This window comes from Lissotriton vulgaris, chromosome 5 (assembly GCF_964263255.1).
Source record: "Lissotriton vulgaris chromosome 5, aLisVul1.2, whole genome shotgun sequence".
Classification (NCBI taxonomy): Eukaryota; Metazoa; Chordata; class Amphibia; order Caudata; family Salamandridae; genus Lissotriton; species Lissotriton vulgaris.
This window is the reverse complement of record NC_141693.1, coordinates 718,470,562-718,614,003: the sequence shown is the minus strand read 5'-3', so window position 1 is coordinate 718,614,003 and position 143,442 is coordinate 718,470,562.

The window sequence follows — 143,442 nt, the reverse complement described above, 5'->3', positions numbered from 1 at the left end:
CCAGAAACCGGTCCCCGGTAGCTTGTTTCCTTCCCAGTGTAAGAATTGGCTTTTGTAGTTTGGTTTGCCCTGTTCCCATCATGCACTGGGACAGGAACAGACTAATTTGCATACAGCCAGGTTCTGAAACTGGGATGGTGCAGTGAGCTAAAAAACGGTGTTGGATCTAGCCCTGATCTCTTGACTGAGTGATAGTATTCTGCTTAATTCAGAGACTCTGTCCCTCACCACCCCTTGTTGTAAATATTTTTGTCCACCCTAAGCGTGGAAGGGTATACTCAGATGTGAGTCCCTTGCTCATTGCACCATCAGGATTCAAGCAAGCCGGGCCGAAGATGGCTGAAATGCCAGAAACCGGTCCCCGGTAGCTTGTTTCCTTCCCAGTGTAAGAATTGGCTTTTGTAGTTTGGTTTGCCCTGTTCCCATCATGCACTGGGACAGGAACAGACTAATTTGCATACAGCCAGGTTCTGAAACTGGGATGGTGCAGTGAGATAAAAAACGGTGTTGGATCTAGCCCTGATCTCTTGACTGGGTGAGAGTATTCTGCTTAATTCAGAGACTCTGTCCCTCACCACCCCTTGTTGTAAATATTTTTGTCCACCCTAAGCGTGGAAGGGTATACTCAGATGTGAGTCCCTTGCTCATTGCACCATCAGGATTCAAGCAAGCCGGGCCGAAGACGGCTGAAATGCCAGAAACCGGTCCCCGGTAGCTTGTTTCCTTCCCAGTGTAAGAATTGGCTTTTGTAGTTTGGTTTGCCCTGTTCCCATCATGCACTGGGACAGGAACAGACTAATTTGCATACAGCCAGGTTCTGAAACTGGGATGGTGCAGTGAGATAAAAAACGGTGTTGGATCTAGCCCTGATCTCTTGACTGGGTGAGAGTATTCTGCTTAATTCAGAGACTCTGTCCCTCACCACCCCTTGTTGTAAATATTTTTGTCCACCCTAAGCGTGGAAGGGTATACTCAGATGTGAGTCCCTTGCTCATTGCACCATCAGGATTCAAGCAAGCCGGGCCGAAGACGGCTGAAATGCCAGAAACCGGTCCCCGGTAGCTTGTTTCCTTCCCAGTGTAAGAATTGGCTTTTGTAGTTTGGTTTGCCCTGTTCCCATCATGCACTGGGACAGGAACAGACTAATTTGCATACAGCCAGGTTCTGAAACTGGGATGGTGCAGTGAGATAAAAAACGGTGTTGGATCTAGCCCTGATCTCTTGACTGGGTGAGAGTATTCTGCTTAATTCAGAGACTCTGTCCCTCACCCCCCCTTGTTGTAAATATTTTTTTTCCACCCTAAGCGTGGAAGGGTATACTCAGATGTGAGTCCCTTGCTCATTGCACCATCAGGATTCAAGCAAGCCGGGCCGAAGACGGCTGAAATGCCAGAAACCGGTCCCCGGTAGCTTGTTTCCTTCCCAGTGTAAGAATTGGCTTTTGTAGTTTGGTTTGCCCTGTTCCCATCATGCACTGGGACAGGAACAGACTAATTTGCATACAGCCAGGTTCTGAAACTGGGATGGTGCAGTGAGATAAAAAACGGTGTTGGATCTAGCCCTGATCTCTTGACTGGGTGAGAGTGTTCTGCTTAATTCAGAGACTCTGTCCCTCACCCCCCCTTGTTGTAAATATTTTTGTCCACCCTAAGCGTGGAAGGGTATACTCAGATGTGAGTCCCTTGCTCATTGCACCATCAGGATTCAAGCAAGCCGGGCCGAAGACGGCTGAAATGCCAGAAACCGGTCCCCGGTAGCTTGTTTCCTTCCCAGTGTAAGAATTGGCTTTTGTAGTTTGGTTTGCCCTGTTCCCATCATGCACTGGGACAGGAACAGACTAATTTGCATACAGCCAGGTTCTGAAACTGGGATGGTGCAGTGAGCTAAAAAACGGTGTTGGATCTAGCCCTGATCTCTTGACTGGGTGAGAGTGTTCTGCTTAATTCAGAGACTCTGTCCCTCACCACCCCTTGTTGTAAATATTTTTGTCCACCCTAAGCGTGGAAGGGTATACTCAGATGTGAGTCCCTTGCTCATTGCACCATCAGGATTCAAGCAAGCCGGGCCGAAGACGGCTGAAATGCCAGAAACCGGTCCCCGGTAGCTTGTTTCCTTCCCAGTGTAAGAATTGGCTTTTGTAGTTTGGTTTGCCCTGTTCCCATCATGCACTGGGACAGGAACAGACTAATTTGCATACAGCCAGGTTCTGAAACTGGGATGGTGCAGTGAGCTAAAAAACGGTGTTGGATCTAGCCCTGATCTCTTGACTGGGTGAGAGTATTCTGCTTAATTCAGAGACTCTGTCCCTCACCACCCCTTGTTGTAAATATTTTTGTCCACCCTAAGCATGGAAGGGTATACTCAGATGTGAGTCCCTTGCTCATTGCACCATCAGTATTCAAGCAAGCCGGGCCGAAGACGGCTGAAATGCCAGAAACCGGTCCCCGGTAGCTTGTTTCCTTCCCAGTGTAAGAATTGGCTTTTGTAGTTTGGTTTGCCCTGTTCCCATCATGCACTGGGACAGGAACAGACTAATTTGCATACAGCCAGGTTCTGAAACTGGGATGGTGCAGTGAGCTAAAAAACGGTGTTGGATCTAGCCCTGATCTCTTGACTGGGTGATAGTATTCTGCTTAATTCAAAGACTCTTTCCCTCACCACCCCTTGTTGTAAATATTTTTGTCCACCCTAAGCATGGAAGGGTATACTCAGATGTGAGTCCCTTGCTCATTGCACCATCAGGATTCAAGCAAGCCGGGCCGAAGATGGCTGAAATGCCAGAAACCGGTCCCCGGTAGCTTGTTTCCTTCCCAGTGTAAGAATTGGCTTTTGTAGTTTGGTTTGCCCTGTTCCCATCATGCACTGGGACAGGAACAGCCTAATTTGCATACAGCCAGGTTCTGAAACTGGGATGGTGCAGTGAGATAAAAAACGGTGTTGGATCTAGCCCTGATCTCTTGACTGGGTGAGAGTATTCTGCTTAATTCAGAGACTCTGTCCCTCACCACCCCTTGTTGTAAATATTTTTGTCCACCCTAAGCGTGGAAGGGTATACTCAGATGTGAGTCCCTTGCTCATTGCACCATCAGGATTCAAGCAAGCCGGGCCGAAGACGGCTGAAATGCCAGAAACCGGTCCCCGGTAGCTTGTTTCCTTCCCAGTGTAAGAATTGGCTTTTGTAGTTTGGTTTGCCGTGTTCCCATCATGCACTGGGACAGGAACAGACTAATTTGCATACAGCCAGGTTCTGAAACTGGGATGGTGCAGTGAGATAAAAAACGGTGTTGGATCTAGCCCTGATCTCTTGACTGGGTGAGAGTGTTCTGCTTAATTCAGAGACTCTGTCCCTCACCCCCCCTTGTTGTAAATATTTTTGTCCACCCTAAGCGTGGAAGGGTATACTCAGATGTGAGTCACTTGCTCATTGCACCATCAGGATTCAAGCAAGCCGGGCCGAAGACGGCTGAAATGCCAGAAACCGGTCCCCGGTAGCTTGTTTCCTTCCCAGTGTAAGAATTGGCTTTTGTAGTTTGGTTTGCCCTGTTCCCATCATGCACTGGGACAGGAACAGACTAATTTGCATACAGCCAGGTTCTGAAACTGAGATGGTGCAGTGAGCTAAAAAACGGTGTTGGATCTAGCCCTGATCTCTTGACTGGGTGAGAGTGTTCTGCTTAATTCAGAGACTCTGTCCCTCACCACCCCTTGTTGTAAATATTTTTGTCCACCCTAAGCGTGGAAGGGTATACTCAGATGTGAGTCCCTTGCTCATTGCACCATCAGGATTCAAGCAAGCCGGGCCGAAGACGGCTGAAATGCCAGAAACCGGTCCCCGGTAGCTTGTTTCCTTCCCAGTGTAAGAATTGGCTTTTGTAGTTTGGTTTGCCCTGTTCCCATCATGCACTGGGACAGGAACAGACTCATTTGCATACAGCCAGGTTCTGAAACTGGGATGGTGCAGTGAGCTAAAAAACGGTGTTGGATCTAGCCCTGATCTCATGACTGGGTGAGAGTATTCTGCTTAATTCAGAGACTCTGTCCTTCACCACCCCTTGTTGTAAATATTTTTGTCCACCCTAAGCGTGGAAGGGTATACTCAGATGTGAGTCCCTTGCTCATTGCACCATCAGGATTCAAGCAAGCCGGGCCGAAGACGGCTGAAATGCCAGAAACCGGTCCCCGGTATCTTGTTTCCTTCCCAGTGTAAGAATTGGCTTTTGTAGTTTGGTTTGCCCTGTTCCCATCATGCACTGGGACAGGAACAGACTAATTTGCATACAGCCAGGTTCTGAAACTGGGATGGTGCAGTGAGCTAAAAAACGGTGTTGGATCTAGCCCTGATCTCTTGACTGGGTGAGAGTATTCTGCTTAATTCAGAGACTCTGTCCCTCACCACCCCTTGTTGTAAATATTTTTGTCCACCCTAAGCGTGGAAGGGTATACTCAGATGTGAGTCCCTTGCTCATTGCACCATCAGGATTCAAGCAAGCCGGGCCGAAGACGGCTGAAATGCCAGAAACCGGTCCCCGGTAGCTTGTTTCCTTCCCAGTGTAAGAATTGGCTTTTGTAGTTTGGTTTGCCCTGTTCCCATCATGCACTGGGACAGGAACAGACTAATTTGCATACAGCCAGGTTCTGAAACTGGGATGGTGCAGTGAGCTAATAAACGGTGTTGGATCTAGCCCTGATCTCTTGACTGGGTGAGAGTATTCTGCTTAATTCAGAGACTCTGTCCCTCACCACCCCTTGTTGTAAATATTTTTGTCCACCCTAAGCATGGAAGGGTATACTCAGATGTGAGTCCCTTGCTCATTGCACCATCAGGATTCAAGCAAGCCGGGCCGAAGACGGCTGAAATGCCAGAAACCGGTCCCCGGTAGCTTGTTTCCTTCCCAGTGTAAGAATTGGCTTTTGTAGTTTGGTTTGCCCTGTTCCCATCATGCACTGGGACAGGAACAGACTAATTTGCATACAGCCAGGTTCTGAAACTGGGATGGTGCAGTGAGCTAAAAAACGGTGTTGGATCTAGCCCTGATCTCTTGACTGGGTGATAGTATTCTGCTTAATTCAGAGACTCTGTCCCTCACCACCCCTTGTTGTAAATATTTTTGTCCACCCTAAGCGTGGAAGGGTATACTCAGATGTGAGTCCCTTGCTCATTGCACCATCAGGATTCAAGCAAGCCGGGCCGAAGATGGCTGAAATGCCAGAAACCGGTCCCCGGTAGCTTGTTTCCTTCCCAGTGTAAGAATTGGCTTTTGTAGTTTGGTTTGCCCTGTTCCCATCATGCACTGGGACAGGAACAGACTAATTTGCATACAGCCAGGTTCTGAAACTGGGATGGTGCAGTGAGATAAAAAACGGTGTTGGATCTAGCCCTGATCTCTTGACTGGGTGAGAGTATTCTGCTTAATTCAGAGACTCTGTCCCTCACCACCCCTTGTTGTAAATATTTTTGTCCACCCTAAGCGTGGAAGGGTATACTCAGATGTGAGTCCCTTGCTCATTGCACCATCAGGATTCAAGCAAGCCGGGCCGAAGACGGCTGAAATGCCAGAAACCGGTCCCCGGTAGCTTGTTTCCTTCCCAGTGTAAGAATTGGCTTTTGTAGTTTGGTTTGCCGTGTTCCCATCATGGACTGGGACAGGAACAGACTAATTTGCATACAGCCAGGTTCTGAAACTGGGATGGTGCAGTGAGCTAAAAAACGGTGTTGGATCTAGCCCTGATCTCTTGACTGAGTGATAGTATTCTGCTTAATTCAGAGACTCTGTCCCTCACCACCCCTTGTTGTAAATATTTTTGTCCACCCTAAGCGTGGAAGGGTATACTCAGATGTGAGTCCCTTGCTCATTGCACCATCAGGATTCAAGCAAGCCGGGCCGAAGATGGCTGAAATGCCAGAAACCGGTCCCCGGTAGCTTGTTTCCTTCCCAGTGTAAGAATTGGCTTTTGTAGTTTGGTTTGCCCTGTTCCCATCATGCACTGGGACAGGAACAGACTAATTTGCATACAGCCAGGTTCTGAAACTGGGATGGTGCAGTGAGATAAAAAACGGTGTTGGATCTAGCCCTGATCTCTTGACTGGGTGAGAGTATTCTGCTTAATTCAGAGACTCTGTCCCTCACCACCCCTTGTTGTAAATATTTTTGTCCACCCTAAGCGTGGAAGGGTATACTCAGATGTGAGTCCCTTGCTCATTGCACCATCAGGATTCAAGCAAGCCGGGCCGAAGACGGCTGAAATGCCAGAAACCGGTCCCCGGTAGCTTGTTTCCTTCCCAGTGTAAGAATTGGCTTTTGTAGTTTGGTTTGCCCTGTTCCCATCATGCACTGGGACAGGAACAGACTAATTTGCATACAGCCAGGTTCTGAAACTGGGATGGTGCAGTGAGATAAAAAACGGTGTTGGATCTAGCCCTGATCTCTTGACTGGGTGAGAGTATTCTGCTTAATTCAGAGACTCTGTCCCTCACCACCCCTTGTTGTAAATATTTTTGTCCACCCTAAGCGTGGAAGGGTATACTCAGATGTGAGTCCCTTGCTCATTGCACCATCAGGATTCAAGCAAGCCGGGCCGAAGACGGCTGAAATGCCAGAAACCGGTCCCCGGTAGCTTGTTTCCTTCCCAGTGTAAGAATTGGCTTTTGTAGTTTGGTTTGCCCTGTTCCCATCATGCACTGGGACAGGAACAGACTAATTTGCATACAGCCAGGTTCTGAAACTGGGATGGTGCAGTGAGATAAAAAACGGTGTTGGATCTAGCCCTGATCTCTTGACTGGGTGAGAGTATTCTGCTTAATTCAGAGACTCTGTCCCTCACCCCCCCTTGTTGTAAATATTTTTGTCCACCCTAAGCGTGGAAGGGTATACTCAGATGTGAGTCCCTTGCTCATTGCACCATCAGGATTCAAGCAAGCCGGGCCGAAGACGGCTGAAATGCCAGAAACCGGTCCCCGGTAGCTTGTTTCCTTCCCAGTGTAAGAATTGGCTTTTGTAGTTTGGTTTGCCCTGTTCCCATCATGCACTGGGACAGGAACAGACTAATTTGCATACAGCCAGGTTCTGAAACTGGGATGGTGCAGTGAGATAAAAAACGGTGTTGGATCTAGCCCTGATCTCTTGACTGGGTGAGAGTGTTCTGCTTAATTCAGAGACTCTGTCCCTCACCCCCCCTTGTTGTAAATATTTTTGTCCACCCTAAGCGTGGAAGGGTGTGAGAAGTTGGCCTGGTATATAATGCTCACTAATTCTAGTGATCACTTTGTACCATGCCAAGCAACCCTTATGATGATGGTTGTAATTCAACCTTGTAGACCAGTTATCCTAGTGGTAACGTGGACAAAGCAGTCTTAGGCTAAACTCTGAAAGGCATGTGAAGCCAGCTGTTATACCATACACAACCCCCTTGAATACCAAATGAAAGGAACACCACACAGATATATATTGAAAATATATATTGATTTATTAACTATTAAAATCCCCTGGACTCTTTATGAGCACAGAAGCACAAGCGTAAAATCACAAGACAGTTTAAAATACACAAAAGTTGCACAATATGGATGAGCCCTAGGGGCCACCTAAACCATATACTAAGAAAGTGGTATAAGAGATACCTAGAGGAAAGTGAAGAGGCCTAGGGCCTTGGGAATCACTGGAGCTATTCGAGACTGGAGTTAACTAAGTCGGGAAAGGCCCACGGGACTCGGGTGCAGTGTTCAAAGTGCACGCACTTCTCAATACAAAGTCTATGGTGCATAAAAAGCACAAAGTTAGAAAGTTAGGAACCTTCCGAGTGACCTACGGAGCTGAAACTTAAAACACAGGCCCTTGGGATGTGTACCAGTGCAGGAGCACCGGCGGAGCTGAGTTACCTCACCCACAGGAAGCGGGTGCACAGGGTCGAAGATGTGTCGGGTTTCGTCACGCTGGTCGATGGTGCTTGGAGCTGAAGATGCTGCAGGCGGCTCGATGAGAAGAGTTCCGGTGGATCCAAGGGTGGATCGGAAGATGTGAAGACCTGAAAGCAGAGGGGACAGTGTTCAAAGTCACTAGCCAGTGACTACCGTGGAACCAGATTGGAACCAGGCGATGTCGGGTGCAAACAGGCGTTGTTGGGTAGCTTCTTTCTGCAGCCACGTGGATACCCGGGGTCGAGGACGTCCAGGAGTCGGTCACGAGCTGTCCCACGTAGGCTTCTCGCTGTTGGCGGTGTCGGCGACCTGATCGGAGCAAACAGGCCTTGGCAAATGCAAGCCACGCAGAAGTTGAAAGATGCTGTTCACTCGGACCAGCAAGGTCAGAGCGAGTGCTCCTTTTCACAGGAGCTTGGGTAGGTCTGGAGCAACCAGACCTGCTGTTTAAATCTTCGGGTTCGTCGCCAAGATGGCCGCTGACCACGTGGCTAGTGGCCGGGATGGCGCGTCGAGTGGCACAGTGCAAAAGGGCCCCACGCAGATCGTGGAGATGCTGGGGGGCTGATCTTCGGTGCAAGGGCTGCTCGGTGGTGGGGGTTCTCAATCCCCAAAGCACAACGTCGAGGATGCCTCAGAAGCTGCGCAGTCAGCTTTTCGAGTGTCTTCCAAGAGGTCCGGTCCCACGTCACTCGGTGCCTCCACGGGTCCCTTCTTCGCAGGGACTGTGGATCGGGCTCTGAGAGGTCTGGGAGTCTGGTTCTTGTCGGGCTCTGGGCTCGGTCTCCGGCGGGAGGCGGCGGCAAAGCAGACGTCGAGTCGCTGGTTGGTACCTGTGTTCACAGGGTGGTCACTCCTTGGCCACAAGGGAGATTCTTCTTCAGTCTTCTGTGCAGCAGAATGTCGAAGTCCAGTCTTCTTCTTAGTTTTAAGTTGATTTCGCGATGATCTGCTGTGCAATGGCACTGCTCCCCCTCTTATTCCCAAACTGGGGGTGGATCACCTACTAGGTCCCTCCTCTGGGAGGAACCAGGAAGGGGGCGGTTACACCCCCTTTCCTTTGTCCAGCTCCGCGCCAGGACTGGGGCTGGAAGGCCCCAGAACCGGTTTGGACTGGCCTATGCACGGGGACACCTTGTGTGCCCCGGGCATGTCTGATTCTTTTCAGCCCTGTCCTACCTAATACACAAAATCCTGTCTGGGGTGGTGCTCGCACCTCCCAAGGCAGGAAACCCTTTGTCCAGGCCACCATCTGCCGAGTTTCGGTCAGCAGCAGGAGGCCAGACTTGTGTCTGTGGTGGCAGCGTCCATTTTGTGAAGCTGAGGCTCTGTTTAACTTTAACCGGGGTTAAGGCTACACACATGTCGTGTCCCTCTAGAAGGGTGGAATGCTATCCCCGTCGCCAGAATTGGCGAGGGGATAGTATTCCAATTCGTATGACACCTTACTCGACATGTTTTGATAAAGCCAAACCAAAGATAGCATTTAACCGCGAGGATTATAATGCACTTAAGAGTATATGGTATGGCAATATCCCGGAACAGCTTAGGGAGTTGTTCCCGACAGCTGCAGACAGGCTCAGCTCATGCCAGAGCACTATCTCACATATTTCCAAGCACTCTGCCTCCAGGATTGATGAGGCCTTCCATAGGAGTGGCTGATAGGAACATATGTGTCCAGTTTAGGGTTAGGCACAGACATACTGTACCTAAGTAAGAGGTGGTTACACCGACTTACCCCAGCTGAGTGATCAGCCAGTTGTGTCAAAGATGGAGGCCAGGCCAGGGGTGGCACAATACGTGCTGCAGCCCCTGGTAGGCCTTGGATACACCTATGCCCTGGGCACCTAGGGTGCACTATTACAGGGGCTCATAAGGTGAACCAGTTCCAATTCGTAATGCACCTAAAGTGCATTGGCATCAATTTAGAGAGAGAACAGCAGGCTGTGGGTCTGATTAGCAGGCCCACAGCCACATTAAGTCAGAAACCAGTGAAGCAAAAAGCAAACATTTGGGGTGACCATAGGATAGCAGACCCTACTCTCCTACATAACCCCCCCCCAAACGCAGGGACATTAGACTAACCTTGACCAGTTGTGTCTTCATGTTCTAAGTGGAAGTACCTGGAGAGACCATCTGCGTTGCCATGGTCAGTCCCTGGGCGGTGCTCCACTGTAAAGTCCATCCCCTGTAGGGAAATGGACCACCTGAGTAGTTTGGGGTTTTCACCCTTCATCTGATTAAGCCATAGGAGGGGCTTATGGTCGGTCTGAATCTTGAAGTGAGTGCCAAATAAGTATGGTCTCAACTTCTTCAGGGCCCACACCACAGCAAAGGCCTCCCTCTCTATAGCTGACCAACGTTTCTCTCTGGGGGTCAGCCTTCTGCTAATGAAAGCAATGGGCTGGTCCTGGCCATCTACATTAAGCTGTGAAAGCACTGCTCCCACTCCCAACTCAGAAGCATCTGTTTGGACAATGAACTCTCTTGAGTAGTCAGGACTCTTCAGGATAGGTGCAGAGCACATGGCCTTCTTCAGGTCATCAAATGCCTTTTGACAGATTTCTGTCCACTGAACCTTTTTGGGCATCTTCTTGGATGTCAGATCATTAAGAGGAGTCACAATGGACCCATAGTTCTTAACAAACTTCCTGTAGTACCCAGTCAGGCCCAAGAAAGCTCTGACCTGAGTCTGGGTAGTTGGAGGGGACCAGTCCTTGATGGTCTGGATCTTACTCTCCAGTGGTTGAACTTGGCCTCCACCTACAAGGTGGCCCAGGTATACAACCTTGCTCTGCCCTATCTGGCACTTTGTTGCCTTGATAGTGAGGCCTGCCTTCTGCAGAGCCTCAAGCACTTCCTTCAGGTGGATCAGGTGATCCTCCCAGGTGGAGCTAAAGACAGCAATATCGTCCAGATAAGCTGCACAAAAGTCATCCAACCCAGTGAGGACTTGGTTCACCAACCTTTGGAAGGTGGCAGGTGCATTTTTCAAACCAAAGGGCATCACCACAAACTGATAATGCCCACTAGGGGTAGAAAATGCTGTCTTGGCTTTAGACTCCTCAGCTAACCTGATTTGCCAGTAGCCAGCTGTCAAGTCAAATGTGCTCAAATATTTGGCAGAAGCCAACTTGTCAATGAGCTCATCTGCCCTTGGAATAGGGTGTGCATCTGTCCTGGTGACAGCATTGAGTCCTCTGTAATCCACACAGAACCTCATCTCTCTCTTGCCATCTTTGGTGTGAGGTTTGGGGACCAGAACCACTGGGCTAGCCCAGGGGCTCTCTGAAGGCTCAATGACACCTAATTCCAGCATCTTTTGCACCTCAGTCTTTATACAGTCCCTGACGTGGTCAGGTTGCCTGTAAATTTTGCTCTTTACAGGAAGACTGTCACCAGTGTCCACCACATGTGTACACCAGTTAGTCTGACAGGGTGTCAATGAGAACATATGCCTGTATGCCTGTAGAACTTGTCTGCAGTCATGTTGCTGATGTTCAGTGAGGCTGCCACCTAAGGCCACACCATCAACTGAGCCATCCTCAGGGTTCTGAGTGAGCAGGTCTGGGAGAGGGTCACTCTCTTCCTCCTGTCCCTCATCTGTAGCCATGAGCAAGCCCATGTCTGCCCTGCTGACATATGCCTTCAATCTGTTCACATGGAGCACCCTGTGGGGGCTCCTGGGAGTTCCTAGGTCCACCAAGTAGGTAACCTCTCCCTTCTTTTCCAGAATTGTATGGGGTCCAGACCATTTGTCTTGGAGTGCTGCTGGGGCCACTGGCTCCAACACCCATACCTTCTGTCCAGGCTGAAACTCAACAAGGACAGCCTTTTGGTCATGCCAAGCTTTCTGTAATTCTTGGCTAGCCTCAAGGTTTTTGGATGCCTTTTCCATGTACTCTGCCATCCTGGAGCGGAGACCAAGTACATAGTCCACTATGTCCTGTTTAGGCTTTTTGAGAGGTAACTCCCATCCTTCCTTCACAAGACACAGGGGTCCTCTTACAGGGTGCCCAAACAACAATTCAAAGGGGCTGAAGCCAACCCCCTTTTGAGGGACCTCTCTGTAAGCGAACAAAAGGCAGGGCAGAAGGATGTCCCATCTTCGCCTGAGCTTTTCAGGTAATCCTTTAATCATGCCCTTTAGGGTCTTGTTAAATCTCTCAACAAGCCCATTGCATTGTGGGTGATAAGGAGTGGTGAACTTGTAGTTTACACCACACTCCTTCCACATAGCTGTCAAATATCCAGACATGAAGTTGGTATCTCTATCTGATATTACCTCCTTAGGAAACCCCACTCTGGAGAAAACTCCAAGTAAGGCCCTGGCCACAACAGGAGCTGTTGTGGTCCTAAGGGGAATTGCCTCTGGGTACCTGGTGGCATGATCCACTACCACCAGTATGAATCTGTGCCCAGATGCTGTAGGGGGATCCATTGGACCAACAATATCAATCCCCACTCTCTCAAAGGGAACCCCCACCACAGGTAGTGGTATCAGGGGGGCCTTTGTTGTTCCACCTGCTTTACCACTGGCTTGGCAGGTTTCACAGGAGCGACAAAACTCCTTGGTGTCTTCAGACATGTGAGGCCAGTGAAAGTGAGGGACAAGCCTGTCCCAAGTCTTGTTCTGGCCTAGGTGTCCTGCTAAAGGAATATCATGGGCCAAGGTGAGTAGGAAGCCCCTAAATTGCAGAGGTATAACCAACCTCCTGGTAGCACCAGGCTTGGGGTCTCTAGCCTCTGAATAAAGGAGTCCATCGTCCCAATATACTTTATGGGCACCTTGATCATTCCCAGCAGCCTCAGCAGCAGCCTGCTGTCTGAGGGGTTCAAGAGAAGGACAGGTTAACTGAGCCTGCCCCAAGTCTGCCCTAGAAGGTCCCCCTGTCCCCAGAAACTCAACCTGATCAGGTTCAAGTTCTTCAGGGACAGTTCCTTCAGGGGTCTCAAGATCAGTTTCCTGTGAAGCCTGATCCTCACTTGTAGGCAGTTGGGAAGGCGCAGCCTTAACCCTCCTGTTCTTCTTCTTGGGAGGTACTTGGTCCATTGTTCCAGGATCCAAGACCTGAGGTTCAGAGAGGCACTTTTTGGCCTGTGACCTGGTCACAGCAAGGACATGTGATGATATCCCTAACATCTCTGCATGAGTCCTGTACTCAACTTCTGACCATAGAGAGTTCTCCAGGTCATTGCCCAACAAACATTCTACTGGGAGATCAGCACTAACCACAACTTTCTTTAGGCCAGTTACCCCTCCCCAGGAAAAGTTAACAAGTGCCACACTATGTGTAGTAGTGACATTGCTGGCATTGGTCACCAGGTAATCATCGCCTGGCATGTATTGTCCAGGGTCCACAAAGTTAGGTGTCACCATAGTGACACTGGCACATGTGTCCCTGTAAGCTTGAGCCACTTTGTTGTTAATCAAAGGTGTCTGTCTGTATTTGCCCAGGTTACTGGGACTTATGTCAGGGGTCAAATCTATGTCCCCTTCACAAACCAGAACAGCCTGTGTAAGGGTTCTGACTAGGTCAGAATCTCCTTCAGTTCCCAAAGTGATTCCCACTAAACCCTTGGCTTGAGGACCAACACTGCTAACTGTACTAGTGGGTGCAGGTGCCTTAGGGGCTGCAGTGCTGGGGGCTCCACCCTTTTTACACTCACTTGTCCAGTGAGAGGTGTTCTTACAAGTTTTACACCAGGGTTTCTTCTGACCTTCTTTCTTCTTCTTCTTGGAAGTTTGGGACCCACCCTCTGTCTCAGTTTGGGGCCCTGTTGAAGACTTCTGGTCTTTAGCTTTCTGCTCCCCACCCTTCTGGTCTGTTTTCTTCTGGTCACCACCCTGGTTCTGGTTCTGGTTCTTTTGCTTAACTCTGGTTCTTACCCATTTATCTGCCCTCTTTCCCAATTCTTGGGGAGAGGTCAAATCTGAGTCAACCAAATGTTGATGCAACTGCTGGTTCTGACAATTATTTAAAATTTGTTCTCTCATCAGCAAATTGTACAATCCTTCATAGTCTGTAACCTTGCTTCCCAGCAACCATCCCTCCAGAGCCTTAGTGGCACACTCAACAAATTCAGACCAGTCCTGAGTCTGTGTCTTCTGGGTATCTCTGAACATTAACCTGTACTGTTCAGTGGTTAAGCCTAACCCATCAATCAGAGCACTCTTCAGGACCAGGTAGTTTCTAGAATCCCCATCACTAACTGTGAGGAGTCTGTCTCGGCCTCTACCTTCAAAGGAGAGCCACAAGATTGCTGCCCACTGCTCCTGAGGGATCTGCTGTACTCTGCAGGCTCTCTCCATTGCAGTAATCCATTTATGGATATCATCCCCAGCTTTGTAGGGGGGCACAATCTTACTCAGGTTTCTATTATCAAAAGACCTGTCTTTATCCTTGTGGATATTGCTGCCACCAGTGGGTTCTATTACCCCACTCTCTCTAGGCTGTCTTGCTCTAGCAAGTTTCTCCTTAGCCAGGGCAACCTCTAACTCTTGCCTCTGGATCCTAAGCTCAGCCTCTCTCATCTTGGCCTCATGTTCCCTTCTCTGAGGGCTAGTCATCTCCTTTCTGGAGTGACCATGAGAGCCTCTAGAGACATGGGAGGTATTGGATTCACCTGAGTGATGCCTTCTCCTCCTATGGCCCTGGTTAAGTCCACCTGGGGGTCTGAATGGGTTGTTACCTGATTCATTCCCAAGTTGACTTAAGTTAGCCTGGTTCAGTCTACTGACCAGCACCTGACTATCTCTGTCATCATCTGACTCACTGCTTTCCACCTCCTCCTCCTCTTCTTCTTCCTCTTCCTCTACATCTACTTGAGGAGCTCCAGTGGTGGAGGCTTCCTCATCTACTAGGATGATAGGGGTAGGGGTGTCTACAGTGTCATCCTCTGAAGGATGGCCTCCTTCAGCATCCCCTGTGGGGTTTGCCTTAGAGGGCTTTAGAGTCTCAGACTGGTCCAAGAGCTCTCTTAGGTGGTCTGTAGTAGGGGAAGGCCCTGTCTTCAGACCCCTTAAGACACAAAGCTGTCTTAATTCCTTAAAGGAAAAAATAGCAAATTTGGATGGTGCCCTTGGAGGGTCACTCTCAACAGGAGTAAGTCCACTGGACCCCTCTGCTCCAGACATTGCTCTAGTGTGGGTGGATGTGTTGCAATCTACCTACACTGGTGTTTACCTACTAAACCTATCTAGTAGTTGTAGCTAGGGTGTGCTACTCCCTTTGCTCTACAACAACTAAGTTCAGTAGAACTTATGTATACTAGTCTTGTTTTATATGTACCTAGCAGGTACCTGTATGATCTTTCAAATGATAATCTCAAAGATTGTAATGGTAAAACAACAGCAAGCTCAGATCCCAATCCGCTGCTCACCAATGTGAGAAGTTGGCCTGGTATATAATGCTCACTAATTCTAGTGATCACTTTGTACCATGCCAAGCAACCCTTATGATGATGGTTGTAATTCAACCTTGTAGACCAGTTATCCTAGTGGTAACGTGGACAAAGCAGTCTTAGGCTAAACTCTGAAAGGCATGTGAAGCCAGCTGTTATACCATACACAACCCCCTTGAATACCAAATGAAAGGAACACCACACAGATATATATTGAAAATATATATTGATTTATTAACTATTAAAATCCCCTGGACTCTTTATGAGCACAGAAGCACAAGCGTAAAATCACAAGACAGTTTAAAATACACAAAAGTTGCACAATATGGATGAGCCCTAGGGGCCACCTAAACCATATACTAAGAAAGTGGTATAAGAGATACCTAGAGGAAAGTGAAGAGGCCTAGGGCCTTGGGAATCGCTGGAGCTATTCGAGACTGGAGTTAACTAAGTCGGGAAAGGCCCACGGGACTCGGGTGCAGTGTTCAAAGTGCACGCACTTCTCAATACAAAGTCTATGGTGCGTAAAAAGCACAAAGTTAGAAAGTTAGGAACCTTCCGAGTGACCTACGGAGCTGAAACTTAAAACACAGGCCCTTGGGATGTGTACCAGTGCAGGAGCACCGGCGGAGCTGAGTTACCTCACCCACAGGAAGCGGGTGCACAGGGTCGAAGATGTGTCGGGTTTCGTCACGCTGGTCGATGGTGCTTGGAGCTGAAGATGCTGCAGGCGGCTCGATGAGAAGAGTTCCGGTGGATCCAAGGGTGGATCAGAAGATGTGAAGACCTGAAAGCAGAGGGGACAGTGTTCAAAGTCACTAGCCAGTGACTACCGTGGAACCAGATTGGAACCAGGCGATGTCGGGTGCAAACAGGCGTTGTTGGGTAGCTTCTTTCTGCAGCCACGTGGATACCCGGGGTCGAGGACGTCCAGGAGTCGGTCACGAGCTGTCCCACGTAGGCTTCTCGCTGTTGGCGGTGTCGGCGACCTGATCGGAGCAAACAGGCCTTGGCAAATGCAAGCCACGCAGAAGTTGAAAGATGCTGTTCACTCGGACCAGCAAGGTCAGAGCGAGTGCTCCTTTTCACAGGAGCTTGGGTAGGTCTGGAGCAACCAGACCTGCTGTTTAAATCTTCGGGTTCATCGCCAAGACCACGTGGCTAGTGGCCGGGATGGCGCGTCGAGTGGCACAGTGCAAAAGGGCCCCACGCAGATCGTGGAGATGCTGGGGGGCTGATCTTCGGTGCAAGGGCTGCTCGGTGGTGGGGGTTCTCAATCCCCAAAGCACAACGTCGAGGATGCCTCAGAAGCTGCGCAGTCAGCTTTTCGAGTGTCTTCCAAGAGGTCCGGTCCCACGTCACTCGGTGCCTCCACGGGTCCCTTCTTCGCAGGGACTGTGGGTCGGGCTCTGAGAGGTCTGGGAGTCTGGTTCTTGTCGGGCTCTGGGCTCGGTCTCCGGCGGGAGGCGGCGGCAAAGCAGACGTCGAGTCGCTGGTTGGTACCTGTGTTCACAGGGTGGTCACTCCTTGGCCACAAGGGAGATTCTTCTTCAGTCTTCTGTGCAGCAGAATGTCGAAGTCCAGTCTTCTTCTTAGTTTTAAGTTGATTTCGGGATGATCTGCTGTGCAATGGCACTGCTCCCCCTCTTATTCCCAAACTGGGGGTGGATCACCTACTAGGTCCCTCCTCTGGGAGGAACCAGGAAGGGGGGCGGTTACACCCCCTTTCCTTTGTCCAGCTCCGCGCCAGGACTGGGGCTGGAAGGCCCCAGAACCGGTTTGGACTGGCCTATGCACGGGGACACCTTGTGTGCCCCGGGCATGTCTGATTCTTTTCAGCCCTGTCCTACCTAATACACAAAATCCTGTCTGGGGTGGTGCTCGCACCTCCCAAGGCAGGAAACCCTTTGTCCAGGCCACCATCTGCCGAGTTTCGGTCAGCAGCAGGAGGCCAGACTTGTGTCTGTGGTAGCAGCGTCCATTTTGTGAAGCTGAGGCTCTGTTTAACTTTAACCGGGGTTAAGGCTACACACATGTCGTGTCCCTCTAGAAGGGTGGAATGCTATCCCCGTCGCCAGAATTGGCGAGGGGATAGTATTCCAATTCGTATGACACCTTACTCGACATGTTTTGATAAAGCCAAACCAAAGATAGCATTTAACCGCGAGGATTATAATGCACTTAAGAGTATATGGTATGGCAATATCCCGGAACAGCTTAGGGAGTTGTTCCCGACAGCTGCAGACAGGCTCAGCTCATGCCAGAGCACTATCTCACATATTTCCAAGCACTCTGCCTCCAGGATTGATGAGGCCTTCCATAGGAGTGGCTGATAGGAACATATGTGTCCAGTTTAGGGTTAGGCACAGACATACTGTACCTAAGTAAGAGGTGGTTACACCGACTTACCCCAGCTGAGTGATCAGCCAGTTGTGTCAAAGATGGAGGCCAGGCCAGGGGTGGCACAATACGTGCTGCAGCCCCTGGTAGGCCTTGGATACACCTATGCCCTGGGCACCTAGGGTGCACTATTACAGGGGCTCATAAGGTGAACCAGTTCCAATTCGTAATGCACCTAAAGTGCATTGGCATCAATTTAGAGAGAGAACAGCAGGCTGTGGGTCTGATTAGCAGGCCCACAGCCACATTAAGTCAGAAACCAGTGAAGCAAAAAGCAAAAATTTGGGGTGACCATAGGATAGCAGACCCTACTCTCCTACAAAGGGTATACTCAGATGTGAGTCCCTTGCTCATTGCACCATCAGGATTCAAGCAAGCCGGGCCGAAGACGGCTGAAATGCCAGAAACCGGTCCCCGGTAGCTTGTTTCCTTCCCAGTGTAAGAATTGGCTTTTGTAGTTTGGTTTGCCCTGTTCCCATCATGCACTGGGACAGGAACAGACTAATTTGCATACAGCCAGGTTCTGAAACTGGGATGGTGCAGTTAGCTAAAAAACGGTGTTGGATCTAGCCCTGATCTCTTGACTGGGTGAGAGTGTTCTGCTTAATTCAGAGACTCTGTCCCTCACCACCCCTTGTTGTAAATATTTTTGTCCACCCTAAGCGTGGAAGGGTATACTCAGATGTGAGTCCTTTGCTCATTGCACCATTAGGATTCAAGCAAGCCGGGCCGAAGACGGCTGAAATGCCAGAAACCGGTCCCCGGTAGCTTGTTTCCTTCCCAGTGTAAGAATTGGCTTTTGTAGTTTGGTTTGCCCTGTTCCCATCATGCACTGGGACAGGAACAGACTAATTTGCATACAGCCAGGTTCTGAAACTGGGATGGTGCAGTGAGCTAAAAAACGGTGTTGGATCTAGCCCTGATCTCTTGACTGGGTGAGAGTATTCTGCTTAATTCAGAGACTCTGTCCCTCACCACCCCTTGTTGTAAATATTTTTGTCCACCCTAAGCATGGAAGGGTATACTCAGATGTGAGTCCCTTGCTCATTGCACCATCAGGATTCAAGCAAGCCGGGCCGAAGACGGCTGAAATGCCAGAAACCGGTCCCCGGTAGCTTGTTTCCTTCCCAGTGTAAGAATTGGCTTTTGTAGTTTGGTTTGCTCTGTTCCCATCATGCACTGGGACAGGAACAGACTAATTTGCATACAGCCAGGTTCTGAAACTGGGATGGTGCAGTGAGCTAAAAAACGGTGTTGGATCTAGCCCTGATCTCTTGACTGGGTGATAGTATTCTGCTTAATTCAAAGACTCTTTCCCTCACCACCCCTTGTTGTAAATATTTTTGTCCACCCTAAGCGTGGAAGGGTATACTCAGATGTGAGTCCCTTGCTCATTGCACCATCAGGATTCAAGCAAGCCGGGCCGAAGACGGCTGAAATGCTAGAAACCGGTCCCCCGTAGCTTGTTTCCTTCCCAGTGTAAGAATTGGCTTTTGTAGTTTGGTTTGCCCTGTTCCCATCATGCACTGGGACAGGAACAGACTAATTTGCATACAGCCAGGTTCTGAAACTGGGATGGTGCAGTGAGCTAAAAAACGGTGTTGGATCTAGCCCTGATCTCTTGACTGGGTGAGAGTATTCTGCTTAATTCAGAGACTCTGTCCCTCACCACCCCTTGTTGTAAATATTTTTGTCCACCCTAAGCGTGGAAGGGTATACTCAGATGTGAGTCCCTTGCTCATTGCACCATCAGGATTCAAGCAAGCCGGGCCGAAGACGGCTGAAATGCCAGAAACCGGTCCCCGGTAGCTTGTTTCCTTCCCAGTGTAAGAATTGGCTTTTGTAGTTTGGTTTGTCCTGTTCCCATCATGCACTGGGACAGGAACAGCCTAATTTGCATACAGCCAGGTTCTGAAACTGGGATGGTGCAGTGAGATAAAAAACGGTGTTGGATCTAGCCCTGATCTCTTGACTGGGTGAGAGTATTCTGCTTAATTCAGAGACTCTGTCCCTCACCACCCCTTGTTGTAAATATTTTTGTCCACCCTAAGCGTGGAAGGGTATACTCAGATGTGAGTCCCTTGCTCATTGCACCATCAGGATTCAAGCAAGCCGGGCCGAAGACGGCTGAAATGCCAGAAACCGGTCCCCGGTAGCTTGTTTCCTTCCCAGTGTAAGAATTGGCTTTTGTAGTTTGGTTTGCCGTGTTCCCATCATGCACTGGGACAGGAACAGACTAATTTGCATACAGCCAGGTTCTGAAACTGGGATGGTGCAGTGAGATAAAAAACGGTGTTGGATCTAGCCCTGATCTCTTGACTGGGTGAGAGTGTTCTGCTTAATTCAGAGACTCTGTCCCTCACCCCCCCTTGTTGTAAATATTTTTGTCCACCCTAAGCGTGGAAGGGTATACTCAGATGTGAGTCACTTGCTCATTGCACCATCAGGATTCAAGCAAGCCGGGCCGAAGACGGCTGAAATGCCAGAAACCGGTCCCCGGTAGCTTGTTTCCTTCCCAGTGTAAGAATTGGCTTTTGTAGTTTGGTTTGCCCTGTTCCCATCATGCACTGGGACAGGAACAGACTAATTTGCATACAGCCAGGTTCTGAAACTGAGATGGTGCAGTGAGCTAAAAAACGGTGTTGGATCTAGCCCTGATCTCTTGACTGGGTGAGAGTGTTCTGCTTAATTCAGAGACTCTGTCCCTCACCACCCCTTGTTGTAAATATTTTTGTCCACCCTAAGCGTGGAAGGGTATACTCAGATGTGAGTCCCTTGCTCATTGCAGCATCAGGATTCAAGCAAGCCGGGCCGAAGACGGCTGAAATGCCAGAAACCGGTCCCCGGTAGCTTGTTTCCTTCCCAGTGTAAGAATTGGCTTTTGTAGTTTGGTTTGCCCTGTTCCCATCATGCACTGGGACAGGAACAGACTCATTTGCATACAGCCAGGTTCTGAAACTGGGATGGTGCAGTGAGCTAAAAAACGGTGTTGGATCTAGCCCTGATCTCATGACTGGGTGAGAGTATTCTGCTTAATTCAGAGACTCTGTCCTTCACCACCCCTTGTTGTAAATATTTTTGTCCACCCTAAGCGTGGAAGGGTATACTCAGATGTGAGTCCCTTGCTCATTGCACCATCAGGATTCAAGCAAGCCGGGCCGAAGACGGCTGAAATGCCAGAAACCGGTCCCCGGTAGCTTGTTTCCTTCCCAGTGTAAGAATTGGCTTTTGTAGTTTGGTTTGCCCTGTTCCCATCATGCACTGGGACAGGAACAGACTAATTTGCATACAGCCAGGTTCTGAAACTGGGATGGTGCAGTGAGCTAAAAAACGGTGTTGGATCTAGCCCTGATCTCTTGACTGGGTGAGAGTATTCTGCTTAATTCAGAGACTCTGTCCCTCACCACCCCTTGTTGTAAATATTTTTGTCCACCCTAAGCGTGGAAGGGTATACTCAGATGTGAGTCCCTTGCTCATTGCACCATCAGGATTCAAGCAAGCCGGGCCGAAGACGGCTGAAATGCCAGAAACCGGTCCCCGGTAGCTTGTTTCCTTCCCAGTGTAAGAATTGGCTTTTGTAGTTTGGTTTGCCCTGTTCCCATCATGCACTGGGACAGGAACAGACTAATTTGCATACAGCCAGGTTCTGAAACTGGGATGGTGCAGTGAGCTAAAAAACGGTGTTGGATCTAGCCCTGATCTCTTGACTGGGTGAGAGTATTCTGCTTAATTCAGAGACTCTGTCCCTCACCACCCCTTGTTGTAAATATTTTTGTCCACCCTAAGCATGGAAGGGTATACTCAGATGTGAGTCCCTTGCTCATTGCACCATCAGGATTCAAGTAAGCCGGGCCGAAGACGGCTGAAATGCCAGAAACCGGTCCCCGGTAGCTTGTTTCCTTCCCAGTGTAAGAATTGGCTTTTGTAGTTTGGTTTGCCCTGTTCCCATCATGCACTGGGACAGGAACAGACTAATTTGCATACAGCCAGGTTCTGAAACTGGGATGGTGCAGTGAGCTAAAAAACGGTGTTGGATCTAGCCCTGATCTCTTGACTGGGTGAGAGTATTCTGCTTAATTCAGAGACTCTGTCCCTCACCACCCCTTGTTGTAAATATTTTTGTCCACCCTAAGCGTGGAAGGGTATACTCAGATGTGAGTCCCTTGCTCATTGCACCATCAGGATTCAAGCAAGCCGGGCCGAAGATGGCTGAAATGCCAGAAACCGGTCCCCGGTAGCTTGTTTCCTTCCCAGTGTAAGAATTGGCTTTTGTAGTTTGGTTTGCCCTGTTCCCATCATGCACTGGGACAGGAACAGACTAATTTGCATACAGCCAGGTTCTGAAACTGGGATGGTGCAGTGAGATAAAAAAACGGTGTTGGATCTAGCCCTGATCTCTTGACTGGGTGAGAGTATTCTGCTTAATTCAGAGACTCTGTCCCTCACCACCCCTTGTTGTAAATATTTTTGTCCACCCTAAGCGTGGAAGGGTATACTCAGATGTGAGTCCCTTGCTCATTGCACCATCAGGATTCAAGCAAGCCGGGCCGAAGACGGCTGAAATGCCAGAAACCGGTCCCCGGTAGCTTGTTTCCTTCCCAGTGTAAGAATTGGCTTTTGTAGTTTGGTTTGCCCTGTTCCCATCATGCACTGGGACAGGAACAGACTAATTTGCATACAGCCAGGTTCTGAAACTGGGATGGTGCAGTGAGATAAAAAACGGTGTTGGATCTAGCCCTGATCTTTTGACTGGGTGAGAGTGTTCTGCTTAATTCAGAGACTCTGTCCCTCACCACCCCTTGTTGTAAATATTTTTGTCCACCCTAAGCGTGGAAGGGTATACTCAGATGTGAGTCACTTGCTCATTGCACCATCAGGATTCAAGCAAGCCGGGCCGAAGACGGCTGAAATGCCAGAAACCGGTCCCCGGTAGCTTGTTTCCTTCCCAGTGTAAGAATTGGCTTTTGTAGTTTGGTTTGCCGTGTTCCCATCATGCACTGGGACAGGAACAGACTAATTTGCATACAGCCAGGTTCTGAAACTGGGATGGTGCAGTGAGATAAAAAACGGTGTTGGATCTAGCCCTGATCTCTTGACTGGGTGAGAGTGTTCTGCTTAATTCAGAGACTCTGTCCCTCACCACCCCTTGTTGTAAATATTTTTGTCCACCCTAAGCGTGGAAGGGTATACTCAGATGTGAGTCCCTTGCTCATTGCACCATCAGGATTCAAGCAAGCCGGGCCGAAGACGGCTGAAATGCCAGAAACCGGTCCCCGGTAGCTTGTTTCCTTCCCAGTGTAAGAATTGGCTTTTGTAGTTTGGTTTGCCCTGTTCCCATCATGCACTGGGTCAGGAACAGACTAATTTGCATACAGCCAGGTTCTGAAACTGAGATGGTGCAGTGAGCTAAAAAACGGTGTTGGATCTAGCCCTGATCTCTTGACTGGGTGAGAGTGTTCTGCTTAATTCAGAGACTCTGTCCCTCACCACCCCTTGTTGTAAATATTTTTGTCCACCCTAAGCGTGGAAGGGTATACTCAGATGTGAGTCCCTTGCTCATTGCACCATCAGGATTCAAGCAAGCCGGCCCGAAGACGGCTGAAATGCCAGAAACCGGTCCCCGGTAGCTTGTTTCCTTCCCAGTGTAAGAATTGGCTTTTGTAGTTTGGTTTGCCCTGTTCCCATCATGCACTGGGACAGGAACAGACTAATTTGCATACAGCCAGGTTCTGAAACTGGGATGGTGCAGTGAGCTAAAAAACGGTGTTGGATCTAGCCCTGATCTCTTGACTGGGTGAGAGTATTCTGCTTAATTCAGAGACTCTGTCCCTCACCACCCCTTGTTGTAAATATTTTTGTCCACCCTAAGCGTGGAAGGGTATACTCAGATGTGAGTCCCTTGCTCATTGCACCATCAGGATTCAAGCAAGCCGGGCCGAAGACGGCTGAAATGCCAGAAACCTGTCCCCGGTAGCTTGTTTCCTTCCCAGTGTAAGAATTGGCTTTTGTAGTTTGGTTTGCCCTGTTCCCATCATGCACTGGGACAGGAACAGACTAATTTGCATACAGCCAGGTTCTGAAACTGGGATGGTGCAGTGAGCTAAAAAACGGTGTTCGATCTAGCCCTGATCTCTTGACTGGGTGAGAGTATTCTGCTTAATTCAGAGACTCTGTCCCTCACCACCCCTTGTTGTAAATATTTTTGTCCACCCTAAGCGTGGAAGGGTATACTCAGATGTGAGTCCCTTGCTCATTGCACCATCAGGATTCAAGCAAGCCGGGCCGAAGACGGCTGAAATGCCAGAAACCGGTCCCCGGTAGCTTGTTTCCTTCCCAGTGTAAGAATTGGCTTTTGTAGTTTGGTTTGCCCTGTTCCCATCATGCACTGGGACAGGAACAGACTAATTTGCATACAGCCAGGTTCTGAAACTGGGATGGTGCAGTGAGCTAAAAAACGGTGTTGGATCTAGCCCTGATCTCTTGACTGGGTGAGAGTATTCTGCTTAATTCAGAGACTCTGTCCCTCACCACCCCTTGTTGTAAATATTTTTGTCCACCCTAAGCGTGGAAGGGTATACTCAGATGTGAGTCCCTTGCTCATTGCACCATCAGGATTCAAGCAAGCCGGGCCGAAGACGGCTGAAATGCCAGAAACCGGTCCCCGGTAGCTTGTTTCCTTCCCAGTGTAAGAATTGGCTTTTGTAGTTTGGTTTGCCCTGTTCCCATCATGCACTGGGACAGGAACAGACTAATTTGCATACAGCCAGGTTCTGAAACTGGGATGGTGCAGTGAGCTAAAAAACGGTGTTGGATCTAGCCCTGATCTCTTGACTGGGTGAGAGTATTCTGCTTAATTCAGAGACTCTGTCCCTCACCACCCCTTGTTGTAAATATTTTTGTCCACCCTAAGCGTGGAAGGGTATACTCAGATGTGAGTCCCTTGCTCATTGCACCATCAGGATTCAAGCAAGCCGGGCCGAAGACGGCTAAAATGCCAGAAACCGGTCCCCGGTAGCTTGTTTCCTTCCCAGTGTAAGGATTGGCTTTTGTAGTTTGGTTTGCCCTGTTCCCATCATGCACTGGGACAGGAACAGACTAATTTGCATACAGCCAGGTTCTGAAACTGGGATGGTGCAGTGAGCTAAAAAACGGTGTTGGATCTAGCCCTGATCTCTTGACTGGGTGAGAGTATTCTGCTTAATTCAGAGACTCTGTCCCTCACCACCCCTTGTTGTAAATATTTTTGTCCACCCTAAGCGTGGAAGGGTATACTCAGATGTGAGTCCCTTGCTCATTGCACCATCAGGATTCATGCAAGCCGGGCCGAAGATGGCTGAAATGCCAGAAACCGGTCCCCGGTAGCTTGTTTCCTTCCCAGTGTAAGAATTGGCTTTTGTAGTTTGGTTTGCCCTGTTCCCATCATGCACTGGGACAGGAACAGACTAATTTGCATACAGCCAGGTTCTGAAACTGGGATGGTGCAGTGAGCTAAAAAACGGTGTTGGATCTAGCCCTGATCTCTTGACTGGGTGAGAGTATTCTGCTTAATTCAGAGACTCTGTCCCTCACCACCCCTTGTTGTAAATATTTTTGTCCACCCTAAGCGTGGAAGGGTATACTCAGATGTGAGTCCCTTGCTCATTGCACCATCAGGATTCATGCAAGCCGGGCCGAAGACGGCTGAAATGCCAGAAACCGGTCCCCGGTAGCTTGTTTCCTTCCCAGTGTAAGAATTGGCTTTTGTAGTTTGGTTTGCCCTGTTCCCATCATGCACTGGGACAGGAACAGACTAATTTGCATACAGCCATGTTCTGAAACTGGGATGGTGCAGTGAGCTAAAAAACGGTGTTGGATCTAGCCCTGATCTCTTGACTGGGTGAGAGTATTCTGCTTAATTCAGAGACTCTGTCCCTCACCACCCCTTGTTGTAAATATTTTTGTCCACCCTAAGCGTGGAAGGGTATACTCAGATGTGAGTCCCTTGCTCATTGCACCATCAGGATTCAAGCAAGCCGGGCCGAAGACGGCTGAAATGCCAGAAACCGGTCCCCGGTAGCTTGTTTCCTTCCCAGTGTAAGAATTGGCTTTTGTAGTTTGGTTTGCCCTGTTCCCATCATGCACTGGGACAGGAACAGACTAATTTGCATACAGCCAGGTTCTGAAACTGGGATGGTGCAGTGAGCTAAAAAACGGTGTTGGATCTAGCCCTGATCTCTTGACTGGGTGAGAGTATTCTGCTTAATTCAGAGACTCTGTCCCTCACCACCCCTTGTTGTAAATATTTTTGTCCACCCTAAGCGTGGAAGGGTATACTCAGATGTGAGTCCCTTGCTCATTGCACCATCAGGATTCAAGCAAGCCGGGCCGAAGACGGCTGAAATGCCAGAAACCGGTCCCCGGTAGCTTGTTTCCTTCCCAGTGTAAGAATTGGCTTTTGTAGTTTGGTTTGCCCTGTTCCCATCATGCACTGGGACAGGAACAGACTAATTTGCATACAGCCAGGTTCTGAAACTGGGATGGTGCAGTGAGCTAAAAAACGGTGTTGGATCTAGCCCTGATCTCTTGACTGGGTGAGAGTATTCTGCTTAATTCAGAGACTCTGTCCCTCACCACCCCTTGTTGTAAATATTTTTGTCCACCCTAAGCGTGGAAGGGTATACTCAGATGTGAGTCCCTTGCTCATTGCACCATCAGGATTCAAGCAAGCCGGGCCGAAGACGGCTGAAATGCCAGAAACCGGTCCCCGGTAGCTTGTTTCCTTCCCAGTGTAAGAATTGGCTTTTGTAGTTTGGTTTGCCCTGTTCCCATCATGCACTGGGACAGGAACAGACTAATTTGCATACAGCCAGGTTCTGAACTGGGATGGTGCAGTGAGCTAAAAAACGGTGTTGGATCTAGCCCTGATCTCTTGACTGGGTGAGAGTATTCTGTTTAATTCAGAGACTCTGTCCCTCACCACCCCTTGTTGTAAATATTTTTGTCCACCCTAAGCGTGGAAGGGTATACTCAGATGTGAGTCCCTTGCTCATTGCACCATCAGGATTCAAGCAAGCCGGGCCGAAGATGGCTGAAATGCCAGAAACCGGTCCCCGGTAGCTTGTTTCCTTCCCAGTGTAAGAATTGGCTTTTGTAGTTTGGTTTGCCCTGTTCCCATCATGCACTGGGACAGGAACAGACTAATTTGCATACAGCCAGGTTCTGAAACTGGGATGGTGCAGTGAGCTAAAAAACGGTGTTGGATCTAGCCCTGATCTCTTGACTGGGTGAGAGTATTCTGCTTAATTCAGAGACTCTGTCCCTCACCACCCCTTGTTGTAAATATTTTTGTCCACCCTAAGCGTGGAAGGGTATACTCAGATGTGAGTCCCTTGCTCATTGCACCACCAGGATTCAAGCAAGCCGGGCCGAAGATGGCTGAAATGCCAGAAACCGGTCCCCGGTAGCTTGTTTCCTTCCCAGTGTAAGAATTGGCTTTTGTAGTTTGGTTTGCCCTGTTCCCATCATGCACTGGGACAGGAACAGACTAATTTGCATACAGCCAGGTTCTGAAACTGGGATGGTGCAGTGAGCTAAAAAACTGTGTTGGATCTAGCCCTGATCTCTTGACTGGGTGAGAGTATTCTGCTTAATTCAGAGACTCTGTCCCTCACCACCCCTTGTTGTAAATATTTTTGTCCACCCTAAGCGTGGAAGGGTATACTCAGATGTGAGTCCCTTGCTCATTGCACCATCAGGATTCAAGCAAGCCGGGCCGAAGACGGCTGAAATGCCAGAAACCGGTCCCCGGTAGCTTGTTTCCTTCCCAGTGTAAGAATTGGCTTTTGTAGTTTGGTTTGCCCTGTTCCCATCATGCACTGGGACAGGAACATACTAATTTGCATATAGCCAGGTTCTGAAACTGGGATGGTGCAGTGAGCTAAAAACGGTGTTGGATCTAGCCCTGATCTCTTGACTGGGTGAGAGTATTCTGCTTAATTCAGAGACTCTGTCCCTCACCACCCCTTGTTGTAAATATTTTTGTCCACCCTAAGCGTGGAAGGGTATACTCAGATGTGAGTCCCTTGCTCATTGCACCATCAGGATTCAAGCAAGCCGGGTCGAAGACGGCTGAAATGCCAGAAACCGGTCCCCGGTAGCTTGTTTCCTTCCCAGTGTAAGAATTGGCTTTTGTAGTTTGGTTTGCCCTGTTCCCATCATGCACTGGGACAGGAACAGACTAATTTGCATACAGCCAGGTTCTGAAACTGGGATGGTGCAGTGAGCTAAAAAACGGTGTTGGATCTAGCCCTGATCTCTTGACTGGGTGAGAGTATTCTGCTTAATTCAGAGACTCTGTCCCTCACCACCCCTTGTTGTAAATATTTTTGTCCACCCTAAGCGTGGAAGGGTATACTCAGATGTGAGTCCCTTGCTCATTGCACCATCAGGATTCAAGCAAGCCGGGCCGAAGACGGCTGAAATGCCAGAAACCGGTCCCCGGTAGCTTGTTTCCTTCCCAGTGTAAGAATTGGCTTTTGTAGTTTGGTTTGCCCTGTTCCCATCATGCACTGGGACAGGAACAGACTAATTTGCATACAGCCAGGTTCTGAAACTGAGATGGTGCAGTGAGCTAAAAAAAGGTGTTGGATCTAGCCCTGATCTCTTGACTGGGTGAGAGTATTCTGCTTAATTCAGAGACTCTGTCCCTCACCACCCCTTGTTGTAAATATTTTTGTCCACCCTAAGCGTGGAAGGGTATACTCAGATGTGAGTCCCTTGCTCATTGCACCATCAGGATTCAAGCAAGCCGGGCCGAAGACGGCTGAAATGCCAGAAACCGGTCCCGGGTAGCTTGTTTCCTTACCAGTGTAAAAATTGGCTTTTGTAGTTTGGTTTGCCCTGTTCCCATCATGCACTGGGACAGGAACAGACTAATTTGCATACAGCCAGGTTCTGAAACTGGGATGGTGCAGTGAGCTAAAAAACGGTGTTGGATCTAGCCCTGATCTCTTGACTGGGTGAGAGTATTCTGCTTAATTCAGAGACTCTGTCCCTAACCACCCCTTGTTGTAAATATTTTTGTCCACCCTAAGCGTGGAAGGGTATACTCAGATGTGAGTCCCTTGCTCATTGCACCATCAGGATTCAAACAAGCTGGGCCGAAGACGGCTGAAATGCCAGAAACCGGTCCCCGGTAGCTTGTTTCCTTCCCAGTGTAAGAATTGGCTTTTGTAGTTTGGTTTGCCCTGTTCCCATCATGCACTGGGACAGGAACATACTAATTTGCATATAGCCAGGTTCTGAAACTGGGATGGTGCAGTGAGCTAAAAACGGTGTTGGATCTAGCCCTGATCTCTTGACTGGGTGAGAGTATTCTGCTTAATTCAGAGACTCTGTCCCTCACCACCCCTTGTTGTAAATATTTTTGTCCACCCTAAGCGTGGAAGGGTATACTCAGATGTGAGTCCCTTGCTCATTGCACCATCAGGATTCAAGCAAGCCGGGCCGAAGACGGCTGAAATGCCAGAAACCGGTCCCCGGTAGCTTGTTTCCTTCCCAGTGTAAGAATTGGCTTTTGTAGTTTGGTTTGCCCTGTTTCCATCATGCACTGGGACAGGAACAGACTAATTTGCATACAGCCAGGTTCTGAAACTGGGATGGTGCAGTGAGCTAAAAAACGGTGTTGGATCTAGCCCTGATCTCTTGACTGGGTGAGAGTATTCTGCTTAATTCAGAGACTCTGTCCCTCACCACCCCTTGTTGTAAATATTTTTGTCCACCCTAAGCGTGGAAGGGTATACTCAGATGTGAGTCCCTTGCTCATTGCACCATCAGGATTCAAGCAAGCCGGGCCGAAGACGGCTGAAATGCCAGAAACCGGTCCCCGGTAGCTTGTTTCCTTCCCAGTGTAAGAATTGGCTTTTGTAGTTTGGTTTGCCCTGTTCCCATCATGCACTGGGACAGGAACAGACTAATTTGCATACAGCCAGGTTCTGAAACTGAGATGGTGCAGTGAGCTAAAAAAAGGTGTTGGATCTAGCCCTGATCTCTTGACTGGGTGAGAGTATTCTGCTTAATTCAGAGACTCTGTCCCTCACCACCCCTTGTTGTAAATATTTTTGTCCACCCTAAGCGTGGAAGGGTATACTCAGATGTGAGTCCCTTGCTCATTGCACCATCAGGATTCAAGCAAGCCGGGCCGAAGACGGCTGAAATGCCAGAAACCGGTCCCGGGTAGCTTGTTTCCTTACCAGTGTAAAAATTGGCTTTTGTAGTTTGGTTTGCCCTGTTCCCATCATGCACTGGGACAGGAACAGACTAATTTGCATACAGCCAGGTTCTGAAACTGGGATGGTGCAGTGAGCTAAAAAACGGTGTTGGATCTAGCCTTGATCTCTTGACTGGGTGAGAGTATTCTGCTTAATTCAGAGACTCTGTCCCTAACCACCCCTTGTTGTAAATATTTTTGTCCACCCTAAGCGTGGAAGGGTATACTCAGATGTGAGTCCCTTGCTCATTGCACCATCAGGATTCAAACAAGCTGGGCCGAAGACGGCTGAAATGCCAGAAACCGGTCCCCGGTAGCTTGTTTCCTTCCCAGTGTAAGAATTGGCTTTTGTAGTTTGGTTTGCCCTGTTCCCATCATGCACTGGGACAGGAACATACTAATTTGCATACAGCCAGGTTCTGAAACTGGGATGGTGCAGTGAGCTAAAAACGGTGTTGGATCTAGCCCTGATCTCTTGACTGGGTGAGAGTATTCTGCTTAATTCAGAGACTCTGTCCCTCATCACCCCTTGTTGTAAATATTTTTGTCCACCCTAAGCGTGGAAGGGTATACTCAGATGTGAGTCCCTTGCTCATTGCACCATCAGGATTCAAGCAAGCCGGGCCGAAGACGGCTGAAATGCCAGAAACCGGTCCCCGGTAGCTTGTTTCCTTCCCAGTGTAAGAATTGGCTTTTGTAGTTTGGTTTGCCCTGTTCCCATCATGCACTGGGACAGGAACAGACTAATTTGCATACAGCCAGGTTCTGAAACTGGGATGGTGCAGTGAGCTAAAAAACGGTGTTGGATCTAGCCCTGATCTCTTGACTGGGTGAGAGTATTCTGCTTAATTCAGAGACTCTGTCCCTCACCACCCCTTGTTGTAAATAATTTTGTCCACCCTAAGCGTGGAAGGGTATACTCAGATGTGAGTCCCTTGCTCATTGCACCATCAGGATTCAAGCAAGCCGGGCCGAAGACGGCTGAAATGCCAGAAACCGGTCCCCGGTAGCTTGTTTCCTTCCCAGTGTAAGAATTGGCTTTTGTAGTTTGGTTTGCCCTGTTCCCATCATGCACTGTGACAGGAACAGACTCATTTGCATACAGCCAGGTTCTGAAACTGGGATGGTGCAGTGAGCTAAAAAACGGTGTTGGATCTAGCCCTGATCTCTTGACTGGGTGAGAGTATTCTGCTTAATTCAGAGACTCTGTCCTTCACCACCCCTTGTTGTAAATATTTTTGTCCACCCTAAGCGTGGAAGGGTATACTCAGATGTGAGTCCCTTGCTCATTGCACCATCAGGATTCAAGCAAGCCGGGCCGAAGACGGCTGAAATGCCAGAAACCGGTCCCCGGTAGCTTGTTTCCTTCCCAGTGTAAGAATTGGCTTTTGTAGTTTGGTTTGCCGTGTTCCCATCATGCACTGGGACAGGAACAGACTAATTTGCATACAGCCAGGTTCTGAAACTGGGATGGTGCAGTGAGATAAAAAACGGTGTTGGATCTAGCCCTGATCTCTTGACTGGGTGAGAGTGTTCTGCTTAATTCAGAGACTCTGTCCCTCACCCCCCCTTGTTGTAAATATTTTTGTCCACCCTAAGCGTGGAAGGGTATACTCAGATGTGAGTCACTTGCTCATTGCACCATCAGGATTCAAGCAAGCCGGGCCGAAGACGGCTGAAATGCCAGAAAAAGGTCCCCGGTAGCTTGTTTCCTTCCCAGTGTAAGAATTGGCTTTTGTAGTTTGGTTTGCCCTGTTCCCATCATGCACTGGGACAGGAACAGACTAATTTGCATACAGCCAGGTTCTGAAACTGAGATGGTGCAGTGAGCTAAAAAACGGTGTTGGATCTAGCCCTGATCTCTTGACTGGGTGAGAGTGTTCTGCTTAATTCAGAGACTCTGTCCCTCACCACCCCTTGTTGTAAATATTTTTGTCCACCCTAAGCGTGGAAGGGTATACTCAGATGTGAGTCCCTTGCTCATTGCACCATCAGGATTCAAGCAAGCCGGGCCGAAGACGGCTGAAATGCCAGAAACCGGTCCCCGGTAGCTTGTTTCCTTCCCAGTGTAAGAATTGGCTTTTGTAGTTTGGTTTGCCCTGTTCCCATCATGCACTGGGACAGGAACAGACTCATTTGCATACAGCCAGGTTCTGAAACTGGGATGGTGCAGTGAGCTAAAAAACGGTGTTGGATCTAGCCCTGATCTCATGACTGGGTGAGAGTATTCTGCTTAATTCAGAGACTCTGTCCTTCACCACCCCTTGTTGTAAATATTTTTGTCCACCCTAAGCGTGGAAGGGTATACTCAGATGTGAGTCCCTTGCTCATTGCACCATCAGGATTCAAGCAAGCCGGGCCGAAGACGGCTGAAATGCCAGAAACCGGTCCCCGGTAGCTTGTTTCCTTCCCAGTGTAAGAATTGGCTTTTGTAGTTTGGTTTGCCCTGTTCCCATCATGCACTGGGACAGGAACAGACTAATTTGCATACAGCCAGGTTCTGAAACTGGGATGGTGCAGTGAGCTAAAAAACGGTGTTGGATCTAGCCCTGATCTCTTGACTGGGTGAGAGTATTCTGCTTAATTCAGAGACTCTGTCCCTCACCACCCCTTGTTGTAAATATTTTTGTCCACCCTAAGCGTGGAAGGGTATACTCAGATGTGAGTCCCTTGCTCATTGCACCATCAGGATTCAAGCAAGCCGGGCCGAAGACGGCTGAAATGCCAGAAACCGGTCCCCGGTAGCTTGTTTCCTTCCCAGTGTAAGAATTGGCTTCTGTAGTTTGGTTTGCCCTGTTCCCATCATGCACTGGGACAGGAACAGACTAATTTGCATACAGCCAGGTTCTGAAACTGGGATGGTGCAGTGAGCTAAAAAACGGTGTTGGATCTAGCCCTGATCTCTTGACTGGGTGAGAGTATTCTGCTTAATTCAGAGACTCTGTCCCTCACCACCCCTTGTTGTAAATATTTTTGTCCACCCTAAGCGTGGAAGGGTATACTCAGATGTGAGTCCCTTGCTCATTGCACCATCAGGATTCAAGCAAGCCGGGCCGAAGACGGCTGAAATGCCAGAAACCGGTCCCCGGTAGCTTGTTTCCTTCCCAGTGTAAGAATTGGCTTTTGTAGTTTGGTTTGCCCTGTTCCCATCATGCACTGGGACAGGAACAGACTAATTTGCATACAGCCAGGTTCTGAAACTGGGATGGTGCAGTGAGCTAAAAAACGGTGTTGGATCTAGCCCTGATCTCTTGACTGGGTGAGAGTATTCTGCTTAATTCAGAGACTCTGTCCCTCACCACCCCTTGTTGTAAATATTTTTGTCCACCCTAAGCGTGGAAGGGTATACTCAGATGTGAGTCCCTTGCTCATTGCACCATCAGGATTCAAGCAAGCCGGGCCGAAGACGGCTGAAATGCCAGAAACCGGTCCCCGGTAGCTTGTTTCCTTCCCAGTGTAAGAATTGGCTTTTGTAGTTTGGTTTGCCCTGTTCCCATCATGCACTGGGACAGGAACAGACTAATTTGCATACAGCCAGGTTCTGAAACTGGGATGGTGCAGTGAGCTAAAAAACGGTGTTGGATCTAGCCCTGATCTCTTGACTGGGTGAGAGTATTCTGCTTAATTCAGAGACTCTGTCCCTCACCACCCCTTGTTGTAAATATTTTTGTCCACCCTAAGCGTGGAAGGGTATACTCAGATGTGAGTCCCTTGCTCATTGCACCATCAGGATTCAAGCAAGCCGGGCCGAAGATGGCTGAAATGCCAGAAACCGGTCCCCGGTAGCTTGTTTCCTTCCCAGTGTAAGAATTGGCTTTTGTAGTTTGGTTTGCCCTGTTCCCATCATGCACTGGGACAGGAACAGACTAATTTGCATACAGCCAGGTTCTGAAACTGGGATGGTGCAGTGAGCTAAAAAACGGTGTTGGATCTAGCCCTGATCTCTTGACTGGGTGAGAGTATTCTGCTTAATTCAGAGACTCTGTCCCTCACCACCCCTTGTTGTAAATATTTTTGTCCACCCTAAGCGTGGAAGGGTATACTCAGATGTGAGTCCCTTGCTCATTGCACCACCAGGATTCAAGCAAGCCGGGCCGAAGACGGCTGAAATGCCAGAAACCGGTCCCCGGTAGCTTGTTTCCTTCCCAGTGTAAGAATTGGCTTTTGTAGTTTGGTTTGCCCTGTTCCCATCATGCACTGGGACAGGAACAGACTAATTTGCATACAGCCAGGTTCTGAAACTGGGATGGTGCAGTGAGCTAAAAAACTGTGTTGGATCTAGCCCTGATCTCTTGACTGGGTGAGAGTATTCTGCTTAATTCAGAGACTCTGTCCCTCACCACCCCTTGTTGTAAATATTTTTGTCCACCCTAAGCGTGGAAGGGTATACTCAGATGTGAGTCCCTTGCTCATTGCACCATCAGGATTCAAGCAAGCCGGGCCGAAGACGGCTGAAATGCCAGAAACCGGTCCCCGGTAGCTTGTTTCCTTCCCAGTGTAAGAATTGGCTTTTGTAGTTTGGTTTGCCCTGTTTCCATCATGCACTGGGACAGGAACATACTAATTTGCATATAGCCAGGTTCTGAAACTGGGATGGTGCAGTGAGCTAAAAACGGTGTTGGATCTAGCCCTGATCTCTTGACTGGGTGAGAGTATTCTGCTTAATTCAGAGACTCTGTCCCTCACCACCCCTTGTTGTAAATATTTTTGTCCACCCTAAGCGTGGAAGGGTATACTCAGATGTGAGTCCCTTGCTCATTGCACCATCAGGATTCAAGCAAGCCGGGTCGAAGACGGCTGAAATGCCAGAAACCGGTCCCCGGTAGCTTGTTTCCTTCCCAGTGTAAGAATTGGCTTTTGTAGTTTGGTTTGCCCTGTTCCCATCATGCACTGGGACAGGAACAGACTAATTTGCATACAGCCAGGTTCTGAAACTGGGATGGTGCAGTGAGCTAAAAAACGGTGTTGGATCTAGCCCTGATCTCTTGACTGGGTGAGAGTATTCTGCTTAATTCAGAGACTCTGTCCCTCACCACCCCTTGTTGTAAATATTTTTGTCCACCCTAAGCGTGGAAGGGTATACTCAGATGTGAGTCCCTTGCTCATTGCACCATCAGGATTCAAGCAAGCCGGGCCGAAGACGGCTGAAATGCCAGAAACCGGTCCCCGGTAGCTTGTTTCCTTCCCAGTGTAAGAATTGGCTTTTGTAGTTTGGTTTGCCCTGTTCCCATCATGCACTGGGACAGGAACAGACTAATTTGCATACAGCCAGGTTCTGAAACTGAGATGGTGCAGTGAGCTAAAAAAAGGTGTTGGATCTAGCCCTGATCTCTTGACTGGGTGAGAGTATTCTGCTTAATTCAGAGACTCTGTCCCTCACCACCCCTTGTTGTAAATATTTTTGTCCACCCTAAGCGTGGAAGGGTATACTCAGATGTGAGTCCCTTGCTCATTGCACCATCAGGATTCAAGCAAGCCGGGCCGAAGACGGCTGAAATGCCAGAAACCGGTCCCGGGTAGCTTGTTTCCTTACCAGTGTAAAAATTGGCTTTTGTAGTTTGGTTTGCCCTGTTCCCATCATGCACTGGGACAGGAACAGACTAATTTGCATACAGCCAGGTTCTGAAACTGGGATGGTGCAGTGAGCTAAAAAACGGTGTTGGATCTAGCCCTGATCTCTTGACTGGGTGAGAGTATTCTGCTTAATTCAGAGACTCTGTCCCTAACCACCCCTTGTTGTAAATATTTTTGTCCACCCTAAGCGTGGAAGGGTATACTCAGATGTGAGTCCCTTGCTCATTGCACCATCAGGATTCAAACAAGCTGGGCCGAAGACGGCTGAAATGCCAGAAACCGGTCCCCGGTAGCTTGTTTCCTTCCCAGTGTAAGAATTGGCTTTTGTAGTTTGGTTTGCCCTGTTCCCATCATGCACTGGGACAGGAACATACTAATTTGCATATAGCCAGGTTCTGAAACTGGGATGGTGCAGTGAGCTAAAAACGGTGTTGGATCTAGCCCTGATCTCTTGACTGGGTGAGAGTATTCTGCTTAATTCAGAGACTCTGTCCCTCACCACCCCTTGTTGTAAATATTTTTGTCCACCCTAAGCGTGGAAGGGTATACTCAGATGTGAGTCCCTTGCTCATTGCACCATCAGGATTCAAGCAAGCCGGGCCGAAGACGGCTGAAATGCCAGAAACCGGTCCCCGGTAGCTTGTTTCCTTCCCAGTGTAAGAATTGGCTTTTGTAGTTTGGTTTGCCCTGTTCCCATCATGGACTGGGACAGGAACAGACTAATTTGCATACAGCCAGGTTCTGAAACTGGGATGGTGCAGTGAGCTAAAAAACGGTGTTGGATCTAGCCCTGATCTCTTGACTGGGTGAGAGTATTCTGCTTAATTCAGAGACTCTGTCCCTCACCACCCCTTGTTGTAAATATTTTTGTCCACCCTAAGCGTGGAAGGGTATACTCAGATGTGAGTCCCTTGCTCATTGCACCATCAGGATTCAAGCAAGCCGGGCCGAAGACGGCTGAAATGCCAGAAACCGGTCCCCGGTAGCTTGTTTCCTTCCCAGTGTAAGAATTGGCTTTTGTAGTTTGGTTTGCCCTGTTCCCATCATGCACTGGGACAGGAACAGACTAATTTGCATACAGCCAGGTTCTGAAACTGAGATGGTGCAGTGAGCTAAAAAAAGGTGTTGGATCTAGCCCTGATCTCTTGACTGGGTGAGAGTATTCTGCTTAATTCAGAGACTCTGTCCCTCACCACCCCTTGTTGTAAATATTTTTGTCCACCCTAAGCGTGGAAGGGTATACTCAGATGTGAGTCCCTTGCTCATTGCACCATCAGGATTCAAGCAAGCCGGGCCGAAGACGGCTGAAATGCCAGAAACCGGTCCCGGGTAGCTTGTTTCCTTACCAGTGTAAAAATTGGCTTTTGTAGTTTGGTTTGCCCTGTTCCCATCATGCACTGGGACAGGAACAGACTAATTTGCATACAGCCAGGTTCTGAAACTGGGATGGTGCAGTGAGCTAAAAAACGGTGTTGGATCTAGCCCTGATCTCTTGACTGGGTGAGAGTATTTTGCTTAATTCAGAGACTCTGTCCCTAACCACCCCTTGTTGTAAATATTTTTGTCCACCCTAAGCGTGGAAGGGTATACTCAGATGTGAGTCCCTTGCTCATTGCACCATCAGGATTCAAACAAGCTGGGCCGAAGACGGCTGAAATGCCAGAAACCGGTCCCCGGTAGCTTGTTTCCTTCCCAGTGTAAGAATTGGCTTTTGTAGTTTGGTTTGCCCTGTTCCCATCATGCACTGGGACAGGAACATACTAATTTGCATACAGCCAGGTTCTGAAACTGGGATGGTGCAGTGAGCTAAAAACGGTGTTGGATCTAGCCCTGATCTCTTGACTGGGTGAGAGTATTCTGCTTAATTCAGAGACTCTGTCCCTCACCACCCCTTGTTGTAAATATTTTTGTCCACCCTAAGCGTGGAAGGGTATACTCAGATGTGAGTCCCTTGCTCATTGCACCATCAGGATTCAAGCAAGCCGGGCCGAAGACGGCTGAAATGCCAGAAACCGGTCCCCGGTAGCTTGTTTCCTTCCCAGTGTAAGAATTGGCTTTTGTAGTTTGGTTTGCCCTGTTCCCATCATGCACTGGGACAGGAACAGACTAATTTGCATACAGCCAGGTTCTGAAACTGGGATGGTGCAGTGAGCTAAAAAACGGTGTTGGATCTAGCCCTGATCTCTTGACTGGGTGAGAGGATTCTGCTTAATTCAGAGACTCTGTCCCTCACCACCCCTTGTTGTAAATAATTTTGTCCACCCTAAGCGTGGAAGGGTATACTCAGATGTGAGTCCCTTGCTCATTGCACCATCAGGATTCAAGCAAGCCGGGCCGAAGACGGCTGAAATGCCAGAAACCGGTCCCCGGTAGCTTGTTTCCTTCCCAGTGTAAGAATTGGCTTTTGTAGTTTGGTTTGCCCTGTTCCCATCATGCACTGTGACAGGAACAGACTCATTTGCATACAGCCAGGTTCTGAAACTGGGATGGTGCAGTGAGCTAAAAAACGGTGTTGGATCTAGCCCTGATCTCTTGACTGGGTGAGAGTATTCTGCTTAATTCAGAGACTCTGTCCTTCACCACCCCTTGTTGTAAATATTTTTGTCCACCCTAAGCGTGGAAGGGTATACTCAGATGTGAGTCCCTTGCTCATTGCACCATCAGGATTCAAGCAAGCCGGGCCGAAGACGGCTGAAATGCCAGAAACCGGTCCCCGGTAGCTTGTTTCCTTCCCAGTGTAAGAATTGGCTTTTGTAGTTTGGTTTGCCGTGTTCCCATCATGCACTGGGACAGGAACAGACTAATTTGCATACAGCCAGGTTCTGAAACTGGGATGGTGCAGTGAGATAAAAAACGGTGTTGGATCTAGCCCTGATCTCTTGACTGGGTGAGAGTGTTCTGCTTAATTCAGAGACTCTGTCCCTCACCCCCCCTTGTTGTAAATATTTTTGTCCACCCTAAGCGTGGAAGGGTATACTCAGATGTGAGTCACTTGCTCATTGCACCATCAGGATTCAAGCAAGCCGGGCCGAAGACGGCTGAAATGCCAGAAACCGGTCCCCGGTAGCTTGTTTCCTTCCCAGTGTAAGAATTGGCTTTTGTAGTTTGGTTTGCCCTGTTCCCATCATGCACTGGGACAGGAACAGACTAATTTGCATACAGCCAGGTTCTGAAACTGAGATGGTGCAGTGAGCTAAAAAACGGTGTTGGATCTAGCCCTGATCTCTTGACTGGGTGAGAGTGTTCTGCTTAATTCAGAGACTCTGTCCCTCACCACCCCTTGTTGTAAATATTTTTGTCCACCCTAAGCGTGGAAGGGTATACTCAGATGTGAGTCCCTTGCTCATTGCACCATCAGGATTCAAGCAAGCCGGGCCGAAGACGGCTGAAATGCCAGAAACCGGTCCCCGGTAGCTTGTTTCCTTCCCAGTGTAAGAATTGGCTTTTGTAGTTTGGTTTGCCCTGTTCCCATCATGCACTGGGACAGGAACAGACTCATTTGCATACAGCCAGGTTCTGAAACTGGGATGGTGCAGTGAGCTAAAAAACGGTGTTGGATCTAGCCCTGATCTCATGACTGGGTGAGAGTATTCTGCTTAATTCAGAGACTCTGTCCTTCACCACCCCTTGTTGTAAATATTTTTGTCCACCCTAAGCGTGGAAGGGTATACTCAGATGTGAGTCCCTTGCTCATTGCACCATCAGGATTCAAGCAAGCCGGGCCGAAGACGGCTGAAATGCCAGAAACCGGTCCCCGGTAGCTTGTTTCCTTCCCAGTGTAAGAATTGGCTTTTGTAGTTTGGTTTGCCCTGTTCCCATCATGCACTGGGACAGGAACAGACTAATTTGCATACAGCCAGGTTCTGAAACTGGGATGGTGCAGTGAGCTAAAAAACGGTGTTGGATCTAGCCCTGATCTCTTGACTGGGTGAGAGTATTCTGCTTAATTCAGAGACTCTGTCCCTCACCACCCCTTGTTGTAAATATTTTTGTCCACCCTAAGCGTGGAAGGGTATACTCAGATGTGAGTCCCTTGCTCATTGCACCATCAGGATTCAAGCAAGCCGGGCCGAAGACGGCTGAAATGCCAGAAACCGGTCCCCGGTAGCTTGTTTCCTTCCCAGTGTAAGAATTGGCTTTTGTAGTTTGGTTTGCCCTGTTCCCATCATGCACTGGGTCAGGAACAGACTAATTTGCATACAGCCAGGTTCTGAAACTGGGATGGTGCAGTGAGCTAAAAAACGGTGTTGGATCTAGCCCTGATCTCTTGACTGGGTGAGAGTATTCTGCTTAATTCAGAGACTCTGTCCCTCACCACCCCTTGTTGTAAATATTTTTGTCCACCCTAAGCATGGAAGGGTATACTCAGATGTGAGTCCCTTGCTCATTGCACCATCAGGATTCAAGCAAGCCGGGCCGAAGACGGCTGAAATGCCAGAAACCGGTCCCCGGTAGCTTGTTTCCTTCCCAGTGTAAGAATTGGCTTTTGTAGTTTGGTTTGCCCTGTTCCCATCATGCACTGGGACAGGAACAGACTAATTTGCATACAGCCAGGTTCTGAAACTGGGATGGTGCAGTGAGCTAAAAAACGGTGTTGGATCTAGCCCTGATCTCTTGACTGAGTGATAGTATTCTGCTTAATTCAGAGACTCTGTCCCTCACCACCCCTTGTTGTAAATATTTTTGTCCACCCTAAGCGTGGAAGGGTATACTCAGATGTGAGTCCCTTGCTCATTGCACCATCAGGATTCAAGCAAGCCGGGCCGAAGATGGCTGAAATGCCAGAAACCGGTCCCCGGTAGCTTGTTTCCTTCCCAGTGTAAGAATTGGCTTTTGTAGTTTGGTTTGCCCTGTTCCCATCATGCACTGGGACAGGAACAGACTAATTTGCATACAGCCAGGTTCTGAAACTGGGATGGTGCAGTGAGATAAAAAACGGTGTTGGATCTAGCCCTGATCTCTTGACTGGGTGAGAGTATTCTGCTTAATTCAGAGACTCTGTCCCTCACCACCCCTTGTTGTAAATATTTTTGTCCACCCTAAGCGTGGAAGGGTATACTCAGATGTGAGTCCCTTGCTCATTGCACCATCAGGATTCAAGCAAGCCGGGCCGAAGACGGCTGAAATGCCAGAAACTGGTCCCCGGTAGCTTGTTTCCTTCCCAGTGTAAGAATTGGCTTTTGTAGTTTGGTTTGCCCTGTTCCCATCATGCACTGGGACAGGAACAGACTAATTTGCATACAGCCAGGTTCTGAAACTGGGATGGTGCAGTGAGATAAAAAACGGTGTTGGATCTAGCCCTGATCTCTTGACTGGGTGAGAGTATTCTGCTTAATTCAGAGACTCTGTCCCTCACCACCCCTTGTTGTAAATATTTTTGTCCACCCTAAGCGTGGAAGGGTATACTCAGATGTGAGTCCCTTGCTCATTGCACCATCAGGATTCAAGCAAGCCGGGCCGAAGACGGCTGAAATGCCAGAAACCGGTCCCCGGTAGCTTGTTTCCTTCCCAGTGTAAGAATTGGCTTTTGTAGTTTGGTTTGCCCTGTTCCCATCATGCACTGGGACAGGAACAGACTAATTTGCATACAGCCAGGTTCTGAAACTGGGATGGTGCAGTGAGATAAAAAACGGTGTTGGATCTAGCCCTGATCTCTTGACTGGGTGAGAGTATTCTGCTTAATTCAGAGACTCTGTCCCTCACCCCCCCTTGTTGTAAATATTTTTGTCCACCCTAAGCGTGGAAGGGTATACTCAGATGTGAGTCCCTTGCTCATTGCACCATCAGGATTCAAGCAAGCCGGGCCGAAGACGGCTGAAATGCCAGAAACCGGTCCCCGGTAGCTTGTTTCCTTCCCAGTGTAAGAATTGGCTTTTGTAGTTTGGTTTGCCCTGTTCCCATCATGCACTGGGACAGGAACAGACTAATTTGCATACAGCCAGGTTCTGAAACTGGGATGGTGCAGTGAGATAAAAAACGGTGTTGGATCTAGCCCTGATCTCTTGACTGGGTGAGAGTGTTCTGCTTAATTCAGAGACTCTGTCCCTCACCCCCCCTTGTTGTAAATATTTTTGTCCACCCTAAGCGTGGAAGGGTATACTCAGATGTGAGTCCCTTGCTCATTGCACCATCAGGATTCAAGCAAGCCGGGCCGAAGACGGCTGAAATGCCAGAAACCGGTCCCCGGTAGCTTGTTTCCTTCCCAGTGTAAGAATTGGCTTTTGTAGTTTGGTTTGCCCTGTTCCCATCATGCACTGGGACAGGAACAGACTAATTTGCATACAGCCAGGTTCTGAAACTGGGATGGTGCAGTGAGCTAAAAAACGGTGTTGGATCTAGCCCTGATCTCTTGACTGGGTGAGAGTATTCTGCTTAATTCAGAGACTCTGTCCCTCACCACCCCTTGTTGTAAATATTTTTGTCCACCCTAAGCGTGGAAGGGTATACTCAGATGTGAGTCCCTTGCTCATTGCACCATCAGGATTCAAGCAAGCCGGGCCGAAGACGGCTGAAATGCCAGAAACCGGTCCCCGGTAGCTTGTTTCCTTCCCAGTGTAAGAATTGGCTTTTGTAGTTTGGTTTGCCCTGTTCCCATCATGCACTGGGACAGGAACAGACTAATTTGCATACAGCCAGGTTCTGAAACTGGGATGGTGCAGTGAGCTAAAAAACGGTGTTGGATCTAGCCCTGATCTCTTGACTGGGTGAGAGTATTCTGCTTAATTCAGAGACTCTGTCCCTCACCACCCCTTGTTGTAAATATTTTTGTCCACCCTAAGCATGGAAGGGTATACTCAGATGTGAGTCCCTTGCTCATTGCACCATCAGGATTCAAGCAAGCCGGGCCGAAGACGGCTGAAATGCCAGAAACCGGTCCCCGGTAGCTTGTTTCCTTCCCAGTGTAAGAATTGGCTTTTGTAGTTTGGTTTGCCCTGTTCCCATCATGCACTGGGACAGGAACAGACTAATTTGCATACAGCCAGGTTCTGAAACTGGGATGGTGCAGTGAGCTAAAAAACGGTGTTGGATCTAGCCCTGATCTCTTGACTGAGTGATAGTATTCTGCTTAATTCAGAGACTCTGTCCCTCACCACCCCTTGTTGTAAATATTTTTGTCCACCCTAAGCGTGGAAGGGTATACTCAGATGTGAGTCCCTTGCTCATTGCACCATCAGGATTCAAGCAAGCCGGGCCGAAGATGGCTGAAATGCCAGAAACCGGTCCCCGGTAGCTTGTTTCCTTCCCAGTGTAAGAATTGGCTTTTGTAGTTTGGTTTGCCCTGTTCCCATCATGCACTGGGACAGGAACAGACTAATTTGCATACAGCCAGGTTCTGAAACTGGGATGGTGCAGTGAGATAAAAAACGGTGTTGGATCTAGCCCTGATCTCTTGACTGGGTGAGAGTATTCTGCTTAATTCAGAGACTCTGTCCCTCACCACCCCTTGTTGTAAATATTTTTGTCCACCCTAAGCGTGGAAGGGTATACTCAGATGTGAGTCCCTTGCTCATTGCACCATCAGGATTCAAGCAAGCCGGGCCGAAGACGGCTGAAATGCCAGAAACCGGTCCCCGGTAGCTTGTTTCCTTCCCAGTGTAAGAATTGGCTTTTGTAGTTTGGTTTGCCCTGTTCCCATCATGCACTGGGACAGGAACAGACTAATTTGCATACAGCCAGGTTCTGAAACTGGGATGGTGCAGTGAGATAAAAAACGGTGTTGGATCTAGCCCTGATCTCTTGACTGGGTGAGAGTATTCTGCTTAATTCAGAGACTCTGTCCCTCACCACCCCTTGTTGTAAATATTTTTGTCCACCCTAAGCGTGGAAGGGTATACTCAGATGTGAGTCCCTTGCTCATTGCACCATCAGGATTCAAGCAAGCCGGGCCGAAGACGGCTGAAATGCCAGAAACCGGTCCCCGGTAGCTTGTTTCCTTCCCAGTGTAAGAATTGGCTTTTGTAGTTTGGTTTGCCCTGTTCCCATCATGCACTGGGACAGGAACAGACTAATTTGCATACAGCCAGGTTCTGAAACTGGGATGGTGCAGTGAGATAAAAAACGGTGTTGGATCTAGCCCTGATCTCTTGACTGGGTGAGAGTATTCTGCTTAATTCAGAGACTCTGTCCCTCACCCCCCCTTGTTGTAAATATTTTTGTCCACCCTAAGCGTGGAAGGGTATACTCAGATGTGAGTCCCTTGCTCATTGCACCATCAGGATTCAAGCAAGCCGGGCCGAAGACGGCTGAAATGCCAGAAACCGGTCCCCGGTAGCTTGTTTCCTTCCCAGTGTAAGAATTGGCTTTTGTAGTTTGGTTTGCCCTGTTCCCATCATGCACTGGGACAGGAACAGACTAATTTGCATACAGCCAGGTTCTGAAACTGGGATGGTGCAGTGAGATAAAAAACGGTGTTGGATCTAGCCCTGATCTCTTGACTGGGTGAGAGTGTTCTGCTTAATTCAGAGACTCTGTCCCTCACCCCCCCTTGTTGTAAATATTTTTGTCCACCCTAAGCGTGGAAGGGTATACTCAGATGTGAGTCCCTTGCTCATTGCACCATCAGGATTCAAGCAAGCCGGGCCGAAGACGGCTGAAATGCCAGAAACCGGTCCCCGGTAGCTTGTTTCCTTCCCAGTGTAAGAATTGGCTTTTGTAGTTTGGTTTGCCCTGTTCCCATCATGCACTGGGACAGGAACAGACTAATTTGCATACAGCCAGGTTCTGAAACTGGGATGGTGCAGTGAGCTAAAAAACGGTGTTGGATCTAGCCCTGATCTCTTGACTGGGTGAGAGTATTCTGCTTAATTCAGAGACTCTGTCCCTCACCACCCCTTGTTGTAAATATTTTTGTCCACCCTAAGCGTGGAAGGGTATACTCAGATGTGAGTCCCTTGCTCATTGCACCATCAGGATTCAAGCAAGCCGGGCCGAAGACGGCTGAAATGCCAGAAACCGGTCCCCGGTAGCTTGTTTCCTTCCCAGTGTAAGAATTGGCTTTTGTAGTTTGGTTTGCCCTGTTCCCATCATGCACTGGGACAGGAACAGACTAATTTGCATACAGCCAGGTTCTGAAACTGGGATGGTGCAGTGAGCTAAAAAACGGTGTTGGATCTAGCCCTGATCTCTTGACTGGGTGAGAGTATTCTGCTTAATTCAGAGACTCTGTCCCTCACCACCCCTTGTTGTAAATATTTTTGTCCACCCTAAGCATGGAAGGGTATACTCAGATGTGAGTCCCTTGCTCATTGCACCATCAGGATTCAAGCAAGCCGGGCCGAAGACGGCTGAAATGCCAGAAACCGGTCCCCGGTAGCTTGTTTCCTTCCCAGTGTAAGAATTGGCTTTTGTAGTTTGGTTTGCCCTGTTCCCATCATGCACTGGGACAGGAACAGACTAATTTGCATACAGCCAGGTTCTGAAACTGGGATGGTGCAGTGAGCTAAAAAACGGTGTTGGATCTAGCCCTGATCTCTTGACTGAGTGATAGTATTCTGCTTAATTCAGAGACTCTGTCCCTCACCACCCCTTGTTGTAAATATTTTTGTCCACCCTAAGCGTGGAAGGGTATACTCAGATGTGAGTCCCTTGCTCATTGCACCATCAGGATTCAAGCAAGCCGGGCCGAAGATGGCTGAAATGCCAGAAACCGGTCCCCGGTAGCTTGTTTCCTTCCCAGTGTAAGAATTGGCTTTTGTAGTTTGGTTTGCCCTGTTCCCATCATGCACTGGGACAGGAACAGACTAATTTGCATACAGCCAGGTTCTGAAACTGGGATGGTGCAGTGAGATAAAAAACGGTGTTGGATCTAGCCCTGATCTCTTGACTGGGTGAGAGTATTCTGCTTAATTCAGAGACTCTGTCCCTCACCACCCCTTGTTGTAAATATTTTTGTCCACCCTAAGCGTGGAAGGGTATACTCAGATGTGAGTCCCTTGCTCATTGCACCATCAGGATTCAAGCAAGCCGGGCCGAAGACGGCTGAAATGCCAGAAACCGGTCCCCGGTAGCTTGTTTCCTTCCCAGTGTAAGAATTGGCTTTTGTAGTTTGGTTTGCCCTGTTCCCATCATGCACTGGGACAGGAACAGACTAATTTGCATACAGCCAGGTTCTGAAACTGGGATGGTGCAGTGAGATAAAAAACGGTGTTGGATCTAGCCCTGATCTCTTGACTGGGTGAGAGTATTCTGCTTAATTCAGAGACTCTGTCCCTCACCACCCCTTGTTGTAAATATTTTTGTCCACCCTAAGCGTGGAAGGGTATACTCAGATGTGAGTCCCTTGCTCATTGCACCATCAGGATTCAAGCAAGCCGGGCCGAAGACGGCTGAAATGCCAGAAACCGGTCCCCGGTAGCTTGTTTCCTTCCCAGTGTAAGAATTGGCTTTTGTAGTTTGGTTTGCCCTGTTCCCATCATGCACTGGGACAGGAACAGACTAATTTGCATACAGCCAGGTTCTGAAACTGGGATGGTGCAGTGAGATAAAAAACGGTGTTGGATCTAGCCCTGATCTCTTGACTGGGTGAGAGTATTCTGCTTAATTCAGAGACTCTGTCCCTCACCCCCCCTTGTTGTAAATATTTTTGTCCACCCTAAGCGTGGAAGGGTATACTCAGATGTGAGTCCCTTGCTCATTGCACCATCAGGATTCAAGCAAGCCGGGCCGAAGACGGCTGAAATGCCAGAAACCGGTCCCCGGTAGCTTGTTTCCTTCCCAGTGTAAGAATTGGCTTTTGTAGTTTGGTTTGCCCTGTTCCCATCATGCACTGGGACAGGAACAGACTAATTTGCATACAGCCAGGTTCTGAAACTGGGATGGTGCAGTGAGATAAAAAACGGTGTTGGATCTAGCCCTGATCTCTTGACTGGGTGAGAGTGTTCTGCTTAATTCAGAGACTCTGTCCCTCACCCCCCCTTGTTGTAAATATTTTTGTCCACCCTAAGCGTGGAAGGGTATACTCAGATGTGAGTCCCTTGCTCATTGCACCATCAGGATTCAAGCAAGCCGGGCCGAAGACGGCTGAAATGCCAGAAACCGGTCCCCGGTAGCTTGTTTCCTTCCCAGTGTAAGAATTGGCTTTTGTAGTTTGGTTTGCCCTGTTCCCATCATGCACTGGGACAGGAACAGACTAATTTGCATACAGCCAGGTTCTGAAACTGGGATGGTGCAGTGAGCTAAAAAACGGTGTTGGATCTAGCCCTGATCTCTTGACTGGGTGAGAGTGTTCTGCTTAATTCAGAGACTCTGTCCCTCACCACCCCTTGTTGTAAATATTTTTGTCCACCCTAAGCGTGGAAGGGTATACTCAGATGTGAGTCCCTTGCTCATTGCACCATCAGGATTCAAGCAAGCCGGGCCGAAGACGGCTGAAATGCCAGAAACCGGTCCCCGGTAGCTTGTTTCCTTCCCAGTGTAAGAATTGGCTTTTGTAGTTTGGTTTGCCCTGTTCCCATCATGCACTGGGACAGGAACAGACTAATTTGCATACAGCCAGGTTCTGAAACTGGGATGGTGCAGTGAGCTAAAAAACGGTGTTGGATCTAGCCCTGATCTCTTGACTGGGTGAGAGTATTCTGCTTAATTCAGAGACTCTGTCCCTCACCACCCCTTGTTGTAAATATTTTTGTCCACCCTAAGCATGGAAGGGTATACTCAGATGTGAGTCCCTTGCTCATTGCACCATCAGGATTCAAGCAAGCCGGGCCGAAGACGGCTGAAATGCCAGAAACCGGTCCCCGGTAGCTTGTTTCCTTCCCAGTGTAAGAATTGGCTTTTGTAGTTTGGTTTGCCCTGTTCCCATCATGCACTGGGACAGGAACAGACTAATTTGCATACAGCCAGGTTCTGAAACTGGGATGGTGCAGTGAGCTAAAAAACGGTGTTGGATCTAGCCCTGATCTCTTGACTGGGTAATAGTATTCTGCTTAATTCAAAGACTCTTTCCCTCACCACCCCTTGTTGTAAATATTTTTGTCCACCCTAAGCATGGAAGGGTATACTCAGATGTGAGTCCCTTGCTCATTGCACCATCAGGATTCAAGCAAGCCGGGCCGAAGATGGCTGAAATGCCAGAAACCGGTCCCCGGTAGCTTGTTTCCTTCCCAGTGTAAGAATTGGCTTTTGTAGTTTGGTTTGCCCTGTTCCCATCATGCACTGGGACAGGAACAGCCTAATTTGCATACAGCCAGGTTCTGAAACTGGGATGGTGCAGTGAGATAAAAAACGGTGTTGGATCTAGCCCTGATCTCTTGACTGGGTGAGAGTATTCTGCTTAATTCAGAGACTCTGTCCCTCACCACCCCTTGTTGTAAATATTTTTGTCCACCCTAAGCGTGGAAGGGTATACTCAGATGTGAGTCCCTTGCTCATTGCACCATCAGGATTCAAGCAAGCCGGGCCGAAGACGGCTGAAATGCCAGAAACCGGTCCCCGGTAGCTTGTTTCCTTCCCAGTGTAAGAATTGGCTTTTGTAGTTTGGTTTGCCGTGTTCCCATCATGCACTGGGACAGGAACAGACTAATTTGCATACAGCCAGGTTCTGAAACTGGGATGGTGCAGTGAGATAAAAAACGGTGTTGGATCTAGCCCTGATCTCTTGACTGGGTGAGAGTGTTCTGCTTAATTCAGAGACTCTGTCCCTCACCCCCCCTTGTTGTAAATATTTTTGTCCACCCTAAGCGTGGAAGGGTATACTCAGATGTGAGTCACTTGCTCATTGCACCATCAGGATTCAAGCAAGCCGGGCCGAAGACGGCTGAAATGCCAGAAACCGGTCCCCGGTAGCTTGTTTCCTTCCCAGTGTAAGAATTGGCTTTTGTAGTTTGGTTTGCCCTGTTCCCATCATGCACTGGGACAGGAACAGACTAATTTGCATACAGCCAGGTTCTGAAACTGAGATGGTGCAGTGAGCTAAAAAACGGTGTTGGATCTAGCCCTGATCTCTTGACTGGGTGAGAGTGTTCTGCTTAATTCAGAGACTCTGTCCCTCACCACCCCTTGTTGTAAATATTTTTGTCCACCCTAAGCGTGGAAGGGTATACTCAGATGTGAGTCCCTTGCTCATTGCACCATCAGGATTCAAGCAAGCCGGGCCGAAGACGGCTGAAATGCCAGAAACCGGTCCCCGGTAGCTTGTTTCCTTCCCAGTGTAAGAATTGGCTTTTGTAGTTTGGTTTGCCCTGTTCCCATCATGCACTGGGACAGGAACAGACTCATTTGCATACAGCCAGGTTCTGAAACTGGGATGGTGCAGTGAGCTAAAAAACGGTGTTGGATCTAGCCCTGATCTCATGACTGGGTGAGAGTATTCTGCTTAATTCAGAGACTCTGTCCTTCACCACCCCTTGTTGTAAATATTTTTGTCCACCCTAAGCGTGGAAGGGTATACTCAGATGTGAGTCCCTTGCTCATTGCACCATCAGGATTCAAGCAAGCCGGGCCGAAGACGGCTGAAATGCCAGAAACCGGTCCCCGGTAGCTTGTTTCCTTCCCAGTGTAAGAATTGGCTTTTGTAGTTTGGTTTGCCCTGTTCCCATCATGCACTGGGACAGGAACAGACTAATTTGCATACAGCCAGGTTCTGAAACTGGGATGGTGCAGTGAGCTAAAAAACGGTGTTGGATCTAGCCCTGATCTCTTGACTGGGTGAGAGTATTCTGCTTAATTCAGAGACTCTGTCCCTCACCACCCCTTGTTGTAAATATTTTTGTCCACCCTAAGCGTGGAAGGGTATACTCAGATGTGAGTCCCTTGCTCATTGCACCATCAGGATTCAAGCAAGCCGGGCCGAAGACGGCTGAAATGCCAGAAACCGGTCCCCGGTAGCTTGTTTCCTTCCCAGTGTAAGAATTGGCTTTTGTAGTTTGGTTTGCCCTGTTCCCATCATGCACTGGGACAGGAACAGACTAATTTGCATACAGCCAGGTTCTGAAACTGGGATGGTGCAGTGAGCTAAAAAACGGTGTTGGATCTAGCCCTGATCTCTTGACTGGGTGAGAGTATTCTGCTTAATTCAGAGACTCTGTCCCTCACCACCCCTTGTTGTAAATATTTTTGTCCACCCTAAGCATGGAAGGGTATACTCAGATGTGAGTCCCTTGCTCATTGCACCATCAGGATTCAAGCAAGCCGGGCCGAAGACGGCTGAAATGCCAGAAACCGGTCCCCGGTAGCTTGTTTCCTTCCCAGTGTAAGAATTGGCTTTTGTAGTTTGGTTTGCCCTGTTCCCATCATGCACTGGGACAGGGACAGACTAATTTGCATACAGCCAGGTTCTGAAACTGGGATGGTGCAGTGAGCTAAAAAACGGTGTTGGATCTAGCCCTGATCTCTTGACTGGGTGATAGTATTCTGCTTAATTCAGAGACTCTGTCCCTCACCACCCCTTGTTGTAAATATTTTTGTCCACCCTAAGCGTGGAAGGGTATACTCAGATGTGAGTCCCTTGCTCATTGCACCATCAGGATTCAAGCAAGCCGGGCCGAAGATGGCTGAAATGCCAGAAACCGGTCCCCAGTAGCTTGTTTCCTTCCCAGTGTAAGAATTGGCTTTTGTAGTTTGGTTTGCCCTGTTCCCATCATGCACTGGGACAGGAACAGACTAATTTGCATACAGCCAGGTTCTGAAACTGGGATGGTGCAGTGAGATAAAAAACGGTGTTGGATCTAGCCCTGATCTCTTGACTGGGTGAGAGTATTCTGCTTAATTCAGAGACTCTGTCCCTCACCACCCCTTGTTGTAAATATTTTTGTCCACCCTAAGCGTGGAAGGGTATACTCAGATGTGGGTCCCTTGCTCATTGCACCATCAGGATTCAAGCAAGCCGGGCCGAAGACGGCTGAAATGCCAGAAACCGGTCCCCGGTAGCTTGTTTCCTTCCCAGTGTAAGAATTGGCTTTTGTAGTTTGGTTTGCCGTGTTCCCATCATGGACTGGGACAGGAACAGACTAATTTGCATACAGCCAGGTTCTGAAACTGGGATGGTGCAGTGAGCTAAAAAACGGTGTTGGATCTAGCCCTGATCTCTTGACTGAGTGATAGTATTCTGCTTAATTCAGAGACTCTGTCCCTCACCACCCCTTGTTGTAAATATTTTTGTCCACCCTAAGCGTGGAAGGGTATACTCAGATGTGAGTCCCTTGCTCATTGCACCATCAGGATTCAAGCAAGCCGGGCCGAAGATGGCTGAAATGCCAGAAACCGGTCCCCGGTAGCTTGTTTCCTTCCCAGTGTAAGAATTGGCTTTTGTAGTTTGGTTTGCCCTGTTCCCATCATGCACTGGGACAGGAACAGACTAATTTGCATACAGCCAGGTTCTGAAACTGGGATGGTGCAGTGAGATAAAAAACGGTGTTGGATCTAGCCCTGATCTCTTGACTGGGTGAGAGTATTCTGCTTAATTCAGAGACTCTGTCCCTCACCACCCCTTGTTGTAAATATTTTTGTCCACCCTAAGCGTGGAAGGGTATACTCAGATGTGAGTCCCTTGCTCATTGCACCATCAGGATTCAAGCAAGCCGGGCCGAAGACGGCTGAAATGCCAGAAACCGGTCCCCGGTAGCTTGTTTCCTTCCCAGTGTAAGAATTGGCTTTTGTAGTTTGGTTTGCCCTGTTCCCATCATGCACTGGGACAGGAACAGACTAATTTGCATACAGCCAGGTTCTGAAACTGGGATGGTGCAGTGAGATAAAAAACGGTGTTGGATCTAGCCCTGATCTCTTGACTGGGTGAGAGTATTCTGCTTAATTCAGAGACTCTGTCCCTCACCACCCCTTGTTGTAAATATTTTTGTCCACCCTAAGCGTGGAAGGGTATACTCAGATGTGAGTCCCTTGCTCATTGCACCATCAGGATTCAAGCAAGCCGGGCCGAAGACGGCTGAAATGCCAGAAACCGGTCCCCGGTAGCTTGTTTCCTTCCCAGTGTAAGAATTGGCTTTTGTAGTTTGGTTTGCCCTGTTCCCATCATGCACTGGGACAGGAACAGACTAATTTGCATACAGCCAGGTTCTGAAACTGGGATGGTGCAGTGAGATAAAAAACGGTGTTGGATCTAGCCCTGATCTCTTGACTGGGTGAGAGTATTCTGCTTAATTCAGAGACTCTGTCCCTCACCCCCCCTTGTTGTAAATATTTTTGTCCACCCTAAGCGTGGAAGGGTATACTCAGATGTGAGTCCCTTGCTCATTGCACCATCAGGATTCAAGCAAGCCGGGCCGAAGACGGCTGAAATGCCAGAAACCGGTCCCCGGTAGCTTGTTTCCTTCCCAGTGTAAGAATTGGCTTTTGTAGTTTGGTTTGCCCTGTTCCCATCATGCACTGGGACAGGAACAGACTAATTTGCATACAGCCAGGTTCTGAAACTGGGATGGTGCAGTGAGATAAAAAACGGTGTTGGATCTAGCCCTGATCTCTTGACTGGGTGAGAGTGTTCTGCTTAATTCAGAGACTCTGTCCCTCACCCCCCCTTGTTGTAAATATTTTTGTCCACCCTAAGCGTGGAAGGGTGTGAGAAGTTGGCCTGGTATATAATGCTCACTAATTCTAGTGATCACTTTGTACCATGCCAAGCAACCCTTATGATGATGGTTGTAATTCAACCTTGTAGACCAGTTATCCTAGTGGTAACGTGGACAAAGCAGTCTTAGGCTAAACTCTGAAAGGCATGTGAAGCCAGCTGTTATACCATACACAACCCCCTTGAATACCAAATGAAAGGAACACCACACAGATATATATTGAAAATATATATTGATTTATTAACTATTAAAATCCCCTGGACTCTTTATGAGCACAGAAGCACAAGCGTAAAATCACAAGACAGTTTAAAATACACAAAAGTTGCACAATATGGATGAGCCCTAGGGGCCACCTAAACCATATACTAAGAAAGTGGTATAAGAGATACCTAGAGGAAAGTGAAGAGGCCTAGGGCCTTGGGAATCGCTGGAGCTATTCGAGACTGGAGTTAACTAAGTCGGGAAAGGCCCACGGGACTCGGGTGCAGTGTTCAAAGTGCACGCACTTCTCAATACAAAGTCTATGGTGCGTAAAAAGCACAAAGTTAGAAAGTTAGGAACCTTCCGAGTGACCTACGGAGCTGAAACTTAAAACACAGGCCCTTGGGATGTGTACCAGTGCAGGAGCACCGGCGGAGCTGAGTTACCTCACCCACAGGAAGCGGGTGCACAGGGTCGAAGATGTGTCGGGTTTCGTCACGCTGGTCGATGGTGCTTGGAGCTGAAGATGCTGCAGGCGGCTCGATGAGAAGAGTTCCGGTGGATCCAAGGGTGGATCGGAAGATGTGAAGACCTGAAAGCAGAGGGGACAGTGTTCAAAGTCACTAGCCAGTGACTACCGTGGAACCAGATTGGAACCAGGCGATGTCGGGTGCAAACAGGCGTTGTTGGGTAGCTTCTTTCTGCAGCCACGTGGATACCCGGGGTCGAGGACGTCCAGGAGTCGGTCACGAGCTGTCCCACGTAGGCTTCTCGCTGTTGGCGGTGTCGGCGACCTGATCGGAGCAAACAGGCCTTGGCAAATGCAAGCCACGCAGAAGTTGAAAGATGCTGTTCACTCGGACCAGCAAGGTCAGAGCGAGTGCTCCTTTTCACAGGAGCTTGGGTAGGTCTGGAGCAACCAGACCTGCTGTTTAAATCTTCGGGTTCGTCGCCAAGATGGCCGCTGACCACGTGGCTAGTGGCCGGGATGGCGCGTCGAGTGGCACAGTGCAAAAGGGCCCCACGCAGATCGTGGAGATGCTGGGGGGCTGATCTTCGGTGCAAGGGCTGCTCGGTGGTGGGGGTTCTCAATCCCCAAAGCACAACGTCGAGGATGCCTCAGAAGCTGCACAGTCAGCTTTTCGAGTGTCTTCCAAGAGGTCCGGTCCCACGTCACTCGGTGCCTCCACGGGTCCCTTCTTCGCAGGGACTGTGGATCGGGCTCTGAGAGGTCTGGGAGTCTGGTTCTTGTCGGGCTCTGGGCTCGGTCTCCGGCGGGAGGCGGCGGCAAAGCAGACGTCGAGTCGCTGGTTGGTACCTGTGTTCACAGGGTGGTCACTCCTTGGCCACAAGGGAGATTCTTCTTCAGTCTTCTGTGCAGCAGAATGTCGAAGTCCAGTCTTCTTCTTAGTTTTAAGTTGATTTCGGGATGATCTGCTGTGCAATGGCACTGCTCCCCCTCTTATTCCCAAACTGGGGGTGGATCACCTACTAGGTCCCTCCTCTGGGAGGAACCAGGAAGGGGGCGGTTACACCCCCTTTCCTTTGTCCAGCTCCGCGCCAGGACTGGGGCTGGAAGGCCCCAGAACCGGTTTGGACTGGCCTATGCACGGGGACACCTTGTGTGCCCCGGGCATGTCTGATTCTTTTCAGCCCTGTCCTACCTAATACACAAAATCCTGTCTGGGGTGGTGCTCGCACCTCCCAAGGCAGGAAACCCTTTGTCCAGGCCACCATCTGCCGAGTTTCGGTCAGCAGCAGGAGGCCAGACTTGTGTCTGTGGTGGCAGCGTCCATTTTGTGAAGCTGAGGCTCTGTTTAACTTTAACCGGGGTTAAGGCTACACACATGTCGTGTCCCTCTAGAAGGGTGGAATGCTATCCCCGTCGCCAGAATTGGCGAGGGGATAGTATTCCAATTCGTATGACACCTTACTCGACATGTTTTGATAAAGCCAAACCAAAGATAGCATTTAACCGCGAGGATTATAATGCACTTAAGAGTATATGGTATGGCAATATCCCGGAACAGCTTAGGGAGTTGTTCCCGACAGCTGCAGACAGGCTCAGCTCATGCCAGAGCACTATCTCACATATTTCCAAGCACTCTGCCTCCAGGATTGATGAGGCCTTCCATAGGAGTGGCTGATAGGAACATATGTGTCCAGTTTAGGGTTAGGCACAGACATACTGTACCTAAGTAAGAGGTGGTTACACCGACTTACCCCAGCTGAGTGATCAGCCAGTTGTGTCAAAGATGGAGGCCAGGCCAGGGGTGGCACAATACGTGCTGCAGCCCCTGGTAGGCCTTGGATACACCTATGCCCTGGGCACCTAGGGTGCACTATTACAGGGGCTCATAAGGTGAACCAGTTCCAATTCGTAATGCACCTAAAGTGCATTGGCATCAATTTAGAGAGAGAACAGCAGGCTGTGGGTCTGATTAGCAGGCCCACAGCCACATTAAGTCAGAAACCAGTGAAGCAAAAAGCAAAAATTTGGGGTGACCATAGGATAGCAGACCCTACTCTCCTACATAACCCCCCCCCAAACGCAGGGACATTAGACTAACCTTGACCAGTTGTGTCTTCATGTTCTAAGTGGAAGTACCTGGAGAGACCATCTGCGTTGCCATGGTCAGTCCCTGGGCGGTGCTCCACTGTAAAGTCCATCCCCTGTAGGGAAATGGACCACCTGAGTAGTTTGGGGTTTTCACCCTTCATCTGATTAAGCCATAGGAGGGGCTTATGGTCGGTCTGAATCTTGAAGTGAGTGCCAAATAAGTATGGTCTCAACTTCTTCAGGGCCCACACCACAGCAAAGGCCTCCCTCTCTATAGCTGACCAACGTTTCTCTCTGGGGGTCAGCCTTCTGCTAATGAAAGCAATGGGCTGGTCCTGGCCATCTACATTAAGCTGTGAAAGCACTGCTCCCACTCCCAACTCAGAAGCATCTGTTTGGACAATGAACTCTCTTGAGTAGTCAGGACTCTTCAGGATAGGTGCAGAGCACATGGCCTTCTTCAGGTCATCAAATGCCTTTTGACAGATTTCTGTCCACTGAACCTTTTTGGGCATCTTCTTGGATGTCAGATCATTAAGAGGAGTCACAATGGACCCATAGTTCTTAACAAACTTCCTGTAGTACCCAGTCAGGCCCAAGAAAGCTCTGACCTGAGTCTGGGTAGTTGGAGGGGACCAGTCCTTGATGGTCTGGATCTTACTCTCCAGTGGTTGAACTTGGCCTCCACCTACAAGGTGGCCCAGGTATACAACCTTGCTCTGCCCTATCTGGCACTTTGTTGCCTTGATAGTGAGGCCTGCCTTCTGCAGAGCCTCAAGCACTTCCTTCAGGTGGATCAGGTGATCCTCCCAGGTGGAGCTAAAGACAGCAATATCGTCCAGATAAGCTGCACAAAAGTCATCCAACCCAGTGAGGACTTGGTTCACCAACCTTTGGAAGGTGGCAGGTGCATTTTTCAAACCAAAGGGCATCACCACAAACTGATAATGCCCACTAGGGGTAGAAAATGCTGTCTTGGCTTTAGACTCCTCAGCTAACCTGATTTGCCAGTAGCCAGCTGTCAAGTCAAATGTGCTCAAATATTTGGCAGAAGCCAACTTGTCAATGAGCTCATCTGCCCTTGGAATAGGGTGTGCATCTGTCCTGGTGACAGCATTGAGTCCTCTGTAATCCACACAGAACCTCATCTCTCTCTTGCCATCTTTGGTGTGAGGTTTGGGGACCAGAACCACTGGGCTAGCCCAGGGGCTCTCTGAAGGCTCAATGACACCTAATTCCAGCATCTTTTGCACCTCAGTCTTTATACAGTCCCTGACGTGGTCAGGTTGCCTGTAAATTTTGCTCTTTACAGGAAGACTGTCACCAGTGTCCACCACATGTGTACACCAGTTAGTCTGACTGGGTGTCAATGAGAACATATGCCTGTATGCCTGTAGAACTTGTCTGCAGTCATGTTGCTGATGTTCAGTGAGGCTGCCACCTAAGGCCACACCATCAACTGAGCCATCCTCAGGGTTCTGAGTGAGCAGGTCTGGGAGAGGGTCACTCTCTTCCTCCTGTCCCTCATCTGTAGCCATGAGCAAGCCCATGTCTGCCCTGCTGACATATGCCTTCAATCTGTTCACATGGAGCACCCTGTGGGGGCTCCTGGGAGTTCCTAGGTCCACCAAGTAGGTAACCTCTCCCTTCTTTTCCAGAATTGTATGGGGTCCAGACCATTTGTCTTGGAGTGCTGCTGGGGCCACTGGCTCCAACACCCATACCTTCTGTCCAGGCTGAAACTCAACAAGGACAGCCTTTTGGTCATGCCAAGCTTTCTGTAATTCTTGGCTAGCCTCAAGGTTTTTGGATGCCTTTTCCATGTACTCTGCCATCCTGGAGCGGAGACCAAGTACATAGTCCACTATGTCCTGTTTAGGCTTTTTGAGAGGTAACTCCCATCCTTCCTTCACAAGACACAGGGGTCCTCTTACAGGGTGCCCAAACAACAATTCAAAGGGGCTGAAGCCAACCCCCTTTTGAGGGACCTCTCTGTAAGCGAACAAAAGGCAGGGCAGAAGGATGTCCCATCTTCGCCTGAGCTTTTCAGGTAATCCTTTAATCATGCCCTTTAGGGTCTTGTTAAATCTCTCAACAAGCCCATTGCATTGTGGGTGATAAGGAGTGGTGAACTTGTAGTTTACACCACACTCCTTCCACATAGCTGTCAAATATCCAGACATGAAGTTGGTATCTCTATCTGATATTACCTCCTTAGGAAACCCCACTCTGGAGAAAACTCCAAGTAAGGCCCTGGCCACAACAGGAGCTGTTGTGGTCCTAAGGGGAATTGCCTCTGGGTACCTGGTGGCATGATCCACTACCACCAGTATGAATCTGTGCCCAGATGCTGTAGGGGGATCCATTGGACCAACAATATCAATCCCCACTCTCTCAAAGGGAACCCCCACCACAGGTAGTGGTATCAGGGGGGCCTTTGTTGTTCCACCTGCTTTACCACTGGCTTGGCAGGTTTCACAGGAGCGACAAAACTCCTTGGTGTCTTCAGACATGTGAGGCCAGTGAAAGTGAGGGACAAGCCTGTCCCAAGTCTTGTTCTGGCCTAGGTGTCCTGCTAAAGGAATATCATGGGCCAAGGTGAGTAGGAAGCCCCTAAATTGCAGAGGTATAACCAACCTCCTGGTAGCACCAGGCTTGGGGTCTCTAGCCTCTGAATAAAGGAGTCCATCGTCCCAATATACTTTATGGGCACCTTGAGCATTCCCAGCAGCCTCAGCAGCAGCCTGCTGTCTGAGGGGTTCAAGAGAAGGACAGGTTAACTGAGCCTGCCCCAAGTCTGCCCTAGAAGGTCCCCCTGTCCCCAGAAACTCAACCTGATCAGGTTCAAGTTCTTCAGGGACAGTTCCTTCAGGGGTCTCAAGATCAGTTTCCTGTGAAGCCTGATCCTCACTTGTAGGCAGTTGGGAAGGCGCAGCCTTAACCCTCCTGTTCTTCTTCTTGGGAGGTACTTGGTCCATTGTTCCAGGATCCAAGACCTGAGGTTCAGAGAGGCACTTTTTGGCCTGTGACCTGGTCACAGCAAGGACATGTGATGATATCCCTAACATCTCTGCATGAGTCCTGTACTCAACTTCTGACCATAGAGAGTTCTCCAGGTCATTGCCCAACAAACATTCTACTGGGAGATCAGCACTAACCACAACTTTCTTTAGGCCAGTTACCCCTCCCCAGGAAAAGTTAACAAGTGCCACACTATGTGTAGTAGTGACATTGCTGGCATTGGTCACCAGGTAATCATCGCCTGGCATGTATTGTCCAGGGTCCACAAAGTTAGGTGTCACCATAGTGACACTGGCACATGTGTCCCTGTAAGCTTGAGCCACTTTGTTGTTAATCAAAGGTGTCTGTCTGTATTTGCCCAGGTTACTGGGACTTATGTCAGGGGTCAAATCTATGTCCCCTTCACAAACCAGAACAGCCTGTGTAAGGGTTCTGACTAGGTCAGAATCTCCTTCAGTTCCCAAAGTGATTCCCACTAAACCCTTGGCTTGAGGACCAACACTGCTAACTGTACTAGTGGGTGCAGGTGCCTTAGGGGCTGCAGTGCTGGGGGCTCCACCCTTTTTACACTCACTTGTCCAGTGAGAGGTGTTCTTACAAGTTTTACACCAGGGTTTCTTCTGACCTTCTTTCTTCTTCTTCTTGGAAGTTTGGGACCCACCCTCTGTCTCAGTTTGGGGCCCTGTTGAAGACTTCTGGTCTTTAGCTTTCTGCTCCCCACCCTTCTGGTCTGTTTTCTTCTGGTCACCACCCTGGTTCTGGTTCTGGTTCTTTTGCTTAACTCTGGTTCTTACCCATTTATCTGCCCTCTTTCCCAATTCTTGGGGAGAGGTCAAATCTGAGTCAACCAAATGTTGATGCAACTGCTGGTTCTGACAATTATTTAAAATTTGTTCTCTCATCAGCAAATTGTACAATCCTTCATAGTCTGTAACCTTGCTTCCCAGCAACCATCCCTCCAGAGCCTTAGTGGCACACTCAACAAATTCAGACCAGTCCTAGTCCTGAGTCTGTGTCTTCTGGGTATCTCTGAACATTAACCTGTACTGTTCAGTGGTTAAGCCTAACCCATCAATCAGAGCACTCTTCAGGACCAGGTAGTTTCTAGAATCCCCATCACTAACTGTGAGGAGTCTGTCTCGGCCTCTACCTTCAAAGGAGAGCCACAAGATTGCTGCCCACTGCTCCTGAGGGATCTGCTGTACTCTGCAGGCTCTCTCCATTGCAGTAATCCATTTATGGATATCATCCCCAGCTTTGTAGGGGGGCACAATCTTACTCAGGTTTCTATTATCAAAAGACCTGTCTTTATCCTTGTGGATATTGCTGCCACCAGTGGGTTCTATTACCCCACTCTCTCTAGGCTGTCTTGCTCTAGCAAGTTTCTCCTTAGCCAGGGCAACCTCTAACTCTTGCCTCTGGATCCTAAGCTCAGCCTCTCTCATCTTGGCCTCATGTTCCCTTCTCTGAGGGCTAGTCATCTCCTTTCTGGAGTGACCATGAGAGCCTCTAGAGACATGGGAGGTATTGGATTCACCTGAGTGATGCCTTCTCCTCCTATGGCCCTGGTTAAGTCCACCTGGGGGTCTGAATGGGTTGTTACCTGATTCATTCCCAAGTTGACTTAAGTTAGCCTGGTTCAGTCTACTGACCAGCACCTGACTATCTCTGTCATCATCTGACTCACTGCTTTCCACCTCCTCCTCCTCTTCTTCTTCCTCTTCCTCTACATCTACTTGAGGAGCTCCAGTGGTGGAGGCTTCCTCATCTACTAGGATGATAGGGGTAGGGGTGTCTACAGTGTCATCCTCTGAAGGATGGCCTCCTTCAGCATCCCCTGTGGGGTTTGCCTTAGAGGGCTTTAGAGTCTCAGACTGGTCCAAGAGCTCTCTTAGGTGGTCTGTAGTAGGGGAAGGCCCTGTCTTCAGACCCCTTAAGACACAAAGCTGTCTTAATTCCTTAAAGGAAAAAATAGCAAATTTGGATGGTGCCCTTGGAGGGTCACTCTCAACAGGAGTAAGTCCACTGGACCCCTCTGCTCCAGACATTGCTCTAGTGTGGGTGGATGTGTTGCAATCTACCTACACTGGTGTTTACCTACTAAACCTATCTAGTAGTTGTAGCTAGGGTGTGCTACTCCCTTTGCTCTACAACAACTAAGTTCAGTAGAACTTATGTATACTAGTCTTGTTTTATATGTACCTAGCAGGTACCTGTATGATCTTTCAAATGATAATCTCAAAGATTGTAATGGTAAAACAACAGCAAGCTCAGATCCCAATCCGCTGCTCACCAATGTGAGAAGTTGGCCTGGTATATAATGCTCACTAATTCTAGTGATCACTTTGTACCATGCCAAGCAACCCTTATGATGATGGTTGTAATTCAACCTTGTAGACCAGTTATCCTAGTGGTAACGTGGACAAAGCAGTCTTAGGCTAAACTCTGAAAGGCATGTGAAGCCAGCTGTTATACCATACACAACCCCCTTGAATACCAAATGAAAGGAACACCACACAGATATATATTGAAAATATATATTGATTTATTAACTATTAAAATCCCCTGGACTCTTTATGAGCACAGAAGCACAAGCGTAAAATCACAAGACAGTTTAAAATACACAAAAGTTGCACAATATGGATGAGCCCTAGGGGCCACCTAAACCATATACTAAGAAAGTGGTATAAGAGATACCTAGAGGAAAGTGAAGAGGCCTAGGGCCTTGGGAATCGCTGGAGCTATTCGAGACTGGAGTTAACTAAGTCGGGAAAGGCCCACGGGACTCGGGTGCAGTGTTCAAAGTGCACGCACTTCTCAATACAAAGTCTATGGTGCGTAAAAAGCACAAAGTTAGAAAGTTAGGAACCTTCCGAGTGACCTACGGAGCTGAAACTTAAAACACAGGCCCTTGGGATGTGTACCAGTGCAGGAGCACCGGCGGAGCTGAGTTACCTCACCCACAGGAAGCGGGTGCACAGGGTCGAAGATGTGTCGGGTTTCGTCACGCTGGTCGATGGTGCTTGGAGCTGAAGATGCTGCAGGCGGCTCGATGAGAAGAGTTCCGGTGGATCCAAGGGTGGATCGGAAGATGTGAAGACCTGAAAGCAGAGGGGACAGTGTTCAAAGTCACTAGCCAGTGACTACCGTGGAACCAGATTGGAACCAGGCGATGTCGGGTGCAAACAGGCGTTGTTGGGTAGCTTCTTTCTGCAGCCACGTGGATACCCGGGGTCGAGGACGTCCAGGAGTCGGTCACGAGCTGTCCCACGTAGGCTTCTCGCTGTTGGCGGTGTCGGCGACCTGATCGGAGCAAACAGGCCTTGGCAAATGCAAGCCACGCAGAAGTTGAAAGATGCTGTTCACTCGGACCAGCAAGGTCAGAGCGAGTGCTCCTTTTCACAGGAGCTTGGGTAGGTCTGGAGCAACCAGACCTGCTGTTTAAATCTTCGGGTTCGTCGCCAAGATGGCCGCTGACCACGTGGCTAGTGGCCGGGATGGCGCGTCGAGTGGCACAGTGCAAAAGGGCCCCACGCAGATCGTGGAGATGCTGGGGGGCTGATCTTCGGTGCAAGGGCTGCTCGGTGGTGGGGGTTCTCAATCCCCAAAGCACAACGTCGAGGATGCCTCAGAAGCTGCGCAGTCAGCTTTTCGAGTGTCTTCCAAGAGGTCCGGTCCCACGTCACTCGGTGCCTCCACGGGTCCCTTCTTCGCAGGGACTGTGGATCGGGCTCTGAGAGGTCTGGGAGTCTGGTTCTTGTCGGGCTCTGGGCTCGGTCTCCGGCGGGAGGCGGCGGCAAAGCAGACGTCGAGTCGCTGGTTGGTACCTGTGTTCACAGGGTGGTCACTCCTTGGCCACAAGGGAGATTCTTCTTCAGTCTTCTGTGCAGCAGAATGTCGAAGTCCAGTCTTCTTCTTAGTTTTAAGTTGATTTCGGGATGATCTGCTGTGCAATGGCACTGCTCCCCCTCTTATTCCCAAACTGGGGGTGGATCACCTACTAGGTCCCTCCTCTGGGAGGAACCAGGAAGGGGGGCGGTTACACCCCCTTTCCTTTGTCCAGCTCCGCGCCAGGACTGGGGCTGGAAGGCCCCAGAACCGGTTTGGACTGGCCTATGCACGGGGACACCTTGTGTGCCCCGGGCATGTCTGATTCTTTTCAGCCCTGTCCTACCTAATACACAAAATCCTGTCTGGGGTGGTGCTCGCACCTCCCAAGGCAGGAAACCCTTTGTCCAGGCCACCATCTGCCGAGTTTCGGTCAGCAGCAGGAGGCCAGACTTGTGTCTGTGGTGGCAGCGTCCATTTTGTGAAGCTGAGGCTCTGTTTAACTTTAACCGGGGTTAAGGCTACACACATGTCGTGTCCCTCTAGAAGGGTGGAATGCTATCCCCGTCGCCAGAATTGGCGAGGGGATAGTATTCCAATTCGTATGACACCTTACTCGACATGTTTTGATAAAGCCAAACCAAAGATAGCATTTAACCGCGAGGATTATAATGCACTTAAGAGTATATGGTATGGCAATATCCCGGAACAGCTTAGGGAGTTGTTCCCGACAGCTGCAGACAGGCTCAGCTCATGCCAGAGCACTATCTCACATATTTCCAAGCACTCTGCCTCCAGGATTGATGAGGCCTTCCATAGGAGTGGCTGATAGGAACATATGTGTCCAGTTTAGGGTTAGGCACAGACATACTGTACCTAAGTAAGAGGTGGTTACACCGACTTACCCCAGCTGAGTGATCAGCCAGTTGTGTCAAAGATGGAGGCCAGGCCAGGGGTGGCACAATACGTGCTGCAGCCCCTGGTAGGCCTTGGATACACCTATGCCCTGGGCACCTAGGGTGCACTATTACAGGGGCTCATAAGGTGAACCAGTTCCAATTCGTAATGCACCTAAAGTGCATTGGCATCAATTTAGAGAGAGAACAGCAGGCTGTGGGTCTGATTAGCAGGCCCACAGCCACATTAAGTCAGAAACCAGTGAAGCAAAAAGCAAAAATTTGGGGTGACCATAGGATAGCAGACCCTACTCTCCTACAAAGGGTATACTCAGATGTGAGTCCCTTGCTCATTGCACCATCAGGATTCAAGCAAGCCGGGCCGAAGACGGCTGAAATGCCAGAAACCGGTCCCCGGTAGCTTGTTTCCTTCCCAGTGTAAGAATTGGCTTTTGTAGTTTGGTTTGCCCTGTTCCCATCATGCACTGGGACAGGAACAGACTAATTTGCATACAGCCAGGTTCTGAAACTGGGATGGTGCAGTTAGCTAAAAAACGGTGTTGGATCTAGCCCTGATCTCTTGACTGGGTGAGAGTGTTCTGCTTAATTCAGAGACTCTGTCCCTCACCACCCCTTGTTGTAAATATTTTTGTCCACCCTAAGCGTGGAAGGGTATACTCAGATGTGAGTCCCTTGCTCATTGCACCATTAGGATTCAAGCAAGCCGGGCCGAAGACGGCTGAAATGCCAGAAACCGGTCCCCGGTAGCTTGTTTCCTTCCCAGTGTAAGAATTGGCTTTTGTAGTTTGGTTTGCCCTGTTCCCATCATGCACTGGGACAGGAACAGACTAATTTGCATACAGCCAGGTTCTGAAACTGGGATGGTGCAGTGAGCTAAAAAACGGTGTTGGATCTAGCCCTGATCTCTTGACTGGGTGAGAGTATTCTGCTTAATTCAGAGACTCTGTCCCTCACCACCCCTTGTTGTAAATATTTTTGTCCACCCTAAGCATGGAAGGGTATACTCAGATGTGAGTCCCTTGCTCATTGCACCATCAGGATTCAAGCAAGCCGGGCCGAAGACGGCTGAAATGCCAGAAACCGGTCCCCGGTAGCTTGTTTCCTTCCCAGTGTAAGAATTGGCTTTTGTAGTTTGGTTTGCTCTGTTCCCATCATGCACTGGGACAGGAACAGACTAATTTGCATACAGCCAGGTTCTGAAACTGGGATGGTGCAGTGAGCTAAAAAACGGTGTTGGATCTAGCCCTGATCTCTTGACTGGGTGATAGTATTCTGCTTAATTCAAAGACTCTTTCCCTCACCACCCCTTGTTGTAAATATTTTTGTCCACCCTAAGCGTGGAAGGGTATACTCAGATGTGAGTCCCTTGCTCATTGCACCATCAGGATTCAAGCAAGCCGGGCCGAAGACGGCTGAAATGCTAGAAACCGGTCCCCGGTAGCTTGTTTCCTTCCCAGTGTAAGAATTGGCTTTTGTAGTTTGGTTTGCCCTGTTCCCATCATGCACTGGGACAGGAACAGACTAATTTGCATACAGCCAGGTTCTGAAACTGGGATGGTGCAGTGAGCTAAAAAACGGTGTTGGATCTAGCCCTGATCTCTTGACTGGGTGAGAGTATTCTGCTTAATTCAGAGACTCTGTCCCTCACCACCCCTTGTTGTAAATATTTTTGTCCACCCTAAGCGTGGAAGGGTATACTCAGATGTGAGTCCCTTGCTCATTGCACCATCAGGATTCAAGCAAGCCGGGCCGAAGACGGCTGAAATGCCAGAAACCGGTCCCCGGTAGCTTGTTTCCTTCCCAGTGTAAGAATTGGCTTTTGTAGTTTGGTTTGCCCTGTTCCCATCATGCACTGGGACAGGAACAGCCTAATTTGCATACAGCCAGGTTCTGAAACTGGGATGGTGCAGTGAGATAAAAAACGGTGTTGGATCTAGCCCTGATCTCTTGACTGGGTGAGAGTATTCTGCTTAATTCAGAGACTCTGTCCCTCACCACCCCTTGTTGTAAATATTTTTGTCCACCCTAAGCGTGGAAGGGTATACTCAGATGTGAGTCCCTTGCTCATTGCACCATCAGGATTCAAGCAAGCCGGGCCGAAGACGGCTGAAATGCCAGAAACCGGTCCCCGGTAGCTTGTTTCCTTCCCAGTGTAAGAATTGGCTTTTGTAGTTTGGTTTGCCGTGTTCCCATCATGCACTGGGACAGGAACAGACTAATTTGCATACAGCCAGGTTCTGAAACTGGGATGGTGCAGTGAGATAAAAAACGGTGTTGGATCTAGCCCTGATCTCTTGACTGGGTGAGAGTGTTCTGCTTAATTCAGAGACTCTGTCCCTCACCCCCCCTTGTTGTAAATATTTTTGTCCACCCTAAGCGTGGAAGGGTATACTCAGATGTGAGTCACTTGCTCATTGCACCATCAGGATTCAAGCAAGCCGGGCCGAAGACGGCTGAAATGCCAGAAACCGGTCCCCGGTAGCTTGTTTCCTTCCCAGTGTAAGAATTGGCTTTTGTAGTTTGGTTTGCCCTGTTCCCATCATGCACTGGGACAGGAACAGACTAATTTGCATACAGCCAGGTTCTGAAACTGAGATGGTGCAGTGAGCTAAAAAACGGTGTTGGATCTAGCCCTGATCTCTTGACTGGGTGAGAGTGTTCTGCTTAATTCAGAGACTCTGTCCCTCACCACCCCTTGTTGTAAATATTTTTGTCCACCCTAAGCGTGGAAGGGTATACTCAGATGTGAGTCCCTTGCTCATTGCACCATCAGGATTCAAGCAAGCCGGGCCGAAGACGGCTGAAATGCCAGAAACCGGTCCCCGGTAGCTTGTTTCCTTCCCAGTGTAAGAATTGGCTTTTGTAGTTTGGTTTGCCCTGTTCCCATCATGCACTGGGACAGGAACAGACTCATTTGCATACAGCCAGGTTCTGAAACTGGGATGGTGCAGTGAGCTAAAAAACGGTGTTGGATCTAGCCCTGATCTCATGACTGGGTGAGAGTATTCTGCTTAATTCAGAGACTCTGTCCTTCACCACCCCTTGTTGTAAATATTTTTGTCCACCCTAAGCGTGGAAGGGTATACTCAGATGTGAGTCCCTTGCTCATTGCACCATCAGGATTCAAGCAAGCCGGGCCGAAGACGGCTGAAATGCCAGAAACCGGTCCCCGGTAGCTTGTTTCCTTCCCAGTGTAAGAATTGGCTTTTGTAGTTTGGTTTGCCCTGTTCCCATCATGCACTGGGACAGGAACAGACTAATTTGCATACAGCCAGGTTCTGAAACTGAGATGGTGCAGTGAGCTAAAAAACGGTGTTGGATCTAGCCCTGATCTCTTGACTGGGTGAGAGTGTTCTGCTTAATTCAGAGACTCTGTCCCTCACCACCCCTTGTTGTAAATATTTTTGTCCACCCTAAGCGTGGAAGGGTATACTCAGATGTGAGTCCCTTGCTCATTGCACCATCAGGATTCAAGCAAGCCGGGCCGAAGACGGCTGAAATGCCAGAAACCGGTCCCCGGTAGCTTGTTTCCTTCCCAGTGTAAGAATTGGCTTTTGTAGTTTGGTTTGCCCTGTTCCCATCATGCACTGGGACAGGAACAGACTCATTTGCATACAGCCAGGTTCTGAAACTGGGATGGTGCAGTGAGCTAAAAAACGGTGTTGGATCTAGCCCTGATCTCATGACTGGGTGAGAGTATTCTGCTTAATTCAGAGACTCTGTCCTTCACCACCCCTTGTTGTAAATATTTTTGTCCACCCTAAGCGTGGAAGGGTATACTCAGATGTGAGTCCCTTGCTCATTGCACCATCAGGATTCAAGCAAGCCGGGCCGAAGACGGCTGAAATGCCAGAAACCGGTCCCCGGTAGCTTGTTTCCTTCCCAGTGTAAGAATTGGCTTTTGTAGTTTGGTTTGCCCTGTTCCCATCATGCACTGGGACAGGAACAGACTAATTTGCATACAGCCAGGTTCTGAAACTGGGATGGTGCAGTGAGCTAAAAAACGGTGTTGGATCTAGCCCTGATCTCTTGACTGGGTGAGAGTATTCTGCTTAATTCAGAGACTCTGTCCCTCACCACCCCTTGTTGTAAATATTTTTGTCCACCCTAAGCGTGGAAGGGTATACTCAGATGTGAGTCCCTTGCTCATTGCACCATCAGGATTCAAGCAAGCCGGGCCGAAGACGGCTGAAATGCCAGAAACCGGTCCCCGGTAGCTTGTTTCCTTCCCAGTGTAAGAATTGGCTTTTGTAGTTTGGTTTGCCCTGTTCCCATCATGCACTGGGACAGGAACAGACTAATTTGCATACAGCCAGGTTCTGAAACTGGGATGGTGCAGTGAGCTAAAAAACGGTGTTGGATCTAGCCCTGATCTCTTGACTGGGTGAGAGTATTCTGCTTAATTCAGAGACTCTGTCCCTCACCACCCCTTGTTGTAAATATTTTTGTCCACCCTAAGCATGGAAGGGTATACTCAGATGTGAGTCCCTTGCTCATTGCACCATCAGGATTCAAGCAAGCCGGGCCGAAGACGGCTGAAATGCCAGAAACCGGTCCCCGGTAGCTTGTTTCCTTCCCAGTGTAAGAATTGGCTTTTGTAGTTTGGTTTGCCCTGTTCCCATCATGCACTGGGACAGGAACAGACTAATTTGCATACAGCCAGGTTCTGAAACTGGGATGGTGCAGTGAGCTAAAAAACGGTGTTGGATCTAGCCCTGATCTCTTGACTGGGTGAGAGTATTCTGCTTAATTCAGAGACTCTGTCCCTCACCACCCCTTGTTGTAAATATTTTTGTCCACCCTAAGCGTGGAAGGGTATACTCAGATGTGAGTCACTTGCTCATTGCACCATCAGGATTCAAGCAAGCCGGGCCGAAGACGGCTGAAATGCCAGAAACCGGTCCCCGGTAGCTTGTTTCCTTCCCAGTGTAAGAATTGGCTTTTGTAGTTTGGTTTGCCGTGTTCCCATCATGCACTGGGACAGGAACAGACTAATTTGCATACAGCCAGGTTCTGAAACTGGGATGGTGCAGTGAGATAAAAAACGGTGTTGGATCTAGCCCTGATCTCTTGACTGGGTGAGAGTGTTCTGCTTAATTCAGAGACTCTGTCCCTCACCACCCCTTGTTGTAAATATTTTTGTCCACCCTAAGCGTGGAAGGGTATACTCAGATGTGAGTCCCTTGCTCATTGCACCATCAGGATTCAAGCAAGCCGGGCCGAAGACGGCTGAAATGCCAGAAACCGGTCCCCGGTAGCTTGTTTCCTTCCCAGTGTAAGAATTGGCTTTTGTAGTTTGGTTTGCCCTGTTCCCATCATGCACTGGGTCAGGAACAGACTAATTTGCATACAGCCAGGTTCTGAAACTGAGATGGTGCAGTGAGCTAAAAAACGGTGTTGGATCTAGCCCTGATCTCTTGACTGGGTGAGAGTGTTCTGCTTAATTCAGAGACTCTGTCCCTCACCACCCCTTGTTGTAAATATTTTTGTCCACCCTAAGCGTGGAAGGGTATACTCAGATGTGAGTCCCTTGCTCATTGCACCATCAGGATTCAAGCAAGCCGGGCCGAAGACGGCTGAAATGCCAGAAACCGGTCCCCGGTAGCTTGTTTCCTTCCCAGTGTAAGAATTGGCTTTTGTAGTTTGGTTTGCCCTGTTCCCATCATGCACTGGGACAGGAACAGACTAATTTGCATACAGCCAGGTTCTGAAACTGGGATGGTGCAGTGAGCTAAAAAACGGTGTTGGATCTAGCCCTGATCTCTTGACTGGGTGAGAGTATTCTGCTTAATTCAGAGACTCTGTCCCTCACCACCCCTTGTTGTAAATATTTTTGTCCACCCTAAGCGTGGAAGGGTATACTCAGATGTGAGTCCCTTGCTCATTGCACCATCAGGATTCAAGCAAGCCGGGCCAAAGACGGCTGAAATGCCAGAAACCTGTCCCCGGTAGCTTGTTTCCTTCCCAGTGTAAGAATTGGCTTTTGTAGTTTGGTTTGCCCTGTTCCCATCATGCACTGGGACAGGAACAGACTAATTTGCATACAGCCAGGTTCTGAAACTGGGATGGTGCAGTGAGCTAAAAAACGGTGTTCGATCTAGCCCTGATCTCTTGACTGGGTGAGAGTATTCTGCTTAATTCAGAGACTCTGTCCCTCACCACCCCTTGTTGTAAATATTTTTGTCCACCCTAAGCGTGGAAGGGTATACTCAGATGTGAGTCCCTTGCTCATTGCACCATCAGGATTCAAGCAAGCCGGGCCGAAGACGGCTGAAATGCCAGAAACCGGTCCCCGGTAGCTTGTTTCCTTCCCAGTGTAAGAATTGGCTTTTGTAGTTTGGTTTGCCCTGTTCCCATCATGCACTGGGACAGGAACAGACTAATTTGCATACAGCCAGGTTCTGAAACTGGGATGGTGCAGTGAGCTAAAAAACGGTGTTGGATCTAGCCCTGATCTCTTGACTGGGTGAGAGTATTCTGCTTAATTCAGAGACTCTGTCCCTCACCACCCCTTGTTGTAAATATTTTTGTCCACCCTAAGCGTGGAAGGGTATACTCAGATGTGAGTCCCTTGCTCATTGCACCATCAGGATTCATGCAAGCCGGGCCGAAGACGGCTGAAATGCCAGAAACCGGTCCCCGGTAGCTTGTTTCCTTCCCAGTGTAAGAATTGGCTTTTGTAGTTTGGTTTGCCCTGTTCCCATCATGCACTGGGACAGGAACAGACTAATTTGCATACAGCCAGGTTCTGAAACTGGGATGGTGCAGTGAGCTAAAAAACGGTGTTGGATCTAGCCCTGATCTCTTGACTGGGTGAGAGTATTCTGCTTAATTCAGAGACTCTGTCCCTCACCACCCCTTGTTGTAAATATTTTTGTCCACCCTAAGCGTGGAAGGGTATACTCAGATGTGAGTCCCTTGCTCATTGCACCATCAGGATTCAAGCAAGCCGGGCCGAAGACGGCTAAAATGCCAGAAACCGGTCCCCGGTAGCTTGTTTCCTTCCCAGTGTAAGAATTGGCTTTTGTAGTTTGGTTTGCCCTGCTCCCATCATGCACTGGGACAGGAACAGACTAATTTGCATACAGCCAGGTTCTGAAACTGGGATGGTGCAGTGAGCTAAAAAACGGTGTTGGATCTAGCCCTGATCTCTTGACTGGGTGAGAGTATTCTGCTTAATTCAGAGACTCTGTCCCTCACCACCCCTTGTTGTAAATATTTTTGTCCACCCTAAGCGTGGAAGGGTATACTCAGATGTGAGTCCCTTGCTCATTGCACCATCAGGATTCATGCAAGCCGGGCCGAAGACGGCTGAAATGCCAGAAACCGGTCCCCGGTAGCTTGTTTCCTTCCCAGTGTAAGAATTGGCTTTTGTAGTTTGGTTTGCCCTGTTCCCATCATGCACTGGGACAGGAACAGACTAATTTGCATACAGCCAGGTTCTGAAACTGGGATGGTGCAGTGAGCTAAAAAACGGTGTTGGATCTAGCCCTGATCTCTTGACTGGGTGAGAGTATTCTGCTTAATTCAGAGACTCTGTCCCTCACCACCCCTTGTTGTAAATATTTTTGTCCACCCTAAGCGTGGAAGGGTATACTCAGATGTGAGTCCCTTGCTCATTGCACCATCAGGATTCATGCAAGCCGGGCCGAAGACGGCTGAAATGCCAGAAACCGGTCCCCGGTAGCTTGTTTCCTTCCCAGTGTAAGAATTGGCTTTTGTAGTTTGGTTTGCCCTGTTCCCATCATGCACTGGGACAGGAACAGACTAATTTGCATACAGCCATGTTCTGAAACTGGGATGGTGCAGTGAGCTAAAAAACGGTGTTGGATCTAGCCCTGATCTCTTGACTGGGTGAGAGTATTCTGCTTAATTCAGAGACTCTGTCCCTCACCACCCCTTGTTGTAAATATTTTTGTCCACCCTAAGCGTGGAAGGGTATACTCAGATGTGAGTCCCTTGCTCATTGCACCATCAGGATTCAAGCAAGCCGGGCCGAAGACGGCTGAAATGCCAGAAACCGGTCCCCGGTAGCTTGTTTCCTTCCCAGTGTAAGAATTGGCTTTTGTAGTTTGGTTTGCCCTGTTCCCATCATGCACTGGGACAGGAACAGACTAATTTGCATACAGCCAGGTTCTGAAACTGGGATGGTGCAGTGAGCTAAAAAACGGTGTTGGATCTAGCCCTGATCTCTTGACTGGGTGAGAGTATTCTGCTTAATTCAGAGACTCTGTCCCTCACCACCCCTTGTTGTAAATATTTTTGGCCACCCTAAGCGTGGAAGGGTATACTCAGATGTGAGTCCCTTGCTCATTGCACCATCAGGATTCAAGCAATCCGGGCCGAAGACGGCTGAAATGCCAGAAACCGGTCCCCGGTAGCTTGTTTCCTTCCCAGTGTAAGAATTGGCTTTTGTAGTTTGGTTTGCCCTGTTCCCATCATGCACTGGGACAGGAACAGACTCATTTGCATACAGCCAGGTTCTGAAACTGGGATGGTGCAGTGAGCTAAAAAACGGTGTTGGATCTAGCCCTGATCTCTTGACTGGGTGAGAGTATTCTGCTTAATTCAGAGACTCTGTCCCTCACCACCCCTTGTTGTAAATATTTTTGTCCACCCTAAGCGTGGAAGGGTATACTCAGATGTGAGTCCCTTGCTCATTGCACCATCAGGATTCAAGCAAGCCGGGCCGAAGACGGCTGAAATGCCAGAAACCGGTCCCCGGTAGCTTGTTTCCTTCCCAGTGTAAGAATTGGCTTTTGTAGTTTGGTTTGCCCTGTTCCCATCATGCACTGGGACAGGAACAGACTAATTTGCATACAGCCAGGTTCTGAAACTGGGATGGTGCAGTGAGCTAAAAAACGGTGTTGGATCTAGCCCTGATCTCTTGACTGGGTGAGAGTATTCTGCTTAATTCAGAGACTCTGTCCCTCACCACCCCTTGTTGTAAATATTTTTGTCCACCCTAAGCGTGGAAGGGTATACTCAGATGTGAGTCCCTTGCTCATTGCACCATCAGGATTCAAGCAAGCCGGGCCGAAGATGGCTGAAATGCCAGAAACCGGTCCCCGGTAGCTTGTTTCCTTCCCAGTGTAAGAATTGGCTTTTGTAGTTTGGTTTGCCCTGTTCCCATCATGCACTGGGACAGGAACAGACTAATTTGCATACAGCCAGGTTCTGAAACTGGGATGGTGCAGTGAGCTAAAAAACGGTGTTGGATCTAGCCCTGATCTCTTGACTGGGTGAGAGTATTCTGCTTAATTCAGAGACTCTGTCCCTCACCACCCCTTGTTGTAAATATTTTTGTCCACCCTAAGCGTGGAAGGGTATACTCAGATGTGAGTCCCTTGCTCATTGCACCACCAGGATTCAAGCAAGCCGGGCCGAAGACGGCTGAAATGCCAGAAACCGGTCCCCGGTAGCTTGTTTCCTTCCCAGTGTAAGAATTGGCTTTTGTAGTTTCGTTTGCCCTGTTCCCATCATGCACTGGGACAGGAACAGACTAATTTGCATACAGCCAGGTTCTGAAACTGGGATGGTGCAGTGAGCTAAAAAACTGTGTTGGATCTAGCCCTGATCTCTTGACTGGGTGAGAGTATTCTGCTTAATTCAGAGACTCTGTCCCTCACCACCCCTTGTTGTAAATATTTTTGTCCACCCTAAGCGTGGAAGGGTATACTCAGATGTGAGTCCCTTGCTCATTGCACCATCAGGATTCAAGCAAGCCGGGCCGAAGACGGCTGAAATGCCAGAAACCGGTCCCCGGTAGCTTGTTTCCTTCCCAGTGTAAGAATTGGCTTTTGTAGTTTGGTTTGCCCTGTTCCCATCATGCACTGGGACAGGAACATACTAATTTGCATATAGCCAGGTTCTGAAACTGGGATGGTGCAGTGAGCTAAAAATGGTGTTGGATCTAGCCCTGATCTCTTGACTGGGTGAGAGTATTCTGCTTAATTCAGAGACTCTGTCCCTCACCACCCCTTGTTGTAAATATTTTTGTCCACCCTAAGCGTGGAAGGGTATACTCAGATGTGAGTCCCTTGCTCATTGCACCATCAGGATTCAAGCAAGCCGGGTCGAAGACGGCTGAAATGCCAGAAACCGGTCCCCGGTAGCTTGTTTCCTTCCCAGTGTAAGAATTGGCTTTTGTAGTTTGGTTTGCCCTGTTCCCATCATGCACTGGGACAGGAACAGACTAATTTGCATACAGCCAGGTTCTGAAACTGGGATGGTGCAGTGAGCTAAAAAACGGTGTTGGATCTAGCCCTGATCTCTTGACTGGGTGAGAGTATTCTGCTTAATTCAGAGACTCTGTCCCTCACCACCCCTTGTTGTAAATATTTTTGTCCACCCTAAGCGTGGAAGGGTATACTCAGATGTGAGTCCCTTGCTCATTGCACCATCAGGATTCAAGCAAGCCGGGCCGAAGACGGCTGAAATGCCAGAAACCGGTCCCCGGTAGCTTGTTTCCTTCCCAGTGTAAGAATTGGCTTTTGTAGTTTGGTTTGCCCTGTTCCCATCATGCACTGGGACAGGAACAGACTAATTTGCATACAGCCAGGTTCTGAAACTGAGATGGTGCAGTGAGCTAAAAAAAGGTGTTGGATCTAGCCCTGATCTCTTGACTGGGTGAGAGTATTCTGCTTAATTCAGAGACTCTGTCCCTCACCACCCCTTGTTGTAAATATTTTTGTCCACCCTAAGCGTGGAAGGGTATACTCAGATGTGAGTCCCTTGCTCATTGCACCATCAGGATTCAAGCAAGCCGGGCCGAAGACGGCTGAAATGCCAGAAACCGGTCCCGGGTAGCTTGTTTCCTTACCAGTGTAAAAATTGGCTTTTGTAGTTTGGTTTGCCCTGTTCCCATCATGCACTGGGACAGGAACAGACTAATTTGCATACAGCCAGGTTCTGAAACTGGGATGGTGCAGTGAGCTAAAAAACGGTGTTGGATCTAGCCCTGATCTCTTGACTGGGTGAGAGTATTCTGCTTAATTCAGAGACTCTGTCCCTAACCACCCCTTGCTGTAAATATTTTTGTCCACCCTAAGCGTGGAAGGGTATACTCAGATGTGAGTCCCTTGCTCATTGCACCATCAGGATTCAAACAAGCTGGGCCGAAGACGGCTGAAATGCCAGAAACCGGTCCCCGGTAGCTTGTTTCCTTCCCAGTGTAAGAATTGGCTTTTGTAGTTTGGTTTGCCCTGTTCCCATCATGCACTGGGACAGGAACATACTAATTTGCATATAGCCAGGTTCTGAAACTGGGATGGTGCAGTGAGCTAAAAACGGTGTTGGATCTAGCCCTGATCTCTTGACTGGGTGAGAGTATTCTGCTTAATTCAGAGACTCTGTCCCTCACCACCCCTTGTTGTAAATATTTTTGTCCACCCTAAGCGTGGAAGGGTATACTCAGATGTGAGTCCCTTGCTCATTGCACCATCAGGATTCAAGCAAGCCGGGCCGAAGACGGCTGAAATGCCAGAAACCGGTCCCCGGTAGCTTGTTTCCTTCCCAGTGTAAGAATTGGCTTTTGTAGTTTGGTTTGCCCTGTTCCCATCATGCACTGGGACAGGAACAGACTAATTTGCATACAGCCAGGTTCTGAAACTGGGATGGTGCAGTGAGCTAAAAAACGGTGTTGGATCTAGCCCTGATCTCTTGACTGGGTGAGAGTATTCTGCTTAATTCAGAGACTCTGTCCCTCACCACCCCTTGTTGTAAATATTTTTGTCCACCCTAAGCGTGGAAGGGTATACTCAGATGTGAGTCCCTTGCTCATTGCACCATCAGGATTCAAGCAAGCCGGGCCGAAGACGGCTGAAATGCCAGAAACCGGTCCCCGGTAGCTTGTTTCCTTCCCAGTGTAAGAATTGGCTTTTGTAGTTTGGTTTGCCCTGTTCCCATCATGCACTGGGACAGGAACAGACTAATTTGCATACAGCCAGGTTCTGAAACTGAGATGGTGCAGTGAGCTAAAAAAAGGTGTTGGATCTAGCCCTGATCTCTTGACTGGGTGAGAGTATTCTGCTTAATTCAGAGACTCTGTCCCTCACCACCCCTTGTTGTAAATATTTTTGTCCACCCTAAGCGTGGAAGGGTATACTCAGATGTGAGTCCCTTGCTCATTGCACCATCAGGATTCAAGCAAGCCGGGCCGAAGACGGCTGAAATGCCAGAAACCGGTCCCGGGTAGCTTGTTTCCTTACCAGTGTAAAAATTGGCTTTTGTAGTTTGGTTTGCCCTGTTCCCATCATGCACTGGGACAGGAACAGACTAATTTGCATACAGCCAGGTTCTGAAACTGGGATGGTGCAGTGAGCTAAAAAACGGTGTTGGATCTAGCCCTGATCTCTTGACTGGGTGAGAGTATTCTGCTTAATTCAGAGACTCTGTCCCTAACCACCCCTTGTTGTAAATATTTTTGTCCACCCTAAGCGTGGAAGGGTATACTCAGATGTGAGTCCCTTGCTCATTGCACCATCAGGATTCAAACAAGCTGGGCCGAAGACGGCTGAAATGCCAGAAACCGGTCCCCGGTAGCTTGTTTCCTTCCCAGTGTAAGAATTGGCTTTTGTAGTTTGGTTTGCCCTGTTCCCATCATGCACTGGGACAGGAACATACTAATTTGCATACAGCCAGGTTCTGAAACTGGGATGGTGCAGTGAGCTAAAAACGGTGTTGGATCTAGCCCTGATCTCTTGACTGGGTGAGAGTATTCTGCTTAATTCAGAGACTCTGTCCCTCACCACCCCTTGTTGTAAATATTTTTGTCCACCCTAAGCGTGGAAGGGTATACTCAGATGTGAGTCCCTTGCTCATTGCACCATCAGGATTCAAGCAAGCCGGGCCGAAGACGGCTGAAATGCCAGAAACCGGTCCCCGGTAGCTTGTTTCCTTCCCAGTGTAAGAATTGGCTTTTGTAGTTTGGTTTGCCCTGTTCCCATCATGCACTGGGACAGGAACAGACTAATTTGCATACAGCCAGGTTCTGAAACTGGGATGGTGCAGTGAGCTAAAAAACGGTGTTGGATCTAGCCCTGATCTCTTGACTGGGTGAGAGTATTCTGCTTAATTCAGAGACTCTGTCCCTCACCACCCCTTGTTGTAAATATTTTTGTCCACCCTAAGCGTGGAAGGGTATACTCAGATGTGAGTCCCTTGCTCATTGCACCATCAGGATTCAAGCAAGCCGGGCCGAAGACGGCTGAAATGCCAGAAACCGGTCCCCGGTAGCTTGTTTCCTTCCCAGTGTAAGAATTGGCTTTTGTAGTTTGGTTTGCCCTGTTCCCATCATGCACTGGGACAGGAACAGACTAATTTGCATACAGCCAGGTTCTGAAACTGGGATGGTGCAGTGAGCTAAAAAACGGTGTTGGATCTAGCCCTGATCTCTTGACTGGGTGAGAGTATTCTGCTTAATTCAGAGACTCTGTCCCTCACCACCCCTTGTTGTAAATATTTTTGTCCACCCTAAGCGTGGAAGGGTATACTCAGATGTGAGTCCCTTGCTCATTGCACCATCAGGATTCAAGCAAGCCGGGCCGAAGACGGCTGAAATGCCAGAAACCGGTCCCCGGTAGCTTGTTTCCTTCCCAGTGTAAGAATTGGCTTTTGTAGTTTGGTTTGCCCTGTTCCCATCATGCACTGGGACAGGAACAGACTAATTTGCATACAGCCAGGTTCTGAAACTGAGATGGTGCAGTGAGCTAAAAAAAGGTGTTGGATCTAGCCCTGATCTCTTGACTGGGTGAGAGTATTCTGCTTAATTCAGAGACTCTGTCCCTCACCACCCCTTGTTGTAAATATTTTTGTCCACCCTAAGCGTGGAAGGGTATACTCAGATGTGAGTCCCTTGCTCATTGCACCATCAGGATTCAAGCAAGCCGGGCCGAAGACGGCTGAAATGCCAGAAACCGGTCCCGGGTAGCTTGTTTCCTTACCAGTGTAAAAATTGGCTTTTGTAGTTTGGTTTGCCCTGTTCCCATCATGCACTGGGACAGGAACAGACTAATTTGCATACAGCCAGGTTCTGAAACTGGGATGGTGCAGTGAGCTAAAAAACGGTGTTGGATCTAGCCCTGATCTCTTGACTGGGTGAGAGTATTCTGCTTAATTCAGAGACTCTGTCCCTAACCACCCCTTGTTGTAAATATTTTTGTCCACCCTAAGCGTGGAAGGGTATACTCAGATGTGAGTCCCTTGCTCATTGCACCATCAGGATTCAAACAAGCTGGGCCGAAGACGGCTGAAATGCCAGAAACCGGTCCCCGGTAGCTTGTTTCCTTCCCAGTGTAAGAATTGGCTTTTGTAGTTTGGTTTGCCCTGTTCCCATCATGCACTGGGACAGGAACATACTAATTTGCATACAGCCAGGTTCTGAAACTGGGATGGTGCAGTGAGCTAAAAACGGTGTTGGATCTAGCCCTGATCTCTTGACTGGGTGAGAGTATTCTGCTTAATTCAGAGACTCTGTCCCTCACCACCCCTTGTTGTAAATAATTTTGTCCACCCTAAGCGTGGAAGGGTATACTCAGATGTGAGTCCCTTGCTCATTGCACCATCAGGATTCAAGCAAGCCGGGCCGAAGACGGCTGAAATGCCAGAAACCGGTCCCCGGTAGCTTGTTTCCTTCCCAGTGTAAGAATTGGCTTTTGTAGTTTGGTTTGCCCTGTTCCCATCATGCACTGTGACAGGAACAGACTCATTTGCATACAGCCAGGTTCTGAAACTGGGATGGTGCAGTGAGCTAAAAAACGGTGTTGGATCTAGCCCTGATCTCTTGACTGGGTGAGAGTATTCTGCTTAATTCAGAGACTCTGTCCCTCACCACCCCTTGTTGTAAATATTTTTGTCCACCCTAAGCGTGGAAGGGTATACTCAGATGTGAGTCCCTTGCTCATTGCACCATCAGGATTCAAGCAAGCCGGGCCGAAGACAGCTGAAATGCCAGAAACCGGTCCCCGGTAGCTTGTTTCCTTCCCAGTGTAAGAATTGGCTTTTGTAGTTTGGTTTGCCCTGTTCCCATCATGCACTGGGACAGGAACAGACTAATTTGCATACAGCCAGGTTCTGAAACTGGGATGGTGCAGTGAGCTAAAAAACGGTGTTGGATCTAGCCCTGATCTCTTGACTGGGTGAGAGTATTCTGCTTAATTCAGAGACTCTGTCCCTCACCACCCCTTGTTGTAAATATTTTTGTCCACCCTAAGCGTGGAAGGGTATACTCAGATGTGAGTCCCTTGCTCATTGCACCATCAGGATTCAAGCAAGCCGGGCCGAAGACGGCTGAAATGCCAGAAACCGGTCCCCGGTAGCTTGTTTCCTTCCCAGTGTAAGAATTGGCTTTTGTAGTTTGGTTTGCCCTGTTCCCATCATGCACTGGGACAGGAACAGACTAATTTGCATACAGCCAGGTTCTGAAACTGGGATGGTGCAGTGAGCTAAAAAACGGTGTTGGATCTAGCCCTGATCTCTTGACTGGGTGAGAGTATTCTGCTTAATTCAGAGACTCTGTCCCTCACCACCCCTTGTTGTAAATATTTTTGTCCACCCTAAGCGTGGAAGGGTATACTCAGATGTGAGTCCCTTGCTCATTGCACCATCAGGATTCAAGCAAGCCGGGCCGAAGACGGCTGAAATGCCAGAAACCGGTCCCCGGTAGCTTGTTTCCTTCCCAGTGTAAGAATTGGCTTTTGTAGTTTGGTTTGCCCTGTTCCCATCATGCACTGGGACAGGAACAGACTAATTTGCATACAGCCAGGTTCTGAAACTGGGATGGTGCAGTGAGCTAAAAAACGGTGTTGGATCTAGCCCTGATCTCTTGACTGGGTGAGAGTATTCTGCTTAATTCAGAGACTCTGTCCCTCACCACCCCTTGTTGTAAATATTTTTGTCCACCCTAAGCGTGGAAGGGTATACTCAGATGTGAGTCCCTTGCTCATTGCACCATCAGGATTCAAGCAAGCCGGGCCGAAGATGGCTGAAATGCCAGAAACCGGTCCCCGGTAGCTTGTTTCCTTCCCAGTGTAAGAATTGGCTTTTGTAGTTTGGTTTGCCCTGTTCCCATCATGCACTGGGACAGGAACAGACTAATTTGCATACAGCCAGGTTCTGAAACTGGGATGGTGCAGTGAGCTAAAAAACGGTGTTGGATCTAGCCCTGATCTCTTGACTGGGTGAGAGTATTCTGCTTAATTCAGAGACTCTGTCCCTCACCACCCCTTGTTGTAAATATTTTTGTCCACCCTAAGCGTGGAAGGGTATACTCAGATGTGAGTCCCTTGCTCATTGCACCACCAGGATTCAAGCAAGCCGGGCCGAAGACGGCTGAAATGCCAGAAACCGGTCCCCGGTAGCTTGTTTCCTTCCCAGTGTAAGAATTGGCTTTTGTAGTTTGGTTTGCCCTGTTCCCATCATGCACTGGGACAGGAACAGACTAATTTGCATACAGCCAGGTTCTGAAACTGGGATGGTGCAGTGAGCTAAAAAACGGTGTTGGATCTAGCCCTGATCTCTTGACTGGGTGAGAGTATTCTGCTTAATTCAGAGACTCTGTCCCTCACCACCCCTTGTTGTAAATATTTTTGTCCACCCTAAGCGTGGAAGGGTATACTCAGATGTGAGTCCCTTGCTCATTGCACCATCAGGATTCAAGCAAGCCGGGCCGAAGACGGCTGAAATGCCAGAAACCGGTCCCCGGTAGCTTGTTTCCTTACCAGTGTAAAAATTGGCTTTTGTAGTTTGGTTTGCCCTGTTCCCATCATGCACTGGGACAGGAACAGACTAATTTGCATACAGCCAGGTTCTGAAACTGGGATGGTGCAGTGAGCTAAAAAACGGTGTTGGATCTAGCCCTGATCTCTTGACTGGGTGAGAGTATTCTGCTTAATTCAGAGACTCTGTCCCTCACCACCCCTTGTTGTAAATATTTTTGTCCACCCTAAGCGTGGAAGGGTATACTCAGATGTGAGTCCCTTGCTCATTGCACCATCAGGATTCAAGCAAGCCGGGCCGAAGACGGCTGAAATGCCAGAAACCGGTCCCCGGTAGCTTGTTTCCTTCCCAGTGTAAGAATTGGCTTTTGTAGTTTGGTTTGCCCTGTTCCCATCATGCACTGGGACAGGAACATACTAATTTGCATACAGCCAGGTTCTGAAACTGGGATGGTGCAGTGAGCTAAAAACGGTGTTGGATCTAGCCCTGATCTCTTGACTGGGTGAGAGTATTCTGCTTAATTCAGAGACTCTGTCCCTCACCACCCCTTGTTGTAAATATTTTTGTCCACCCTAAGCGTGGAAGGGTATACTCAGATGTGAGTCCCTTGCTCATTGCACCATCAGGATTCAAGCAAGCCGGGCCGAAGACGGCTGAAATGCCAGAAACCGGTCCCCGGTAGCTTGTTTCCTTCCCAGTGTAAGAATTGGCTTTTGTAGTTTGGTTTGCCCTGTTCCCATCATGCACTGGGACAGGAACAGACTAATTTGCATACAGCCAGGTTCTGAAACTGGGATGGTGCAGTGAGCTAAAAAACGGTGTTGGATCTAGCCCTGATCTCTTGACTGGGTGAGAGTATTTTGCTTAATTCAGAGACTCTGTCCCTCACCACCCCTTGTTGTAAATATTTTTGTCCACCCTAAGCGTGGAAGGGTATACTCAGATGTGAGTCCCTTGCTCATTGCACCATCAGGATTCAAGCAAGCCGGGCCGAAGACGGCTGAAATGCCAGGAACCGGTCCCCGGTAGCTTGTTTCCTTCCCATTTAAGAATTGGCTTTTGTAGTTTGGTTTGCCCTGTTCCCATCATGCACTGGGACAGGAACAGACTAATTTGCATACAGCCAGGTTCTGAAACTGAGATGGTGCAGTGAGCTAAAAAACGGTGTTGGATCTAGCCCTGATCTCTTGACTGGGTGAGAGTATTCTGCTTAATTCAGAGACTCTGTCCCTCACCACCCCTTGTTGTAAATATTTTTGTCCACCCTAAGCGTGGAAGGGTATACTCAGATGTGAGTCCCTTGCTCATTGCACCATCAGGATTCAAGCAAGCCGGGCCGAAGACGGCTGAAATGCCAGAAACCGGTCCCCGGTAGCTTGTTTCCTTCCCAGTGTAAGAATTGGCTTTTGTAGTTTGGTTTGCCCTGTTCCCATCATGCACTGGGACAGGAACAGACTCATTTGCATACAGCCAGGTTCTGAAACTGGGATGGTGCAGTGAGCTAAAAAACGGTGTTGGATCTAGCCCTGATCTCTTGACTGGGTGAGAGTATTCTGCTTAATTCAGAGACTCTGTCCTTCACCACCCCTTGTTGTAAATATTTTTGTCCACCCTAAGCGTGGAAGGGTATACTCAGATGTGAGTCCCTTGCTCATTGCACCATCAGGATTCAAGCAAGCCGGGCCGAAGACGGCTGAAATGCCAGAAACCGGTCCCCGGTAGCTTGTTTCCTTCCCAGTGTAAGAATTGGCTTTTGTAGTTTGGTTTGCCCTGTTCCCATCATGCACTGGGACAGGAACAGACTAATTTGCATACAGCCAGGTTCTGAAACTGGGATGGTGCAGTGAGCTAAAAAACGGTGTTGGATCTAGCCCTGATCTCTTGACTGGGTGAGAGTATTCTGCTTAATTCAGAGACTCTGTCCCTCACCACCCCTTGTTGTAAATATTTTTGTCCACCCTAAGCGTGGAAGGGTATACTCAGATGTGAGTCCCTTGCTCATTGCACCATCAGGATTCAAGCAAGCCGGGCCGAAGACGGCTGAAATGCCAGAAACCGGTCCCCGGTAGCTTGTTTCCTTCCCAGTGTAAGAATTGGCTTTTGTAGTTTGGTTTGCCCTGTTCCCATCATGCACTGGGACAGGAACAGACTAATTTGCATACAGCCAGGTTCTGAAACTGGGATGGTGCAGTGAGCTAAAAAACGGTGTTGGATCTAGCCCTGATCTCTTGACTGGGTGAGAGTATTCTGCTTAATTCAGAGACTCTGTCCCTCACCACCCCTTGTTGTAAATATTTTTGTCCACCCTAAGCGTGGAAGGGTATACTCAGATGTGAGTCCCTTGCTCATTGCACCATCAGGATTCAAGCAAGCCGGGCCGAAGACGGCTGAAATGCCAGAAACCGGTCCCCGGTAGCTTGTTTCCTTCCCAGTGTAAGAATTGGCTTTTGTAGTTTGGTTTGCCCTGTTCCCATCATGCACTGGGACAGGAACAGACTAATTTGCATACAGCCAGGTTCTGAAACTGGGATGGTGCAGTGAGCTAAAAAACGGTGTTGGATCTAGCCCTGATCTCTTGACTGGGTGAGAGTATTCTGCTTAATTCAGAGACTCTGTCCCTCACCACCCCTTGTTGTAAATATTTTTGTCCACCCTAAGCGTGGAAGGGTATACTCAGATGTGAGTCCCTTGCTCATTGCACCATCAGGATTCAAGCAAGCCGGGCCGAAGACGGCTGAAATGCCAGAAACCGGTCCCCGGTAGCTTGTTTCCTTCCCAGTGTAAGAATTGGCTTTTGTAGTTTGGTTTGCCCTGTTCCCATCATGCACTGGGACAGGAACAGACTAATTTGCATACAGCCAGGTTCTGAAACTGGGATGGTGCAGTGAGCTAAAAAACGGTGTTGGATCTAGCCCTGATCTCTTGACTGGGTGAGAGTATTCTGCTTAATTCAGAGACTCTGTCCCTCACCACCCCTTGTTGTAAATATTTTTGTCCACCCTAAGCGTGGAAGGGTATACTCAGATGTGAGTCCCTTGCTCATTGCACCACCAGGATTCAAGCAAGCCGGGCCGAAGACGGCTGAAATGCCAGAAACCGGTCCCCGGTAGCTTGTTTCCTTCCCAGTGTAAGAATTGGCTTTTGTAGTTTGGTTTGCCCTGTTCCCATCATGCACTGGGACAGGAACAGACTAATTTGCATACAGCCAGGTTCTGAAACTGGGATGGTGCAGTGAGCTAAAAAACAGTGTTGGATCTAGCCCTGATCTCTTGACTGGGTGAGAGTATTCTGCTTAATTCAGAGACTCTGTCCCTCACCACCCCTTGTTGTAAATATTTTTGTCCACCCTAAGCGTGGAAGGGTATACTCAGATGTGAGTCCCTTGCTCATTGCACCATCAGGATTCAAGCAAGCCGGGCCGAAGACGGCTGAAATGCCAGAAACCGGTCCCCGGTAGCTTGTTTCCTTCCCAGTGTAAGAATTGGCTTTTGTAGTTTGGTTTGCCCTGTTCCCATCATGCACTGGGACAGGAACAGACTAATTTGCATACAGCCAGGTTCTGAAACTAGGATGGTGCAGTGAGCTAAAAAACGGTGTTGGATCTAGCCCTGATCTCTTGACTGGGTGAGAGTATTCTGCTTAATTCAGAGACTCTGTCCCTCACCACCCCTTGTTGTAAATATTTTTGTCCACCCTAAGCGTGGAAGGGTATACTCAGATGTGAGTCCCTTGCTCATTGCACCATCAGGATTCAAGCAAGCCGGGCCGAAGATGGCTGAAATGCCAGAAACCGGTCCCCGGTAGCTTGTTTCCTTCCCAGTGTAAGAATTGGCTTTTGTAGTTTGGTTTGCCCTGTTCCCATCATGCACTGGGACAGGAACAGACTAATTTGCATACAACCAGGTTCTGAAACTGGGATGGTGCAGTGAGCTAAAAAACGGTGTTGGATCTAGCCCTGATCTCTTGACTGGGTGAGAGTATTCTGCTTAATTCAGAGACTCTGTCCCTCACCACCCCTTGTTGTAAAAATTTTGTCCACCCTAAGCGTGGAAGGGTATACTCAGATGTGAGTCCCTTGCTCATTGCACCACCAGGATTCAAGCAAGCCGGGCCGAAGACGGCTGAAATGCCAGAAACCGGTCCCCGGTAGCTTGTTTCCTTCCCAGTGTAAGAATTGGCTTTTGTAGTTTGGTTTGCCCTGTTCCCATCATGCACTGGGACAGGAACAGACTAATTTGCATACAGCCAGGTTCTGAAACTGGGATGGTGCAGTGAGCTAAAAAACGGTGTTGGATCTAGCCCTGATCTCTTGACTGGGTGAGAGTATTCTGCTTAATTCAGAGACTCTGTCCCTCACCACCCCTTGTTGTAAATATTTTTGTCCACCCTAAGCGTGGAAGGGTATACTCAGATGTGAGTCCCTTGCTCATTGCACCATCAGGATTCAAGCAAGCCGGGCCGAAGACGGCTGAAATGCCAGAAACCGGTCCCCGGTAGCTTGTTTCCTTACCAGTGTAAAAATTGGCTTTTGTAGTTTGGTTTGCCCTGTTCCCATCATGCACTGGGACAGGAACAGACTAATTTGCATACAGCCAGGTTCTGAAACTGGGATGGTGCAGTGAGCTAAAAAACGGTGTTGGATCTAGCCCTGATCTCTTGACTGGGTGAGAGTATTCTGCTTAATTCAGAGACTCTGTCCCTCACCACCCCTTGTTGTAAATATTTTTGTCCACCCTAAGCGTGGAAGGGTATACTCAGATGTGAGTCCCTTGCTCATTGCACCATCAGGATTCAAGCAAGCCGGGCCGAAGATGGCTGAAATGCCAGAAACCGGTCCCCGGTAGCTTGTTTCCTTCCCAGTGTAAGAATTGGCTTTTGTAGTTTGGTTTGCCCTGTTCCCATCATGCACTGGGACAGGAACAGACTAATTTGCATACAACCAGGTTCTGAAACTGGGATGGTGCAGTGAGCTAAAAAACGGTGTTGGATCTAGCCCTGATCTCTTGACTGGGTGAGAGTATTCTGCTTAATTCAGAGACTCTGTCCCTCACCACCCCTTGTTGTAAAAATTTTGTCCACCCTAAGCGTGGAAGGGTATACTCAGATGTGAGTCCCTTGCTCATTGCACCACCAGGATTCAAGCAAGCCGGGCCGAAGACGGCTGAAATGCCAGAAACCGGTCCCCGGTAGCTTGTTTCCTTCCCAGTGTAAGAATTGGCTTTTGTAGTTTGGTTTGCCCTGTTCCCATCATGCACTGGGACAGGAACAGACTAATTTGCATACAGCCAGGTTCTGAAACTGGGATGGTGCAGTGAGCTAAAAAACGGTGTTGGATCTAGCCCTGATCTCTTGACTGGGTGAGAGTATTCTGCTTAATTCAGAGACTCTGTCCCTCACCACCCCTTGTTGTAAATATTTTTGTCCACCCTAAGCGTGGAAGGGTATACTCAGATGTGAGTCCCTTGCTCATTGCACCATCAGGATTCAAGCAAGCCGGGCCGAAGACGGCTGAAATGCCAGAAACCGGTCCCCGGTAGCTTGTTTCCTTACCAGTGTAAAAATTGGCTTTTGTAGTTTGGTTTGCCCTGTTCCCATCATGCACTGGGACAGGAACAGACTAATTTGCATACAGCCAGGTTCTGAAACTGGGATGGTGCAGTGAGCTAAAAAACGGTGTTGGATCTAGCCCTGATCTCTTGACTGGGTGAGAGTATTCTGCTTAATTCAGAGACTCTGTCCCTCACCACCCCTTGTTGTAAATATTTTTGTCCACCCTAAGCGTGGAAGGGTATACTCAGATGTGAGTCCCTTGCTCATTGCACCATCAGGATTCAAGCAAGCCGGGCCGAAGACGGCTGAAATGCCAGAAACCGGTCCCCGGTAGCTTGTTTCCTTCCCAGTGTAAGAATTGGCTTTTGTAGTTTGGTTTGCCCTGTTCCCATCATGCACTGGGACAGGAACAGACTCATTTGCATACAGCCAGGTTCTGAAACTGGGATGGTGCAGTGAGCTAAAAAACGGTGTTGGATCTAGCCCTGATCTCTTGACTGGGTGAGAGTATTCTGCTTAATTCAGAGACTCTGTCCTTCACCACCCCTTGTTGTAAATATTTTTGTCCACCCTAAGCGTGGAAGGGTATACTCAGATGTGAGTCCCTTGCTCATTGCACCATCAGGATTCAAGCAAGCCGGGCCGAAGACGGCTGAAATGCCAGAAACCGGTCCCCGGTAGCTTGTTTCCTTCCCAGTGTAAGAATTGGCTTTTGTAGTTTGGTTTGCCCTGTTCCCATCATGCACTGGGACAGGAACAGACTAATTTGCATACAGCCAGGTTCTGAAACTGGGATGGTGCAGTGAGCTAAAAAACGGTGTTGGATCTAGCCCTGATCTCTTGACTGGGTGAGAGTATTCTGCTTAATTCAGAGACTCTGTCCCTCACCACCCCTTGTTGTAAATATTTTTGTCCACCCTAAGCGTGGAAGGGTATACTCAGATGTGAGTCCCTTGCTCATTGCACCATCAGGATTCAAGCAAGTCGGGCCGAAGACGGCTGAAATGCCAGAAACCGGTCCCCGGTAGCTTGTTTCCTTCCCAGTGTAAGAATTGGCTTTTGTAGTTTGGTTTGCCCTGTTCCCATCATGCACTGGGACAGGAACAGACTAATTTGCATACAGCCAGGTTCTGAAACTGGGATGGTGCAGTGAGCTAAAAAACGGTGTTGGATCTAGCCCTGATCTCTTGACTGGGTGAGAGTATTCTGCTTAATTCAGAGACTCTGTCCCTCACCACCCCTTGTTGTAAATATTTTTGTCCACCCTAAGCGTGGAAGGGTATACTCAGATGTGAGTCCCTTGCTCATTGCACCATCAGGATTCAAGCAAGCCGGGCCGAAGACGGCTGAAATGCCAGAAACCGGTCCCCGGTAGCTTGTTTCCTTCCCAGTGTAAGAATTGGCTTTTGTAGTTTGGTTTGCCCTGTTCCCATCATGCACTGGGACAGGAACAGACTAATTTGCATACAGCCAGGTTCTGAAACTGGGATGGTGCAGTGAGCTAAAAAACGGTGTTGGATCTAGCCCTGATCTCTTGACTGGGTGAGAGTATTCTGCTTAATTCAGAGACTCTGTCCCTCACCACCCCTTGTTGTAAATATTTTTGTCCACCCTAAGCGTGGAAGGGTATACTCAGATGTGAGTCCCTTGCTCATTGCACCATCAGGATTCAAGCAAGCCGGGCCGAAGACGGCTGAAATGCCAGAAACCGGTCCCCGGTAGCTTGTTTCCTTCCCAGTGTAAGAATTGGCTTTTGTAGTTTGGTTTGCCCTGTTCCCATCATGCACTGGGACAGGAACAGACTAATTTGCATACAGCCAGGTTCTGAAACTGGGATGGTGCAGTGAGCTAAAAAACGGTGTTGGATCTAGCCCTGATCTCTTGACTGGGTGAGAGTATTCTGCTTAATTCAGAGACTCTGTCCCTCACCACCCCTTGTTGTAAATATTTTTGTCCACCCTAAGCGTGGAAGGGTATACTCAGATGTGAGTCCCTTGCTCATTGCACCACCAGGATTCAAGCAAGCCGGGCCGAAGACGGCTGAAATGCCAGAAACCGGTCCCCGGTAGCTTGTTTCCTTCCCAGTGTAAGAATTGGCTTTTGTAGTTTGGTTTGCCCTGTTCCCATCATGCACTGGGACATGAACAGACTAATTTGCATACAGCCAGGTTCTGAAACTGGGATGGTGCAGTGAGCTAAAAAACGGTGTTGGATCTAGCCCTGATCTCTTGACTGGGTGAGAGTATTCTGCTTAATTCAGAGACTCTGTCCCTCACCCCCCTTGTTGTAAATATTTTTGTCCACCCTAAGCGTGGAAGGGTATACTCAGATGTGAGTCCCTTGCTCATTGCACCATCAGGATTCAAGCAAGTCGGGCCGAAGACGGCTGAAATGCCAGAAACCGGTCCCCGGTAGCTTGTTTCCTTCCCAGTGTAAGAATTGGCTTTTGTAGTTTGGTTTGCCCTGTTCCCATCATGCACTGGGACAGGAACAGACTAATTTGCATACAGCCAGGTTCTGAAACTGGGATGGTGCAGTGAGCTAAAAAACGGTGTTGGATCTAGCCCTGATCTCTTGACTGGGTGAGAGTATTCTGCTTAATTCAGAGACTCTGTCCCTCACCACCCCTTGTTGTAAATATTTTTGTCCACCCTAAGCGTGGAAGGGTATACTCAGATGTGAGTCCCTTGCTCATTGCACCATCAGGATTCAAGCAAGCCGGGCCGAAGACGGCTGAAATGCCAGAAACCGGTCCCCGGTAGCTTGTTTCCTTCCCAGTGTAAGAATTGGCTTTTGTAGTTTGGTTTGCCCTGTTCCCATCATGCACTGGGACAGGAACAGACTAATTTGCATACAGCCAGGTTCTGAAACTGGGATGGTGCAGTGAGCTAAAAAACGGTGTTGGATCTAGCCCTGATCTCTTGACTGGGTGAGAGTATTCTGCTTAATTCAGAGACTCTGTCCCTCACCACCCCTTGTTGTAAATATTTTTGTCCACCCTAAGCGTGGAAGGGTATACTCAGATGTGAGTCCCTTGCTCATTGCACCATCAGGATTCAAGCAAGCCGGGCCGAAGACGGCTGAAATGCCAGAAACCGGTCCCCGGTAGCTTGTTTCCTTCCCAGTGTAAGAATTGGCTTTTGTAGTTTGGTTTGCCCTGTTCCCATCATGCACTGGGACAGGAACAGACTAATTCGCATACAGCCAGGTTCTGAAACTGGGATGGTGCAGTGAGCTAAAAAACGGTGTTGGATCTAGCCCTGATCTCTTGACTGGGTGAGAGTATTCTGCTTAATTCAGAGACTCTGTCCCTCACCACCCCTTGTTGTAAATATTTTTGTCCACCCTAAGCGTGGAAGGGTATACTCAGATGTGAGTCCCTTGCTCATTGCACCACCAGGATTCAAGCAAGCCGGGCCGAAGACGGCTGAAATGCCAGAAACCGGTCCCCGGTAGCTTGTTTCCTTCCCAGTGTAAGAATTGGCTTTTGTAGTTTGGTTTGCCCTGTTCCCATCATGCACTGGGACAGGAACAGACTAATTTGCATACAACCAGGTTCTGAAACTGGGATGGTGCAGTGAGCTAAAAAACAGTGTTGGATCTAGCCCTGATCTCTTGACTGGGTGAGAGTATTCTGCTTAATTCAGAGACTCTGTCCCTCACCACCCCTTGTTGTAAATATTTTTGTCCACCCTAAGCGTGGAAGGGTATACTCAGATGTGAGTCCCTTGCTCATTGCACCATCAGGATTCAAGCAAGCCGGGCCGAAGACGGCTGAAATGCCAGAAACCGGTCCCCGGTAGCTTGTTTCCTTCCCAGTGTAAGAATTGGCTTTTGTAGTTTGGTTTGCCCTGTTCCCATCATGCACTGGGACAGGAACAGACTAATTTGCATACAGCCAGGTTCTGAAACTAGGATGGTGCAGTGAGCTAAAAAACGGTGTTGGATCTAGCCCTGATCTCTTGACTGGGTGAGAGTATTCTGCTTAATTCAGAGACTCTGTCCCTCACCACCCCTTGTTGTAAATATTTTTGTCCACCCTAAGCGTGGAAGGGTATACTCAGATGTGAGTCCCTTGCTCATTGCACCATCAGGATTCAAGCAAGCCGGGCCGAAGATGGCTGAAATGCCAGAAACCGGTCCCCGGTAGCTTGTTTCCTTCCCAGTGTAAGAATTGGCTTTTGTAGTTTGGTTTGCCCTGTTCCCATCATGCACTGGGACAGGAACAGACTAATTTGCATACAGCCAGGTTCTGAAACTGGGATGGTGCAGTGAGCTAAAAAACGGTGTTGGATCTAGCCCTGATCTCTTGACTGGGTGAGAGTATTCTGCTTAATTCAGAGACTCTGTCCCTCACCACCCCTTGTTGTAAATATTTTTGTCCACCCTAAGCGTGGAAGGGTATACTCAGATGTGAGTCCCTTGCTCATTGCACCACCAGGATTCAAGCAAGCCGGGCCGAAGACGGCTGAAATGCCAGAAACCGGTCCCCGGTAGCTTGTTTCCTTCCCAGTGTAAGAATTGGCTTTTGTAGTTTGGTTTGCCCTGTTCCCATCATGCACTGGGACAGGAACAGACTAATTTGCATACAGCCAGGTTCTGAAACTGGGATGGTGCAGTGAGCTAAAAAACGGTGTTGGATCTAGCCCTGATCTCTTGACTGGGTGAGAGTATTCTGCTTAATTCAGAGACTCTGTCCCTCACCACCCCTTGTTGTAAATATTTTTGTCCACCCTAAGCGTGGAAGGGTATACTCAGATGTGAGTCCCTTGCTCATTGCACCATCAGGATTCAAGCAAGCCGGGCCGAAGACGGCTGAAATGCCAGAAACCGGTCCCCGGTAGCTTGTTTCCTTACCAGTGTAAAAATTGGCTTTTGTAGTTTGGTTTGCCCTGTTCCCATCATGCACTGGGACAGGAACAGACTAATTTGCATACAGCCAGGTTCTGAAACTGGGATGGTGCAGTGAGCTAAAAAACGGTGTTGGATCTAGCCCTGATCTCTTGACTGGGTGAGAGTATTCTGCTTAATTCAGAGACTCTGTCCCTCACCACCCCTTGTTGTAAATATTTTTGTCCACCCTAAGCGTGGAAGGGTATACTCAGATGTGAGTCCCTTGCTCATTGCACCATCAGGATTCAAGCAAGCCGGGCCGAAGACGGCTGAAATGCCAGAAACCGGTCCCCGGTAGCTTGTTTCCTTCCCAGTGTAAGAATTGGCTTTTGTAGTTTGGTTTGCCCTGTTCCCATCATGCACTGGGACAGGAACATACTAATTTGCATACAGCCAGGTTCTGAAACTGGGATGGTGCAGTGAGCTAAAAATGACGTTGGATCTAGCCCTGATCTCTTGACTGGGTGAGAGTATTCTGCTTAATTCAGAGACTCTGTCCCTCACCACCCCTTGTTGTAAATATTTTTGTCCACCCTAAGCGTGGAAGGGTATACTCAGATGTGAGTCCCTTGCTCATTGCACCATCAGGATTCAAGCAAGCCGGGCCGAAGACGGCTGAAATGCCAGAAACCGGTCCCCGGTAGCTTGTTTCCTTCCCAGTGTAAGAATTGGCTTTTGTAGTTTGGTTTGCCCTGTTCCCATCATGCACTGGGACAGGAACAGACTAATTTGCATACAGCCAGGTTCTGAAACTGGGATGGTGCAGTGAGCTAAAAAATGGTGTTGGATCTAGCCCTGATCTCTTGACTGGGTGAGAGTATTCTGCTTAATTCAGAGACTCTGTCCCTCACCACCCCTTGTTGTAAATATTTTTGTCCACCCTAAGCGTGGAAGGGTATACTCAGATGTGAGTCCCTTGCTCATTGCACCATCAGGATTCAAGCAAGCCGGGCCGAAGACGGCTGAAATGACAGAAACCGGTCCCCGGTAGCTTGTTTCCTTCCCAGTGTAAGAATTGGCTTTTGTAGTTTGGTTTGCCCTGTTCCCATCATGCACTGGGACAGGAACAGACTAATTTGCATACAGCCAGGTTCTGAAACTGAGATGGTGCAGTGAGCTAAAAAACGGTGTTGGATCTAGCCCTGATCTCTTGACTGGGTGAGAGTATTCTGCTTAATTCAGAGACTCTGTCCCTCACCACCCCTTGTAGTAAATATTTTTGTCCACCCTAAGCGTGGAAGGGTATACTCAGATGTGAGTCCCTCGCTCATTGCACCATCAGGATTCAAGCAAGCCGGGCCGAAGACGGCTGAAATGCCAGAAACCGGTCCCCGGTAGCTTGTTTCCTTCCCAGTGTAAGAATTGGCTTTTGTAGTTTGGTTTGCCCTGTTCCCATCATGCACTGGGACAGGAACAGACTCATTTGCATACAGCCAGGTTCTGAAACTGGGATGGTGCAGTGAGCTAAAAAACGGTGTTGGATCTAGCCCTGATCTCTTGACTGGGTGAGAGTATTCTGCTTAATTCAGAGACTCTGTCCTTCACCACCCCTTGTTGTAAATATTTTTGTCCACCCTAAGCGTGGAAGGGTATACTCAGATGTGAGTCCCTTGCTCATTGCACCATCAGGATTCAAGCAAGCCGGGCCGAAGACGGCTGAAATGCCAGAAACCGGTCCCCGGTAGCTTGTTTCCTTCCCAGTGTAAGAATTGGCTTTTGTAGTTTGGTTTGCCCTGTTCCCATCATGCACTGGGACAGGAACAGACTCATTTGCATACCGCCAGGTTCTGAAACTGGGATGGTGCAGTGAGCTAAAAAACGGTGTTGGATCTAGCCCTGATCTCTTGACTGGGTGAGAGTATTCTGCTTAATTCAGAGACTCTGTCCTTCACCACCCCTTGTTGTAAATATTTTTGTCCACCCTAAGCGTGGAAGGGTATACTCAGATGTGAGTCCCTTGCTCATTGCACCATCAGGATTCAAGCAAGCCGGGCCGAAGACGGCTGAAATGCCAGAAACCGGTCCCCGGTAGCTTGTTTCCTTCCCAGTGTAAGAATTGGCTTTTGTAGTTTGGTTTGCCCTGTTCCCATCATGCACTGGGACAGGAACAGACTAATTTGCATACAGCCAGGTTCTGAAACTGGGATGGTGCAGTGAGCTAAAAAACGGTGTTGGATCTAGCCCTGATCTCTTGACTGGGTGAGAGTATTCTGCTTAATTCAGAGACTCTGTCCCTCACCACCCCTTGTTGTAAATATTTTTGTCCACCCTAAGCGTGGAAGGGTATACTCAGATGTGAGTCCATTGCTCATTGCACCATCAGGATTCAAGCAAGCCGGGTCGAAGACGGCTGAAATGCCAGAAACCGGTCCCCGGTAGCTTGTTTCCTTCCCAGTGTAAGAATTGGCTTTTGTAGTTTGGTTTGCCCTGTTCCCATCATGCACTGGGACAGGAACAGACTAATTTGCATACAGTCAGGTTCTGAAACTGGGATGGTGCAGTGAGCTAAAAAACGGTGTTGGATCTAGCCCTGATCTCTTGACTGGGTGAGAGTATTCTGCTTAATTCAGAGACTCTGTCCCTCACCACCCCTTGTTGTAAATATTTTTGTCCACCCTAAGCGTGGAAGGGTATACTCAGATGTGAGTCCCTTGCTCATTGCACCATCAGGATTCAAGCAAGCCGGGCCGAAGACGGCTGAAATGCCAGAAACCGGTCCCCGGTAGCTTGTTTCCTTCCCAGTGTAAGAATTGGCTTTTGTAGTTTGGTTTGCCCTGTTCCCATCATGCACTGGGACAGGAACAGACTAATTTGCATACAGCCAGGTTCTGAAACTGGGATGGTGCAGTGAGCTAAAAAACGGTGTTGGATCTAGCCCTGATCTCTTGACTGGGTGAGAGTATTCTGCTTAATTCAGAGACTCTGTCCCTCACCACCCCTTGTTGTAAATATTTTTGTCCACCCTAAGCGTGGAAGGGTATACTCAGATGTGAGTCCCTTGCTCATTGCACCATCAGGATTCAAGCAAGCCGGGCCGAAGACGGCTGAAATGCCAGAAACCGGTCCCCGGTAGCTTGTTTCCTTCCCAGTGTAAGAATTGGCTTTTGTAGTTTGGTTTGCCCTGTTCCCATCATGCACTGGGACAGGAACAGACTAATTTGCATACAGCCAGGTTCTGAAACTGGGATGGTGCAGTGAGCTAAAAAACGGTGTTGGATCTAGCCCTGATCTCTTGACTGGGTGAGAGTATTCTGCTTAATTCAGAGACTCTGTCCCTCACCACCCCTTGTTGTAAATATTTTTGTCCACCCTAAGCGTGGAAGGGTATACTCAGATGTGAGTCCCTTGCTCATTGCACCACCAGGATTCAAGCAAGCCGGGCCGAAGACGGCTGAAATGCCAGAAACCGGTCCCCGGTAGCTTGTTTCCTTCCCAGTGTAAGAATTGGCTTTTGTAGTTTGGTTTGCCCTGTTCCCATCATGCACTGGGACAGGAACAGACTAATTTGCATACAGCCAGGTTCTGAAACTGGGATGGTGCAGTGAGCTAAAAAACGGTGTTGGATCTAGCCCTGATCTCTTGACTGGGTGAGAGTATTCTGCTTAATTCAGAGACTCTGTCCCTCACCACCCCTTGTTGTAAATATTTTTGTCCACCCTAAGCGTGGAAGGGTATACTCAGATGTGAGTCCCTTGCTCATTGCACCATCAGGATTCAAGCAAGCCGGGCCGAAGACGGCTGAAATGCCAGAAACCGGTCCCCAGTAGCTTGTTTCCTTACCAGTGTAAAAATTAGCTTTTGTAGTTTGGTTTGCCCTGTTCCCATCATGCACTGGGACAGGAACAGACTAATTTGCATACAGCCAGGTTCTGAAACTGGGATGGTGCAGTGAGCTAAAAAACGGTGTTGGATCTAGCCCTGATCTCTTGACTGGGTGAGAGTATTCTGCTTAATTCAGAGACTCTGTCCCTCACCACCCCTTGTTGTAAATATTTTTGTCCACCCTAAGCGTGGAAGGGTATACTCAGATGTGAGTCCCTTGCTCATTGCACCATCAGGATTCAAGCAAGCCGGGCCGAAGACGGCTGAAATGCCAGAAACCGGTCCCCGGTAGCTTGTTTCCTTCCCAGTGTAAGAATTGGCTTTTGTAGTTTGGTTTGCCCTGTTCCCATCATGCACTGGGACAGGAACAGACTAATTTGCATACAGCCAGGTTCTGAAACTGGGATGGTGCAGTGAGCTAAAAAACGGTGTTGGATCTAGCCCTGATCTCTTGACTGGGTGAGAGTATTCTGCTTAATTCAGAGACTCTGTCCCTCACCACCCCTTGTTGAAAATATTTTTGTCCACCCTAAGCGTGGAAGGGTATACTCAGATGTGAGTCCCTTGCTCATTGCACCATCAGGATTCAAGCAAGCCGGGCCGAAGACGGCTGAAATGCCAGAAACCGGTCCCCGGTAGCTTGTTTCCTTCCCAGTGTAAGAATTGGCTTTTGTAGTTTGGTTTGCCCTGTTCCCATCATGCACTGGGACAGGAACAGACTAATTTGCATACAGCCAGGTTCTGAAACTGAGATGGTGCAGTGAGCTAAAAAACGGTGTTGGATCTAGCCCTGATCTCTTGACTGGGTGAGAGTATTCTGCTTAATTCAGAGACTCTGTCCCTCACCACCCCTTGTTGTAAATATTTTTGTCCACCCTAAGCGTGGAAGGGTATACTCAGATGTGAGTCCCTTGCTCATTGCACCATCAGGATTCAAGCAAGCCGGGCCGAAGACGGCTGAAATGCCAGAAACCGGTCCCCGGTAGCTTGTTTCCTTCCCAGTGTAAGAATTGGCTTTTGTAGTTTGGTTTGCCCTGTTCCCATCATGCACTGGGACAGGAACAGACTCATTTGCATACAGCCAGGTTCTGAAACTGGGATGGTGCAGTGAGCTAAAAAACGGTGTTGGATCTAGCCCTGATCTCTTGACTGGGTGAGAGTATTCTGCTTAATTCAGAGACTCTGTCCTTCACCACCCCTTGTTGTAAATATTTTTGTCCACCCTAAGCGTGGAAGGGTATACTCAGATGTGAGTCCCTTGCTCATTGCACCATCAGGATTCAAGCAAGCCGGGCCGAAGACGGCTGAAATGCCAGAAACCGGTCCCCGGTAGCTTGTTTCCTTCCCAGTGTAAGAATTGGCTTTTGTAGTTTGGTTTGCCCTGTTCCCATCATGCACTGGGACAGGAACAGACTAATTTGCATACAGCCAGGTTCTGAAACTGGGATGGTGCAGTGAGCTAAAAAACGGTGTTGGATCTAGCCCTGATCTCTTGACTGGGTGAGAGTATTCTGCTTAATTCAGAGACTCTGTCCCTCACCACCCCTTGTTGTAAATTTTTTTGTCCACCCTAAGCGTGGAAGGGTATACTCAGATGTGAGTCCCTTGCTCATTGCACCATCAGGATTCAAGCCAGCCGGGCCGAAGACGGCTGAAATGCCAGAAACCGGTCCCCGGTAGCTTGTTTCCTTCCCAGTGTAAGAATTGGCTTTTGTAGTTTGGTTTGCCCTGTTCCCATCATGCACTGGGACAGGAACAGACTAATTTGCATACAGCCAGGTTCTGAAACTGGGATGGTGCAGTGAGCTAAAAAACGGTGTTGGATCTAGCCCTGATCTCTTGACTGGGTGAGAGTATTCTGCTTAATTCAGAGACTCTGTCCCTCACCACCCCTTGTTGTAAATATTTTTGTCCACCCTAAGCGTGGAAGGGTATACTCAGATGTGAGTCCCTTGCTCATTGCACCATCAGGATTCAAGCAAGCCGGGCCGAAGACGGCTGAAATGCCAGCTACCGGTCCCCGGTAGCTTGTTTCCTTCCCAGTGTAAGAATTGGCTTTTGTAGTTTGGTTTGCCCTGTTTCCATCATGCACTGGGACAGGAACAGACTAATTTGCATACAGCCAGGTTCTGAAACTGGGATGGTGCAGTGAGCTAAAAAACGGTGTTGGATCTAGCCCTGATCTCTTGACTGGGTGAGAGTATTCTGCTTAATTCAGAGACTCTGTCCCTCACCACCCCTTGTTGTAAATATTTTTGTCCACCCTAAGCGTGGAAGGGTATACTCAGATGTGAGTCCCTTGCTCATTGCACCATCAGGATTCAAGCAAGCCGGGCCGAAGACGGCTGAAATGCCAGAAACCGGTCCCCGGTAGCTTGTTTCCTTCCCAGTGTAAGAATTGGCTTTTGTAGTTTGGTTTGCCCTGTTCCCATCATGCACTGGGACAGGAACAGACTAATTTGCATACAGCCAGGTTCTGAAACTGGGATGGTGCAGTGAGCTAAAAAACGGTGTTGGATCTAGCCCTGATCTCTTGACTGGGTGAGAGTATTCTGCTTAATTCAGAGACTCTGTCCCTCACCACCCCTTGTTGTAAATATTTTTGTCCACCCTAAGCGTGGAAGGGTATACTCAGATGTGAGTCCCTTGCTCATTGCACCATCAGGATTCAAGCAAGCCGGGCCGAAGACGGCTGAAATGCCAGAAACCGGTCCCCGGTAGCTTGTTTCCTTCCCAGTGTAAGAATTGGCTTTTGTAGTTTGGTTTGCCCTGTTCCCATCATGCACTGGGACAGGAACAGACTAATTTGCATACAGCCAGGTTCTGAAACTGGGATGGTGCAGTGAGCTAAAAAACGGTGTTGGATCTAGCCCTGATCTCTTGACTGGGTGAGAGTATTCTGCTTAATTCAGAGACTCTGTCCCTCACCACCCCTTGTTGTAAATATTTTTGTCCACCCTAAGCGTGGAAGGGTATACTCAGATGTGAGTCCCTTGCTCATTGCACCATCAGGATTCAAGCAAGCCGGGCCGAAGACGGCTGAAATGCCAGAAACCGGTCCCCGGTAGCTTGTTTCCTTCCCAGTGTAAGAATTGGCTTTTGTAGTTTGGTTTGCCCTGTTCCCATCATGCACTGGGACAGGAACAGGACAGGAACAGACTAATTTGCATACAGCCAGGTTCTGAAACTGGGATGGTGCAGTGAGCTAAAAAACGGTGTTGGATCTAGCCCTGATCTCTTGACAGGGTGAGAGTATTCTGCTTCATTCAGAGACTCTGTCCCTCACCACCCCTTGTTGTAAATATTTTTGTCCACCCTAAGCGTGGAAGGGTATACTCAGATGTGAGTCCCTTGCTCATTGCACCATCAGGATTCAAGCAAGCCGGGCCGAAGACGGCTGAAATGCCAGAAACCGGTCCCCGGTAGCTTGTTTCCTTCCCAGTGTAAGAATTGGCTTTTGTAGTTTGGTTTGCCCTGTTCCCATCATGCACTGGGACAGGAACAGACTAATTTGCATACAGCCAGGTTCTGAAACTGGGATGGTGCAGTGAGCTAAAAAACGGTGTTGGATCTAGCCCTGATCTCTTGACTGGGTGAGAGTATTCTGCTTAATTCAGAGACTCTGTCCCTCACCACCCCTTGTTGTAAATATTTTTGTCCACCCTAAGCGTGGAAGGGTATACTCAGATGTGAGTCCCTTACTCATTGCACCATCAGGATTCAAGCAAGCCGGGCCGAAGACGGCTGAAATGCCAGAAACCAGTCCCCGGTAGCTTGTTTCCTTCCCAGTGTAAGAATTGGCTTTTGTAGTTTGGTTTGCCCTGTTCCCATCATGCACTGGGACAGGAACAGACTAATTTGCATACAGCCAGGTTCTGAAACTGGGATGGTGCAGTGAGCTAAAAAACGGTGTTGGATCTAGCCCTGATCTCTTGACTGGGTGAGAGTATTCTGCTTAATTCAGAGACTCTGTCCCTCACCACCCCTTGTTGTAAATATTTTTGTCCACCCTAAGCGTGGAAGGGTATACTCAGATGTGAGTCCCTTGCTCATTGCACCATCAGGATTCAAGCAAGCCGGGCCGAAGACGGCTGAAATGCCAGAAACCGGTCCCCGGTAGCTTGTTTCCTTCCCAGTGTAAGAATTGGCTTTTGTAGTTTGGTTTGCCCTGTTCCCATCATGCACTGGGACAGGAACAGACTAATTTGCATACAGCTAGGTTCTGAAACTGGGATGGTGCAGTGAGCTAAAAAACGGTGTTGGATCTAGCCCTGATCTCTTGACTGGGTGAGAGTATTCTGCTTAATTCAGAGACTCTGTCCCTCACCACCCCTTGTTGTAAATGTTTTTGTCCACCCTAAGCGTGGAAGGGTATACTCAGATGTGAGTCCCTTGCTCATTGCACCATCAGGATTCAAGCAAGCCGGGCCGAAGACGGCTGAAATGCCAGAAACCGGTCCCCGGTAGCTTGTTTCCTTCCCAGTGTAAGAATTGGCTTTTGTAGTTTGGTTTGCCCTGTTCCCATCATGCACTGGGACATGAACAGACTAATTTGCATACAGCCAGGTTCTGAAACTGGGATGGTGCAGTGAGCTAAAAAACGGTGTTGGATCTAGCCCTGATCTCTTGACTGGGTGAGAGTATTCTGCTTAATTCAGAGACTCTGTCCCTCATCACCCCTTGTTGTAAATATTTTTGTCCACCCTAAGCGTGGAAGGGTATACTCAGATGTGAGTCCCTTGCTCATTGCACCACCAGGATTCAAGCAAGCCGGGCCGAAGACGGCTGAAATGCCAGAAACCGGTCCCCGGTAGCTTGTTTCCTTCCCAGTGTAAGAATTGGCTTTTGTAGTTTGGTTTGCCCTGTTCCCATCATGCACTGGGACAGGAACAGACTAATTTGCATACAGCCAGGTTCTGAAACTGGGATGGTGCAGTGAGCTAAAAAACGGTGTTGGATCTAGCCCTGATCTCTTGACTGGGTGAGAGTATTCTGCTTAATTCAGAGACTCTGTCCCTCACCACCCCTTGTTGTAAATATTTTTGTCCACCCTAAGCGTGGAAGGGTATACTCAGATGTGAGTCCCTTGCTCATTGCACCATCAGGATTCAAGCAAGCCGGGCCGAAGACGGCTGAAATGCCAGAAACCGGTCCCCGGTAGCTTGTTTCCTTCCCAGTGTAAGAATTGGCTTTTGTAGTTTGGTTTGCCCTGTTCCCATCATGCACTGGGACAGGAACAGACTAATTTGCATACAGCCAGGTTCTGAAACTGGGATGGTGCAGTGAGCTAAAAAACGGTGTTGGATCTAGCCCTGATCTCTTGACTGGGTGAGAGTATTCTGCTTAATTCAGAGACTCTGTCCCTCACCACCCCTTGTTGTAAATATTTTTGTCCACCCTAAGCGTGGAAGGGTATCCTCAGATGTGAGTCCCTTGCTCATTGCACCATCAGGATTCAAGCAAGCCGGGCCGAAGACGGCTGAAATGCCAGAAACCGGTCCCCGGTAGCTTGTTTCCTTCCCAGTGTAAGAATTGGCTTTTGTTGTTTGGTTTGCCCTGTTCCCATCATGCACTGGGACAGGAACAGACTAATTTGCATACAGCCAGGTTCTGAAACTGGGATGGTGCAGTGAGCTAAAAAACGGTGTTGGATCTAGCCCTGATCTCTTGACTGGGTGAGAGTATTCTGCTTAATTCAGAGACTCTGTCCCTCACCACCCCTTGTTGTAAATATTTTTGTCCACCCTAAGTGTGGAAGGGTATACTCAGATGTGAGTCCCTTGCTCATTGCACCATCAGGATTCAAGCAAGCCGGGCCGAAGACGGCTGAAATGCCAGAAACCGGTCCCCGGTAGCTTGTTTCCTTCCCACTGTAAGAATTGGCTTTTGTAGTTTGGTTTGCCCTGTTCCCATCATGCACTGGGACAGGAACAGACTAATTTGCATACAGCCAGGTTCTGAAACTGGGATGGTGCAGTGAGCTAAAAAACGGTGTTGGATCTAGCCCTGATCTCTTGACTGGGTGAGAGTATTCTGCTTAATTCAGAGACTCTGTCCCTCACCACCCCTTGTTGTAAATATTTTTGTCCACCCTAAGCGTGGAAGGGTATACTCAGATGTGAGTCCCTTGCTCATTGCACCATCAGGATTCAAGCAAGCCGGGCCGAAGACGGCTGAAATGCCAGAAACCGGTCCCCGGTAGCTTGTTTCCTTCCCAGTGTAAGAATTGGCTTTTGTAGTTTGGTTTGCCCTGTTCCCATCATGCACTGGGACAGGAACAGACTAATTTGCATACAGCCAGGTTCTGAAACTGGGATGGTGCAGTGAGCTAAAAAACGGTGTTGGATCTAGCCCTGATCTCTTGACTGGGTGAGAGTATTCTGCTTAATTCAGAGACTCTGTCCCTCACCACCCCTTGTTGTAAATATTTTTGTCCACCCTAAGTGTGGAAGGGTATACTCAGATGTGAGTCCCTTGCTCATTGCACCATCAGGATTCAAGCAAGCCGGGCCGAAGATGGCTGAAATGCCAGAAACCGGTCCCCGGTAGCTTGTTTCCTTCCCAGTGTAAGAATTGGCTTTTGTAGTTTGGTTTGCCCTGTTCCCATCATGCACTGGGACAGGAACAGACTAATTTGCATACAGCCAGGTTCTGAAACTGGGATGGTGCAGTGAGCTAAAAAACGGTGTTGGATCTAGCCCTGATCTCTTGACTGGGTGAGAGTATTCTGCTTAATTCAGAGACTCTGTCCCTCACCACCCCTTGTTGTAAATATTTTTGTCCACCCTAAGCGTGGAAGGGTATACTCAGATGTGAGTCCCTTGCTCATTGCACCACCAGGATTCAAGCAAGCCGGGCCGAAGACGGCTGAAATGCCAGAAACCGGTCCCCGGTAGCTTGTTTCCTTCCCAGTGTAAGAATTGGCTTTTGTAGTTTGGTTTGCCCTGTTCCCATCATGCACTGGGACAGGAACAGACTAATTTGCATACAGCCAGGTTCTGAAACTGGGATGGTGCAGTGAGCTAAAAAACGGTGTTGGATCTAGCCCTGATCTCTTGACTGGGTGAGAGTATTCTGCTTAATTCAGAGACTCTGTCCCTCACCACCCCTTGTTGTAAATATTTTTGTCAACCCTAAGCATGGAAGGGTATACTCAGATGTGAGTCCCTTGCTCATTGCACCATCAGGATTCAAGCAAGCCGGGCCGAAGACGGCTGAAATGCCAGAAACCGGTCCCCGGTAGCTTGTTTCCTTCCCAGTGTAAGAATTGGCTTTTGTAGTTTGGTTTGCCCTGTTCCCATCATGCACTGGGACAGGAACATACTAATTTGCATACAGCCAGGTTCTTAAACTGGGATGGTGCAGTGAGCTAAAAACGGTGTTGGATCTAGCCCTGATCTCTTGACTGGGTGAGAGTATTCTGCTTAATTCAGAGACTCTGTCCCTCACCACCCCTTGTTGTAAATATTTTTGTCCACCCTAAGCGTGGAAGGGTATACTCAGATGTGAGTCCCTTGCTCATTGCACCATCAGGATTCAAGCAAGCTGGGCCGAAGACGGCTGAAATGCCAGAAACCGGTCCCCGGTAGCTTGTTTCCTTCCCAGTGTAAGAATTGGCTTTTGTAGTTTGGTTTGCCCTGTTCCCATCATGCACTGGGACAGGAACAGGCTAATTTGCATACAGCCAGGTTCTGAAACTGGGATGGTGCAGTGAGCTAAAAAACGGTGTTGGATCTAGCCCTGATCTCTTGACTGGGTGAGAGTATTTTGCTTAATTCAGAGACTCTGTCCCTCACCACCCCTTGTTGTAAATATTTTTGTCCACCCTAAGCGTGGAAGGGTATACTCAGATGTGAGTAACTTGCTCATTGCACCATCAGGATTCAAGCAAGCCGGGCCGAAGACGGCTGAAATGCCAGAAACCGGTCCCCGGTAGCTTGTTTCCTTCCCAGTGTAAGAATTGGCTTTTGTAGTTTGGTTTGCCCTGTTCCCATCATGCACTGGGACAGGAACAGACTAATTTGCATACAGCCAGGTTCTGAAACTGAGATGGTGCAGTGAGCTAAAAAACGGTGTTGGATCTAGCCCTGATCTCTTGACTGGGTGAGAGTATTCTGCTTAATTCAGAGACTCTGTCCCTCACCACCCCTTGTTGTAAATATTTTTGTCCACCCTAAGCGTGGAAGGGTATACTCAGATGTGAGTCCCTTGCTCATTGCACCATCAGGATTCAAGCAAGCCGGGCCGAAGACGGCTGAAATGCCAGAAACCGGTCCCCGGTAGCTTGTTTCCTTCCCAGTGTAAGAATTGGCTTTTGTAGTTTGGTTTGCCCTGTTCCCATCATGCACTGGGACAGGAACAGACTCATTTGCATACAGCCAGGTTCTGAAACTGGGATGGTGCAGTGAGCTAAAAAACGGTGTTGGATCTAGCCCTGATCTCTTGACTGGGTGAGAGTATTCTGCTTAATTCAGAGACTCTGTCCTTCACCACCCCTTGAGGTAAATATTTTTGTCCACCCTAAGCGTGGAAGGGTATACTCAGATGTGAGTCCCTTGCTCATTGCACCATCAGGATTCAAGCAAGCCGGGCCGAAGACGGCTGAAATGCCAGAAACCGGTCCCCGGTAGCTTGTTTCCTTCCCAGTGTAAGAATTGGCTTTTGTAGTTTGGTTTGCCCTGTTCCCATCATGCACTGGGACAGGAACAGACTAATTTGCATACAGCCAGGTTCTGAAACTGGGATGGTGCAGTGAGCTAAAAAACGGTGTTGGATCTAGCCCTGATCTCTTGACTGGGTGAGAGTATTCTGCTTAATTCAGAGACTCTGTCCCTCACCACCCCTTGTTGTAAATATTTTTGTCCACCCTAAGCGTGGAAGGGTATACTCAGATGTGAGTCCCTTGCTCATTGCACCATCAGGATTCAAGCAAGCCGGGCCGAAGACGGCTGAAATGCCAGAAACCGGTCCCCGGTAGCTTGTTTCCTTCCCAGTGTAAGAATTGGCTTTTGTAGTTTGGTTTGCCCTGTTCCCATCATGCACTGGGACAGGAACAGACTAATTTGCATACAGCCAGGTTCTGAAACTGAGATGGTGCAGTGAGCTAAAAAACGGTGTTGGATCTAGCCCTGATCTCTTGACTGGGTGAGAGTATTCTGCTTAATTCAGAGACTCTGTCCCTCACCACCCCTTGTTGTAAATATTTTTGTCCACCCTAAGCGTGGAAGGGTATACTCAGATGTGAGTCCCTTGCTCATTGCACCATCAGGATTCAAGCAAGCCGGGCCGAAGACGGCTGAAATGCCAGAAACCGGTCCCCGGTAGCTTGTTTCCTTCCCAGTGTAAGAATTGGCTTTTGTAGTTTGGTTTGCCCTGTTCCCATCATGCACTGGGACAGGAACAGACTCATTTGCATACAGCCAGGTTCTGAAACTGGGATGGTGCAGTGAGCTAAAAAACGGTGTTGGATCTAGCCCTGATCTCTTGACTGGGTGAGAGTATTCTGCTTAATTCAGAGACTCTGTCCTTCACCACCCCTTGAGGTAAATATTTTTGTCCACCCTAAGCGTGGAAGGGTATACTCAGATGTGAGTCCCTTGCTCATTGCACCATCAGGATTCAAGCAAGCCGGGCCGAAGACGGCTGAAATGCCAGAAACCGGTCCCCGGTAGCTTGTTTCCTTCCCAGTGTAAGAATTGGCTTTTGTAGTTTGGTTTGCCCTGTTCCCATCATGCACTGGGACAGGAACAGACTCATTTGCATACAGCCAGGTTCTGAAACTGGGATGGTGCAGTGAGCTAAAAAACGGTGTTGGATCTAGCCCTGATCTCTTGACTGGGTGAGAGTATTCTGCTTAATTCAGAGACTCTGTCCTTCACCACCCCTTGAGGTAAATATTTTTGTCCACCCTAAGCGTGGAAGGGTATACTCAGATGTGAGTCCCTTGCTCATTGCACCATCAGGATTCAAGCAAGCCGGGCCGAAGACGGCTGAAATGCCAGAAACCGGTCCCCGGTAGCTTGTTTCCTTCCCAGTGTAAGAATTGGCTTTTGTAGTTTGGTTTGCCCTGTTCCCATCATGCACTGGGACAGGAACAGACTAATTTGCATACAGCCAGGTTCTGAAACTGGGATGGTGCAGTGAGCTAAAAAACGGTGTTGGATCTAGCCCTGATCTCTTGACTGGGTGAGAGTATTTTGCTTAATTCAGAGACTCTGTACCTCACCACCCCTTGTTGTAAATATTTTTGTCCACCCTAAGCGTGGAAGGGTATACTCAGATGTGAGTCCCTTGCTCATTGCACCATCAGGATTCAAGCAAGCCGGGCCGAAGACGGCTGAAATGCCAGAAACCGGTCCCCGGTAGCTTGTTTCCTTCCCAGTGTAAGAATTGGCTTTTGTAGTTTGGTTTGCCCTGTTCCCATCATGCACTGGGACAGGAACAGACTAATTTGCATACAGCCAGGTTCTGAAACTGAGATGGTGCAGTGAGCTAAAAAACGGTGTTGGATCTAGCCCTGATCTCTTGACTGGGTGAGAGTATTCTGCTTAATTCAGAGACTCTGTCCCTCACCACCCCTTGTTGTAAATATTTTTGTCCACCCTAAGCGTGGAAGGGTATACTCAGATGTGAGTCCCTTGCTCATTGCACCATCAGGATTCAAGCAAGCCGGGCCGAAGACGGCTGAAATGCCAGAAACCGGTCCCCGGTAGCTTGTTTCCTTCCCAGTGTAAGAATTGGCTTTTGTAGTTTGGTTTGCCCTGTTCCCATCATGCACTGGGACAGGAACAGACTCATTTGCATACAGCCAGGTTCTGAAACTGGGATGGTGCAGTGAGCTAAAAAACGGTGTTGGATCTAGCCCTGATCTCTTGACTGGGTGAGAGTATTCTGCTTAATTCAGAGACTCTGTCCTTCACCACCCCTTGAGGTAAATATTTTTGTCCACCCTAAGCGTGGAAGGGTATACTCAGATGTGAGTCCCTTGCTCATTGCACCATCAGGATTCAAGCAAGCCGGGCCGAAGACGGCTGAAATGCCATAAACCGGTCCCCGGTAGCTTGTTTCCTTCCCAGTGTAAGAATTGGCTTTTGTAGTTTGGTTTGCCCTGTTCCCATCATGCACTGGGACAGGAACAGACTAATTTGCATACAGCCAGGTTCTGAAACTGGGATGGTGCAGTGAGCTAAAAAACGGTGTTGGATCTAGCCCTGATCTCTTGACTGGGTGAGAGTATTCTGCTTAATTCAGAGACTCTGTCCCTCACCACCCCTTGTTGTAAATATTTTTGTCCACCCTAAGCGTGGAAGGGTATAATCAGATGTGAGTCCCTTGCTCATTGCACCATCAGGATTCAAGCAAGCCGGGCCGAAGACGGCTGAAATGCCAGAAACCGGTCCCCGGTAGCTTGTTTCCTTCCCAGTGTAAGAATTGGCTTTTGTAGTTTGGTTTGCCCTGTTCCCATCATGCACTGGGACAGGAACAGACTAATTTGCATACAGCCAGGTTCTGAAACTGGGATGGTGCAGTGAGCTAAAAAACGGTGTTGGATCTAGCCCTGATCTCTTGACTGGGTGAGAGTATTCTGCTTAATTCAGAGACTCTGTCCCTCACCACCCCTTGTTGTAAATATTTTTGTCCACCCTAAGCGTGGAAGGGTATACTCAGATGTGAGTCCCTTGCTCATTGCACCATCAGGATTCAAGCAAGCCGGGCCGAAGACGGCTGAAATGCCAGAAACCGGTCCCCGGTAGCTTGTTTCCTTCCCAGTGTAAGAATTGGCTTTTGTAGTTTGGTTTGCCCTGTTCTCATCATGCACTGGGACAGGAACAGACTAATTTGCATACAGCCAGGTTCTGAAACTGGGATGGTGCAGTGAGCTAAAAAACGGTGTTGGATCTAGCCCTGATCTCTTGACTGGGTGAGAGTATTCTGCTTAATTCAGAGACTCTGTCCCTCACCACCCCTTGTTGTAAATATTTTTGTCCACCCTAAGCGTGGAAGGGTATACTCAGATGTGAGTCCCTTGCTCATTGCACCATCAGGATTCAAGCAAGCCGGGCCGAAGACGGCTGAAATGCCAGAAACCGGTCCCCGGTAGCTTGTTTCCTTCCCAGTGTAAGAATTGGCTTTTGTAGTTTGGTTTGCCCTGTTCCCATCATGCACTGGGACAGGAACAGACTAATTTGCATACAGCCAGGTTCTGAAACTGGGATGGTGCAGTGAGCTAAAAAACGGTGTTGGATCTAGCCCTGATCTCTTGACTGGGTGAGAGTATTCTGCTTAATTCAGAGACTCTGTCCCTCACCACCCCTTGTTGTAAATATTTTTGTCCACCCTAAGCGTGGAAGGGTATACTCAGATGTGAGTCCCTTGCTCATTGCACCACCAGGATTCAAGCAAGCCGGGCCGAAGACGGCTGAAATGCCAGAAACCGGTCCCCGGTAGCTTGTTTCCTTCCCAGTGTAAGAATTGGCTTTTGTAGTTTGGTTTGCCCTGTTCCCATCATGCACTGGGACAGGAACAGACTACAATGCATACAGCCAGGTTCTGAAACTGGGATGGTGCAGTGAGCTAAAAAACGGTGTTGGATCTAGCCCTGATCTCTTGACTGGGTGAGAGTATTCTGCTTAATTCAGAGACTCTGTCCCTCACCACCCCTTGTTGTAAATATTTTTGTCCACCCTAAGCGTGGAAGGGTATACTCAGATGTGAGTCCCTTGCTCATTGCACCATCAGGATTCAAGCAAGCCGGGCCGAAGACGGCTGAAATGCCAGAAACCGGTCCCCGGTAGCTTGTTTCCTTCCCAGTGTAAGAATTGGCTTTTGTAGTTTGGTTTGCCCTGTTCCCATCATGCACTGGGACAGGAACAGACTAATTTGCATACAGCCAGGTTCTGAAACTGGGATGGTGCAGTGAGCTAAAAAACGGTGTTGGATCTAGCCCTGATCTCTTGACTGGGTGAGAGTATTCTGCTTAATTCAGAGACTCTGTCCCTCACCACCCCTTGTTGTAAATATTTTTGTCCACCCTAAGCGTGGAAGGGTATACTCAGATGTGAGTCCCTTGCTCATTGCACCATCAGGATTCAAGCAAGCCGGGCCGAAGATGGCTGAAATGCCAGAAACCGGTCCCCGGTAGCTTGTTTCCTTCCCAGTGTAAGAATTGGCTTTTGTAGTTTGGTTTGCCCTGTTCCCATCATGCACTGGGACAGGAACAGACTAATTTGCATACAGCCAGGTTCTGAAACTGGGATGGTGCAGTGAGCTAAAAAACGGTGTTGGATCTAGCCCTGATCTCTTGACTGGGTGAGAGTATTCTGCTTAATTCAGAGACTCTGTCCCTCACCACCCCTTGTTGTAAATATTTTTGTCCACCCTAAGCGTGGAAGGGTATACTCAGATGTGAGTCCCTTGCTCATTGCACCACCAGGATTCAAGCAAGCCGGGCCGAAGACGGCTGAAATGCCAGAAACCGGTCCCCGGTAGCTTGTTTCCTTCCCAGTGTAAGAATTGGCTTTTGTAGTTTGGTTTGCCCTGTTCCCATCATGCACTGGGACAGGAACAGACTAATTTGCATACAGCCAGGTTCTGAAACTGGGATGGTGCAGTGAGCTAAAAAACGGTGTTGGATCTAGCCCTGATCTCTTGACTGGGTGAGAGTATTCTGCTTAATTCAGAGACTCTGTCCCTCACCACCCCTTGTTGTAAATATTTTTGTCCACCCTAAGCGTGGAAGGGTATACTCAGATGTGAGTCCCTTGCTCATTGCACCATCAGGATTCAAGCAAGCCGGGCCGAAGACGGCTGAAATGCCAGAAACCGGTCCCCGGTAGCTTGTTTCCTTACCAGTGTAAAAATTGGCTTTTGGGGGGCGTGGCCAAGATGGCGTCGGAATAGGACGCTTTTGAGAGCCTCTCCGACGCCGACTCTGCACAGCAACGAATAGCGGGGTCCAGGACGTTCCTTTCGGCGATCCGAGAGCGGCGGAGGTCACTGGAAGCTTAGGGTGCCATCCGGTGCCGTCGGAGTGCTGCCCGGAGACCAGTGGCGGAGATTGCAGCGGGGACGAGCTGAGGCCTGCGACGCACCGGCCTCTGGTGCCCGAGGGGCCGGCCACGCCTGACGCTGCAGCCGGCGTGCCGAGGGACGCTCGGCGCTCGCTGCCGGGACCCGCCCCCGAGACTTCCTGACCGGCCTTGTGCGTGGGTCGGGGATCCGAGTGGTCGAGGAGCCGACGAGGCGCGACTGGAGCCTCGGAAGGGGATTGGGAGACGGCACACCGGGTCCGGAGGGGGAGCCCAGCGCCGGAGAACTCTGAGGCTGCGTGCACACGTGGGGGGGCGGCCCCGGCTCATGGAGACCTGCTGGAGTGGGGCGGCTGGAGGAACGGCTGGCGTTGCTGCGGACCCGGCATGGGCTGCCAGCTGAATCACGCACACCCTGAGACAGGCTTGAGGCGGCCCTCTTTTGGTGCGGGCGGAACGGTCCCCGGAGTACCGGTGGTCACGTGTCGTGCTTGGGCACATCTCTTTGGCGGGCATCGGCCCTTGGGACTCCCTGCTGCCTGGCCTGTGGGGCCCCTGTACCGGACCATCGGCCCTTGGGGGCGGAGTTCTGAGCTCCCACGGTGGGTTTCTGGTCTGCAGAATTCGTCGAGGGCAGCCTCAGCGCCATCTTCTATCTGGGGCCCCTCTATCTGACTGGGACCTGTCCAGCCTCGCTACTGGTATTATAGTACTGGGGGCCTCGTGTGGTGACGCTACCTCTGCATGGTACCCGTGGTGTCGGTCCCCGGTACGGAGGCCCACCCTGCCCTATGGACCGCGCTTAATGACTGTTGCACTCCCGCGGTGGTACTAGTTGCTGGCAGAGGCGGGCTGTGCCCTTGCACGGATTGCCTGAGGAGGTGATCTTCATCGCTTGCGGGCCCAGCCCACCACCGCTGCAGGGACTTCCGGGCGCGGGAGGCCCACCACGCTGCGGCCTGGGGCGGACCCTCAGGATGACCACCTCACTGCGCAAGGGGAGGGCGGGGAAGGAGGGTGCCCCCAAGAACTCTCAGCAGCCGGCCTCACCCGGAGCTAGTGGCTCATCGAGGCAATCTGACGATGAGGCGCCTGCCACTAAAGCCTTCATGACAGAGCTCTTTTCCTCCATCAGGGAGGACATCTCGGAACTCAGGTCACAGCTGGCATCGGACCTGCGGGAGGTGAGGAGAGATGTGGACGGGATCGGCGAACGTGTGGCGACACTGGAAGATCACGACCTCAGCTTGGCGAATGATGTGCATCAGCTGCAGCAGGACATTATCCGTCTCACGGAACAAAATTTAGATTTGCAAACCCACACGGAGGATTTGGAGAACCGCTCCAGGCGGAATAACATCCGCATCAAGGCTGTGCCATGGCAAGGAGAAGCCGGGGACCTCCGTGAATATGTTCAGGCCCTATTCTTGCAAGTCCTGGACGACGAGAGTGTGCAGACTATACGGATGGACAGGGTGCACAGAGTGGGGCTGCCCAGACGGGGAGGGGGCCCTCCTCCTGATATCCTCGTCTGTGTGCACGATTTTCAACTGAAGGAGCGTATCCTGCGCCAGGCTAGAACCATCTCCTCTCTGCAGTTTCGTGACCACCATCCACAGCTGTACCAGGATCTGGCTGCCTCGACCCTTCGGAAGCGGAGGGAGTTCCGTCCCGTGACCACCTTCCTGAGGGAGAACAATATCTCTTACTCGTGGGGACATCCCTTCCGGATCATCTTCCGCTGGCAGAACCGGCTGGCGCAGATAAACACTTTGCAGGTGGCGGTTGATTTGCTGGGCCTAGAGGATGTGGCGCCATCTCAGGGGAGCCGTTCTTCACCGTCCAGGAGACGACGACGCTCTTCTTCCTGGCATAGAGTCGGCCCCTCTCCAGAGCGGAGACGGCCGGATCGTACGACTAGCGTGCAAGAAAGGGATGCTGCGGTTGCATCGGTGGCCTCCGCCACTTTGGCTGATTCTCAAGCGAGCTCTGGAGCTGCATGACCCCTTCTCCCACTGATGGCGTCGGAGGGGCTCTGACCCCGAGGCCCGGGAGTGCTATTGTACTTTGGAGAAGACACACCGGGCCGTGGTCCAGGGGGCTACCGATCTGGTGCCCTCTTCCCCAGATCGATCCGGAAGGAGTCCCTCGGATCGTGACCTACTGGACCTGATGACTGTTCGACTCAGGTTCTATGACTTAAGTCTATTGCTGTTGTCTTTTTTTGCAGGGGGGGGGAGCGGGGGGGGGGCTCTGGTTCTGGGGAGTTCTGGGGGTTTTGGTTGAGAGGGGATGGTTGGTGCTGGGGTTGGGGTGGGGGGGGGTGTGTGGTGGCGACCCTGGTAGGTTACTACTGGGTGTGTTTGATGCTTGTGATAGTCTTTGCCGCTTCCTATATCAGGAGCTGGGCTGGGACTTGTTCGATCTCTGTTTACCTTGTCAGGTCATGCTGGTTGATCCCTCGGGGGGAGGGGGGTGGGATTCCCCACGGGAGGGAGGTATCCGGGATACTGAGCCCGAGTCCTTTGTCTATATGTCCTGAGATTGCTGTTCTTCCTATGTCTGCTTGTCCACGGAGCTCTTGGACGTCTGGAGGATGGGTCTGGCGGGCCCGAAGGAATGGCCTGGGTAATGAAGGGGGTTGTTTGGCTGTAGCTCTGCTTGGGGGTGTAGCGGTTTGGTGTGGGGTGCTGCTTCGGCTCCGCGCCCTGATTGTCCCTCATGCAGGCATTGAGCGAATACCTCTACTGTCCTTATGCCTGTTAGTATAGGTAGCTGGAACGTGAAAGGTCTTAACTCCCCGCAGAAACGCCAGAAACTCTGGAAGTACTTGCTGGACCACCATCTAGATATAGTTGCTCTACAGGAGACTCATCTGGCCAGGAAGGATGAGATGAGGCTTCGGCATAGACAGTTTCCTCTTCTCTACAGGGCCTCGGCATCCTCTAAGCATAGGGGGGTGGCCCTTATGTTTAGGGCTTCTCTCCAGTTCCAGCCACTGGGAGTGAGCAGTGATAGGGAGGGCCGTTGGCTCATGGTGAAGGGCTTGTTGTATGATCGCCTGTGTACGTTTGTGGCTGTGTATGCTCCGAATACTGGTCAGAATGGGTTTTTGCAAGGGCTGATGGACAAAATGGGAGACTTTGTGGAAGGGCACTTGATACTGTTGGGGGATTTCAACATGTTGTGGGACAGGGATTTGGATGGCTCGGGTGCACGCAGGGCAGACACCGGGGTCTTTTCGGGGGCTACACAGCAGCAAGTCAGCGACCTGGGTTTAGTGGATAGCTGGCGCTTCATGCACCCACACACACGGGATTACACGTTCTTCTCTCATGTGCATCATACATACTCCCGCATAGATTACATCTTTGTCAATCAGGCTCTCAGGGGGGACATCACTCTGGCTGGTATTTTCCCACTGTCGCTATCTGACCATAGTTTAGTGGTGCTTGGGCTACACTGGGCGGTGGGGGGGGACGGCTGGCGGAAGTGGTGCTTCCCTTCGGCGTTGGTGCGGGATGATGTCTCTTGCACCGCGTTGCGACGGGCGCTTGCAGACTTCTTTACTCTCAACCCACCCTCCGATACGTCGGTATACACCACGTGGGATGCGTGCAAGGCCTCTATACGAGGTACGTGTCTCGCTCTTAACGCGAATCTTAATAAGCTCAGGCGAACTGAAAGGGAGGCCCTGGAGGCGGAGTTGGCTACATTGGAGCAGGCGCATAAGTCGAACCCCTCTAGGTTGACCCTTCGACCCCTCACGCGGTGCGGGGGAAACTGAGGGCGCACTATAACAACCGGGCTGAATATACCCTCTTGCGTCTCAGACGGGTTTCTTACTCCCAGGGGAACAAGGTGGGGCGTCACCTAGCCCGGCAACTCCGGGATAAGCGTGAGAAGGATTACATTGGGGGCATACGTGACAACACGGGAGCTGTCCGGCATAGGGACGCGGACAAGGCGGCCGTTTTTGGCCGCTTCTACGCGAACCTTTACTCAGCGGATGCCTTGGACTCCGCAGCCCAGGAGGCGTACCTGGGGGGTCTTCCTATTCCACAGGTCTCCAAGGAATGGAACGACTTGCTCTCTTCCCCCATCTCCAGGGAGGAGGTATTGGGAGCCATCAAGGGCCTGAAGCTTCACAAAGCGCCCGGCCCCGACGGTTACACAGCCCAGTTCTATAAAACTTTTGCCTCGGAACTATGCGATTTCTTGGTTTCACTCTTTAACGCGATGGCATCTGAAGGGCGAACCTCGGAGTCTATGGCGGAGGCCCTGATCACCATTCTCCCCAAAACGGGGAAGGACCTTTCCGAATGTGCTTCTTATCGCCCGATAGCGCTCCTTAATCTAGATGCTAAGTTGTATTCCTCTATCCTTGCCGGTCGACTGAAGGATTTGATGCCGGCCCTGATCCACCCGGACCAGTCTGGGTTTATCAAGGGTCGTCAGACCCATGACAATCTACGCCGCGTGATTCATCTGATTGAAAAGGCGGAGCGTTTTCACATTCCCGCTGTGCTGATAGGACTCGACGCGGAAAAAGCGTTTGACCGCGTGGACTGGGGCTTTCTACACCGTACATTGGAGGCCTTCGGGTTTACGCCTCCCTTTATTAGAATGCTTGAAGCCAATTACCATAGCCCTACCTCGCGGGTGCTGGTCAATGGCTGTAGATCTGGGCCGTTCTCGCATTCCCGTGGCACGCGCCAGGGGTGCCCGCTATCGCCGCTTCTTTTCGCCCTCAGCATAGAGCCGCTGGCCTTGGCAATCCGGGAGAATGAACGAATCTTGGGACTTCCCTTTACGGGGGAACAGCACAAAATTTCGCTCTTCGCGGACGATGTGTTGCTCTCTATCCAAGACCCGGTGCTATCGCTCCCACACGTCCACAAGGAACTCGCGGTCTTCGAAGCTGTGGCTGGTTTCAGAGTGAACCTCAACAAATCGTGCATTCTGAACCTGACCCTTCCGCCTCCGGAGGTTCAACGGGTTAGCTTGCTTACCCCGCTCCCGTGGGCGACCTCCTCCCTGTTGTATCTGGGGGTGCGACTGACCTCTACCTTGGGCGCGCTGTTCCAGGCGAACTTCCCACCAATGCTGGCTGTGATCCGGGCGGAGCTGGAGAGGTGGAAACCCAAATTTATCTCGTGGCTGGGTAGGGTTCATGCCATCAAGATGGTCCTTCTTCCCAAACTCTTATATCTATATCAGGCACTGCCCATCCCGATAGGGGTGGATTACTTCCGTCGACTCAAAACTCTCATGCTGAAATTCGTCTGGCAAGGTGGTCGGGCACGGCTTTCCTATGCGGTGCTTCGACGTTCACGGGCGGAGGGAGGGGTGGGTTTTCCAGATATGCACCTATATTATAAGGCAGCCCAATTGAGAGTCCTGGTGGAGTGGTCCCAGCAGCTATCCGAAAAGCATTGGCTCCACATGGAACGAAGTGTAGTGGGACGGTCCATTTGGGACCTGGCCTGGAAGCCCAAGGCGGACCGACCCAGGAATGCGTACATTTGCACCCCCACTAGCACGGTGCTGAAAGTTTGGGACGCTATTAGTGGCGATGACCGTTGGACAACGTTCCCGTCCCCATTTACTCCTATCCACTTCAATCCAGCCTTTCCACCAGCTCTGACGGATGGATCCTTTGGGCCTTGGAGAGAGGGTGGATGCAGGTCCCTCACCCACCTATTCCATGGCGTGACACCTCTTACGTTCCATAACTGTATGAGGGATTACGGTGTCTTACCTACTGAACGCTTTCGTCATCTTCAACTTCTTCACTGGGCAACATCGCCTGGGGTGGTGGATGCGGCCACGAGACCGCTGACGAAGTTTGAAGACTTTATCCTCCACACTTCCACCATGAAGGGGACGATCTCTTTTTTGTACAAGTTGCTTCTTGATACCACGGTGTCCCCCCGACCTCGGTATATGGAACATTGGGAGACTACGCTGGGGCGGGACATAACTGACATTGAATGGAGGACTCTATGGAGGGATGTGACAACACATAACCATTCCACTGATCTTAGGGAGGCACACATGAAGCTCATCTTCGATTGGTATCTATATCCATCCAAACTACATAGGATTTTCCCAGCTTCCTCTGATAGATGTTGGCGGGGTTGTGGGGAACTGGGGGACTTTCGCCACATTTGGTGGGATTGCTCATCTATCCGACCGTTCTGGTCTGAGATTCTCTCGCACATCAGGGAAGTGGTGGGCTATCCGGTCCCGGACTCATTGGACTTTGTCCTGTTGGGGCTGAGAGATCCATTGCTCCAATATCAGACGAGGGCGGATAAACGCATTCTATGGCTGTGCCTTGGCGCGGCTAAACTAACCCTGGCGGCCGCCTGGAAGAGTCCGACGACTCCGGCTATCTCCTTATGGCATGCTCGTCTGTGGCGCCTCTTGAGTATGGAGAGGCTTTCTGATATCTTTCGGGGGAACTTTAAAAACTTCATGTTCACCTGGGGGCCTTTGGTCCGTTTTCTGTCCCGTGGATTGCCATCAGCAGTGTGTCCCTCGGCGCTCCGTGCGCTCCACCTCTTCCAATTTTAGCCACCTGATTATGTTGTGATGATTTGAATGAATGTTGGTCGCCACCACTAGGGTTGAGGGTGGGGGGTGGGGGGGGTGGGTTGTTACGTTGAGAATGTTTATCTCTTTGTTGCGACAGATTTGCATACATGGACATACGATTTGGCCTATCTTTGGTCTGTGATCGAGCTTGAGTCGCTCCTCCTCTTTGAGATTTGGGATCACTGCGGCGCAGTGAGCGTGCCTCGCCACCGCTGGAGGTTACGACATAAGACTTTGGCGTTGTTTAAGTCGTCGTTCGAGGTTCTTGAGAACATGTTCTAAAAGCACCCCCTGTGTGGGGATACATGGCGGGATGTCGCCTGTTCCTTCTTCTCTCTCTCTTGCTCACTCTTCCTCTGTTTTTCCTCTCTTTTCCTCTTCTATGATATAACTTGCAAAATAAAAATTTTACAAAAAAAAAAAAAATTGGCTTTTGTAGTTTGGTTTGCCCTGTTCCCATCATGCACTGGGACAGGAACAGACTAATTTGCATACAGCCAGGTTCTGAAACTGGGATGGTGCAGTGAGCTAAAAAACGGTGTTGGATCTAGCCCTGATCTCTTGACTGGGTGAGAGTATTCTGCTTAATTCAGAGACTCTGTCCCTCACCATCCCTTGTTGTAAATATTTTTGTCCACCCTAAGCGTGGAAGGGTATACTCAGATGTGAGTCCCTTGCTCATTGCACCATCAGGATTCAAGCAAGCCGGGCCGAAGACGGCTGAAATGCCAGAAACCGGTCCCCGGTAGCTTGTTTCCTTCCCAGTGTAAGAATTGGCTTTTGTAGTTTGGTTTGCCCTGTTCCCATCATGCACTGGGACAGGAACATACTAATTTGCATACAGCCAGGTTCTGAAACTGGGATGGTGCAGTGAGCTAAAAACGACGTTGGATCTAGCCCTGATCTCTTGACTGGGTGAGAGTATTCTGCTTAATTCAGAGACTCTGTCCCTCACCACCCCTTGTTGTAAATATTTTTGTCCACCCTAAGCGTGGAAGGGTATACTCAGATGTGAGTCCCTTGCTCATTGCACCATCAGGATTCAAGCAAGCCGGGCCGAAGACGGCTGAAATGCCAGAAACCGGTCCCCGGTAGCTTGTTTCCTTCCCAGTGTAAGAATTGGCTTTTGTAGTTTGGTTTGCCCTGTTCCCATCATGCACTGGGACAGGAACAGACTAATTTGCATACAGCCAGGTTCTGAAACTGGGATGGTGCAGTGAGCTAAAAAACGGTGTTGGATCTAGCCCTGATCTCTTGACTGGGTGAGAGTATTCTGCTTAATTCAGAGACTCTGTCCCTCACCACCCCTTGTTGTAAATATTTTTGTCCACCCTAAGCGTGGAAGGGTATACTCAGATGTGAGTCCCTTGCTCATTGCACCATCAGGATTCAAGCAAGCCGGGCCGAAGACGGCTGAAATGCCAGAAACCGGTCCCCGGTAGCTTGTTTCCTTCCCAGTGTAAGAATTGGCTTTTGTAGTTTGGTTTGCCCTGTTCCCATCATGCACTGGGACAGGAACAGACTCATTTGCATACAGCCAGGTTCTGAAACTGGGATGGTGCAGTGAGCTAAAAAACGGTGTTGGATCTAGCCCTGATCTCTTGACTGGGTGAGAGTATTCTGCTTAATTCAGAGACTCTGTCCTTCACCACCCCTTGTTGTAAATATTTTTGTCCACCCTAAGCGTGGAAGGGTATACTCAGATGTGAGTCCCTTGCTCATTGCACCATCAGGATTCAAGCAAGCCGGGCCGAAGACGGCTGAAATGCCAGAAACCGGTCCCCGGTAGCTTGTTTCCTTCCCAGTGTAAGAATTGGCTTTTGTAGTTTGGTTTGCCCTGTTCCCATCATGCACTGGGACAGGAACAGACTAATTTGCATACAGCCAGGTTCTGAAACTGGGATGGTGCAGTGAGCTAAAAAACGGTGTTGGATCTAGCCCTGATCTCTTGACTGGGTGAGAGTATTCTGCTTAATTCAGAGACTCTGTCCCTCACCACCCCTTGTTGTAAATATTTTTGTCCACCCTAAGCGTGGAAGGGTATACTCAGATGTGAGTCCCTTGCTCATTGCACCATCAGGATTCAAGCAAGCCGGGCCGAAGACGGCTGAAATGCCAGAAACCGGTCCCCGGTAGCTTGTTTCCTTCCCAGTGTAAGAATTGGCTTTTGTAGTTTGGTTTGCCCTGTTCCCATCATGCACTGGGACAGGAACAGACTAATTTGCATACAGCCAGGTTCTGAAACTGGGATGGTGCAGTGAGCTAAAAAACGGTGTTGGATCTAGCCCTGATCTCTTGACTGGGTGAGAGTATTCTGCTTAATTCAGAGACTCTGTCCCTCACCACCCCTTGTTGTAAATATTTTTGTCCACCCTAAGCGTGGAAGGGTATACTCAGATGTGAGTCCCTTGCTCATTGCACCATCAGGATTCAAGCAAGCCGGGCCGAAGACGGCTGAAATGCCAGAAACCGGTCCCCGGTAGCTTGTTTCCTTCCCAGTGTAAGAATTGGCTTTTGTAGTTTGGTTTGCCCTGTTCCCATCATGCACTGGGACAGGAACAGACTAATTTGCATACAGCCAGGTTCTGAAACTGGGATGGTGCAGTGAGCTAAAAAACGGTGTTGGATCTAGCCCTGATCTCTTGACTGGGTGAGAGTATTCTGCTTAATTCAGAGACTCTGTCCCTCACCACCCCTTGTTGTAAATATTTTTGTCCACCCTAAGCGTGGAAGGGTATACTCAGATGTGAGTCCCTTGCTCATTGCACCATCAGGATTCAAGCAAGCCGGGCCGAAGACGGCTGAAATGCCAGAAACCGGTCCCCGGTAGCTTGTTTCCTTCCCAGTGTAAGAATTGGCTTTTGTAGTTTGGTTTGCCCTGTTCCCATCATGCACTGGGACAGGAACAGACTAATTTGCATACAGCCAGGTTCTGAAACTGGGATGGTGCAGTGAGCTAAAAAACGGTGTTGGATCTAGCCCTGATCTCTTGACTGGGTGAGAGTATTCTGCTTAATTCAGAGACTCTGTCCCTCACCACCCCTTGTTGTAAATATTTTTGTCCACCCTAAGCGTGGAAGGGTATACTCAGATGTGAGTCCCTTGCTCATTGCACCATCAGGATTCAAGCAAGCCGGGCCGAAGACGGCTGAAATGCCAGAAACCGGTCCCCGGTAGCTTGTTTCCTTCCCAGTGTAAGAATTGGCTTTTGTAGTTTGGTTTGCCCTGTTCCCATCATGCACTGGGACAGGAACAGACTCATTTGCATACAGCCAGGTTCTGAAACTGGGATGGTGCAGTGAGCTAAAAAACGGTGTTGGATCTAGCCCTGATCTCTTGACTGGGTGAGAGTATTCTGCTTAATTCAGAGACTCTGTCCCTCACCACCCCTTGTTGTAAATATTTTTGTCCACCCTAAGCGTGGAAGGGTATACTCAGATGTGAGTCCCTTGCTCATTGCACCATCAGGATTCAAGCAAGCCGGGCCGAAGACGGCTGAAATGCTAGAAACCGGTCCCCGGTAGCTTGTTTCCTTACCAGTGTAAAAATTAGCTTTTGTAGTTTGGTTTGCCCTGTTCCCATCATGCACTGGGACAGGAACAGACTAATTTGCATACAGCCAGGTTCTGAAACTGGGATGGTGCAGTGAGCTAAAAAACGGTGTTGGATCTAGCCCTGATCTCTTGACTGGGTGAGAGTATTCTGCTTAATTCAGAGACTCTGTCCCTCACCACCCCTTGTTGTAAATATTTTTGTCCACCCTAAGCGTGGAAGGGTATACTCAGATGTGAGTCCCTTGCTCATTGCACCATCAGGATTCAAGCAAGCCGGGCCGAAGACGGCTGAAATGCCAGAAACCGGTCCCCGGTAGCTTGTTTCCTTCCCAGTGTAAGAATTGGCTTTTGTAGTTTGGTTTGCCCTGTTCCCATCATGCACTGGGACAGGAACATACTAATTTGCATACAGCCAGGTTCTGAAACTGGGATGGTGCAGTGAGCTAAAAACGGTGTTGGATCTAGCCCTGATCTCTTGACTGGGTGAGAGTATTCTGCTTAATTCAGAGACTCTGTCCCTCACCACCCCTTGTTGTAAATATTTTTGTCCACCCTAAGCGTGGAAGGGTATACTCAGATGTGAGTCCCTTGCTCATTGCACCATCAGGATTCAAGCAAGCCGGGCCGAAGACGGCTGAAATGCCAGAAACCGGTCCCCGGTAGCTTGTTTCCTTCCCAGTGTAAGAATTGGCTTTTGTAGTTTGGTTTGCCCTGTTCCCATCATGCACTGGGACAGGAACAGACTAATTTGCATACAGCCAGGTTCTGAAACTGGGATGGTGCAGTGAGCTAAAAAACGGTGTTGGATCTAGCCCTGATCTCTTGACTGGGTGAGAGTATTCTGCTTAATTCAGAGACTCTGTCCCTCACCACCCCTTGTTGAAAATATTTTTGTCCACCCTAAGCGTGGAAGGGTATACTCAGATGTGAGTCCCTTGCTCATTGCACCATCAGGATTCAAGCAAGCCGGGCCGAAGACGGCTGAAATGCCAGAAACCGGTCCCCGGTAGCTTGTTTCCTTCCCAGTGTAAGAATTGGCTTTTGTAGTTTGGTTTGCCCTGTTCCCATCATGCACTGGGACAGGAACAGACTAATTTGCATACAGCCAGGTTCTGAAACTGAGATGGTGCAGTGAGCTAAAAAACGGTGTTGGATCTAGCCCTGATCTCTTGACTGGGTGAGAGTATTCTGCTTAATTCAGAGACTCTGTCCCTCACCACCCCTTGTTGTAAATATTTTTGTCCACCCTAAGCGTGGAAGGGTATACTCAGATGTGAGTCCCTTGCTCATTGCACCATCAGGATTCAAGCAAGCCGGGCCGAAGACGGCTGAAATGCCAGAAACCGGTCCCCGGTAGCTTGTTTCCTTCCCAGTGTAAGAATTGGCTTTTGTAGTTTGGTTTGCCCTGTTCCCATCATGCACTGGGACAGGAACAGACTAATTTGCATACAGCCAGGTTCTGAAACTGGGATGGTGCAGTGAGCTAAAAAACGTGTTGGATCTAGCCCTGATCTCTTGACTGGGTGAGAGTATTCTGCTTAATTCAGAGACTCTGTCCCTCACCACCCCTTGTTGTAAATATTTTTGTCCACCCTAAGCGTGGAAGGGTATACTCAGATGTGAGTCCCTTGCTCATTGCACCATCAGGATTCAAGCAAGCCGGGCCGAAGAGGGCTGAAATGCCAGAAACCGGTCCCCGGTAGCTTGTTTCCTTCCCAGTGTAAGAATTGCCTTTTGTAGTTTGGTTTGCCCTGTTCCCATCATGCACTGGGACAGGAACATACTAATTTGCATACAGCCAGGTTCTGAAACTGGGATGGTGCAGTGAGCTAAAAACGGTGTTGGATCTAGCCCTGATCTCTTGACTGGGTGAGAGTATTCTGCTTAATTCAGAGACTCTGTCCCTCACCACCCCTTGTTGTAAATATTTTTGTCCACCCTAAGCGTGGAAGGGTATACTCAGATGTGAGTCCCTTGCTCATTGCACCATCAGGATTCAAGCAAGCCGGGCCGAAGACGGCTGAAATGCCAGAAACCGGTCCCCGGTAGCTTGTTTCCTTCCCAGTGTAAGAATTGGCTTTTGTAGTTTGGTTTGCCCTGTTCCCATCATGCACTGGGACAGGAACAGACTAATTTGCATACAGCCAGGTTCTGAAACTGGGATGGTGCAGTGAGCTAAAAAACGGTGTTGGATCTAGCCCTGATCTCTTGACTGGGTGAGAGTATTCTGCTTAATTGAGAGACTCTGTCCCTCACCACCCCTTGTTGTAAATATTTTTGTCCACCCTAAGCGTGGAAGGGTATACTCAGATGTGAGTCCCTTGCTCATTGCACCATCAGGATTCAAGCAAGCCGGGCCGAAGACGGCTGAAATGCCAGAAACCGGTCCCCGGTAGCTTGTTTCCTTACCAGTGTAAAAATTAGCTTTTGTAGTTTGGTTTGCCCTGTTCCCATCATGCACTGGGACAGGAACAGACTAATTTGCATACAGCCAGGTTCTGAAACTGGGATGGTGCAGTGAGCTAAAAAACGGTGTTGGATCTAGCCCTGATCTCTTGACTGGGTGAGAGTATTCTGCTTAATTCAGAGACTCTGTCCCTCACCACCCCTTGTTGTAAATATTTTTGTCCACCCTAAGCGTGGAAGGGTATACTCAGATGTGAGTCCCTTGCTCATTGCACCATCAGGATTCAAGCAAGCCGGGCCGAAGACGGCTGAAATGCCAGAAACCGGTCCCCGGTAGCTTGTTTCCTTCCCAGTGTAAGAATTGGCTTTTGTAGTTTGGTTTGCCCTGTTCCCATCATGCACTGGGACAGGAACATACTAATTTGCATACAGCCAGGTTCTGAAACTGGGATGGTGCAGTGAGCTAAAAACGGTGTTGGATCTAGCCCTGATCTCTTGACTGGGTGAGAGTATTCTGCTTAATTCAGAGACTCTGTCCCTCACCACCCCTTGTTGTAAATATTTTTGTCCACCCTAAGCGTGGAAGGGTATACTCAGATGTGAGTCCCTTGCTCATTGCACCATCAGGATTCAAGCAAGCCGGGCCGAAGACGGCTGAAATGCCAGAAACCGGTCCCCGGTAGCTTCTTTCCTTCCCAGTGTAAGAATTGGCTTTTGTAGTTTGGTTTGCCCTGTTCCCATCATGCACTGGGACAGGAACAGACTAATTTGCATACAGCCAGGTTCTGAAACTGGGATGGTGCAGTGAGCTAAAAAACGGTGTTGGATCTAGCCCTGATCTCTTGACTGGGTGAGAGTATTCTGCTTAATTCAGAGACTCTGTCCCTCACCACCCCTTGTTGAAAATATTTTTGTCCACCCTAAGCGTGGAAGGGTATACTCAGATGTGAGTCCCTTGCTCATTGCACCATCAGGATTCAAGCAAGCCGGGCCGAAGACGGCTGAAATGCCAGAAACCGGTCCCCGGTAGCTTGTTTCCTTCCCAGTGTAAGAATTGGCTTTTGTAGTTTGGTTTGCCCTGTTCCCATCATGCACTGGGACAGGAACAGACTAATTTGCATACAGCCAGGTTCTGAAACTGAGATGGTGCAGTGAGCTAAAAAACGGTGTTGGATCTAGCCCTGATCTCTTGACTGGGTGAGAGTATTCTGCTTAATTCAGAGACTCTGTCCCTCACCACCCCTTGTTGTAAATATTTTTGTCCACCCTAAGCGTGGAAGGGTATACTCAGATGTGAGTCCCTTGCTCATTGCACCATCAGGATTCAAGCAAGCCGGGCCGAAGACGGCTGAAATGCCAGAAACCGGTCCCCGGTAGCTTGTTTCCTTCCCAGTGTAAGAATTGGCTTTTGTAGTTTGGTTTGCCCTGTTCCCATCATGCACTGGGACAGGAACAGACTCATTTGCATACAGCCAGGTTCTGAAACTGGGATGGTGCAGTGAGCTAAAAAACGGTGTTGGATCTAGCCCTGATCTCTTGACTGGGTGAGAGTATTCTGCTTAATTCAGAGACTCTGTCCTTCACCACCCCTTGTTGTAAATATTTTTGTCCACCCTAAGCGTGGAAGGGTATACTCAGATGTGAGTCCCTTGCTCATTGCACCATCAGGATTCAAGCAAGCCGGGCCGAAGACGGCTGAAATGCCAGAAACCGGTCCCCGGTAGCTTGTTTCCTTCCCAGTGTAAGAATTGGCTTTTGTAGTTTGGTTTGCCCTGTTCCCATCATGCACTGGGACAGGAACAGACTAATTTGCATACAGCCAGGTTCTGAAACTGGGATGGTGCAGTGAGCTAAAAAACGGTGTTGGATCTAGCCCTGATCTCTTGACTGGGTGAGAGTATTCTGCTTAATTCAGAGACTCTGTCCCTCACCACCCCTTGTTGTAAATATTTTTGTCCACCCTAAGCGTGGAAGGGTATACTCAGATGTGAGTCCCTTGCTCATTGCACCATCAGGATTCAAGCAAGCCGGGCCGAAGACGGCTGAAATGCCAGAAACCGGTCCCCGGTAGCTTGTTTCCTTCCCAGTGTAAGAATTGGCTTTTGTAGTTTGGTTTGCCCTGTTCCCATCATGCACTGGGACAGGAACAGACTAATTTGCATACAGCCAGGTTCTGAAACTGGGATGGTGCAGTGAGCTAAAAAACGTGTTGGATCTAGCCCTGATCTCTTGACTGGGTGAGAGTATTCTGCTTAATTCAGAGACTCTGTCCCTCACCACCCCTTGTTGTAAATATTTTTGTCCACCCTAAGCGTGGAAGGGTATACTCAGATGTGAGTCCCTTGCTCATTGCACCATCAGGATTCAAGCAAGCCGGGCCGAAGACGGCTGAAATGCCAGCTACCGGTCCCCGGTAGCTTGTTTCCTTCCCAGTGTAAGAATTGGCTTTTGTAGTTTGGTTTGCCCTGTTTCCATCATGCACTGGGACAGGAACAGACTCATTTGCATACAGCCAGGTTCTGAAACTGGGATGGTGCAGTGAGCTAAAAAACGGTGTTGGATCTAGCCCTGATCTCTTGACTGGGTGAGAGTATTCTGCTTAATTCAGAGACTCTGTCCCTCACCACCCCTTGTTGTAAATATTTTTGTCCACCCTAAGCGTGGAAGGGTATACTCAGATGTGAGTCCCTTGCTCATTGCACCATCAGGATTCAAGCAAGCCGGGCCGAAGACGGCTGAAATGCCAGAAACCGGTCCCCGGTAGCTTGTTTCCTTCCCAGTGTAAGAATTGGCTTTTGTAGTTTGGTTTGCCCTGTTCCCATCATGCACTGGGACAGGAACAGACTAATTTGCATACAGCCAGGTTCTGAAACTGGGATGGTGCAGTGAGCTAAAAAACGGTGTTGGATCTAGCCCTGATCTCTTGACTGGGTGAGAGTATTCTGCTTAATTCAGAGACTCTGTCCCTCACCACCCCTTGTTGTAAATATTTTTGTCCACCCTAAGCGTGGAAGGGTATACTCAGATGTGAGTCCCTTGCTCATTGCACCATCAGGATTCAAGCAAGCCGGGCCGAAGACGGCTGAAATGCCAGAAACCGGTCCCCGGTAGCTTGTTTCCTTCCCAGTGTAAGAATTGGCTTTTGTAGTTTGGTTTGCCCTGTTCCCATCATGCACTGGGACAGGAACAGACTAATTTGCATACAGCCAGGTTCTGAAACTGGGATGGTGCAGTGAGCTAAAAAACGGTGTTGGATCTAGCCCTGATCTCTTGACTGGGTGAGAGTATTCTGCTTAATTCAGAGACTCTGTCCCTCACCACCCCTTGTTGTAAATATTTTTGTCCACCCTAAGCGTGGAAGGGTATACTCAGATGTGAGTCCCTTGCTCATTGCACCATCAGGATTCAAGCAAGCCGGGCCGAAGACGGCTGAAATGCCAGAAACCGGTCCCCGGTAGCTTGTTTCCTTCCCAGTGTAAGAATTGGCTTTTGTAGTTTGGTTTGCCCTGTTCCCATCATGCACTGGGACAGGAACAGACTAATTTGCATACAGCCAGGTTCTGAAACTGGGATGGTGCAGTGAGCTAAAAAACGGTGTTGGATCTAGCCCTGATCTCTTGACTGGGTGAGAGTATTCTGCTTCATTCAGAGACTCTGTCCCTCACCACCCCTTGTTGTAAATATTTTTGTCCACCCTAAGCGTGGAAGGGTATACTCAGATGTGAGTCCCTTGCTCATTGCACCATCAGGATTCAAGCAAGCCGGGCCGAAGACGGCTGAAATGCCAGAAACCGGTCCCCGGTAGCTTGTTTCCTTCCCAGTGTAAGAATTGGCTTTTGTAGTTTGGTTTGCCCTGTTCACATCATGCACTGGGACAGGAACAGACTAATTTGCATTCAGCCAGGTTCTGAAACTGGGATGGTGCAGTGAGCTAAAAAACGGTGTTGGATCTAGCCCTGATCTCTTGACTGGGTGAGAGTATTCTGCTTAATTCAGAGACTCTGTCCCTCACCACCCCTTGTTGTAAATATTTTTGTCCACCCTAAGCGTGGAAGGGTATACTCAGATGTGAGTCCCTTACTCATTGCACCATCAGGATTCAAGCAAGCCGGGCCGAAGACGGCTGAAATGCCAGAAACCGGTCCCCGGTAGCTTGTTTCCTTCCCAGTGTAAGAATTGGCTTTTGTAGTTTGGTTTGCCCTGTTCCCATCATGCACTGGGACAGGAACAGACTAATTTGCATACAGCCAGGTTCTGAAACTGGGATGGTGCAGTGAGCTAAAAAACGGTGTTGGATCTAGCCCTGATCTCTTGACTGGGTGAGAGTATTCTGCTTAATTCAGAGACTCTGTCCCTCACCACCCCTTGTTGTAAATATTTTTGTCCACCCTAAGCGTGGAAGGGTATACTCAGATGTGAGTCCCTTGCTCATTGCACCATCAGGATTCAAGCAAGCCGGGCCGAAGACGGCTGAAATGCCAGAAACCGGTCCCCGGTAGCTTGTTACCTTCCCAGTGTAAGAATTGGCTTTTGTAGTTTGGTTTGCCCTGTTCCCATCATGCACTGGGACAGGAACAGACTAATTTGCCTACAGCCAGGTTCTGAAACTGGGATGGTGCAGTGAGCTAAAAAACTGTGTTGGATCTAGCCCTGATCTCTTGACTGGGTGAGAGTGTTCTGCTTAATTCAGAGACTCTGTCCCTCACCACCCCTTGTTGTAAATATTTTTGTCCACCCTAAGCGTGGAAGGGTATACTCAGATGTGAGTCCCTTGCTCATTGCACCATCAGGATTCAAGCAAGCCGGGCCGAAGACGGCTGAAATGCCAGAAACCGGTCCCCGGTAGCTTGTTTCCTTCCCAGTGTAAGAATTGGCTTTTGTAGTTTGGTTTGCCCTGTTCCCATCATGCACTGGGACAGGAACAGACTAATTTGCCTACAGCCAGGTTCTGAAACTGGGATGGTGCAGTGAGCTAAAAAACGGTGTTGGATCTAGCCCTGATCTCTTGACTGGGTGAGAGTGTTCTGCTTAATTCAGAGACTCTGTCCCTCACCACCCCTTGTTGTAAATATTTTTGTCCACCCTAAGCGTGGAAGGGTATACTCAGATGTGAGTCCCTTGCTCATTGCACCATCAGGATTCAAGCAAGCCGGGCCGAAGACGGCTGAAATGCCAGAAACCGGTCCCCGGTAGCTTGTTTCCTTCCCAGTGTAAGAATTGGCTTTTGTAGTTTGGTTTGCCCTGTTCCCATCATGCACTGGGACAGGAACAGACTAATTTGCATACAGCCAGGTTCTGATTCTGGGATGGTGCAGTGAGCTAAAAAACGGTGTTGGATCTAGCCCTGATCTCTTGACTGAGTGAGAGTATTCTGCTTAATTCAGAGACTCTGTCCCTCACCACCCCTTGTTGTAAATATTTTTGTCCACCCTAAGCGTGGAAGGGTATACTCAGATGTGAGTCCCTTGCTCATTGCACCATCAGGATTCAAGCAAGCCGGGCCGAAGACGGCTGAAATGCCAGAAACCGGTCCCCGGTAGCTTGTTTCCTTCCCAGTGTAAGAATTGGCTTTTGTAGTTTGGTTTGCCCTGTTCCCATCATGCACTGGGACAGGAACAGACTAATTTGCATACAGCCAGGTTCTGAAACTGGGATGGTGCAGTGAGCTAAAAAACGGTGTTGGATCTAGCCCTGATCTCTTGACTGGGTGAGAGTATTCTGCTTAATTCAGAGACTCTGTCCCTCACCACCCCTTGTTGTAAATATTTTTGTCCACCCTAAGCGTGGAAGGGTATACTCAGATGTGAGTCCCTTGCTCATTGCACCATCAGGATTCAAGCAAGCCGGGCCGAAGACGGCTGAAATGCCAGAAACCGGTCCCCGGTAGCTTGTTTCCTTCCCAGTGTAAGAATTGGCTTTTGTAGTTTGGTTTGCCCTGTTCCCATCATGCACTGGGACAGGAACAGACTAATTTGCATACAGCCAGGTTCTGAAACTGGGATGGTGCAGTGAGCTAAAAAACAGTGTGGGATCTAGCCCTGATCTCTTGACTGGGTGAGAGTATTCTGCTTAATTCAGAGACTCTGTCCCTCACCACCCCTTGTTGTAAATATTTTTGTCCACCCTAAGCGTGGAAGGGTATACTCAGATGTGAGTTCCTTGCTCATTGCACCATCAGGATTCAAGCAAGCCGGGCCGAAGACGGCTGAAATGCCAGAAACCGGTCCCCGGTAGCTTGTTTCCTTCCCAGTGTAAGAATTGGCTTTTGTAGTTTGGTTTGCCCTGTTCCCATCATGCACTGGGACAGGAACAGACTAATTTGCATACAGCCAGGTTCTGAAACTGGGATGGTGCAGTGAGCTAAAAAACGGTGTGGGATCTAGCCCTGATCTCTTGACTGGGTGAGAGTATTCTGCTTAATTCAGAGACTCTGTCCCTCACCACCCCTTGTTGTAAATATTTTTGTCCACCCTAAGCGTGGAAGGGTATACTCAGATGTGAGTCCCTTGCTCATTGCACCATCAGGATTCAAGCAAGCCGGGCCGAAGACGGCTGAAATGCCAGAAACCGGTCCCCGGTAGCTTGTTTCCTTCCCAGTGTAAGAATTGGCTTTTGTAGTTTGGCTTGCCCTGTTCCCATCATGCACTGGGACAGGAACAGACTAATTTGCATACAGCCAGGTTCTGAAACTGGGATGGTGCAGTGAGCTAAAAAACGGTGTGGGATCTAGCCCTGATCTCTTGACTGGGTGAGAGTATTCTGCTTAATTCAGAGACTCTGTCCCTCACCACCCCTTGTTGTAAATATTTTTGTCCACCCTAAGCGTGGAAGGGTATACTCAGATGTGAGTTCCTTGCTCATTGCACCATCAGGATTCAAGCAAGCCGGGCCGAAGACGGCTGAAATGCCAGAAACCGGTCCCCGGTAGCTTGTTTCCTTCCCAGTGTAAGAATTGGCTTTTGTAGTTTGGTTTGCCCTGTTCCCATCATGCACTGGGACAGGAACAGACTAATTTGCATACAGCCAGGTTCTGAAACTGGGATGGTGCAGTGAGCTAAAAAACGGTGTTGGATCTAGCCCTGATCTCTTGACTGGGTGAGAGTATTCTGCTTAATTCAGAGACTCTGTCCCTCAGCACCCCTTGTTGTAAATATTTTTGTCCACCCTAAGCGTGGAAGGGTATACTCAGATGTGAGTCCCTTGCTCATTGCACCATCAGGATTCAAGCAAGCCGGGCCGAAGAGGGCTGAAATGCCAGAAACCGGTTCCCGGTAGCTTGTTTCCTTCCCAGTGTAAGAATTGGCTTTTGTAGTTTGGTTTGCCCTGTTCCCATCATGCACTGGGACAGGAACAGACTAATTTGCATACAGCCAGGTTCTGAAACTGGGATGGTGCAGTGAGCTAAAAAACGGTGTTGGATCTAGCCCTGATCTCTTGACTGGGTGAGAGTATTCTGCTTAATTCAGAGACTCTGTCCCTCACCACCCCTTGTTGTAAATATTTTTGTCCACCCTAAGCGTGGAAGGGTATACTCAGATGTGAGTCTCTTGCTCATTGCACCATCAGGATTCAAGCAAGCCGGGCCGAAGAGGGCTGAAATGCCAGAAACCGGTCCCCGGTAGCTTGTTTCCTTCCCAGTGTAAGAATTGGCTTTTGTAGTTTGGTTTGCCCTGTTCCCATCATGCACTGGGACAGGAACAGACTAATTTGCATACAGCCAGGTTCTGAAACTGGGATGGTGCAGTGAGCTAAAAAACGGTGTTGGATCTAGCCCTGATCTCTTGACTGGGTGAGAGTATTCTGCTTAATTCAGAGACTCTGTCCCTCACCACCCCTTGTTGTAAATATTTTTGTCCACCCTAAGCGTGGAAGGGTATACTCAGATGTGAGTCCCTTGCTCATTGCACCATCAGGATTCAAGCAAGCCGGGCCGAAGACGGCTGAAATGCCAGAAACCGGTCCCCGGTAGCTTGTTTCCTTCCCAGTATAAGAATTGGCTTTTGTAGTTTGGTTTGCCCTGTTCCCATCATGCACTGGGACAGGAACAGACTAATTTGCATACAGCCAGGTTCTGAAACTGGGATGGTGCAGTGAGCTAAAAAACGGTGTTGGATCTAGCCCTGATCTCTTGACTGGGTGAGAGTATTCTGCTTAATTCAGAGACTCTGTCCCTCACCACCCCTTGTTGTAAATATTTTTGTCCACCCTAAGCGTGGAAGGGTATACTCAGATGTGAGTCCCTTGCTCATTGCACCATCAGGATTCAAGCAATCCGGGCCGAAGACGGCTGAAATGCCAGAAACCGGTCCCCGGTAGCTTGTTTCCTTCCCAGTGTAAGATTTGGCTTTTGTAGTTTGGTTTGCCCTGTTCCCATCATGCACTGGGACAGGAACAGACTAATTTGCATACAGCCAGGTTCTGAAACTGGGATGGTGCAGTGAGCTAAAAAACGGTGTTGGATCTAGCCCTGATCTCTTGACTGGGTGAGAGTATTCTGCTTAATTCAGAGACTCTGTCCCTCACCACCCCTTGTTGTAAATATTTTTGTCCACCCTAAGCGTGGAAGGGTATACTCAGATGTGAGTCCCTTGCTCATTGCACCATCAGGATTCAAGCAAGCCGGGCCGAAGACGGCTGAAATGCCAGAAACCGGTCCCCGGTAGCTTGTTTCCTTCCCAGTGTAAGAATTGGCTTTTGTAGTTTGGTTTGCCCTGTTCCCATCATGCACTGGGACAGGAACAGACTAATTTGCATACAGCCAGGTTCTGAAACTGGGATGGTGCAGTGAGCTAAAAAACGGTGTTGGATCTAGCCCTGATCTCTTGACTGGGTGAGAGTATTCTGCTTAATTCAGAGACTCTGTCCCTCACCACCCCTTGTTGTAAATATTTTTGTCCACCCTAAGCGTGGAAGGGTATACTCAGATGTGAGTCCATTGCTCATTGCACCATCAGGATTCAAGCAAGCCGGGCCGAAGACGGCTGAAATGCCAGAAACCGGTCCCCGGTAGCTTGTTTCCTTCCCAGTGTAAGAATTGGCTTTTGTAGTTTGGTTTGCCCTGTTCCCATCATGCACTGGGACAGGAACAGACTAATTTGCATACAGCCAGGTTCTGAAACTGGGATGGTGCAGTGAGCTAAAAAACGGTGTTGGATCTAGCCCTGATCTCTTGACTGGGTGAGAGTATTCTGCTTAATTCAGAGACTCTGTCCCTCACCACCCCTTGTTGTAAATATTTTTGTCCACCCTAAGCGTGGAAGGGTATACTCAGATGTGAGTCCCTTGCTCATTGCACCATCAGGATTCAAGCAAGCCGGGCCGAAGAGGGCTGAAATGCCAGAAACCGGTCCCCGGTAGCTTGTTTCCTTCCCAGTGTAAGAATTGGCTTTTGTAGTTTGGTTTGCCCTGTTCCCATCATGCACTGGGACAGGAACAGACTAATTTGCATACAGCCAGGTTCTGAAACTGGGATGGTGCAGTGAGCTAAAAAACGGTGTTGGATCTAGCCCTGATCTCTTGACTGGGTGAGAGTATTCTGCTTAATTCAGAGACTCTGTCCCTCACCACCCCTTGTTGTAAATATTTTTGTCCACCCTAAGCGTGGAAGGGTATACTCAGATGTGAGTCCCTTGCTCATTGCACCATCAGGATTCAAGCAAGCCGGGCCGAAGACGGCTGAAATGCCAGAAACCGGTCCCCGGTAGCTTGTTTCCTTCCCAGTGTAAGAATTGGCTTTTGTAGTTTGGTTTGCCCTGTTCCCATCATGCACTGGGACAGGAACAGACTAATTTGCATACAGCCAGGTTCTGAAACTGGGATGGTGCAATGAGCTAAAAAACGGTGTTGGATCTAGCCCTGATCTCTTGACTGGGTGAGAGTATTCTGCTTAATTCAGAGACTCTGTCCCTCACCACCCCTTGTTGTAAATATTTTTGTCCACCCTAAGCGTGGAAGGGTATACTCAGATGTGAGTCCCTTGCTCATTGCAACATCAGGATTCAAGCAAGCCGGGCCGAAGACGGCTGAAATGCCAGAAACCGGTCCCCGGTAGCTTGTTTCCTTCCCAGTGTAAGAATTGGCTTTTGTAGTTTGGTTTGCCCTGTTCCCATCATGCACTGGGACAGGAACAGACTAATTTGCATACAGCCAGGTTCTGAAACTGGGATGGTGCAGTGAGCTAAAAAACGGTGTTGGTTCTAGCCCTGATCTCTTGACTGGGTGCTTAATTAAGAGACTCTGTCCCTCACCCCCCCTTGTTGTAAATATTTTTGTCCACCCTAAGCGTGGAAGGGTATACTCAGATGTGAGTCCCTTGCTCATTGCACCATCAGGATTCAAGCAAGCCGGGCCGAAGACGGCTGAAATGCCAGAAACCGGTCCCCGGTAGCTTGTTTCCTTCCCAGTGTAAGAATTGGCTTTTGTAGTTTGGTTTGCCCTGTTCCCATCATGCACTGGGACAGGAACAGACTAATTTGCATACAGCCAGGTTCTGAAACTGGGATGGTGCAGGGAGCTAAAAAACGGTGTTGGATCTAGCCCTGATCTCTTGACTGGGTGAGAGTATTCTGCTTAATTCAGAGACTCTGTCCCTCACCACCCCTTGTTGTAAATATTTTTGTCCACCCTAAGCGTGGAAGGGTATACTCAGATGTGAGTCCCTTGCTCATTGCACCATCAGGATTCAAGCAAGCCGGGCCGAAGACGGCTGAAATGCCAGAAACCGGTCCCCGGTAGCTTGTTTCCTTCCCAGTGTAAGAATTGGCTTTTGTAGTTTGGTTTGCCCTGTTCCCATCATGCACCGGGACAGGAACAGACTAATTTGCATACAGCCAGATTCTGAAACTGGGATGGTGCAGTGAGCTAAAAAACGGTGTTGGATCTAGCCCTGATCTCTTGACTGGGTGAGAGTATTCTGCTTAATTCAGAGACTCTGTCCCTCACCACCCCTTGTTGTAAATATTTTTGTCCACCCTAAGCGTGGAAGGGTATACTCAGATGTGAGTCCCTTGCTCATTGCACCATCAGGATTCAAGCAAGCCGGGCCGAAGACGGCTGAAATGCCAGAAACCGGTCCCCGGTAGCTTGTTTCCTTCCCAGTGTAAGAATTGGCTTTTGTAGTTTGGTTTGCCCTGTTCCCATCATGCACTGGGACAGGAACAGACTAATTTGCATACAGCCAGGTTCTGAAACTGGGATGGTGCAGTGAGCTAAAAAACGGTGTTGGATCTAGCCCTGATCTCTTGACTGGGTGAGAGTATTCTGCTTAATTCAGAGACTCTGTCCCTCACCACCCCTTGTTGTAAATATTTTTGTCCACCCTAAGCGTGGAAGGGTATACTCAGATGTGAGTCCCTTGCTCATTGCACCATCAGGATTCAAGCAAGCCGGGCCGAAGAGGGCTGAAATGCCAGAAACCGGTCCCCGGTAGCTTGTTTCCTTCCCAGTGTAAGAATTGGCTTTTGTAGTTTGGTTTGCCCTGTTCCCATCATGCACTGGGACAGGAACAGACTAATTTGCATACAGCCAGGTTCTGAAACTGGGATGGTGCAGTGAGCTAAAAAACGGTGTTGGATCTAGCCCTGATCTCTTGACTGGGTGAGAGTATTCTGCTTAATTCAGAGACTCTGTCCCTCACCACCCCTTGTTGTAAATATTTTTGTCCACCCTAAGCGTGGAAGGGTATACTCAGATGTGAGTCCCTTGCTCATTGCACCATCAGGATTCAAGCAAGCCGGGCCGAAGACGGCTGAAATGCCAGAAACCGGTCCCCGGTAGCTTGTTTCCTTCCCAGTGTAAGAATTGGCTTTTGTAGTTTGGTTTGCCCTGTTCCCATCATGCACTGGGACAGGAACAGACTAATTTGCATACAGCCAGGTTCTGAAACTGGGATGGTGCAATGAGCTAAAAAACGGTGTTGGATCTAGCCCTGATCTCTTGACTGGGTGAGAGTATTCTGCTTAATTCAGAGACTCTGTCCCTCACCACCCCTTGTTGTAAATATTTTTGTCCACCCTAAGCGTGGAAGGGTATACTCAGATGTGAGTCCCTTGCTCATTGCACCATCAGGATTCAAGCAAGCCGGGCCGAAGACGGCTGAAATGCCAGAAACCGGTCCCCGGTAGCTTGTTTCCTTCCCAGTGTAAGAATTGGCTTTTGTAGTTTGGTTTGCCCTGTTCCCATCATGCACTGGGACAGGAACAGACTAATTTGCATACAGCCAGGTTCTGAAACTGGGATGGTGCAGTGAGCTAAAAAACGGTGTTGGTTCTAGCCCTGATCTCTTGACTGGGTGCTTAATTAAGAGACTCTGTCCCTCACCCCCCCTTGTTGTAAATATTTTTGTCCACCCTAAGCGTGGAAGGGTATACTCAGATGTGAGTCCCTTGCTCATTGCACCATCAGGATTCAAGCAAGCCGGGCCGAAGACGGCTGAAATGCCAGAAACCGGTCCCCGGTAGCTTGTTTCCTTCCCAGTGTAAGAATTGGCTTTTGTAGTTTGGTTTGCCCTGTTCCCATCATGCACTGGGACAGGAACAGACTAATTTGCATACAGCCAGGTTCTGAAACTGGGATGGTGCAGGGAGCTAAAAAACGGTGTTGGATCTAGCCCTGATCTCTTGACTGGGTGAGAGTATTCTGCTTAATTCAGAGACTCTGTCCCTCACCACCCCTTGTTGTAAATATTTTTGTCCACCCTAAGCGTGGAAGGGTATACTCAGATGTGAGTCCCTTGCTCATTGCACCATCAGGATTCAAGCAAGCCGGGCCGAAGACGGCTGAAATGCCAGAAACCGGTCCCCGGTAGCTTGTTTCCTTCCCAGTGTAAGAATTGGCTTTTGTAGTTTGGTTTGCCCTGTTCCCATCATGCACCGGGACAGGAACAGACTAATTTGCATACAGCCAGATTCTGAAACTGGGATGGTGCAGTGAGCTAAAAAACGGTGTTGGATCTAGCCCTGATCTCTTGACTGGGTGAGAGTATTCTGCTTAATTCAGAGACTCTGTCCCTCACCACCCCTTGTTGTAAATATTTTTGTCCACCCTAAGCGTGGAAGGGTATACTCAGATGTGAGTCCCTTGCTCATTGCACCATCAGGATTCAAGCAAGCCGGGCCGAAGACGGCTGAAATGCCAGAAACCGGTCCCCGGTAGCTTGTTTCCTTCCCAGTGTAAGAATTGGCTTTTGTAGTTTGCTTTGCCCTGTTCCCATCATGCACTGGGACAGGAACAGACTAATTTGCATACAGCCAGGTTCTGAAACTGGGATGGTGCAGTGAGCTAAAAAACGGTGTTGGATCCAGCCCTGATCTCTTGACTGGGTGAGAGTATTCTGCTTAATTCAGAGACTCTGTCCCTCACCACCCCTTGTTGTAAATATTTTTGTCCACCCTAAGCGTGGAAGGGTATACTCAGATGTGAGTCCCTTGCTCATTGCACCATCAGGATTCAAGCAAGCCGGGCCGAAGACGGCTGAAATGCCAGAAACCGGTCCCCGGTAGCTTGTTTCCTTCCCAGTGTAAGAATTGGCTTTTGTAGTTTGGTTTGCCCTGTTCCCATCATGCACTGGGACAGGAACAGACTAATTTGCCTACAGCCAGGTTCTGAAACTGGGATGGTGCAGTGAGCTAAAAAACTGTGTTGGATCTAGCCCTGATCTCTTGACTGGGTGAGAGTGTTCTGCTTAATTCAGAGACTCTGTCCGTCACCACCCCTTGTTGTAAATATTTTTGTCCACCCTAAGCGTGGAAGGGTATACTCAGATGTGAGTCCCTTGCTCATTGCACCATCAGGATTCAAGCAAGCCGGGCCGAAGACGGCTGAAATGCCAGAAACCGGTCCCCGGTAGCTTGTTTCCTTCCCAGTGTAAGAATTGGCTTTTGTAGTTTGGTTTGCCCTGTTCCCATCATGCACTGGGACAGGAACAGACTAATTTGCCTACAGCCAGGTTCTGAAACTGGGATGGTGCAGTGAGCTAAAAAACGGTGTTGGATCTAGCCCTGATCTCTTGACTGGGTGAGAGTGTTCTGCTTAATTCAGAGACTCTGTCCCTCACCACCCCTTGTTGTACATATTTTTGTCCACCCTAAGCGTGGAAGGGTATACTCAGATGTGAGTCCCTTGCTCATTGCACCATCAGGATTCAAGCAAACCGGGCCGAAGACGGCTGAAATGCCAGAAACCGGTCCCCGGTAGCTTGTTTCCTTCCCAGTGTAAGAATTGGCTTTTGTAGTTTGGTTTGCCCTGTTCCCATCATGCACTGGGACAGGAACAGACTAATTTGCATACAGCCAGGTTCTGAAACTGGGATGGTGCAGTGAGCTAAAAAACGGTGTTGGATCTAGCCCTGATCTCTTGACTGAGTGAGAGTATTCTGCTTAATTCAGAGACTCTGTCCCTCACCACCCCTTGTTGTAAATATTTTTGTCCACCCTAAGCGTGGAAGGGTATACTCAGATGTGAGTCCCTTGCTCATTGCACCATCAGGATTCAAGCAAGCCGGGCCGAAGACGGCTGAAATGCCAGAAACCGGTCCCCGGTAGCTTGTTTCCTTCCCAGTGTAAGAATTGGCTTTTGTAGTTTGGTTTGCCCTGTTCCCATCATGCACTGGGACAGGAACAGACTAATTTGCATACAGCCAGGTTCTGAAACTGGGATGGTGCAGTGAGCTAAAAAACGGTGTTGGATCTAGCCCTGATCTCTTGACTGGGTGAGAGTATTCTGCTTAATTCAGAGACTCTGTCCCTCACCACCCCTTGTTGTAAATATTTTTGTCCACCCTAAGCGTGGAAGGGTATACTCAGATGTGAGTCCCTTGCTCATTGCACCATCAGGATTCAAGCAAGCCGGGCCGAAGACGGCTGAAATGCCAGAAACCGGTCCCCGGTAGCTTGTTTCCTTCCCAGTGTAAGAATTGGCTTTTGTAGTTTGGTTTGCCCTGTTCCCATCATGCACTGGGACAGGAACAGACTAATTTGCATACAGCCAGGTTCTGAAACTGGGATGGTGCAGTGAGCTAAAAAACAGTGTGGGATCTAGCCCTGATCTCTTGACTGGGTGAGAGTATTCTGCTTAATTCAGAGACTCTGTCCCTCACCACCCCTTGTTGTAAATATTTTTGTCCACCCTAAGCGTGGAAGGGTATACTCAGATGTGAGTCCCTTGCTCATTGCACCATCAGGATTCAAGCAAGCCGGGCCGAAGACGGCTGAAATGCCAGAAACCGGTCCCCGGTAGCTTGTTTCCTTCCCAGTGTAAGAATTGGCTTTTGTAGTTTGGTTTGCCCTGTTCCCATCATGCACTGGGACAGGAACAGACTAATTTGCATACAGCCAGGTTCTGAAACTGGGATGGTGCAGTGAGCTAAAAAACGGTGTGGGATCTAGCCCTGATCTCTTGACTGGGTGAGAGTATTCTGCTTAATTCAGAGACTCTGTCCCTCACCACCCCTTGTTGTAAATATTTTTGTCCACCCTAAGCGTGGAAGGGTATACTCAGATGTGAGTCCCTTGCTCATTGCACCATCAGGATTCAAGCAAGCCGGGCCGAAGATGGCTGAAATGCCAGAAACCGGTCCCCGGTAGCTTGTTTCCTTCCCAGTGTAAGAATTGGCTTTTGTAGTTTGGTTTGCCCTGTTCCCATCATGCACTGGGACAGGAACAGACTAATTTGCATACAGCCAGGTTCTGAAACTGGGATGGTGCAGTGAGCTAAAAAACGGTGTGGGATCTAGCCCTGATCTCTTGACTGGGTGAGAGTATTCTGCTTAATTCAGAGACTCTGTCCCTCACCACCCCTTGTTGTAAATATTTTTGTCCACCCTAAGCGTGGAAGGGTATACTCAGATGTGAGTCCCTTGCTCATTGCACCATCAGGATTCAAGCAAGCCGGGCCGAAGACGGCTGAAATGCCAGAAACCGGTCCCCGGTAGCTTGTTTCCTTCCCAGTGTAAGGATTGGCTTTTGTAGTTTGGTTTGCCCTGTTCCCATCATGCACTGGGACAGGAACAGACTAATTTGCATACAGCCAGGTTCTGAAACTGGGATGGTGCAGTGAGCTAAAAAACGGTGTTGGATCTAGCCCTGATCTCTTGACTGGGTGAGAGTATTCTGCTTAATTCAGAGACTCTGTCCCTCACCACCCCTTGTTGTAAATATTTTTGTCCACCCTAAGCGTGGATGGGTATACTCAGATGTGATCCCTTGCTCATTGCACCATCAGGATTCAAGCAAGCCGGGCCGAAGACGGCTGAAATGCCAGAAACCGGTCCCCGGTAGCTTGTTTCCTTCCCAGTGTAAGAATTGGCTTTTGTAGTTTGGTTTGCCCTGTTCCCATCATGCACTGGGACAGGAACAGACTAATTTGCATACAGCCAGGTTCTGAAACTGGGATGGTGCAGTGAGCTAAAAAACGGTGTGGGATCTAGCCCTGATCTCTTGACTGGGTGAGAGTATTCTGCTTAATTCAGAGACTCTGTCCCTCACCACCCCTTGTTGTAAATATTTTTGTCCACCCTAAGCGTGGAAGGGTATACTCAGATGTGAGTCCCTTGCTCATTGCACCATCAGGATTCAAGCAAGCCGGGCCGAAGACGGCTGAAATGCCAGAAACCGGTCCCCGGTAGCTTGTTTCCTTCCCAGTGTAAGAATTGGCTTTTGTAGTTTGGTTTGCCCTGTTCACATCATGCACTGGGACAGGAACAGACTAATTTGCATACAGCCAGGTTCTGAAACTGGGATGGTGCAGTGAGCTAAAAAACGGTGTTGGATCTAGCCCTGATCTCTTGACTGGGTGAGAGTATTCTGCTTAATTCAGAGACTCTGTCCCTCACCACCCCTTGTTGTAAATATTTTTGTCCACCCTAAGCGTGGAAGGGTATACTCAGATGTGAGTCCCTTGCTCATTGCACCATCAGGATTCAAGCAAGCCGGGCCGAAGACGGCTGAAATGCCAGAAACCGGTCCCCGGTAGCTTGTTTCCTTCCCAGTGTAAGAATTGGCTTTTGTAGTTTGGTTTGCCCTGTTCACATCATGCACTGGGACAGGAACAGACTAATTTGCATACAGCCAGGTTCTGAAACTGGGATGGTGCAGTGAGCTAATAAACGGTGTTGGATCTAGCCCTGATCTCTTGACTGGGTGAGAGTATTCTGCTTAATTCAGAGACTCTGTCCCTCACCACCCCTTGTTGTAAATATTTCTGTCCACCCTAAGCGTGGAAGGGTATACTCAGATGTGAGTCCCTTGCTCATTGCACCATCAGGATTCAAGCAAGCCGGGCCGAAGACGGCTGAAATGCCAGAAACCGGTCCCCGGTAGCTTGTTTCCTTCCCAGTGTAAGAATTGGCTTTTGTAGTTTGGTTTGCCCTGTTCCCATCATGCACTGGGACAGGAACAGACTAATTTGCATACAGCCAGGTTCTGAAACTGGGATGGTGCAGTGAGCTAAAAAACGGTGTTGGATCTAGCCCTGATCTCTTGACTGGGTGAGAGTATTCTGCTTAATTCAGAGACTCTGTCCCTCACCACCCCTTGTTGTAAATATTTTTGTCCACCCTAAGCGTGGAAGGGTATACTCAGATGTGAGTCCCTTGCTCATTGCACCATCAGGATTCAAGCAAGCCGGGCCGAAGAGGGCTGAAATGCCAGAAACCGGTCCCCGGTAGCTTGTTTCCTTCCCAGTGTAAGAATTGGCTTTTGTAGGTTGGTTTGCCCTGTTCCCATCATGCACTGGGACAGGAACAGACTAATTTGCATACAGCCAGGTTCTGAAACTGGGATGGTGCAGTGAGCTAAAAAACGGTGTTGGATCTAGCCCTGATCTCTTGACTGGGTGAGAGTATTCTGCTTAATTCAGAGACTCTGTCCCTCACCACCCCTTGTAAATATTTTTGTCCACCCTAAGCGTGGAAGGGTATACTCAGATGTGAGTCCCTTGCTCATTGCACCATCAGGATTCAAGCAAGCCGGGCCGAAGAGGGCTGAAATGCCAGAAACCGGTCCCCGGTAGCTTGTTTCCTTCCCAGTGTAAGAATTGGCTTTTGTAGTTTGGTTTGCCCTGTTCCCATCATGCACTGGGACAGGAACAGACTAATTTGCATACAGCCAGGTTCTGAAACTGGGATGGTGCAGTGAGCTAAAAAACGGTGTTGGATCTAGCCCTGATCTCTTGACTGGGTGAGAGTATTCTGCTTAATTCAGAGACTCTGTCCCTCACCACCCCTTGTTGTAAATATTTTTGTCCACCCTAAGCGTGGAAGGGTATACTCAGATGTGAGTCCCTTGCTCATTGCACCATCAGGATTCAAGCAAGCCGGGCCGAAGACGGCTGAAATGCCAGAAACCGGTCCCCGGTAGCTTGTTTCCTTCCCAGTGTAAGAATTTGCTTTTGTAGTTTGGTTTGCCCTGTTCCCATCATGCACTGGGACAGGAACAGACTAATTTGCATACAGCCAGGTTCTGAAACTGGGATGGTGCAGTGAGCTAAAAAACGGTGTTGGATCTAGCCCTGATCTCTTGACTGGGTGAGAGTATTCTGCTTAATTCAGAGACTCTGTCCCTCACCACCCCTTGTTGTAAATATTTTTGTCCACCCTAAGCGTGGAAGGGTATACTCAGATGTGAGTCCCTTGCTCATTGCACCATCAGGATTCAAGCAAGCCGGGCCGAAGACGGCTGAAATGCCAGAAACCGGTCCCCGGTAGCTTGTTTCCTTCCCAGTGTAAGATTTGGCTTTTGTAGTTTGGTTTGCCCTGTTCCCATCATGCACTGGGACAGGAACAGACTAATTTGCATACAGCCAGGTTCTGAAACTGGGATGGTGCAGTGAGCTAAAAAACGGTGTTGGATCTAGCCCTGATCTCTTGACTGGGTGAGAGTATTCTGCTTAATTCAGAGACTCTGTCCCTCACCACCCCTTGTTGTAAATATTTTTGTCCACCCTAAGCGTGGAAGGGTATACTCAGATGTGAGTCCCTTGCTCATTGCACCATCAGGATTCAAGCAAGCCGGGCCGAAGACGGCTGAAATGCCAGAAACCGGTCCCCGGTAGCTTGTTTCCTTCCCAGTGTAAGAATTGGCTTTTGTAGTTTGGTTTGCCCTGTTCCCATCATGCACTGGGACAGGAACAGACTAATTTGCATACAGCCAGGTTCTGAAACTGGGATGGTGCAGTGAGCTAAAAAACGGTGTTGGATCTAGCCCTGATCTCTTGACTGGGTGAGAGTATTCTGCTTAATTCAGAGACTCTGTCCCTCACCACCCCTTGTTGTAAATATTTTTGTCCACCCTAAGCGTGGAAGGGTATACTCAGATGTGAGTCCCTTGCTCATTGCACCATCAGGATTCAAGCAAGCCGGGCCGAAGAGGGCTGAAATGCCAGAAACCGGTCCCCGGTAGCTTGTTTCCTTCCCAGTGTAAGAATTGGCTTTTGTAGTTTGGTTTGCCCTGTTCCCATCATGCACTGGGACAGGAACAGACTAATTTGCATACAGCCAGGTTCTGAAACTGGGATGGTGCAGTGAGCTAAAAAACAGTGTTGGATCTAGCCCTGATCTCTTGACTGGGTGAGAGTATTCTGCTTAATTCAGAGACTCTGTCCCTCACCACCCCTTGTTGTAAATATTTTTTTCCACCCTAAGCGTGGAAGGGTATACTCAGATGTGAGTCCCTTGCTCATTGCACCATCAGGATTCAAGCAAGCCGGGCCGAAGAGGGCTGAAATGCCAGAAACCGGTCCCCGGTAGCTTGTTTCCTTCCCAGTGTAAGAATTGGCTTTTGTAGTTTGGTTTGCCCTGTTCCCATCATGCACTGGGACAGGAACAGACTAATTTGTATACATCCAGGTTCTGAAACTGGGATGGTGCAGTGAGCTAAAAAACGGTGTTGGATCTAGCCCTGATCTCTTGACTGGGTGAGAGTATTCTGCTTAATTCAGAGACTCTGTCCCTCACCACCCCTTGTTGTAAATATTTTTGTCCACCCTAAGCGTGGAAGGGTATACTCAGATGTGAGTCCCTTGCTCATTGCACCATCAGGATTCAAGCAAGCCGGGCCGAAGACGGCTGAAATGCCAGAAACCGGTCCCCGGTAGCTTGTTTCCTTCCCAGTGTAAGAATTGGCTTTTGTAGTTTGGTTTGCCCTGTTCCCATCATGCACTGGGACAGGAACAGACTAATTTGCCTACAGCCAGGTTCTGAAACTGGGATGGTGCAATGAGCTAAAAAACGGTGTTGGATCTAGCCCTGATCTCTTGACTGGGTGAGAGTATTCTGCTTAATTCAGAGACTCTGTCCCTCACCACCCCTTGTTGTAAATATTTTTGTCCACCCTAAGCGTGGAAGGGTATACTCAGATGTGAGTCCCTTGCTCATTGCACCATCAGGATTCAAGCAAGCCGGGCCGAAGACGGCTGAAATGCCAGAAACCGGTCCCCGGTAGCTTGTTTCCTTCCCAGTGTAAGAATTGGCTTTTGTAGTTTGGTTTGCCCTGTTCCCATCATGCACTGGGACAGGAACAGACTAATTTGCATACAGCCAGGTTCTGAAACTGGGATGGTGCAGTGAGCTAAAAAATGGTGTTGGATCTAGCCCTGATCTCTTGACTGGGTGAGAGTATTCTGCTTAATTCAGAGACTCTGTCCCTCACCACCCCTTGTTGTAAATATTTTTGTCCACCCTAAGCGTGGAAGGGTATACTCAGATGTGAGTCCCTTGCTCATTGCACCATCAGGATTCAAGCAAGCCGGGCCGAAGAGGGTAGAAATGCCAGAAACCGGTCCCCGGTAGCTTGTTTCCTTCCCAGTGTAAGAATTGGCTTTTGTAGTTTGGTTTGCCCTGTTCCCATCATGCACTGGGACAGGAACAGACAAATTTGCATACAGCCAGGTTCTGAAACTGGGATGGTGCAGTGAGCTAAAAAACGGTGTTGGATCTAGCCCTGATCTCTTGACTGGGTGAGAGTATTCTGCTTAATTCAGAGACTCTGTCACTCACCACCCCTTGTTGTAAATATTTTTGTCCACCCTAAGCGTGGAAGGGTATACTCAGATGTGAGTCCCTTGCTCATTGCACCATCAGGATTCAAGCAAGCCGGGCCGAAGAGGGCTGAAATGCCAGAAACCGGTCCCCTGTAGCTTGTTTCCTTCCCAGTGTAAGAATTGGCTTTTGTAGTTTGGTTTGCCCTGTTCCCATCATGCACTGGGAGAGGAACAGACTAATTTGCATACAGCCAGGTTCTGAAACTGGGATGGTGCAGTGAGCTAAAAAACGGTGTTGGATCTAGCCCTGATCTCTTGACTGGGTGAGAGTATTCTGCTTAATTCAGAGACTCTGTCCCTCACCACCCCTTGTTGTAAATATTTTTATCCACCCTAAGCGTGGAAGGGTATACTCAGATGTGAGTCCCTTGCTCATTGCACCATCAGGATTCAAGCAAGCCGGGCCGAAGACGGCTGAAATGCCAGAAACCGGTCCCCGGTAGCTTGTTTCCTTCCCAGTGTAAGAATTGGCTTTTGTAGTTTGGTTTGCCCTGTTCCCATCATGCACTGGGACAGGAACAGACTAATTTGCATACAGCCAGGTTCTGAAACTGGGATGGTGCAGTGAGCTAAAAAACGGTGTTGGATCTAGCCCTGATCTCTTGACTGGGTGAGAGTATTCTGCTTAATTCAGAGACTCTGTCCCTCACCACCCCTTGTTGTAAATATTTTTGTCCACCCTAAGCGTGGAAGGGTATACTCAGATGTGAGTCCCTTGCTCATTGCACCATCAGGATTCAAGCAAGCCGGGCCGAAGACGGCTGAAATGCCAGAAACCGGTCCCCGGTAGCTTGTTTCCTTCCCAGTGTAAGAATTGGCTTTTGTAGTTTGGTTTGCCCTGTTCCCATCATGCACTGGGACAGGAACAGACTAATTTGCATACAGCCAGGTTCTGAAACTGGGATGGTGCAGTGAGCTAAAAAACGGTGTGGGATCTAGCCCTGATCTCTTGACTGGGTGAGAGTATTCTGCTTAATTCAGAGACTCTGTCCCTCACCACCCCTTGTTGTAAATATTTTTGTCCACCCTAAGCGTGGAAGGGTATACTCAGATGTGAGTCCCTTGCTCATTGCACCATCAGGATTCAAGCAAGCCGGGCCGAAGACGGATGAAATGCCAGAAACCGGTCCCCGGTAGCTTGTTTCCTTCCCAGTGTAAGAATTGGCTTTTGTAGTTTGGTTTGCCCTGTTCACATCATGCACTGGGACAGGAACGGACTAATTTGCATACAGCCAGGTTCTGAAACTGGGATGGTGCAGTGAGCTAAAAAACGGTGTTGGATCTAGCCCTGATCTCTTGACTGGGTGAGAGTATTCTGCTTAATTCAGAGACTCTGTCCCTCACCACCCCTTGTTGTAAATATTTTTGTCCACCCTAAGCGTGGAAGGGTATACTCAGATGTGAGTCCCTTGCTCATTGCACCATCAGGATTCAAGCAAGCCGGGCCGAAGACGGCTGAAATGCCAGAAACCGGTCCCCGGTAGCTTGTTTCCTTTCCAGTGTAAGAATTGGCTTTTGTAGTTTGGTTTGCCCTGTTCACATCATGCACTGGGACAGGAACAGACTAATTTGCATACAGCCAGGTTCTGAAACTGGGATGGTGCAGTGAGCAAATAAACGGTGTTGGATCTAGCCCTTATCTCTTGACTGGGTGAGAGTATTCTGCTTAATTCAGAGACTCTTGGAGTTCTGGACTTTTTGGTTCCGTCCAGAGGTGTCAGGGTACAACACCCAAAGACCCCGGAGTTCCAACCTGCCTTGGTGCACAAATGAACAGAAACACGGGCATCTCGATGGTGGCGTCAAAGACCAAAGGTTTATTACTGCAGGGACACAGAAGTCACAGATACTACACACGGGCAGTAATCAGGAGCCTGTTCGATTTGTACAAAGTGGGTTGCTCCTTATATACGAAATTTTAAGCTGGGGGCGAATTCTTTACATGTAATACATTCCAAAAACCTTTGTGTCTAAAACAATAAATATTTGGTGTTACACAGGAACCGTCGATAATATCTGAGGCCAAACATTGCGAAGAGAGGGGTTCCCACTAGTTTGTCACAATTCCCTGTCAATATTGCATTCAGGACCCGGACCGCCTCATCGTAAAGTTCGTTACCTCCCCCTAATAAAGATTCAGAAAGAAAGAAACAGAGCCAGGTGTGGAAGATAGAAAAGTGGGATAAGGGATGTTTGTGGGTTGTAAATGGGCAAGGCTACCGGCTTCGGCCGCCTAATCATGATCAGGTACAATGGACAC